Source organism: Mustela erminea, chromosome 5 (genome assembly GCF_009829155.1).
Source record: "Mustela erminea isolate mMusErm1 chromosome 5, mMusErm1.Pri, whole genome shotgun sequence".
Lineage (NCBI taxonomy): Eukaryota > Metazoa > Chordata > Mammalia > Carnivora > Mustelidae > Mustela > Mustela erminea.
Window position 1 is genome coordinate 102,775,067 of NC_045618.1, and position 136,797 is coordinate 102,911,863.

At 40.7% G+C, this 136,797-nt stretch overlaps 4 protein-coding genes and 1 pseudogene across 5 annotated transcripts; 2 read left to right on the forward strand and 3 right to left on the reverse strand.

Annotated features, from left to right (window-relative positions):
- The first annotated feature begins 20,306 nt into the window (after positions 1-20,306).
- Positions 20,307-35,409, forward strand: CDKN3 (cyclin dependent kinase inhibitor 3). Its single transcript, XM_032344265.1, has 8 exons — positions 20,307-20,411; positions 22,701-22,783; positions 24,018-24,073; positions 24,588-24,632; positions 27,205-27,427; positions 31,718-31,749; positions 33,389-33,492; positions 35,177-35,409. The coding sequence occupies exons 1-8, from the start codon at positions 20,403-20,405 to the stop codon at positions 35,261-35,263; spliced, it is 639 nt and encodes a 212-aa protein (XP_032200156.1). The 5' UTR covers positions 20,307-20,402; the 3' UTR covers positions 35,264-35,409.
- Positions 35,410-40,541: 5,132 nt separating this feature from the next.
- Positions 40,542-55,358, reverse strand: CNIH1 (cornichon family AMPA receptor auxiliary protein 1). The gene is made up of 5 exons (XM_032344266.1): positions 55,143-55,358; positions 49,344-49,412; positions 45,255-45,367; positions 43,888-44,031; positions 40,542-41,546 (listed from the first exon to the last, which is right to left on the reverse strand). The coding sequence occupies exons 1-5, from the start codon at positions 55,221-55,223 to the stop codon at positions 41,519-41,521; spliced, it is 435 nt and encodes a 144-aa protein (XP_032200157.1). The 5' UTR covers positions 55,224-55,358; the 3' UTR covers positions 40,542-41,518.
- Positions 55,359-64,472: 9,114 nt separating this feature from the next.
- GMFB (glia maturation factor beta) lies at positions 64,473-78,967 on the reverse strand. Of its 2 annotated transcripts, none has more exons than XM_032344273.1 (7): positions 78,829-78,967; positions 74,159-74,255; positions 72,315-72,364; positions 71,640-71,689; positions 71,071-71,156; positions 69,783-69,856; positions 64,473-68,173 (listed from the first exon to the last, which is right to left on the reverse strand). In XM_032344273.1, exons 1-7 carry the CDS (start codon positions 78,829-78,831, stop codon positions 68,102-68,104), a joined length of 432 nt encoding a protein of 143 aa, XP_032200164.1. In that variant the 5' UTR covers positions 78,832-78,967; the 3' UTR covers positions 64,473-68,101. The 2 variants fall into 2 exon arrangements, with proteins under 2 accessions (XP_032200164.1, XP_032200165.1); XM_032344274.1 differs by having other exon boundaries at positions 71,071-71,153; positions 78,829-78,966.
- Positions 78,968-89,859: 10,892 nt separating this feature from the next.
- CGRRF1 (cell growth regulator with ring finger domain 1) lies at positions 89,860-120,399 on the forward strand. Its single transcript, XM_032344272.1, has 6 exons — positions 89,860-90,070; positions 103,999-104,138; positions 111,062-111,239; positions 111,394-111,541; positions 118,545-118,652; positions 119,046-120,399. The coding sequence occupies exons 1-6, from the start codon at positions 89,967-89,969 to the stop codon at positions 119,364-119,366; spliced, it is 999 nt and encodes a 332-aa protein (XP_032200163.1). The 5' UTR covers positions 89,860-89,966; the 3' UTR covers positions 119,367-120,399.
- LOC116592072 lies at positions 107,409-107,574 on the reverse strand (annotated as a pseudogene).
- Positions 120,400-136,797: the final 16,398 nt, after the last annotated feature.

Sequence of the window (136,797 nt, forward strand, 5' to 3'; positions counted from 1 at the left end):
AGACCATTGAAATAAGAGAAAAAAAAAAAGAAATGCAAGTAGCACACTCATCCCCATGCTTGGCACATGGCCTAAGTTCCCTGAACATTGCTATTTTTATTGCCCCAGCATGGTCCCAGCTCTTAAAGAGTTTTCTAGAAGCACAACACAGCCCTTGGTTAAATGGGATTAAATCGGTTATGACTCTGTGGGTTGCAATTGAAGAGCAGAAAATCCTTAGGGAAGACCTGGAGCCCAAAGAGTGGTTACTGGAAATGTAACAAATGGGAAGATGTTGCACAGAAATGTGGAAACTTTGAATAGGAAGAGCCCTTAGAGGTCATGCTGCTCAGCAACCCCAGAAACCCCCCCCCTCCCCCCACCGGGGTTTACCCCCACACTGCGAGTCTGAGCTCACCTCATTGCTAGGCAGACCGAATTGGAAAGAAACCTACAAGTTTTCATGGAGTAGAATAAACAGTATGTAAACAAACAAATGCCTGTGTTCCAGGAAGGAAACAAACAGAGTACTTTAATGATTCAAAAGAGGTGAGTGTGAAATGTCCAGAATAGACAAACCCCAGGGACTGAAAGTGGATTAGTGAATACCAGGGACTGGGAGGAATGGGGATGGGCAGCGACTCCCTAATGATATGGGGTTTCTTTTTAAAGTAATGGAAATGTTCTGAGATTTGCATCCCGGTGATGATTGTACAATCTTCTGACTATACTAAAACCTACCGAATAGTACACTTTAAAATGGTGATTTCTATGCTATGTAAAACGTCATGTTAATCAGAACACAATTAAAATTTTTCTAATTAAAAAAAAAAAAGCTTAATGTTGAGAGGCCTATTTTAAACCCGACTGACGAAGAAGAAAGCCTCTCTGAGGAGTCTGTGTGAAGCAAACAAGGTATAAAATCTTAAAAGACGTTCATTCTCACTGCATGGGGCTTGCGCACTTCTACAACACCAAAGGATACAAATTAGAAGATGAGCTTATTCTCAAGAAAAATATTATAAAAGGTAATATGAAAACAATACGATTTAGTGGCTATTCCCAAATGCACCTTATCTCCTTTCATATAAAATATCTAGTAAGAAAAGGATATTCTCTCCCCTACCACCGGGCTCCTTTTCTCTAGGGCCGATGGCTGTGCTATTATTGAGACGCGCGCGCCCTCTACAGCTCTGAGCCTAGATTGCATCTTACTGCCATACTAAGACCGGAAAAAAGGTATTTTTATTAATCTTGTGACTGAAAAATTACCATCCCCCAAGCCCATGCCACCCACGGCAAGATAGATCCTCCAACAGTTTCCTGAAAAGTGGAAAAGAATATCAAAAATAAGTGAAATCGGCAGTTTCCTTGGGTATTTACAATGTAAACACAGATTGGATTCATTTGTCTGCCCTTTTGGGTAATGTGCTCTCCCTCCATAGACCAAAAGGAGGGAGTGTGTGTGTGTGTGTGTGCGTGTGTGTGTGTGTGTGCGCGCATGCAGGCACATCTACACCTACATTCTCACTCTAATATTCTGCCTCATTATGTAATCACAAGGATAGAATATGTATTTAAACGGTCATCTTCTGTTCATCAGAATATCTGGTTTCAAGTCAGTAAAAAATATTTGCATAAAGCAATAAATAGAACAATGAGGTAAGGGACTGGCTTTCCCTGGCCACTGACAATGGCAGGAGGTCGTGGGGAAGAACTGGAATCACATAACTGAACAATGGTATGGACATCTTGGAAAATGCAATGGACTACCCAGGAGGGTGACAAAGTGGAAAGATGAATGTAAACACGAAACTCTGGTGTGAGGCGATAAAATAAAAAGAAGAGGAATATCCTATGGGGGGAATTAAAGAAGAATGTGCAGAGAGGCACCCACTGCAACAGCCAGAGAGGGGAAAGGGAAGGGCTCTATGTCCGGGACATTGATGCTTTTCAATCAGAGCTGAGCAGCCTGGAAAACAGGAAAACATGACTTGTGAAATGCTATTGTTGCTCTGTGCAAGGTCTTCTCCTCATCCCAATATTCTTAGGGAAAGTTTATTCGGGAAGGAGAGATGTACTAAGCATCTGGGCACAGCATGTGAGTTCAGAACTGGTCTCCCTCTAAGACTTGCAGGCCACCTTCTGTCCACCCGGAACAGGCAAATGTCCCTGTGAGTCACAAGTGGCTCAGGGGAGGGGGAAGAAAAACAGATTCCATTCCACGATTCTGCTTTGCACTAACACAGCCATTAAAAAATGAAATCTGTTCACTAGACAAAATAGAGTCAAACATTCCTGTGTGCTCCATCCTTTAAACAGATTTAAATATTGGCCTGTCTTCTCTGTGTTTGTTTTGGTTCCCTCAGCCCACATTGAAGTCCACGGGCTCTTTCCCTCACTCATCATCTCGCCTCCCGCTGCTTCGGCCGAGGATGAAGTAATAATTCAGCAAGCTGTTCAGGGCTTCCCATCAGTCCGGTTGTACAGCGCCATGTGCTCCTGGCTCAGGCATTCCAGCGGCCTTGAACTCCACAGCCCAGCAAGCTACGGGAGAGATCTTGCTCACACTGGCACTCCTGCCTAAGTGAAGGCAATGGAGGAAGCAACGTGAGGAAAAGCACTAAAAAAGCACATTAATTTCTCCTCACTGGTTCTCACTTACATTTTCTTATGAAGCTGGGCTGTTTGTAGCCTACATGTCAACGGCACAGCGGTGAGGGGTCCAGAAACAGCATAAAGGAAAAGCACGATTATAACTCAATAAAGCTGGGAAGGGGAAAGAAAAGGCAACTTTCTGGTAAAGGTTGTTTAAAAATAAACGACTGAGTCTCTCTTCCAGCTAGCAACCTGCTGTGGCCTTTGGAAGCCTCCTTTTGTGTCCTTGGTTTCGCTTCTGTCTGAGCTGTAAGAGCCTGCCAGAGTCCCACCGTTTGGTTTATTACCCAGCTCATCCTTCTCCCTTGGAGCCTGGTATTCATGCTCACTATGGGATGTTCCTGTACCCAGAACTCTCCGGAATCAAAAGGCTTCCAAGTACTTCATTGTAACAATTTAGTCACCCGTGAATTTTTAAATGTCAGAAAAACGGGGGCGCCTGGGTGGCTTAGTGGGTTAAAGCCTCTGCCTTCGGCTCAGGTCATGATCTCAGGTGCTGGGATCGAGCCCTGCATCGGGCTCTCTGCTCAGCAGGGAGCCTGCTTCCTCCTCTCTCTCTGCCTGCCTCTCTGCCCACTTGTGATCTCCCTCTCTGTGTCAAATAAATAAATAAAATCTTTAAAAATAAATAAATAAATAAATGTCAGAAAAACGTAAGTATTGGGAAGAAAAGGCAATGTTGGACCCCCCTATTCAAACAGAAAGAAGCAGCATCTGAACTCTTGAATTTATTCCCCCAAATCAATGAAATACAGTCTTAATTACTGAATACGGTTCTAATGCAGGTTTTGTGGGACCCTCAGGCCTAGTGGTTTCCTAGAGAAGACTTGATATCAAAGAAAAAGCTTTTTCCCAACATAAGGTAGATTTTTTTTTTTTAAATGGACTTTGTGGTTTAATTGTTTCATTCTAGTGCTGGAAAATCAGACCAGGCACACGGCTCTTTTCACAGGACTTAGTTTTGAACTTTAACATAATGAACACAAAGTAAGAGGACCTGCCTGCCTAAAATAGTGAGGAACAGAAGAGGAGGGTGATCAGGAAAAGGGCGACCACCAGTAATGGGGAAGGTGGCCAATGGTCTCAAAACCAACACAGCAGTAACTGACTGGCTGCAAGCCAATAGGGCAGGATCATAATAGACATCAATAGACACCAACCATCATTACAGAGCTGTGAAGGACGAAAGAGTTAATATGCTTAAGAGTCCTGAATTGTTAGGGTGGGCAAAGTAAGAATAAGCAAGAGAGCCACAAGGAAACTACATGACAGATTATATCTTGGCTACTGATTACTAGCAATAACACTAATAATAATACACTATTATAAAATTGACCAATACACCTTTTTTTAAAAGATTTTATTTATTTATCTGACAGAGAGAGGGAGAGAGATCACAAGTAGGCAGAGAGGCAGGCAGAGAGAGAGGGAGAAGCAGGCTCCCCGCCTAGCAGAGAGCCCAACGCAGGACTCGATCCCAGGACCCCGAGATCACGACCCGAGCTGAAGGCAAAGGCCCAACCCACTGAGCCACTCAGGCACCCCGACCAATACACCTTTTAAACAGAAAATTATTTTAAGTGTAATAGGTAGAGAAAAACAGAGAGGAAGAGTCATAGGAAGATTGCACGCTGTGTGTAAATTGATTAAGTTAAGCTTGTGAAGGCACAAACTTGAGAGCAGGATCCAAGTGACTTTCCAGATGTGAAGACCCTAAAAGTCATGTCTGAAACAACCATCCAGCTCCTTGCTGCCGTCATCTCAATTCACGTAGCACACAGTCAATGCTGACTGATTAATTCAGCCTTAGCCATAACAGTAAGGACTGTCAGAAGTTTGAGGATGCCTTAAACTAAAAGCTCCAGGGACATCTGGGTGACTCAGTCAGTTAAGCGGCTGTCTAAGGCTCAGGTCATGATCCTGGGGTCCTGAGATCGAGCCCCACATGGACAGGGTGCCTGCTTCTCCTTCTCTTTCTGCCCCTCCCCTACCCCGCGTATTCACACTCACTTTTTCAAATAAATAAATAAAATCTTTAAGAAAGAGGGACGCCTGGGTCGATTAAGCATCTGCCTTCAGCTCAGGTCATGATCCCAGGGTCCTGGGATGGAGCCCTGCACTGGGCTCCCTGTTGAGCCGGGTGTCTGCTTCTCCCTCTTCCTCTGCCCCTCCCAGCAGCATGTTCTCCCTCTCTCTCACAAATAAATAAAAATCCTTTAAAAAATTAAAAAAAAAAACTTTAATGAAGAAAAAAAAAAAAAAAGAATGCTCCAAAGGGCAGGAACTCTGACTTCCTGGCTCGCCTGTACAACAGCACAGAATCACAACAGATAAGGTTTGCAAACAAGGTCTTTATTTTCCTATCACTCTCTGTTTCTGTTTGCTTGTGATGTAGAGGTAAGTATGTATTTTGCAGATAACGAGAGCTAATATTTATTATTTGCTGTGTGCCAGGCACCATCCTAAATGCTGTACGGACCCTCAAACCAGCTCTATGAAGGAGGTACTATGATTGCCCCTCTCTTTGCCAGAGGAAAAGATGGGCACAGAGAGACTAATCAGTCCACCACTCACATTCTCTATCTCAAGCTCCTATTCCATGTGCTGGCAGAAATTACCCTCCTAGCTAATTCCAAGTACATTAAGCCATTTCAAGTTTCAAATCAGTTCTCCAGTATCCCCTCCCCTTGCTTCCCCCTTAGTGGTTTCCAAGCTTCTGGGGCTCACGCAGCATCATGACATCTGCAGAAGGCATCTTGTCCTTCATTGCCATCATCTGTCCTACACTGGCTTCTGCTGAGATGCTCGGCCCCGGCTGGCCCTTGGCTCTGACGGATGACCATCCAGGCCAGCATTTGCTGAGGGGGCTGAATTCCCATCTGGTCTCCGGCCACACAACACATATATTCTCACACGGCTGGTCTCCCCACCAAGAGACCCCTTCAGGCCCACCTGCTCTTGCTTGGCCTCTTGGCTAACTTCCAAGTCCTTCTCAGTGTGACACCGTGTCTGCCCTCCCATGGCTCACTCAGCCTGGAAACTGGGCAGGCTACCAAGCCTCTCTCTGTACTGACACATTCCGAGGCCTTATCTACACATCTTTGGGGACATCTCACCAGTGCGGTTGGGAAGCTCCAGCGTCCGCCTTGCTTTCCCACACCCCAGTCTGAACATAATCACCAGTTCCCTCTGTCCTCATATCCCCTTACATAGTTGAATGTCCTGGTATGCTCCCCTCCCCCAACCACGCTCTCCAAAGAGGGGGTGGGGCGCAGCAACACACTTTTCTCCAGGAACACAACAGCATCTAGTACCCTTCCTTCTACATCTAATTAGCTCCCTCCCCACCACACCATCCGCACCCGCCCCCGTGCTGCCCAGCCCAGAGTTTTTCACTTCTGTGAAAAACTTTCACTTTCCCAGTGGAAAAAACCTAACTCCTTAAGTATTCTTCACAGATCTTACTTATACCCATAAAATGGTTTTTTAATTTAAGGTGAAGGGTCAGACCCTTGTGCTCTCTACTTTCACACCAACAACCTTTCCCTAAAGCAATGGTGAGTAACATCACTGATGCCCACGCTCTAGGCAGGGCCTCCATGTAAAAATGAGGAAGTTTGATGAAGCACAGGGAAGGAGAGTACACACAAGTTATGACCCCAAAATATCAAGCCTTGACAGAACCATTGGGAGAAAAGTTTAACAAGTGATAGAGACTTGGAAGGCACCCACACCCTCTAAAACAAAGATCAAAACGTCTCCTGGAACTAGGAAGGCTAAAGATCATAGGATTTCATTTATATGACATCCCTGCAAAGGCAAAACTAGAGAGATGAAAAACAAATCATATCTGTACCATGGAATATTATTCAGCCACAAAAAGGAATGAAGTAGTGATCCGTGCTGCAAACAGGACGAACAGCCAAAACATTACGCTAAGTGAAAGAAGCCACAACCAAAAGGTCATATAGTGTATGATTCCATCTATAGTAAATACCCAGAATACATAAATCCACAGAAACAGAATGTAGAGTAGTGTGTGCCAGGGCCTGGGGTTAAAAGAGAATGAGAGAGATAACTGTGAGGGGTTTTGCTTTGGGATAACAGAAATGTTCTTGAACTAGACAGAGGTGGGAACTGCACAATATTATAAATATAGTAAAATGCCACTGAATTACTCATTTTAAAATAGTTAATATGACATTATATGTATTTCACCTCAATAAATGATTGTTTAAAAAAAAATGATCAGTGGTCAAGGGGGAGACCTGACTACAAAGGGGCACAGGGATATTTGGGGGGAAATCGAACTGTTTTATAGCTTGAGTGTGATGGTGGTTACACAGGTGCCCACACTTGTCAAGACTCACAGAATTGATACTAAAAAGGGTGTAAGTCACGGTATATAAATTACCTTAATTTTAAAAATGGGGAAAGAGAGCTCTCCAACATCCAGAAACCAAATAAATGCTATTGACTAAAATCTGCCATAGATTATTTTGCTAGAGAATGGCTCTCCATAGAAAGGACCATAGGAAATATTTTCTATAATTCCATGCTAATGAAATGAAAAATGCCCTTGCTACTACAGGATGGAATTGATACCGGCAATTTTTCATCATCACATTAGTCCCTATGAGAGAATTTGAGGGAGATGGGCTTGTTGGAGAACTTCATTCAGATTTTTTGATAAATATATAGATGTAGCAGTGAGATATAATTCAGTGAAGGAAACTACACAGAACTCCAAGATCAATTGTAGCACGACAGGTTAAACTATTCTTCACATAGTAATTCCAAGCTTCCTTTATCCTATATTAACTATATTAACAAACCACCCCAACACTTAATTGGCTTGAAATGTAATTTTATTATTATCACACAGTTTTGTGGGTTGAATGGGCTCAGCTGGGCAGACCTCCCTGAGAATCATGCAGTTACAGTGTGAAGTTGGCGATGACTTCACTAGGAAGGCTCAATTGGCCTGGGTGTCCAACATGATCCATTTCCATGCTGGTAGCTGATGCTAGCTATTGGCTTGAAGTTCAACAGGAGTCCATAAGTGGCCTACATGTGGCCTCTTCATGCCTCTCCACAAAGCAGAGCAGCTGGGTTGCCAGAGAGATTGGAAAAGAGCAAGAACTCCAAAAAACTCAGATGGAAGCCGTTAAGACCTCTTCTGACCCAGCCCTGGGAGTCATACAGTGTCCCACTGGGAGGCATGTTCACAGGCAGCCATCTTTGGGGACTGGCTTCCGAAAGAGGCACTGATACCGTAATATCCATTATGAGGATTTGGAAAGATATTAAGTTTTCAACTATAAAATAACATTTTGACATTTCTTGATGAAAACTCGAGTTAGCGTCAATTTTTTTTTAATTTTATTTATTTATTTGACAGTCAGAGATCACAAGTAGGCAGAGAGGCAGGCAGAAAGAGAGGAGGAAGCAGGCTCCCTGCTGAGCAGAGAGCCCAATGCGGGGCTCAATCCCAGGACCCTGAGATCATGACCCAAGCCGAAGGCAGAGGCTTTAACCCACTGAGCCACCCAGGCGCCCGTGAGTGACAATTTTAGAAAGTATACATCCAGCTTATCTATTCAACAAATATCTATTAAGTGCCAGCTCTGTACCAATCCCTGTGCTAGGTCTTGGGGATGCATGGAAAATCTGTCATAGAAACTGTCCCCTTGCTGCTTAAGGTCTAGAGACTGCATTATGGAAACCAATAGAAAACAAAAACAGAAGAAGTTCCACAGAACCTGTTGGAGGGCAAAGGAAAGTGAATTGGTTCTCCCTAAAGTGGAGTGAAGGAATGCCAAGAAATGCTTCAGAGAAGAGGGACCTAGGAGGGGAGTCTTGACAAATTAGGATAAACTCCAAACTCCTCAGCATTTATTTGGGACAAGGGTGGGTGGGGTGGGAGGAGCGTGAGGAGGAAGGAGGCCATTCCAAACCAGCAAGCCAGCAAAAACAAAGGTGAGGAGGCATACCACACGTTTAGGGCACTGGAAGCAGTTCCATGTGGCTAGGATGCAGAATTCAGGGGGAGTTCTAGACACAGGCATCAATCTTGCACAATCTTACACAGATGTGTTTAATTTAGTCCACAGATCATGTGTTTTTCTTTTTCACTTTCATAATGAACTACCACACAGTGTTTTTTAATTTTTTAAATCAGTTTCCAACATTTAATAAACAGAAAGTTTAACATAAAAATCCAGCTCTTATGAAAAAAAAATCTTTAATTTGGCTGGACTGGGCCCAAATTCCCACCCAGCAGCAACAGGCTGAAGCCAAGGAATGTCCCCTTTAGATGGGGTTATGAACTCTCCAATTCGCAACACCCACATCTGGTCCCCACCATCCCCTTCACTGTAGGCATTTGAGTCTGAACTCCCCCAACAAGAAGGCTAAGATGCATAGTTTATGTGGGGCGGGGCAGGGAGGGGGCAATTAACAAATAATATTTTATGCTATGCTCAAAGTTTGAACTTCTTCCTCACTATAGTGGGGAAAGGTAAAGGGTATTCAATAGGGAAATGACATGATCAGATTAGCATCTCAAACTGATCCCTCTGGAATCACCAAGATTCATGTGGAAAATGCACTGAAGATGTGATGAGCAGAAGCAAGTAGGCAGATGAGAAACTCTTTCAATATTCCAAGTGAGAACTGATAAGGTCTGATCTGGGGCAGTGGTAGTGAGAGAGAGAGCGAGAGAGGAGGAGACCCAAACAAAAGGCATTAAGGAGTTGAAAAGGCAATAAACACCTAGTCACTGAGTGTGGGGAAGAGAAAAGAGCTACGATGATGCTCAGGAGTGAGGCTACAGTGACACAGAGGAAAAGCAAGTTTGACAAAGAGATCATAATTCCAGCCTTATATGGGGTGAGGTTTACCGCCTGAGGGCCATCAAAGTGCAAGGCAGTTGTGGACATGTCTGGAACACAGAAGAGAGGTAAGGGCCAGAGATGGAGGTTAGGAATTCATGCGCTCATTGGCAGCTGAAGCCACAGGATCAATAAGACAGCCCAGGGAGGGTATAGGGGGTTAGAAGACAGCCAAAGAAAGGAGCCTGAGGAATGTTTCCAGGACAGTCGGAGGAGGAGGAATCAGAGAAGGAAAGCTAGGAGAGCCTATTCCTTGAGAACTGAGGGAAGAAAGAATCTCAAGAAGGGATTGCTCATCAGGATAAAAAATTACAGAGGCATCTTCTGAAGTGTCTACTGTGTGTTACAGGTAGATATCCTCAGGAGGTGATATTCCCAGAGTGTATCAGAAGAATGCCAGAGATGCAGGCTAAAATCCTGAGTGTGGCTGATATGGAAGATAATACCAAGTCCAGCAAAAGACACTGGGATGTGTTTAGGATTCAGGAATAAGTATCAGAAATTACTTTCTGAAGGACTCTACTTTTGAAGAAGAAAGAGAGCATGAGAATTGTTCCCTTTGGGGCGCCTGGGTGGCTCAGTGGTTAAAACCTCTGCCTTCGGCTCAGGTCATGATCTCAGGGTCCTGGGATCAAGTCCCGCATCGGGCTCTCTGCTCGGCAGGGAGCCTGCCTCCTCCTCTCTCTCTCTGCCTACCTCTCTGCCTACTTGTGATCTGTCTGTCAAATAAATAAAAATCTTTTAAAAAAATTAAAAAAAAAAAAAAAAGAATTGTTCCCTTTAACCAGGAGGAGTCTGCAAGGCCTCTCTAAACCTTTTTCAAGAATGCACCTTGAGAAAGATTAGCGAACATTCTGCTGGTTCATTTACATCTACTGGTTCACTTTAAGAACCATCATTTACTCTCACCTGGTCAGTCCATTAACCTTCCACTCCAGTAGATGGGGTCTAAATGAGTGTTTCTTATTGGATAAGGAACAAGTTTTACAATAATGGATTGTTCTTGTGTTTTTCTCCTTTATTATCAAGAGATTTTTGCCAGCAGAAATTTCCATGATAACAAAATGCAATTAGATTTGGGATTTATGCTCTGATCGTAAGAAACCTAGCTAGCAAAGAAGAATAAAATCTGGTTCTTTTCTTAAAAGAGAGACATATTTTCTGACTTGATATTTTCCTACTGAGAGAAATTTTTCTTGTTTAGTTTTGCAAAGGATAAGAGGAGAAAAAAAGAAGTGAGAAAGTGCAATCTCTTTCTATTGAACAACTGGGCTGTGACAATAAAAGTGATATGAGGCTATTTGGGAGGGGCTGGGGGTCACTGGGTTGGTGGTGGTGGGTGTGTGTGGTGTGTGTGTTTGGTATCAGAGAAACCTGAGCTCTTCTGTGGACTCTGAAGACACCAGCGATGAGGAGCAGACAGAGGAGAGGAAGTCAGTAATGTGCAAAATTCCACAGAGGAAAGGGATTTGTCTTGTGTGGAAGGGATGCCTTGTTTGAACTGGAGCAAAAGAGGTAAGCATCATCATGGCCACGTCATGCTATAGGTACAGACAAATGTCCCTTAGAGACAGGCCAGGCCACAGGCTGAACCGGGGGCAGAGGGCCTCTTTTTGAACAGAGTGGGAAAGGCTAAGGGAGGGAGAGAAGCAGAAATAAGTGAAAAAGCCTGGAACATGTACACAAGGCCCCTTTCAAGGTGCTATACTGACTTTCCGTTTGCCCCATTTAGCAGAGAGATGCCTGTAACTGCCTTCTGCCTACATTGAATATAAAAGAAGAAGAATAAAAGAAAATAAAAAATGGACATTATGATAGTTACTGTGCAATTAAGAAGAGGCTGGACTTATAATCAATTATATATTCACTCATTATTCATTCAACAAATATTTACTAAGTGGTACCATGAACCAGATGTGGGTCTAGATATCATTAGCAATGATTAACCAAAAAGAAAAAAATTCTTGCCTCGTAGAATGCATATTCTAGTCCTCTAGTCCTTGGCATATATGCCAAGACAGTCCTTGCTCACATTCCTGAACAGTGTTTGTTTGTTTGTTTGTTTGTTTTTTCCACCAGCTTCCACTGCTGTACAGACCATGCCAAGCAACAGCCTCTCCTCCTAATAAAGGAGGGGAAGCACAAAGAACAACTGTGGGTCCAGAATCATGGAGGACAGGTGGGTTCCCACTCATTTGAATAAAACTGGAAGGACATTCCAAAAAAGAATGCCATGACTTAGTTTGGAATTGGGCCAGGGCCTCCAGATTTCATAGTCTTTAAAAGAATTAGTGTTTTCTAATAATCCATCTGAAACATTATGTTCTAAATGTGATTTTCTGATTAAGGCGCTAGGCATACAACAGACAAACCCTGTAAAACCCACGCAAGGTCTGCCAGGTGTGTGCTACGGAAGCTAAACGGGGCAAGGGATGTAGCCATATCCCTTCTGGTCAAGTTTCTGGATAAATAGATTTCAAGGACAGAGCTGTAACCAGGATTTGGCCACCTCGGGAAGGAACGTAGTATTTGAACAACATCCTTCCCAGACTGAAAGCCACTCAGACGTCGATCGCCATTCCAGGCATTTGGCATGCTGGCTTATGCTAGCAGCCAAGTGCATAATTGCCAGGAACTGGCCAAATCCACGGAGACACCAGTTGCTTCTGAATGCTGAAAAATGTTCGTAATATACCGTAATAAATGTAAGCCTGACTCATTTAATCAGATCTGCGTCCTACCCTGGGGATTTCTGTGCAGGCAAGACATGTTTACTGAAACCACTTCTCTCCACTGCCACCTTCCATTCCAGGAAGAACAAAAGTATTATCTGGTTGGCCTTGCCAATTTCTGTTTTATATTTAGGTTATTAATATGGATGCTTTTAACATACATGTTTCCAACTCATTCTGAACTCACATCAGTATAAAGTGATGAAAATAACTCTTTCTCCTTATTTTAGATGGTACTGAAAAGCAACCTAAGTATTACTGAAAGGCAGAGATTTGAGAGTCTCGGATTCTTCTTCATTCCTGACAAATTTCTCAGAGTAGTTTGCCCAAAACCCAATGAGATGAAATGGGGAAAAGGTTCTAACCGCACTTGCCTGTGAGAAGCCATCTGACTTGAGGCCTTTCTGGGCTTGAGGTTATTTTGAGATATGTGGATAGCTCGGCTTCAAGAGCTGGCCAAACATTCTCCTAATGAGAAGATGGGAAATCAAGCTGGCTGATCCAGTTTCTCTTCCCCAGCTTCTTTTACATAGAGCCTTGATTCCTCAAGTTCAGAAATCTGATTTTCCCAAAGATTGATCTGGCCCCATATAACTGATGTATACCAAATTCACTGGAAAATTCTCTGAGGCCAGAGGTCAATTTTCAAGCAGGAATTTCATTTCATAGGCTACGGATGAGGAGATCATAATTCAGGTTAGGTGACTGGTTGGTCCAAGGTCTAACAGGTAATTGCAGAACCAAGGCTTCAATCCAGGTCTTTTGATGTCGATGGCCTTGCCCTTTCCGCTAGAGCACCTGCCTTCCAGGTGGGAAGCTAACATGCAAGCGTGGCAAGAAGGTACAAAGGGCAGAGTACACTGGTAGGGGGAATAGGGCGGGCACAGGACAGGACTGTGGGACAAGCTGGCAGTGGACAGCAGGACCCATGTGATTGAAGGCCAGGAGCTAGAGTCCAGTTCCAGGGCATACCACAGCATAGAGGAAATGGCGAGAGATCATCAGGGCCCTGTTCAGAACTAAAATATAAACAAAAGAGAAACCGTCTGAGGAGCACAGCAGAGCCAGATTAGGAAATGTGGGCACACGAGGGCATACTGGAGGGCCCCACCACCCCAAGTATTAACCTCCAACTAAATTTCAGAGCATTCTGCTCCAGCCCTGTGCAAGGAAGAAACCATCTGGGACCAGAACAGAGACCAGCCTGTAGGTGGAGCCAAGCACCAGTGGCAGGGCTGCCTCGGAATAGCGCAGAGGAGAGCGGAGAGCGAGCAAGCAAGCCAGGGAGTGAGTGAGGTCATTGCAATGTCAACACCAGCCTTGGGGAGTTCAGAATCCTCTATATAGTCTCTATCTTGACTGCTATAAAATGTGCTCTTGGGGTGCCTGGGTGGCTCAGTGGGTTAAGGCCTCTGCCTCCAGCTGAGGTCATGATCCCAGGGTCCAGGGATCAAGCCCTGCATTGGGCTCTCTGCCTGCTTCTCTGGCTACTTGTGATCTCTGTCTGTCAAATAAATAAATAAAATCTTTAAAAAATAATAATAAATAAAATGTGCTTTTGATTCTGCTTTACCTCTGAAAGACTTCCCTAAAGATGGCTGGAGAGAGGGTGACCACATATTTTACCACCCAAACCCAGAAACTTGTGAAAATAAAAGAGAGAGATGTGAATGAGTAACTGGCATAGGACTAACCCAGGCGAACCCAGACGTGTGGTCACCCCAGCTGGAGACCAAGCACTCGGGACAGACAGGACCAGCACAGCTGGTGGAGAGTGAGATAATCTTGCCAGGACTGGAGACAGGATAGGCCAGAGCACTCCTGGGAAGTAATTCATCAGAAAGGAAGGAAAAGGCAAAGGAGACACACTGGGCTCCATGACATCAAGACAGGACTAGAGGGGAGAGATAATTTCCAGTTCTGCCCAGTGCTGGCCACACCCAACATCCTGTGACTATGGCTTTTAAAAGCCAGTGAAATTGAAAAGAGCTGTTTCATTAAAATTTCCTTAGAAAATAAATGGTGCTGAGAAAATTGGACAGCTATGTATAGAAGAATGAAACTCGACCATTCTCTCACACCATACACAAAGATAAACTCAAAATGGATGAAAGACCTCAGTGTGAGGCAGGAATCTATCAGAATCCTAGAGGAGATCATAGGCAGTAACCTCTTTGATAGCGGGCACAGCAACTTCTTTAAAGACATGTCTCCAAAGGCAAAGGAAACAAAAGCAAAAATGAACTTTTGGGACTTCATCAAGATCAAAAGCTTCTGCACAGCAAAGGAAACAGTCAACAAAACAAAGAGGAAACCCATGGAATGGGAGAAGATATTCACAAATGACACTACAAACAAAGGGCTGATATCCAAGATCTATAAAGAACTCCTCAAACTCAACAGTCAAAAAACAGATGATCATGTCAAAAAATGGGCAGAAGACATGAACAGACACTTCTCCAAAGAAGACATACAAATGGTTACCAGACACATGAAAAAATATTTATCAACATTAGCCATCACGGAAACTCAAATCAAAACCACATTGAGATACTATCTTATACCAGTTAGAATGGCCAAAATTAACAAGCCAGGAAGTAACAACTGCTGGAGAGGATGTGGAGAAAGGGGAGCCCTCTTACACTATTGGTGGGAATGCAAGTTGGTGCAGCCACTTTGGAAAACAGTGTGGGGATTCCTCAGAAAATTAAAAATAGAGCTACCCTATGACCCTGCAATTGCACTATGGGGTATTACCCCAAAGATACATATGTAGTGAAAAAAAGGGCCATATGTAACCCAGTGTTCATAGCAGCAATGGACACAATCACCAAGATGCCTTTCAAGAAACAAATAGATAAAGAAGATATGGTCCATATATACAATGGAGTAATGTGCCTCCATCAGAAAAGATGAATACCCAACTTTTGTATCAACATGGACAGGGCTGGAGGAGATTATGCTGAGTGAAATTAAGTCAAGCAGAGAGTCAATTATCATATGGCTTCCCTTACTGGTGGAGCACAAGGAATAACACAGAGGACATTAGGAGAAGGAAAGGAAAAGTGAATTGGGGGGAATCGAAGGGGGAGATGAAGCATGAGAGACTGTGGACTCTGAGAAACAAACAGGATTTTGGAGGGGAGGAGGGAGGGGAGATGGGTGAGCCTGGTGGTGGGTATTAAGGACAGCATGTATTGCATGGAGCACTGGGTGTGGTGCATAAACAATGAATCTTGGAACCCTGGGGAAGAAAAAAAGTAAATGCTGATTCCACAAGGAAAAAAAAAGAGAACATGAAGATGCAAGGGTTGGTGAAATCCCGCACCAGCAATTTTAACAGCAGTGACAGAGGAGGTGTGGTTGGCACTGTAGCTGGGTGGGACAGCGGTAGACCAGCACAGCACCGTTGGTGGATGTCAGCAAGGCTGCTGCTCCAGGCTAGGGCAATGACCAGACACATTACCCTAGCAAGCAAAAGCAGGAGAGCCAAAGACAGAGGGTGCTTTATTCTTATATCCCAGAGCATATGGAAGGTCATCCATGAGGGCTCAGTGAACTATCATGAGGAATACAGAAGGGCTGCCTTAATATTAATATTTCTTCCCCCACGGCATGAGGAGCTCATTGATGTTGTCTAAATTTAAGAACCTTCTTAATTTGGAGCCACTCAGTTCATATCAGTAGTTTCATAGTCTAATGTCAGCTCATACCCTTCAAATATGTATGTTGCAGTGATACATATATTTCTAAAATAATACAGAAAAATGTGTATACCTAGTAATTAACACATTTTACAGGAACATTTTCCAAAAATTCCTAAAAATTTTGAAGTTTTGCTACTCTCTTAAAGAATGGCATCTCCTGGTTCTCTCTGTCATCCAAGTGATCAGTAGTAGTTTTTCAACAATTTGAAATTAGATACCACTTTGAAATAAAATAACTCACTCATCCCATGGCTAAAATGAAAAAGACAATACCAAATGTTGGTAAAGATGTCAAGCTAGAATTCTGACACAATGCTAGCAGGCATGTGAATAGGTATAACCTCTTTGGAAAACTGTTTGGCACTGTAGCCTATATGCCCAACAGCAAGGCACACATATGTTTACCAAAAGATACGAACAAGAATGTTTATAGCAGCATTTTTCATAATAGCCCAGCCCTGGAAACTCCGTACTGTCTGCCAACAGTGGACTGAATAAATAAATTGCAGTGTATTCATATAATGGAATACCGCCATAAGAATGACACGTACAACCACACACAACAGCATGAATGAATCTCGCAAACACCAAGTTGAACATAAATAGCCAGACATAAGATATTCCACATGTATACCATTTACAAACAAGTGAAATTAATCAATACTGTCCTAAGTCCAAAAGACCTGGGTGCTTTTTGAGCTTATCATTTGTCACTATTTGTCACACCAGTCATTAAGGTCAGCCATATTTAAGAGGAGTATTATATTCTACCTTGTGCTGGAGCATGGCAAAATCACATTGCAGAAGAGCATGTGGGGTGAGTAAAATTGTGATAGGCATTCCAATTATAAAATACAATAGCATTTTAAATTTTTAAAATATTTTAAATAGATTTTATAATCTACTCCAATAATGCAGTGCAAATCAAGTATCATTCTGGGGTAAAACAGAAGCCTATGGAAGGTAAAGAAGAAAATAAGAGCATCAGCAACCAAAGCACACAAAACAAGAAACAATGCACCAGTGTGATGTGCCTTGCCTGGACCAATAACTGTGACCAAAAGAATAGGGTATGTTTATGGGTCAGTCTCAACCACTTGTTCAACAAGATCACATGAAATGAGAAAGGGGGAAACTCTCCAAAGGGAAAAGCAACAGGAAAACAACATATGCCTACCGCCATGTCATAGACTGTGTCAGACGGTCATCATCACAGGAAACTCTAAAACTTGGCATATCAAGTATGAGGAAGTATGTTCTCTCAAGTGGCATTCCACTCTAAGTTTCCATTGTTTTCTCCCCTAACATGTGTTACACATGTCAAATCTATTAGTATTAACATTAAAACATTTTTTAACTATGGATCTAGTTGTAAAACATACATCCAAAGTGCAACTACTGGTAGCAACCATGTTTCATTTCTCTTTGAGCATCTCTCAAAATACTCATCTGTATATGAACATATGTTAACACTTTTGTCTCAGAGACAAAACAGTTTGGACAAATCTTCCACATTGTTTTGACCACATACATTTCTGTTAACAGCTATCATGTCACAAACCCAAAAATTAACTGAGGACAATAGGTGCGGCAGGCTGAGCCCAAACCCTCACTCCTCCTCTCAGGGGACAATCTCGAAGATTAGAGAAGAACCAGGTTACTACAAAGCCATTTAACCAGATGGCTCAGCCAAAGGCCTTGTCAGCTTATGTGGGACCCTCCATAACAAGGGGACCACACCAAGCAGAGAACATCATTTCAAATAATAAGGCAGAGACTTAACATCATGTTGTTAGAAGAAATATACATTTTTCTCGTAGGCTATATATATCAGGGGTTGGGTAAACATTTTCTGTAAAGAGCCAGACAGTAAATATCTTAGGCTTTGCAGGCTATACAGCCCCTGTTGCAGACGCTCAGCTCTGTAGTGCAAAGGCAGCCACTGTCAATACTTATTCAACTGAGTGTAGCTGTATGCCAATAAAACTTTATAAAAACAGGCCTGTGGGAATGGGTCCGTTGGCCACAGTTTGCCAACCCTGGGACTAGATAAAAACAAAAAACCAAAAACTACATCATAGAAGTGAGATGTGTTTGTCTTTAGGCAAAGACAAAGCCCAGACCCAGCCCTGCTAATGGAGAGAACAAACAAAAGTTGAAATGCTCCCAGTTGACCCCCAACCCTCCACCTCCTTCCTACCATGGGACTAATGCTCATCCTCCTGACTCTGCAGATTCAGCAGGGGCCAGAATAGGTTGATTGTGTGTTTTCATCCAGCTGAGGCCAAAGGTGGCAGAACTTGCACAACATTCGATGGAACTGGGACTTCATCCATTCTGAGGAAGAAGGTATGTTCTGAGGAAGCAGAAGAGACCCCTGATGCTGAAGATTAAAGAGATCTGTGAAGACAACGTTGGAAGAAGGGGAAAAAAGGTCAGAGTTAGAGAATGAGGGAGTATTGAATAGCCACCAGGGAGGACTTACCTGGAGCCCAGGTCCAAATCTTTCTTTGGACTCTTTCTTGAATCCTTTAGAAAAGAAGCTCTTAAGCCTCCCGCAATCCCCTGCTTTATTTCCTACCACTTTCTGCCTCATTCATTTTCTTCCAAACTGGCCTCCTTGATGTTTCGGGAATATACCTAACACATTCCTACCTCAGGACCTTTGCGCCTCCTTTTTTGACAGACTTTTTAGACAGACAGAAAACTTTTCCACAAATGGTTCACTCACTTTTCATTTGGATGTCTCAAATGACATCTCCTCGAAAGATGCCTTCCTTCACTTTTCTATCTAGAATAGCATCTTCATCAGGCTCTGCTTATTTTAATTTTTCTTCACAGCACCTATCACTACCTAACTCTCTTCACCTATAACATGTGAGTCCCATAAAGGCAGAGATATTGGTTAATTCATTCCAGTTCACTCCCAGCATCTTGAATAGTATATAGGACCCAAGTGGTGCTCAATAAATATTCTCTGAATGAATGTATCAGTCAGTCAATCAAATCCAACATGTCTATGATGGCTAATTTTATGTGTCAACTTGGCTGGGCTATTGCACCCAGATATTTGGTCAAACATTATTTTTTATGTTTCTGTGAAGGTGTTTTTGGATGAGATTAATATTTAAATTGGGGGTCCCTGAGTGAAGCAGACTGCCCTCTATAATGTGGGTGGGCCACGTTCAATCAGTTGAAGGTCTGAATAGAACAAAAGACAAGAGAGCATCTGCAGCAATCTGCCTTTCAGCTTCATCTGCAAAATCTGTTAGTCCTGGTTCTAAAGCAGACTGCCTTTGAACTTCAGCTGCACCTCCTTCCTGAAGCTCCAACCCCATAGACAACTCTGTCAGACTTTGCAGACTTGCCAAACTTTCACAACTGGGAGATCCACTTCCTTAAAATAAATCTCTTTCTGTCTGTCCTCTTGGTGCTCTTTCTCTGGAGAATCCTGACTAATACAGACTCCAAGTCAAACTATGCTTTCTTCTTTACTAGAGAATTCCTCTTATTAGCTCTCCACCCACTGGTTTTCACAACATGAGTCAGGGAGCTGAAATTTCCACACATTCTGCAGATGTGCAGGTAATATGGGTCCCGATGACTTCCTTCTCCTGGCCAGCTAAATGGGGACGGAAGAGTGGGGGAGAGGATAATCAACCACAGCTTTTCAAGATTGTAGCTGATTATGTAAAAACACTAGCACGAAAAATCATCTGGAGACTTATCTTCCTTTCTCACAATACCATTGCATTCACATTTACTGAACACGAAAGTAGATCTACAAGCTAATTTGTCTAGATTCTAGCATAGTTTAGAACCCAGAATACCAAACATACAAGTTATGTTTGTATTTTGAATTTTTAGTCCTGTCCATCGTACTTATATGACTAGACGGGACCATAAGTATAAAGTCTATGGGGAATGGAGTGTTTTCATAAGATGCTCCAAGACAGTGCTCCCCCCCTAAACCCTTAAGATTTTTAAAAATTTAAGAAAAGAAATACCCTAACCTGGTACCACTCAGGAATCCTGTCATGAGAAAGTAAGCCTTTCCAGCGTCCCCAAAGGGTTGGGGCTGCCTTCAGATGCTTTCTTCGCTCTGGCTTCCCGCCCTCTCCCGGCTCCCCACTGCGGGGGGGGGAGGGGAGGGCGCCCTCCCAGCCAATCAACGTTCAATAGCGCCCTCCAGCCGCGCGTCTTTCAAAGGCCCCTAGAAACCAATGGGCGGTTAAAGGCCGAGCCCAGGCACTCGGGGGCGGAGGATAAAACAGGGAGAGGGTCTGATTGGCTCCTAGAAGGCGCCTCGCTCCACCTCCCAGAAGGATCTACCAATGAGCTGAGCGAAGGGGCGGGCTCGCGCGGGGCGCTCGCTGGGACGCCGGTGCTGCTGGCGAGAGGCGGCCGCAGGTCAGGACGCTGGGCTGCCAGCGATGAAACCGGTGAGTCGGGCGGAGGCTTGGACGAGCGATGCCGCAGGGACGGAAGCGGCCCCGAGGCCAGTTCTCGGTCCTGGGGACAGCCCAGGCCTGGTCGCGGCCTGACTCGCCCTGTAACCGTCCTGGGTCGGGGAGGTGGCGCTTCCCTGGACGGGGGAGAGCGATGACTGAGAAGGAACAGGGTCGGTGGCGGACGTGGGGACGACAGACATTCGCTGTGCACCTGTTGTGCACCGGCTGGGTACTGCCGCCTGCCGAGTCTCCTAAGCCTCGCGACAGCCCTGCCAGAGAGGGCTGAATCCGGTTTTACGGAAGAAACTGAGGCTTGGAGAGCTGAGGGGTCTCGGTCTTATCAGTCTGCCTCATACCCAGCCCCAAAGGATGTCCGGGGATGCCCCGCGCGCCTCTGGTGAGCGGTCCTCACCGCAGACGGGGAAAACTCGAGGAAAGACCTTTGCCAACCCCCGTTGGTGGGCGCGTCACCATCTCCCGGGGCCAACTGGCACTGCGCGCCTTTCTGGGGTTCAGAATCTCTGGACCCGGGGGAGCAGAAACGTCTGACTCTGTTAGGATTTGTTAACCTGGCTGGAAGAGCCTAGTGAAGGAGCCACACTCTGAAAATCTTGAATCGTCAAAACTGCTAAAGGGAAAGGAAAAACAAACGCAAGGAGCCGAGGTCCCACCTGACTCGATCACCTGTCACCAGGGTTGACAACCTATGGAACATTAAAGGTCCTTCATTTGAGTTGATAATAATAATAACGCAAAGAGATCCAAAGCAACTCACATCCATAGCCTAAATGGCTCTGCAATGTGATCTTGTAGTAACAAGACCGTTATAGAGTATAGATTCAGAGCTAGAAAGCACACTAGCTGGTTACTCTTGCTAATCCCCTTGTTTCCTTGTGGAGGGGCGTCAGCCGTCCTTCACTCCCGGCCTCTTTTCCCGCTTGTTCCCTGAAGGGACAGAGTGAGAGATCTGATCCCCCAGACTAGGAGGAGCTGAACAAAATAGCTGGACCCTTTCTTCCCTTCTCTCTGCAGTGGGTTGTTCATTGCTGCTTCTGACTGGGTAGGTAAGTCCAATTCTGGAGTGAAGAGCTGACAGGCCCACTGGACTTTTAAAGCCACATCCTCCCTTTGACACTCAGTAATAAAACTTACATACTGATCTCCATTTGCCTCTCCACTGTTTTATCTCTCAGTGGTTCCAAGTTGGAAATAAGAAGAAAGGTGTCTTTTTTTTTTTTTTTTGGCCTATTAAACTACTGACTCTTACGTAGAAATTATGCCTACAGGATTGAGTTCCAACTCCTTAGATCGTTACACAAACTCCATCTCAATCTCTCTAGTCCGTAATTCACACAGTTGAGGGCATGATATTCTACCCGTCCACCCCCCCCCCCATTAACCAAACTACTAGGCCATATTGGGGTTGTTTTTTGAGAGATAGGGCTAGTTAAAACTACTTATCTGGCTTCATCACCTCTGCTCCAATGTCACAGTTCCTTAAAACAAGTTTTTTCTCCTTTTGCCTTTATTGCCTTAACTTCTTCCTTATCTGCCTAAAAACTTCCTGCTTGTCCTTCAAAACCCAGCTAATTTATCCCCTCTGAAGATTTCTCCACCTCTCTAAGCAGTCACTCAGTTGGTTAAGCATCTGTCTTTGGCTCAGGTCATGATGGTGCCCCACATCAGGCTCTTTGCTCAGCAGGGAATCTGCTTCTCCCTCTCCCTTTGCCTGCTGCTCCCCCTGCTTGTGTTTGTGCTCTCTCTTTCCCTCCTCCCCATCAAATGAAAAAAAAAATCTTTAAAAATAAAATGCATAGTTTATGCTTCCATTTTAGCACTTATGACTTTCTTTTCTAATCTATGCACACACCTCTCCAACTGTACTGAAACTTTTTATTTTATGGATCTTTGCATCTCCACTTGGAAAATGAAGGTGTTTAAGAAATGTTTGTGAATTAACGAATAGGTCTCCTCACTTTATAGTTGTAGAAAACGGAGACCCAGAATAAACTGAGGTTGTTTGTCCGAGATTATACAGTAAGTGGCAGAGCCAAAAACAGGATCCTGGTTTTTCCCAGTCCAACTCTCTTTCCACCACAGAACACTATAATTATTAATAGGATGGTAAACTCAGTAATTTAGTATTTATATCGCTGATCATTCTGATATTCCAAGTTGAATAAATTGCAAATATGCAGTCAGTGTGTGTTTAAGCAAGGATCAGCTTATACATACGTATTCTTCTTTACAGTTATTTAACATAACTGATTTCTTTTGAAGCCTAGTTCATTGCAAACAAGCGAGTTTGACTCATCAGACGAAGAGCCTATTGAAGATGAACAGACTCCAATTCAGATATCATGGTATGTTCTGATCAATGATCATTTCTGATCAATGATGAGCTAAATTATTTGATTATTTGATCACAGTCCGTGTAGATAATGTGGTCCACATTTTGAAAATATTTAGTGATTCTCTTCTGAGGATTGGGTAATTCTGATCTTTAAGGGATCCTCTAACTCCATGATTTATTTACTGTCTATGATAGAAGAAGACTTTTCTTTTGGATGGGGGATGGGCAGAGGAGGAAGTGAATTCTTCATGCATTCAGAAAACCATAGTAGAAACAAGTAAGGACTTGAGACAGGATCCACATATCTGCAATTTAGTACCCAAACCTACTTATTCTTTTATGACAAAAGAACAATATACCGAACATAGGATGAGATATTTAATTGTTTATCATTTAGTCAAATCCTAGAACTACTTGCCACAATAATGCATCTATTAGCAGACCCTGCCTAAGATAAATGCCATGTTACCATAGATACAATAGCAAAAACAAATGTTTCTATATAGAATCAACTTCCAAATTTTGGCAGTGACTTATTACACCAGAATCTCTACAACAATCAATGCTTTCTCTCATCCCTGTAAATGTAATAATCTCTCTAAGAAAACACCATTTCCAACTATAGGAAGAGAAAAAGAGTGTGTTACCTCCAAAGTTCCTTTTGTTCTGTCATCAAATAGCAATTATCTTTCATTTCCCCTTACACAACCCCCTTTAAAACTCAAAAACTCATCTAATTTTCAAAGTTACATGGTATTTATACAATGCCCCCTGTTTTCCTCTAAATTCATCTTCTGTCTTATAGACCAAGCTAGCCTTTATCTGCTTTGTCCCTGAGTACTGAAAACTGGGAATATGATTTTGAAATTATTTTATTTGAACCAAAATCCATTACAACAAGGAATGACCTGCAATTTTTATCACATGAAATTATATCTGTTTAAGGAAGTCCTACAAAGAAATCTTTAAATAGTAATGGAGAATGAATGCTGAGGATGAAATCATCAGAAGGTCATTTTCTAGACAATTCCCCAAGATTACTAACGCAAAATATGTCAGATAACATACCACAGGGTAACTTAAATATGTTTTATACTATTATATTTGCATACGCATTTTTGTTTTGTAACTACAGTAAAACTTTAAAACACCCTTATTCCATGCCAAGCACGCATTTCTTGAACTGAGTTTCCACTTACAACTTTTTAAAAACTGAAGTAAACTTAAAGTTTTATTCTTTTCAGGCTACCCCTGTCACAAGTGAATTGTTCTCAGTTTCTTGGTTTATGTGCTCTTCCAGGTAGGTAACACTACAGTTGGCTTCTATTGATACTTAAGATAATCTGTTAATTAGCTAATACATCATTGTACTGAGCAAGAAGAGAATTTCCTAGATCATCAACCTGGAGAACTCACTTTAGGATGCCCTCATGTGGGCTCTAGCTAAAAGAACAGAAATCACTCTTCAACCCTTCCAGACCCATTCACAGTTCTGCATTTCTGATTACCTATCTTAAAAAAAACTTCAGCATTGGGGTACAAGGTGAGGCTGAGGGCAACTGGCAGGTATTTATTACAGAAAGGACACAGAAAAAAGACTCTATGGATTAGGAGCTCCTTCACCTGGGGTCTATGAATCCCTTCAATTATATTCCTAGGAATATAAGAAATTGAAATCCACACTCAAAATGAAATTGAAACATATAAATGATCATAGAGGTATGACCTTGTAAAGTAACTGTGTATGTGTTTAAATATATTTGTTATATGTGAGCAAAAACTGACTTTTTCACTTGCCTTATTACTGCTTATAGGTTGTAAATTTAAAAATGTTAGAAGAAATATCCAAAAAGACACAGGTAGGTATAACATTAAACAACCATATTAATTATTTTTCCTTAATAACACTGAAAATCTCTTTGTCAAAAAGAACAAACGCTAGTCTCTGTTCAGTATACAAAATATATGTTTGTTATTTCATAATTTCAAACTGTAGACTTATTCTGACACACAAAGATATTTGCAAAGGGCACAGAGAACTAACTCCTCATTTACTAAATACAGCATCACTTTTCACTGATTATTGTAGTTACACATAGAAATTGCATTTGAGTTTAAAATGTGTAAGTTAGAGGGAGGAAAGTATGTAAATAGAAAATTTCCATTTCGCTGCCCAGATCTTTTAACATATTGTCCTTTACAGACATGATTGTGATGGTAGAAATTAAACCTAAGCCAGAGGTAGTACTGAAATTGTCCATCCTGGGTAGGAAATTTAGAGAGCTAGCATCTGGGTGGGAAAGATGGAATAGGGTCTGCTCTTCCCGGGCTCAAGGATTCACCCCACAAATATCCTGATAACCCACCCCAATTTGGAATTTACATATTCCATGGAACTAAAAAACTTGGATTTTCAAAACATTTTATCCTGTTGGCCTGGAATATCTCAAGGCTAATAGTCCTACCAATGTCCCCATAATATACCAAAATAAATATAAATAAACACATGCACGTGCACACGTACACACATAATCTCTCTCTCTCTCTCTCTCTCTCTCTCTCTCTCACACACACACACACACACACACATACACATCTTGATTCTGACCGGTATAAATTTTTTAAATCTTAAAGTTTTTTCCTGGCTATTTTGGGATATCAATTTATTAATTTGCTTTCTCTGATTTATTCCTTCCCTACCAAAAAAGACTTACAGAGGCTAAAAGATTAGTTGACTTTTGAATTACTTGTAAAGATTCTCTGATTTAGATATACCTGCCATGGTAGGGAGTTTTTATTTGGAGAACATTTAGGTCATAAGCAAACTATAATGAAAATCACTGGCTCAAGAACCAGTTTTGCACATTTTGGAAAGCCCTATTCATTTAGTATCTTCTCTAAACGGGGTTTCCAATATTTTACCAAACCTTTTGTTTTCCAGTGAGATCTTAAATGGAATCCAAAGTATAAAAGATGACAGTCTGGTGAGAGAGACCTAGACTCTCCCTGCATCAACCCCTATATTTCCCTCCTCAGAGTTCTTTCTAGGAAAGTTTGAAAACCACTGTGTAATAGAAATTACCCATTGTGTGCAAGAGTCAGAAAATCACCTACCCTTAAAAATGAAGTATGCAGACTTCAGTTTTAATTCTTTTAGAAGTATGAAAACATAATAGTATTATTATAAAAAATAAAATAAAATAAAATAAAGCAGCACTGTCCAGAGTCACAGATAGAAGCCACGTGTGTAACTTTACATTTTCTAGCTGCCATATTAAAAAAGTAAAAACAGATGAAATTAACTTGATATATTTTATTTAGCCTAACAGAGCCTAAATAGTTTCATTTTGATGGTTTTAAACCTAAAATAAATTATTAATGAGATACAGATTTTTTTGTACTTGATCTTTGAGATCAGACATGGATTTTACACTTAGGATACATCTCAATTTGGACTAGCCACATTTCAAGTACAAATCTGGAGGTTCATGATAAAAGACGCTTCATTAAATTAGACCCTGGATTTAGCAGGGAGAGAGAGGAGGCTGAGATCAGCCAGAATTAGTTATTCATTTTGAACATAAGACTCTAGAGTGAATATTGCCGTGAGAATGTTTTAGTGTATAGAATGACCTATAGTACTATTGCTTTGTTCATATTCATTATAGTGAAATTAGCTAAGTCACCTAGAAATTCTAGCATAGTTAACGTTTTATTTCCTAGAGATCTAGTCCATAAAATGAAATGCATGGTGGCAAGACACCATGCAAATATAAAGGAGAGCATGAGCTCAGGCAGCCTGGGCATGCAGGAGATTTTACATACAGTGCTTAGGGTAAAACAAAACAGCAGAGGGAGGAAAATAGCAAACATGGATTTTGGGAGAAGACAATGGGAGAGAAACATACTTTTGTTTTTTCACAAGAGTTTATTTTGAAATAGCAGATTTTAAAATTCATTTTTAAAGCCATATGGAAAAAAAAGATTTTTTTCAAGAACAGCAATATACTTGGCTCATCTTAAAATTCAGTTTAAAACATTTTGAATTATTAAGTCATTATAATACTATAAATATCATATAATTATTATGATAATATAATCACTATATTATAATGCTATCATCCTATTATAATATAATATAATTAGGATCATTATTATATTATAGTATGATTTTATTAAGGTGATTAATTTTAATCACCTTTTGGTCCAGGTTTTCCAATTTCTATTTTGTGCTTAGTGACTTGATTTTTACCCTTCTTTGAAGACAGATCAATATTGTTTTAGTTATTAATAAGTCTTTCAAATTTTTAGATTATCATTTGTTATTTACTTAATTTGGCTTAAGAAATTTAACAACACATCCTCTGTCTTGACTGTATTTAAATTTGTAATATTTTGTACATGTGTATCCGTATCTTGGTTTATTGGCAGAAGAACTAAAGAGCTATGGTATACAAGACATATTTGTTTTCTGCACCAGAGGAGAACTGTCAAAATACAGAGTCCCAAACCTTTTGGACCTCTACCATCAGTATGGATTTATCACTCATCATCATCCAATTCCAGATGGAGGGACTCCTGACATAGCCCGCTGCTGTGAAATAATGGAGGAGCTTGCAATCTGCCTTAAAAATAACCGAAAAACCTTAATACAGTATGTTATTCTTTTCTCCATAAATAACATGAGAAATGCCCCAGTCAGAAAGATTTTTCTAGTTATTGCATCCTTATTCACTTATTACCTACCTTACAGTTTGGTGAAAGGATCAAAAGGAAATAAAGCATGACAGGTACTCGTATAATGTCTACTATAGGGCAAGCACTCTGATATTTGCCATTAGTCCTTTTGAAGGGTAAGGACAATAGAGGAGTAGATTTGGAAATTTTTAGAACAGATTTACAGGCTTTTTATTCTTTCTTTTTGCCTTAGAGCATTACTTATAATTTTTGGTCCCTCTTCCTTCCAAAAAAGATGGGGCATCATTCTTATGATACCCTTACTCATTCACTGGTCAGCCTTTCAGTGGGTTAGTTGCTTCTAACCACCAAAAAAAAAAAAAAAAAAAGTCAGCATGGAGGGCCACCAAGTGGCTCAGGTAGTTAAGAATCTGCCTTCATCTCAGGTCATGATCCCAGGGATCGAGCCCTGCATCAGGCTCCCTGCTCAATGGGGAGTCTGCTTATCCCTGTCCCTCTGACCTTCCCCTCCGCTCGCTTTCTCTCTCTCTCAAATGAATAAATAAAAAATCTTGAGGGGGAAAAAAAGGTCAGTTTTTTAAAAATCAGCAAAGAAATCATAAGCAATGAGCAATCTTAAAAATATGACTGTAAAATTATATTTGATGATATCAATTTGCCACCAGACCAAAAGAGGTACTCTCATTGTTTGTCGATGGCTAATTTAATTTCCATACCAGTGGCACAAGCTGCTGGTATGGAAATTTAAAACAAAATAAAATGAACTAAGAGGGGGGAAAAGGAGGCGAGAGGAGAAAAGTAGCTTGGAGAAAGGAAAAAGGGAGTGCCAATCGGCAGTAGACAATAGCAATACAAAGATTAGAAGTGATGTTGTGGATAATGCAGTAGATGCTCTGCCTGCAGTGAGACACGTAGCAGAGTTTCTGTGATTCTTGTACTTTTTGTATCCTAATAAACTGCTTAATCCTTCCTGGAACAAGATAGAGTATTAAATAGTTTGATACCTCAAAAGCTCTAAAGTCATTGCTCTGAACTAGAAAGTATGCAGACTATACCAAATAACCAGGTAGTCTCATGGCACCAAGGGAAAGGGCAAGCCCAGCCGGCTTCTCCATAGACCTAGAGCTGGGGGGCCCTGTGCCCACAGTTCCCATTACAAAGGTGAACAAAGCAGTGCACGGGGCTTTGGGGACACACACTGTGACTGAAGTGAACTCAAATGTACAGAGAACTGGACACCATCCTACTACAGTTTCCAGCCTTTCTCTAGAGAAAAGCGTAATCTACAATTATAAGCAATTACTAACTGCTTTACTAATTATAAAAGCAAAATTTTAGAACAAAGTTGTCTATTCTAAATTATCTAATAAGTCTAAGTAAAATAGCATTAGATAATTACATGTGGCTTGCAAAAAATATTTTTCAATTTGGGGACCCATTTTTCAAATCAGTTCTGAGATTTTTTTTTAATTTTAATTTTAGTTTTTTAAGATTTTTTTTATTTATTTGACCGAGAGAGACAGAAAGAGAAGGAATACAAGCAGGGGTAATGGGAGAAGGAGAAGCAGGCTCCCCACTGAGCTAGGAGTCTGATGTGGGGCTTGATCCCGGGACACTGGGACCATGACCTGAGCCGAAGGCAGATGCTTAATGACTGAGCCACCTAGGCGCTCCTCTTTTTTTTTTTTTTAATACATCCTTGAGAACAGCCTCTACTGAAAAGTTTCTAGAGATCAAACTAGCTCAGATTAGTGAAATTTAATGAATTTTACTTGAGTGGGTTCTAGCACACCAAATGTTGTCTGATGTTTGAATAGAATACAAACAGGATGGAAAGATGGTTACATAGGTTGAATGCTTCTGGCTCCCATAAAATAAAGCATCTGTTGACTGGAAATTTTCATCATCTTAGAGCTTTTAAAGGTGTTCTACAGTGATTAATTTTCTACCCATTCTGCCATCTTTGAGTGCTTCCATTGCTAGATGGCTCTACAGTTTATCCCTCAGAAACTGGGTCTGGTAAAATTTTTTCTACCATTTTGTTAACTGCTGGTGCTATCCCATTGATTCTCCCTGTGCATTTTTGTTCCTTTATAAAATCAGCGAAACTGCTTGCCTACTGTACTATGCTGTTTCCTAGTGCTGTTGTTACAAAGTGGGTAGCTTAGGACAACAGAAATTTTCTCTCCCCCAGTTCTGAAGGAAGAAGTCCAAAATCAAGGTGTCAACAGGACCATATGCCCTCTGAGACTCTGGTAGAATCCTTCCTTGCCTCTTCCTAGCTTCTGGTGGTGGCCGTCACTCTTTAGCATTCCTTGGTTCATAGCTGCATCACTCCAATCTCTGCCTCTGTCATCACAGGATTCTCTCTGTGTTGCTGTGTCTTCCTGGGGCATTTCGTCTTATAAGGATACCAGTCAGGGACCTGGGTGGCTCAGTCAGTTAAGTGTCTGCCTTCAGCTCAGGTCATGAACCTGGGGTCCTGGGATCAAATCCTGCATTGGGCTCCCTACTCAGCAGAGAGTCTGCTTTTCCCTCTATTCCTCCCCACTGCCTGTGCTCTCTCTCTCACAAATAAATAAATAAATCTTTAAAAAAAAAAAAAAAAAGGACACAAGTTATACTGCATTAGGGTCTACCCCTATGATCTCATCTTAACTTAATTACATCTGCAAAGACCCTATTTCTAGACAAGGTCACTTTCACAGTACCGGGCATTAGGACTTCAACACACCTTTATGGGGCTACAATTCAACCCATAACACCTACAGTGTACCACACATTATGAATACAAAACAGGCACTGTGAGGTCCACTCCCCGCCCTCAAGGAGCCCATGCTAATGGCACAACCATGTAGGTGCAGTCAGACTCACACAAGGTATACACAAGGTGGCACAGAGAGCAGTGAGAGCTTCCATGGGGCACAAAGGCAATTCAGAAAAGGCCATTTGAGTTAGGTTTTGAAGGATGAGCAGGAATCAGAAGAGGAAAGATAAAGGTATGAGGAAGTACTCACCGTGCAGAGATACACTGAAGTGCCCATCTCTACCTTCCTATGGTAGATCCTCATCTCTGAAATGGGTCTCTATCCGGGACACTTTGTAGAAAGCAAGCTTGTGACTACTCTAGGAGCCAGTATCTGCTTGGTCTGTGGCTCACATCCTCTCCTGGCTTCATCTGCGGTACCCCACGCTCACTCATGGTCCTGAGAAGTTGTCGGCACTACTTTAGGTTCAATAAACCCTCTTAAAAAGTTAGGAATTGTGTAACACATATTTTAAGCATCTTCAAAAGTAATTGGGATGAATGGTTTTGTTGCTTGGAGGTTTAATCATGATTTTTTTTTCTGGAAAATCCAGTTCTGCAGAACTGCTGATTTCTTCACAGGGCTAGACTAGAGCACCTAACATGCATTGACTTTTTACTCTGTGCCAAGCTCTGTTGCAAGCCCTTTACAAATTTAGTTACCTCATTCAGTCCTAACTATGATGCGGGTACTGTGGCTATCACCATTTTTTAGGTGATAGGGCTGAGGCCCAGAGAGGTTAAATCACTTGCTTAGGTTCACGCATGTCATAATGACAGATTCACCATTCAGCCCCAGACAGCAGGGCTCTAGAACCCAGCCTCCAAACCTCTGTTACATGCCACCTCTGTACTCTTTTTAGGTAAAGAAGTCATCATATGGACTTGTTCCATAACCATGGTTTTGTTTAGACAGAGGAAAATAAACTGGCAGTTGGTCAAAACAGACCGATTTCTATTTAGTAACATATTCCACTTCCCGGATGTGGATCCTGGTGTTTAAGAGGTCGATGAAAAGGCCCTGCCTGCATTGACCACTAGAGGTGTTTAGAATACTTCCCAACAAATAAATAAGTACACCCTGCTCCTGGTTAATTTAAAAATTCTTATTGGGGCACCTGGGTGGCTCAGTGGGTTAAACCTCTGCCTTCAGATCAGGTCATGATCTCAGGGTCCTGGGACTGAGTCCCACATCGGGCTCTCTGCTCAACGGGGAGCCAGCTTCCCACCCACCCGCCTCTCTCTCTGCCTGCCTCTCTGCCTACTTGTGATCTCTGTCAAATAAACAAATAAAATTTTTTAAAAACTTATTAACCTCTGTGTGCCAGGCGCTGTGCTAGTAGGCACTATTAGAAAGAGAGGGCAGAAAGAGCAGGTCTTCAGTTCTAATTGGTGGGGTAGAAGGAAAACACAATATTCAAAACTGTGCTTCCCTTTCAGCTGTTATGGAGGACTTGGGAGATCTTGTCTTGGTAAGAAATGTGTTTTCATTATTCGGTATTTTTCTTTATCCTCAAAGTAGGCAAAAGTATCAGTTTCTGGGCCATATGCTCACTTTGTATTAAAATGAGACAAAATAATATATAAATCTGCTAAGACCTTAGGAATTATTTAAGGACCTTAATTTGGTCTTCTCTAGAAAGCTAGAGTGCGAATGGGAAGTATTTTCGACCTTGTTTTGAAGGATTCTGCAAAACATAATATACACGTCTTAGCACCTGCATTCTTGTGTTTTGTTTTGTTTTCCAATGTTTTCTCTATGCAGGTGTTATGATACTGACAGCAAATTCTAAATAATATCCATCATAAGTATGAAAACCAAAGTGAATTACTTCATGCAATTACTGTTCACTTTTTAAAAAAATGTGTTAGGAAGAAAAATAGTTAACAAAGTGGCATACTGGAGTAACAGTTAATCCTTTTAATGTTGGACAGTATCAAAATTAAAAACTTCTATGCTTCTAAGGAAATTATCAAAATAAAAAGAATTCACAGAATGGGAAAAAATATTTACAAATCATATATCTGATAAGGGGCTTACCTAGAATATATAAAGAATTCTTACATCTCAATAATAAGAAGACAACCCAATTAAAAAATGGGCAAAGGATCTAAATAGATATTTCTCCGAACAAAATATACAAATGACCATTAAGGACATGAAAAGATTTCTAACATCATGAGTCATCATGGAAATGCAAATCAAAACCACAAAGCGATACCCCTCAATACCCATTAGGATGCCTATTATCCAAATAATGGAAAAAATCCACAGGGATGTGGAGAAATTGGAACTTCCATACACTGCGGGAGAGAATGTGAAATGGTGCAGCTGCTTTGGACAACGGTCTGGCAGTACTTCCTCAAACAGTTAAACATAGAGTCACCATGTGCCCCAGCAAGTCCTGCCCAAAACAAATGGAAGCACGTCTACACACAAACTTGTACGTGAACATTTATAGCAGCATTATTCACAAGAGCCAACAAATGGAGCCGGCCTAAATGCCCATCAACTGACAGTGGATAAACAAAATGTACATCCATACAATGGGATATTACGCATCCATAAAAATGAAAGAAGTAGTGACACGTCACAATAGGTTTGCATCTTGAAAACGTTATCCTAAGAAGCCAGTCACACAAGCACACATATGATTGCATTTATATAAGATATCTAGATTAGGCAAACCCATAGGAAGCAGATTAATGGCTGCTTAGGGCAGGGTGACGGGGGCAGGGGGATGATGACAAGAGGGGACAGAGTTTCTTTTTGAGGGGATGAAAAGGTTCTAAAATGGACTGTGGTGATGGCTGCACCCATCTGTGAATACACTAAAATCCACCGAATGGTGCACTTTAAATGAATGAATTCTACGGTATATTAAATAGAGCTCAATAAAGAATGAAGCCAGTTTAAACTTCAACTCAACCACAGTCATTTAAAATCGTAATTTAACTGTCAAAAAGATACGCTAGAACTCTTTTAATCCACTTTGCACAATGACACTCAACTCCATCTTCTGCACGAGCAGAAGTCTAATTAAATATGCAATGCTCTACCTTATCATTAATTATTTAATAATATACTATTTTCCTAATGTGTTCCATTAGTGGCCGCTTGTCTCCTCCTCTACCTGTCTGACACAGTGTCACCAGAGCAAGCCATCGACAGCCTGAGAGACCTGCGAGGGTCTGGAGCGATACAGACGATCAAGGTAAGGAGGCTGTGTGTTCCTGGTTTAGGGACAGTTAGAGACACAGTGGAGTCCCATCATCAAGAGGGCAATGAAAACCCAAAGCATTCTGTTAGTCATATATCACCTGCTCAAAACTTACATTTATATATAACCTGAATGTCTGAAGAAGTTCACCGTGTTTCTAACAAGCTAATGAAAAATATGACCTTTCCGGTTTACTCTTGCAGGATCTACCACTGTTCAGTTTTTGCCCATTCAGTTTCAGAATGAATCCTCTTATCTGGAAAAATTGGGAAATTTTTAATTTAATATTTATTTAACTTTTGCAAATGAAAGTATTCCTATAAACTTGGTAGTTTCTTGGCCAGAAAGATCTAGTGAACATCCTCTCCTATCACCAAAATAGTTAACAAAGACCAGTGAATGACTATAATACAAAAAACCCCACAAAGCTATGCTAATTATCCTTTGCGGTGAATAACTAAAATGACAACTTCGCATTTACTTTCCCCTTAACACTTAAAAATCTCTGCAGTAGCAGTGCTCCAAGGATATTATTTTGTATTAATGTTCCTGAAAGATCCTGCAGATTTCACTTTATTTCTAGATTTGTAAAGCCAATTTGCCTTCCTTTCCCAAGTACACTGTCTCAGCATTAGGACTAAATCAGAAGATCAGGCACGAGAGTCCTGGCCTTCAGGGGCTTCCTGGGCTTGAGTCCATCTTCCCAGGGTCAGGGGTCTATGGAAGGGCCATGAATGTGAATTATTACAGTAACTGACAAATTCACCAAGCAGTCTGATTCTTGGGGCTTAACTCAGGTCATTCAAAACAATCCATACAGGATCCACTTCACTGTACAGGTTCTGAAAACAGAATTCCCCTTCTTATCTCAAAATCCAGGGATCCTTCAAATTCAAGAAGCTTTCAGGTCTCCCTCTGAAACAAAACCAAATGCTCAAACATACCTGACTGTGTGTTTTACATCTTTAATTTTGGAGCAAATCGAGCCCACATTATATGGGTTGTCTGCTGATCACCTCAGCACTCTGTAGCAGACAGGCTTTCCCATTTCTGTGCTGATAAGAGCTAGTAGGAGGCAATTTCAATTTCCCGATAACTATAAAAAATGAGATTATTGGCAGAATAATATCCTCCAGGAAACTATTAAAACTCCAAATAAATTATTTAAAGTTTTATTTCACTTATCTGTTAAGATTCGTGTTTTTAATACTGACTACTATGAACATTGATCCAAATGGATTGTATCATCACAAGAAGCAGCGATCTAGGGCTTCCATAAATTAAGAAATAGATTTTCTTGAAATATACCATTGTTAATTGCTATAGAAAGTACCCTGTCCTCCCTACTTATACCCCAGAGGAAAATATATTAGCAAAAAGAATGCCTTCACATATTATTTTTAATTTTAATTTGCTGCTGCCAGTAAAAGGATTGTACAGATTTATAAAACATTCGTGTGTATTGCATGTTACCTTCTGATTTTTAAACAAGTTTCTTCACACTATATGCTACTTTATTAAAAGGGAAATATTCTCATAAGGCAAACACTTCCTTATCCAAAAGGATGTAGAACTGTACTTAGCAATTATTTTTTGATTCCTGATTCCTACTAGTATTGTGACTACTCTGCTAACTAGATTTCTACAATATATTTCAATGTATCTTTACTTTTTTCAGCAATATAATTATCTTCATGAGTTTCGGGACAAACTAGCTGCACATCTATCATCAAGAGATTCATTATCAAGATCTGTATCTAGATAAAAAAGAATTTCAAATAACATATATATGACCATGTCTGAAATTTAAGAGCTATTTAACATAATTTGTATGGAAATGAAACTTACTAGTGTCACCAACCCGAATGTAAATGTTTATGTGCAGATAATCCTAAAGTTTTTATTGACAAATCCTGATTGTGTGTCTCATCTCTTATAGATCAAAAAATTGCTATACAATTTTCCTTTTTAGAAATGAGCTGGCTTCCCTGAAATATTTTACCTGGAAGTAATGCTGAAACAAGCATATGGAAAAATATTTGACTGCCTACTTTTATTATTTACCACACTTTTACCTCCTTTTACTATATTTAACTACCGGTGGAACATGACATGGTAATAAGCATAAAAACTGGTTTGAATACCCAAGCTAAAATCAAGTAACTTTCACCCTCTGTTCCTCCCACATTTCCTCCCATGGTTTTTTCTACTTCATAGACACAAAGTGTGAGCGATCCTAGGATTCATTTGGTCACCTCCCACCCAATGCTGGATCATCCCCAACAGGTGTTTGTTTAGCCAGCATTTGCTGGAACATTTTCAGATAAGAGGAATTCACTGGGTCAGATAGCTTCTCTGTTCCTAGAACATTCTTTTTTTTTTTTTTTTTTTTTAACCCTAGGAAGTACATGCAATGAATTTAATCCCTCTTTCACATTTATGTAAGAAAGCACTTATCCACAGATTAACAGTCTCCAATTCTCTCACTCCTTCACCTCACCCCATGCTACAGAATATGTCTTTTTGTCTTCAACTGTAATGTTGAGCAGTCAGCACTGTAGACAAGATGTTTCAACAGGCATCGGTGGCTTCAGTGCCACATACAGCAGTCCCTTGGCTGTTGGCAGTCACAAAGGTGAACCAAGGGTCACAGGCACTTCCACACAAGATAAAGTAAATGTCACCACATCAAAACTTTGTTTTTGAATAACCATGTAATTGCCAAAAGTTCTCTTTTGTCTCACACTCTTCTTGCTGCTGATGAACTACTTTAACTTCACTGGGGAAAATTTTAAAACAATTACTGGTGCTGTTTGGGATCTTCAGACCAGAGAACTAGTATGTTCCATAATATAAAATCAGTATTTTAATACTTTCATATATACATTACTTCAGGAATTTGAGATTTTATAAGAATACGAAGGAAGATGGGAGAACCACATAGCCTACCAGTATCTGAATATTTAAACTAGGGGTTTCTTATCTAAGATAATATATGCCAAAAGTTATAGCCAGAAACATTTTTTAAATAAGTACAGCCTGCAATAACAGAACTCCCTCACAGTTTCAGTACCAAATACAATTTAAAAATCACAATACTGAAACTGACATTACCGAATCTTACATTGCTTTCTCTTAATATGAATATAAAGCTTATTCATGAACACTTAAGAAAGTAAAGGGAAGCTACTGGCATGGATTAACCAAATCCTTTAATAATCAACTGAACTTTCAAAGTGGATCCTTCTCTCGATTTTACTGCAAATACTAGTTAAGTCTTCCATGTTTAAAATGCTTAACAACTTTAATACTATGTGTCAAGGGAAAACATCAATTATTTCATTAACAGAGAAACATGGAATGGCACTATTCAAAAAAAAAAAAGTAATTTCAAACTGTTGGAAAAGTATTTTCTCTACCAAACCTGTGGGATAGACCTCCCTCAAAAATATGGGGGAGAAAAGGCAGAGTCCTTTTCTCCTAGAGTCCTGGTTACACACAAGCCAGAGTTAGCTACTGAAACTGAATTAACAGAGACTCAGCCATTAACCATAAACTACACAAGGAAACATTTGAAATGGTTTTTATTTAATATACAAAAGCAAAAGTCAAGCTCTGAGAAGGTAGGACTACTTAAGGGCATGTTCTTTGGACAGTGGTACAGCACCAATCAGATTAACTCAGATTTTAACAGACCAGGAGCACAGATGGCTAACTACATTCTATGTTTCTCTCGTAGTGTTAGGGTCTACCTAGTCACCGACCTATTATTTAAAAAATTCTCCTCAGGCTACGTGAACATGGTAAGCAAAGAGATTTAAAGGTTTAGAAAAGATATCATACAGTAAAATTAACTTATCCTTGTGAAGATGCTCTCTACATCTTCATGTCCACAATGTGCATTAATAAAATTAACATAGAATAAAACCTTCACTCTAGTCCCACAGATCAGTCACTTTATACGGTTGATACTGTTTCCCAAAACTAAGTAGAACAAGCAGCAGAGCTGTTTACTCCTTTTAGATACTTAGATTCAGGACTCTTCATTTTAATCAAAGGGAATTTGTTCTAAGAAAGCTATTCAACATATCCAGAAACAGAGCCACATTTTTTCTCTTGGCATCATACTAAAGCATTCGTTCAGAATCATCTTCTGAGCTATAACGCTGGTACGAGGGACTCAGTAGATGCTGCTCTGACCACAGATTGGAGACTGGTTTCAGCAAAACAGCTTAAATAATTTGGGACTAACATTAGTAGTTTCCCAAAAGGATAAATAGGAGTACGTCTATGAACAATGCTTGATGAGTATCAATATATTTATCTTTTCCCTTTGAAAATAGAGTTGGTTTAAAGTATTTTTGCTGTCAAAACTTCTAACTTATAATTACACCATACAACTGATTATTGAGATGCACATCTATGCCTGTTGAATGACATATAAATAATAAATGACATGAATACTTTTAAATACAGATTATTTGAGTGTGATACAACATCACCCTGCTGACGTAGCCACACCTAAAATGAAAGCTCACACCCCACAGGGTGTAAGAGATACACAGAAGTCATTTTTTGCACCATGGCAATAATACTCTGTGAATACCGTTCATAAACATATAACTGGAAAAAAAGAGAAATGCTGTAGCAAGGAAATTATTTCTCTAGTTTCAGAGTGTATCTACATGTCTATCTCCTCTCCATGCACTCATCTGACATATTTTCTGAAGAGCAGAGAAGAGCTCTATGAGAGCTATCAGCATGAATGCTTCTCAGGCCAAATACACTGAACAGACTTTTTTTTTAAGATTTTATTTATTTATTTGACAGAGAGAAAGAGGGAGCACAAGCAGGGGGAGTAGTAGGCAGAAGGAGAGGAAGAAGCAGGCTCCCTGCTGAGCAGGGAGCCCAATGCGGGGCTCAATCCCAGGACCCTGGGATCATGACCTGAGCCAAAGGCAGACACTTAACCGACTAAGCCACCCAAGCGCCCCTCTGAACAGGCTTTAAAGGAGACACATACCACAAACTACCACGTACTGTGTTACAGATCCCCAGATCTGATCTTGACTGCTAGGTCAGGCTGTTCAGGGTGTAACCCATGAGGCTTCTCATATGCTTTCATAATACTTGACATATGTCAAAAGCAACTGTCTGGTCATTTCCTATCACTTCCCCCTTCCATGAAAAATAAACCAAACTTCAAACAAATTAGCAATCCATCCATCATCTGGAACCCAACTTTCCTCAACCATGGGACAACTGGATGATACCAGTTAAGCACTGTGAAAATCATTAAACATCATTAATAAGTTTCTACCCCTAAACCTCCTTAGCACTGAAGGGACATATTCCTGATATACTATTATTACTCCATAGAATAAATGCTAAAGAGACTACATTTATTATTTGAGATTTTTAATTCAGGAGAATCTATAGTATCATAACAACAAAGAATTCTCAGTATAGATACAAACCACAGTGTGGTATACTAATGGTTTCTGGAAGCTGGAAAACTCTTCAAGATAAACCAAAGCACATAAGAGCAAAAGCAATTTTAACAAGAAAAAAAAATTACCTACATAAACAGCTGTCACTACACAGGGTACAGGGTGGTAAAAGCTGGAAGGGTTAGGAACCCAGGCTAACTATGCCACAGCTGGACCTAAAGGAATAGAATATGAGGGCTGCCCCAACCGGATTAATAGCAGGCACAAAACAGATTCCAAACAAGGAAAAGAGCCAGTAGGATATGCCTAATGCAAGTACTTTGTTTCTACTTCCTCCTGGCAAGTGATTTAAGTTCCTAAAATATCAAAGGGGGTAGTTTTTTTTGTTTTGTTTTGTTTTGGTTTTGAGCTTCCAGGTACTCAATCTTTTAATCGCTTACATGCCTACAAACCAACAACCTACCACTGAGATGGGTAAACCTCACTGGCAGTCAGCCACCTTTGAGGAATCAGCTAAGGACTATGTATCTAATTTTGGAAGCATGAGAAGGTGGCTTCCACAAATTGCAGCCAGTAAACCTTGCAGAATTTTGGAGAATATTCTGGAATACATTATTACAAGATGTGTTAGAACTTATAAAAGAAAGTAGTGCTTGCTAAGAGACAGCAAGAGCTTGTGAAAATACTTTGACAGGAATGCTAAAGTAATGGCCCCAAGAAACCTATCTGGACTTGGCAAGGTCTCTCATGATCAGAACTATTTGTGAACCAGAAAGAAAAAGGAGTGGGTGCTGACATAATTAGCTGGCTTAGAAACTGAATGACTGCTCAAACTCTGAGCATGAATCTTCAGTGCCTAGCAAATGATCACTGAATAATTTTCTACACGAACTGACCCAACAGCCAGATCCCTCCAGATGTCCTCCAGACCATAAAATGTAAGGTCTTTAAAGCCTCTCTCGTTATGAAACGGTCTGGCTCTCCTCACTCTTCCGAGTCTACATCCTCTTCTTCGGCACGCTCACCCTGTCACGCAATCCCAAATGTTAACATCTACTCTCCCAAAGGTGGGGAGGCATTTTCTCTGCTGAGAATTCAACAGCATCTAATTCAAAGAGCTCTCAGAATAAGAATTCCACAGACTCATCCATCAAACTCCCATGAGCATTATGTGGTTTTCTTTCTCTGATCTTTTAAGAACTTCTGAACCACTTACACTATTTTCAATTGCCTTAACTACCTCATTCCAAATAAAGCCCAAGAATTCTTCCCCAAACATGCAAGCCATAATTTACCTGCCTTACAAGCAGCAATAAAAAGTAAATATAACAAGTTATTTTTCCTTGAAACCTGCTGTTTCAGAAAGGGGGAAAATTTTTTAACATTTTAAGTCTCACAATAATTTTTTAAATTGGTTAAGAAAAATGATGATGCTGTGCCATCAGTGTTTCTAAGTCTTGTCAAGTGGTGACAGAGGGCAATGTGGTTTTAGCCATTAAAAATACTCCTTTTTAGATGCAGACATGATATTTAAAAAAAAAAAAAAAAAGCAACACACGCACATACACGATATCGTACTCTACTATTTTTTTAAAAAAACTGACAGTAATACGTCTTTATTATGGATTAAGCAAGTGTAAGAAATAGCTATTTATAATCTTTAAAACAATGCACTGAAAATAAGTTAATTTCAGAGTTTTATTGTATTGCACTAAAGGAACAGCAGGACGGTTATACAATGTTCTCTCTCATTCAGTTTTGAAAATCTAAAGTACTTGCAAATTCTTAAGAATACCTTTACCACCAGATTAGAACAGTAAGTATAATAACCAATTTCTTATTAAGTGATATCTTACAAATTAAAACACATTTAAAATAGCTTTAAATGCATTCTTCACAAGTAATTCAGCATGTTTTTATATCATGTTCACTTATGCTTAAGAATTAAAGCAAGTATATTACTCTGATGGAAATATGGGAAATCTCTCATTCATGCAATATACAGGGATAATATTCAAGTTGAAGGGAAAAAAATCCCACTCTTCTTATTTTGTAATGTGTCCATATATAATCACATACATGATAAATGAGGAAACCCATGAAGTTTCCCACAAGTCGGATATATATTTTCAGTTCATCAGAAGCACCTGATATCTACAGCTAATTTATAATTAGACAGCATTTCAATAAACCAAAATGAGCCCTACAAGTTCCTATATATAACAAAAGCTTCCAATGGACTAAGGATAGTCAATAATTAATGCAGTCATACAAGGGATTATGGCTGTTCCTTAAGGAGTGCAAGTTCATACCTGTCAATACCAGAGGTAATCATTTTATATTAATTTATACGTAATTCCATTTAAATTCTTTATCCGTGTATAACATATGAAAACAGTCTTTCCACAAGCAAAAAATGTGGAAACATTTAAAAAATAAGGAGTCATTTTTTTAAAGTAACTGATCAGATTCCATAGGCTACTCTTGGAAACAGGATCTTGCTGGATAGAATCCCTTCATTTGGTGGCTTTTTGCATGCACTTACTGGACCAATTCTTCTGTGTGTTGTTCTAAGAGCTCACCAAAACATAGATCATGCTGAAAAGAAGAAAAAGCCTATTAATTCAAACGTTCTAACTAGAAAAACTAAAAGCACCAAAACGTTGAGTCTGCTTTCCACAGCAAGCTGGTGTACAGTATCATGCCACCACAGAAACTGAAAAAACCAGTGACCAAGTAGTTCACAGTATGATCTCAATTTGCACTGATGGACTTCTGCTTAAGGTAGGACTTGGCTCAGTGCATGTGCTGTGGTTGTCCCCTATTTCTTTTCCAATTTTAGCAAGTAGAACAGCACAGCTGAAAGCTTAATAGGGGACCAGAGCTTAGAGAAGCAATCCAAACAGTACACTGCTCCGGAGCTGTCTAACAATAGCAGCGAGCATCTCCGGAGGGCTCACGTCATGCCAGGCCCTCCACCAGATCTTTTTTTTTTTTTTCCCCTTCGGCTCAGTTCATGATCCCAGGGTCCTGGGATCAAGCTCCACCAGATCTTTTATGTACATGACCTCACTGAGTCCTCCAAGCAGTCCCAGGAGGTGGGTGCCATTATTATTCCCATTTTACAGATGGGAATGGTCAATTAAGAAATCTCCCCATTAGAGAAAGGCTCTAGACAACAGCAACGGGGCTGACAAAGTGCACAAATGAGCAAAATAAAAATAACCATTTAATTCAGGGCAATTTTACCAGAATGATGTGGGAAAGGCATGGTTCAAAAGCACGGATCACTATGTGGAAATACAAAGCAAAGGGTTGTGTAAACTTAATTAACAATTTAAAGAAGAAATGAAATGACTTAGTGCCACCATCTCCTGGTGAACATTTTCCCTCAACTGTACATCTCCGATATTACCATTTATTCAATGATTCATTTCTTCCTTTCAACAAGTATGTCTTTTTTTTTTTTTTTTAAATTAAGTAGGCTCCACAGCAAGCATGAAACCCAACATGGGGCTTGAACTCATGACCCTGAGATCAAGACCAGAGCTGAGATCTAGTCAGACACTTAACCAGCTGAGCCACCCAGGCACCCCTCAACACACACATCTGAAGTGCCTGCTATATGCCAGCACTCTTCTAGGCATTTGTTAAAGAAACTGAAAAAATGAACATTAACAGGAAATGAAAATGACACCTGGCATTTCACTTTTCAGAAGTTACTATTTTTGTTTCGTAAATGAGCATCTGCAAATGCACTAAAGGCTACTCATTTTCACAATTATAACCTCTAAAAGCATAAACATACCTTTTTCATAAATTTCAGTCTCGTACTTCATTGTTTTCCATAGTGGAAACTTATATGAAATAAAAAGAAATAAGAATATAAACCTACCATCTAATACTTAGCAAGTTTTCAAGTAACAAAAAGGAGAAGGGAATAGGAAGATGCTGAATGATTACAATTCCATCTTACACAGCCAATTTTCCTCATAGTTTGAAAATCAAGGGGCGCCTGGGTGGCTCAAGTCTGTTCGGTAACTGGAGACAGCAGCTGTGTATATGTGTAGCTACCTGCACAGTGCCTGACACACAGAAAGTGCTTTTTGAACAAAAAGGGGGGCGCTGGGTGGCTCAGTCGGTTAAGCGTCTGCCTTTGGCTCGGGTCGTGAGGGATCAAGCCCTTCATCGGGCTCCCTCTCCCTCTGCCTGCCGCTCTGCCTACTTGTGCACTCTATCTCTCTGACAAATAAATAAATAAAAACTTAAAAAAAAAAAAAGAAAGAAAAGAATCAGGTGGAATGTCCTCTGGTTGAATATATGTTAATAAAATGAGAAAGTATATTTATGTGGCTTAAAGAAATCTAATTCCACACTTGTATACTTTTCTCATTTTAATGAGAATCTACAGGACATCAGGGAATAAAGGGAGAAGAATCAATAACTGCAACATCATATAGGACAGATCCATTTTTCATTCAGCCCATTCAGGTCAAGTAAGCCAGAAAATAAAGGGTAGAGCATACAGTTTGTAAAGAATGACAAAAAAATCAAACATCATCTCAAAATAGACAGTGAAGCCAAGCAAACATTTTTTTGCCAACTCACACTTTTTTGCAATCCTCTCAAGGCCATCACTTTGCCAGGAGAATGAGGATTATCCTTCACTGACGGACTATGTCCAAAAATTTAGGAAGCAGCTCCCCTGCCCAAACTTTTTGCCTCTGATTGCACACCAGCTGGCTGCCTTGACAAGTACCAGCTCATAATCATAGTCAGTGTGCGTGCGTTTGGGGCATGCACTGCACCATTACCAGTCTCCACCATGCAAGACACTGAGTTCTTCTGTAAGTGGATTTTAAGGTGTTAAGACCATAAAAGCTACAGACTTTTTTGGAAGCAAAAGGAAATTATATATTCATTTTATTTTTAAACTTACCCGTATAGGTAGTAAAAAAATGCTAGAAGATAAAAAGCTAATTTGCACCAGCCTTCTTTCTGACAATACGCTAAAATGTCTGCATTCATGATGGTTGTAGGGTCATAGAGTCCCGGTCCACTCATCACTGGTCTACTCATATACCTGTAATAAACACAGTCAATTAGCGCTCCAAACAGGAAGTCAACCTTTAAGATGGGAAGGAGGGGTTTTCTTCTCCTGTAACATTTGTTGCAATGAGAGGTGGTCCACACAGGGAAGAGTAACTTTAGTTCTAGGGTGGAGTTCTTTCCTCTTATCATCTTAATTTTAAAACAAGAGCCCCTATAAGAGATCAGGACAGTTAAACAAGTCCTATCTGGTCTCCCCAACAATTTTATAAACACAAGAAAAAGAAAAATAACTGTAAAAATGAAGTGAGATTGTTCTTCCTTTTAATAACTTTTTAACATAATTTTAGGCTTACAGAAAATGTGCAAGAACACTTCACCAAAATATTCCAAATGCTCACATTAATCACACAGCTTTACCCTTCTCTTTTTAGTTTTAGCTCCAAATATGCACACATTTTTTTACCAAACAGATGTGATACCATCAGTTACAGATGTGATACCCCTTTACACCTAAACACTTCTTAAGTATATTTCCCAAGAGCAATGAGATTTTTAATATTCCTATTTAAAAAAAAAACCTCTAGGGGCGCCTGGGTGGCTCACTGGGTTAAAGCCTCTGCCTTTGGCTCAAGTCATGATCCCAGAGTCCTGGGATCAAGCCCCACATCAGGCTCTCTGCTCCACGGAGATCCTGCTTCCTCCTCTCTCTCTGCCTGCCTCTCTGCCTACTTGTAATCTCTGTCAAATAAATAAATAAAATCTTTAAAAAAAAAAAAACCCTCTAACTCTATTATATAGATCAGACATAACTTTCAGTAATTATTCAGTAATTATGAATATATTTTATAAACAACCAAATTTAAAATCTTTATAAACATGGAGAAAGAAGTTAGACACCCTATACATTTTGAATTATGAGAAGTTCACATAATGGGCAAAACTAATACAAGCTGACAGAGGTCACTGCTGTCCCGGGGAGGTACAGGGGTAACTGACAGGGATAGGGCTTCAGACTTATGTACACCATTGTATGTAAATTAAAACTCACTTTTTGAAAAAGTCCTTTAAAGGGTAACAAAGTAAGCACCATAAAAGGTATTGAAACAGCGATTTGTTCATCTGCTAGATTTTTAAAATAAATGCCAACCAATTTTCAGTTTTCATTTAGGTGACAAGCATGCAAGATAACTGTACCAACCAGAGTATAATTAAAATATAATTAGGTAAAGTATTAGAAATGTATTTAAATATTACCTCCAAATATGATATGCCAAGAGGGGCATATTGAGACCCAGCGTAAGCCACTCTGCTGCACAAAGAAACATGACACAGAAGAAAGCGTGGATGAGGTACTCTGGGAGTACAAGCTGGAAGAAAAATACAAGCCAGTTATCAAAATGCCTTGGCAGTATGTCAAATGCTAATTTGAAAGCAGGTGGCAACCAAGATTCCATAATGAAAAAAATTCACTGTTTTCTAAGAAGCAGGCCCAAAAGATGGTACTGAGGTCTGTTTCCATATTTAACTTTTTACCAAAAGCAGAATTACAAGCAAACTATCCAGATGATATAGCTTGCCCTAAAAGAATAAATAGAACCTAAAATTTAAAACTCAGATTCTTACAGTAACAGGTTAAATTACACAAAGTTACCACCCAGACAGTTCAGTTATTTGCTGATCACTTTGAATACTTTTTCTTTCCACCATTCAGTAATGATAAAAATACAAAAAGGAGCTATCTGGTCACATGCAACATGATATAAAAAAACCCACAAAACAAAACTCCCTTTTAGAATATTTTACACATTCGTGTTTTAAAGCTTTTAACAGAAACCAGGAATGCTACATAAACAATATTTAGCAAACCACATCACATTATCACAAAAGTAATTTTTCAATGGAAAGCCAAAAGCCAATAATCTCAGCACAGTTGGGGAGGGGGAAAGAATACTAATATACACAGATGCAAACAATGTGCATTCTGCAATGTAGGAGGGAAAAGACAGTTCTGAACCATAAAATTGAAATTTTCCCGGTTCCTGAGCTCCAATTCTGACATGGCTTCCTGTTTCTTTAAACCTGCTTTCCAGTGAACTTCTATAGACACAGCAGACCAGGAGACACTCAGAACTCAAAAACAAAATGATTTTTTTTATTGTAGGTGGTACTAAATGAGAAAAATTAATTCAAGCAAAATGCTTTTTATAATATGACCAAGAATTCATGCTTTATTTTTAATAAATCTTTTTCATCCTGAAGACTTCATTCAGCCTAATGACTTTGTTAAATCAAAGTCCCAAACTTTTCATTGCAAGTTTAAGCTAAACAACTTCCTGCAAGTCACAGACACAGAGCCAGCTTCTCAAATGACTGTATCATACCAAAGTAAAATTATATGAATCCTCAACATCATCAGATCATTCCTGAGAGGAAACCGTTGCTGTATAAATAATTACAATTGTACTACATATTCAAGCCCACTTTATAATACTCCCAAGTCACTTTTTCCATTTCAAAGCTGTAAAGCAAAGTTTTTTAATGAATAATATTTTAAATGAAATTCCAGTAAAACCAACTAATCTATATTACTAACCAGGTATCTTCTACAAATTTAAGCAATATAATAACAAAAGATAAACTCCGCATATGTATATAAACTTGTAAATAATACACGAACCATTAAGACACCATTTAATTAAGATCAAAATCAAACATCGGCAAGAAAACAAGAAAATGTCCACAGGAAATCTTTGAAACACAAGGACTACAACCAGGACAAACCAAGAAAAATAAATATTGTATTAGGAGTTCCACTAGAGCTGTTTATAATGCTAGTTTAAATTACAGGAGTTTTCTTTATAATATAATAAGTCTATCTCAGCTCTCCAAAGCCAAGTGATAGCTAACAATACAAATTATCATTCAAGTTTTCATCCTACACTTCCGGACTGAGATATGGGGAGAAAATTATTTTGAATGCGCAATACCTATGGCTCTTAAACAATATACTTTAATTAGAGAGAGAATACGGATAATCTGCAACTTCTCCAGTTCTAATATGAAACACATGCCACACTCCTTTCTCCTCAAAAAACATCCAGAAACTTTTATAATGCATCTCTTATAAAAAACCAGTCCACTCCAATCATTCTTTAATGGTGAAATCTCCCCGTAAGTGGCACAAAAATTGTTCCATTTAGGAACCAATGTTTACCCAAAAGCCAGTACCCAAAAAAATTCCTCATGCAAATATGGCTGAAATTATGGTACTTAAATGCAAATCATAATATTCTCTAGTTAAGGCTCACATTTTTAAAAATAATATTTGTCTTCCCCCATACTTTGGCAGAATTGTCAAAACAAATTTTAAATAGGGAAAACTGTCAGATGCGCTGCTAGTAAGCCAATTATCGGCACCCTATCCAAACACTAACTTGTGCTGTTGCAAAAACTTCCTTCTAATCTATGTAGCATTAGGAGGTCCTAAGCACATGTATTTTTTTAAGTGATAATTTCCTTCCATGAAGGAGAGTCAGACATCACACATATGTAAAAATTAAATTAGTCCCTCTTAAACTTACCGTAAATTGGGGAAATACCAAAGCATGAGTGTAAAAATCCAGCTGTCTGGGTCCAAATGCTGGGTCTACCTTAGCTGTGTGACCCTGCTGGTATAGTGTTTCAACCCTACTAAGCCGAAGCCTATCCTCCTATTCAAGAGAATGACAATACACCTACCCTTTAAGGCTGCTCATGAGCTCAAGGAAAGCACAGCGCCTGTTGCCTAGGAAAGCCCTCATCTGATTTCAGCTCTTATCATCCTCATCATCGTTTGGTTATTTGAAGTAATGAGAAGCCAAAGAAGACAGAATACTATTAATGAACAAATGTCAAAAAAAGAAATTTTGGTTCCTTAATCTCTTGGTAACAATCAGTTTCAACAGTAGGTTAAGACACTTTACAATCAATCTTATTACTTTCCAATGAGAAAGCAGATTCTTCACATATTTTATTTCATAAGAACACAGCTAGAAAGTTAATACTTTTAATTGTACCTACATCAAGTCTTACTGTAGCAGTTCTCCAGAGACAAACTAAAAATCCATTGCATCACTCCCGTTTATAGAGGAAACAATGATAAAGCAGCACACTCACTTTAAAGACCCCTTTCTAAATAAGATCCCTTTGGTGTGCTAGTGTCTTATAGTTTTACACAACTAAAGCCTACACAAGTTCTCATCTTAAGTAATTTTTAAGTTAAATTATTATATTCTATTTCTTGGAGACATACCCACAGCCTTCTTACAAACAACCTTTCAGCTTCTGACCAATTAGGCAAAATCAAACCTACAGGTGAAAGGAGAATCTTCCTAAATGAATAAACTGAATGAAGCCAAAAAGATATATAAATCCCTAAGCACAATGGAGCCATGTTCTAACGAAATCCATCAGAGATCAGAACTTAGTGTAAGACAAGTCTGGCTTAGAAATTTAGAATGGATCTATATTAGAAATAACTATGTAGACATTTGTAGACCAACTGTTATCCACAAAATTCTGGCAGCGTGAGTCCAAAGGTCAGCACGACTGATTCCAGAGCCTAAGGAAAGAGCTATCCACCTAAAAGTTTCTAAATAAACATCAGCTGAAAGAGTGAATAATTAATTCCAGAATAGACATAACGAAAGATAAAAGCAGACATGGTACTGAAGACTCCACTTTGGGACTATCTCCCAATAAGTCACAACAGAAAAACCATCTTACCATCTATTAAAGTCATTTTCTGTTAACCAACTTTCAAACACTGCACCAAATAATTTAATATAAAAGTGCCTATGGCTATAACATTTTAAAAAAATGCATAAGCATTTAACAGCTTTCCCTACTTGACTGGGCCAGCAAGCAAACATTTGCATAAAATGCAGAATTTCACGAAATCATAAACCTCAACAGGCATATGAACAAGCACACCAAACAGAACATTTTACAAATACAAATGCCCTGACCCTCCCCATGAAATGAATGTAGCATTAAAACATTAAACTAAAAAGCAGTACACACCTTTAATGCAATTTTGACTCTTTTAATCTTTTTGACCTTTTCAACTGTCTTTGGCCGACAATGTAAAAAGCAGATTGGAAGAATGTTAGTATGACAGCTGACAAGATCACTGGCAGATTAATATTAGAACAGTCAAGCAGGAGAAAGAGTATTTTTGTAAATCCTGCCTACTTCAAAAAGAACAAATATGTCATGCCACTGAGTATATTGGCCATTTTCAAATTATATTAAGAGCAAAAGCAGTTAAAAAAATCTAAAGAAAAATCCTATATTATAACTTACAGGATTCAGGGTATTACACTGGTCTATAGGATTCTTGTAATCAGTCTTCAGTTCATCAAAAGCTATAATCTAAAATAAAATTAAAGTTAGTTAGGACCTTTAATAAAAAGCAGCAACAAACCTGCCTCATCATCAAATGATAATTGAATAAAGTTAATAAAACAAAAGCAAAAGTATACCAATACTACATGTACCAATTTACAGTAAATTCACTATGTCCTAATAAATAACTAATACCATTTAAATGATCTGGTCTCACTGTGATAAATATCTTCACTTTTCAATTTTTCAATGCCTCTATTCAAATTATTTTCTCTTCTTAAAATGATCTTTTCTATCTATCAAAAATCATCATCTTAGGGGGGCCTGGTTGGCTCAGTGGGTTAAAGCCTCTGCCTTCAGCTCAGGTCATTATCTTAGGGTCCTGGGCTCTCTGCTCCGCAGGGAGCCTGCTTCCTCCTCTCTCTCTCTCTGCCTGCCTCTCTGCCTACTTGCGATCTCTGTCAAATAAATAAGTAAAATCTTTAAAAAAAAAAAAAAACTGTTCATCTAAAAACCCTCTTCCTACAACAGCTCCACTCTGCAGGTTTCCCTGACTCCCTGGGGCGGAAATAATTGCATACATGTCTAACAGCCCCAGAGCACAGGGCTTTACAATACTACCAATATGGCATTTCTTCCAGTGGAGTATCTGTGCACAGGTTTGTGTGTCTTGTCTGTCCCTCAGGGTGAAGTTTTTTTTTTTTTAAAGATTTTATTTATTTATTTGACAGAGATCACAAGTAGGCAGAGAAGCAGGCAGAGAGAAGAGAGGAGGAAGCAGGCTCCCTGCTGAGCAGAGAGCCCCACACAGGGCTGGCTCATCCCAGGACCCCAGGATCACGACCTGAGCCCAAGGCACAGGCTTTAACCCACTGAACCACCCAGCGGCCTCCGGGGTGAAGTATTTTTAATCATTTGTGCATGCCCCACCTACATCAGAGCTCAGTGGGACACTAGAGATGGACTCACATGCTCCAGTTTGTTCCCACTGAGCCCAAATACATACACTTCAAAGTCCTGCTTCAATAGGGAATAACAAGAAATGGCCTCAGAATAGAGGAATACCAAGCCCGGACTGCCACACAGAGTAGCGCAATTTCTGCATGGGACAGAAGGCCAGGATGGAAGCTCAAAGCCAGCCCGTGCTCCTGCTGCCAAGCACCCTGGCATCAGCTCTACATCAGGCTCTGCATGGAGCAGCTATGTCTGCGGGGCAGGAGGATTTTCTAATTCTTCTGCCCCAAGAGGCATCTTGTTCTAATGCACCTAATGGCATCATAGAAGCAAGAGCTGCCCCTTTCGAGGCCATGATGAAAGTCATCAATCTAACCTCCTTCTGGGTCTTATGCACATCTCCTACACTTGAGGGTGATTTCCCGAGGTCACCAAACTAAAGACTGAAGAAGGGTAACCCAGGTAAGACCAACTTCTCACAATAAGAGGAGTCAAACAGTTATAAATGTGGTAACGGGAGAGAGATCTCATCCACTTATGAAAAATATGAAAAGATTGTTTCTGTCTATACTCTGGAGAAATTTGGCTGTAAAACAGGGTCACTTAATGCACAACTTCAAAGTCAAAATGTATTAAAAATCAAAATAAGAGCAACACACCACTTTGTGGTACTTGGTCAGATGTCAAAATAAGAAGCCACAGGCACCAAGTTTATAGGAGAATTATTTTAGTTGCTGTCACTGGTCATCCAGAAGATAGAGAACTCAGTCTGCCTTTCCACTTGTGAATTAGGAATAGTATCTTCGTGTGTAAGGCTGTGTTACTCAATATTACCAGTAATCAATGGAGTCCCATATTCCTAGCTTTTACTATGCTTTATACTATTTCCCTGTTAAAGTTCTTCACTTCATAAAAAGATGGTTGTTTTTTAATTTCTAGAATTTTACAAAATGAACCAACCTGACCAAATAAAAATTCTAACTAAAATAGGAATAGAGAAACATAATTAGACATCAAGATGTAAACTCCATGACAATTTTGCTATGCTGGCTGCTATGTCCCTAGCCCTGGCACATACTTAAATGTTCAATCAATATCTATTGAAGGAAAGGGACAGAGCCCGGTCGTGGGGGAGTAGGGGGGTGGAGGGAGGGCCTAGCTTAAAAAGAATACAGAACTTACCAAAAGGCATTTGCCATTGTTAATGAAACCTAACATGTATAAATGTTATAAATGTTAAAAATATAAATGTAGGGGTGTCTGGGTGGCTGAGTGGGTTAAAGCCTCTGCCTTCGGCTCCGGTCATGATGCCAGGATCCTGGGGTCAAGCCCCACATCAGGCTCTCTGCTCTAGAGCTTGCTTCCTCCTTTCTCTCTGTCTGCCTGCCTCTCTGCCTACTTGTGATCTCTGTCTGTCAGATAAATAAATAAAATCTTTAAAAATAAATAAATAAATGTATAACTAGAAGATACTAATTTCTGATTACTTATGGATATTATTAACCAAATACCTGACATTTGCTGTGTGATATATCCCCAATGCATCTTAGTAATAAAGTTCAAAGTAAGGACTCTCATCACAAATAAAATTACTTGCCCATAGTAAGATCCAATTTAATAGCAGAATATAATCTTGTGTTTTAAAACTAACTCTTTTGACTGGACATTTTCTTCAGGTGACCTCAAGGGATTTTTTAACAGGTATGTTACTGTATGAGCTTCTGTTTGAGTACTATAAGCTGGAGTTTTCAACTCTTCTATAAAGATTAACCTAGTGGTTTTCGTTATCTTTAGTGACTGTGCGTCTGGACAAAGATATTCATAAAAGTCTTACAGAAGTGTTAAGGCAGAACAGATATATACCTAAAGATAACAAACTATGCTATTCAGAATACCCTCAAATTTGATGCATGTCTTTAGGGTCCTAGACTTCTGTTCAAACAAACCTAAGCTCTTATGTCTACTCTCCACACAGTATCAATCACATGAACTAGGAGTAAACTGACAGATGTAACCATTAGCACAAAAAAAATCCTCCATACAATGATTAATGTAAACAGGATTCTTTGAATTTCAATTTGAAATTTCCAAAATGAGTTTTCTAATACTTAAACTACCTAAAAAAATAAACTGAAGGTTATATAGTTAATAGAAAAATCAAAATTATATACTTAAAAGTTTTCAATCTGTTCCCAAAGGATGCATAATCATCTGAACTATGAAGAAATCCCTAAGGATAAACGCTCTCAATTAATCTGTGGAATATAAATGAATTTTTAAAAATTCTATAATAGGACTTAAAATTATCAGAAACATTCTCATTTCAACACTGAAACTAAGTTACCCATTTTTAAAGTTTATTTTTTATTATTTTTTTAAGATTTTATTTATTTGAGCGGGAGGGAAGGGGAGGGAGAGAGAATAAGCGGGATGAGGGGCAGAGGGAGGAGAAGACTCCCCGCTGAGCAGGGACCTCCACATAGGGCTTGATCCCAAGACCCTGGGATCATGACCTCAACCAAGGGCAGATGCTTAACTGACTGAGCCACCCAGGTGCCCCAAATAACCCTTTTTTTTTTTTTTTTTTTTTGCAGTTCAGATTTTCCTTAAGCCAAACAAACAGGTTCAAAATGTAAACAAAGCCATCCACAGCTTTCTTGTTTAGAATCCTCATGTCTCAAAAACACCAAGAGTACCCATCAAGCAGGAACTGACTTAAATTCACATCTACAAATGGAAGGGAGCCACACATTTCACTTCCACCACGGGCTTACTAAAGTGGAGCTAGTTTGCATTCCAAATTATCTTTATTTATTGTTCTTCCACCAAAGAGCCTAAACTGCTCTTAATTTATTGGTTCCTACTGACAAGCGTTTTGAGGGAGCAGTTACTGAACAGCCTACCTAAGCATTCCCCACTATAATGCAGTTGGGTTCTAAAATAATTACAAACACAATCACACTCTTTATCAAAAGAGAATAATTTATGGTTATCATTCTACATTTGAATTTTTTTTTTTAACACAAGACATGGCTGCCATTTAAATCATTCTTCGCTAAGAAATTCTTGTTATTGGCATGATGAAACCTGACTTAAAATGTTCATGAATGAACATGTACAATCAAAAGACTGGCGCCCCTGGTGGCCCCGTGGGTTAAGCCTCTGCCTTGGGCTCAGGTCATGATCTCACGGTCCTGGGTGCGAGCCCAACATCGGGCTCTCTGTTCAGTGCGGAGTTGGCTTCCCACCCCCACTGCCTGCCTCTCTGCCTACTTGTGATCTCTGTCTGTCAAATAGATAAATAAAATCTTTTAAAAAAAAAATCATTCAAAAAACTAATTAATATTCCAGAAGCCACTAAAAGAATATAAGGAGGGAGAAGCAAATATAAGATACATTTTTAATGAATGCTGACTTCCAGAAGGCTGCTTCTAATTTTGTGCTAGAGAAACAAGAATCCTTAAAAATCTGTTGTAGAATGGGCGCCTGGGTGGCTCAGTGGGTTAAGCCGCTGCCTTCGGCTCAGGTCATGATCTCAGGGTCCTGGGATCGAGTCCCACATCGGGCTCTCTGCTCAGCAGGGAGCCTGCTTCCACCTCTCTCTCTGCCTGCCTCTCTGCCTACTTGTGATCTCTCTCTTCAAATAAATAAATAAAATCTTAAAAAAAAAAAAATCTGTTGTAGAACTGTCAGGAGGAACTTCCTTGTTCCTTACAGAAACCAGTAAGGATGTGCTTCTATCCTGCAGCAAGATGTGAGTAAAAAGAAAGAAAAGAGGGGACGCCTGGGTGGCTCAGTTGGTTAAGCAGCTGCCTTCGGATCAGGTCATGATCCCAGCATCCTGGGATCGAGTCCCACATCGGGCTCCTTGCTCAGCAGGGAGCCTGCTTCTCCCTCTGCCTCTGCCTGCCATTCTGTCTGCCTGTGCTCGCTCTCTTTCCCTCTCTCTCTCTCTGACAAATAAATAAAATCTTAAAAAAAATATATTAAAAGAAAGAAAAGAGAAAAAAAACTGCTCTGGGGAAGTTTAAGATTTGTGAGCATTTTCGAAATCAAATTAAAACTACCTCTACTGAACCCAGCTACCCTGAAGACGGGCGGCTAGGAAGAGCGTCTCTCGAGAAACTCTGGCGGTCAAAGTATGATTTAGGGGAAAAGTTCGGAGACGCAGTCACCAAAGTGATGAATCCAATCTGCATCAAAGTTCACAAGGGAACAGAATCCGGAAAAAAGGGCGTTCTCCTCGAAGAGCGCCCAACAAGTGCTGAAAACAGAGTTGGAAATTCATCTAAAGTAGGCTATCCGATCTCATCTGGGCCACACTCCGGCGGAAACCCGGAAAGAAAGACAATGTGATTAAGTAACAGTCACCGGCAAACTTCATTCCCGCTAAGCACGCAGCATGCCTCCGCGCGCCCTTGACATCCTCCCCGGGGATGCGGGGATGCCGCGCCCGGGGCCGGCTCAGGTCCGCGCGGGCGAAGCACTGTCCCGCAGGGGCCCCCCGCAGGACCGCGGCCGCCCCACCCATTCAGGGAGGAGTAGCGGCGCGCGCGGCCTGCGAGGGGACACAGCGGGCGCATCCATCGGGCCACCGCAGCCTGGACCCGCACCCCCCGGACCTGCAGCCCCCGGCTCGCAGACGGAGTGCTCGTAGAGCCCTCACCGCGCGGCCTGCCTCGCTTCGGCCCCGTCGCCCGGCGCGCGCACCTCTGCGGGCCGTCGCCGCCCCGACCGCCGACCCGGGGCGAGGAGAGGCTGCGCCGCCTCCTCGCCCTTCTTCCCCCGGCCCCGGCTACTCACGTGCCAGATGGCGAAGAAGATGAGCGCGGCGGTGAGCAGCAGCGCCAGCATATAGCAGAAGGCCGCGAACGTGAACGCCATGGCCGGGAAGGAGGAGCAGGGAGCAGCGCCGGTGCCAGCGGAGAAAGGCGGCGCAGGGCCCTCTGGGTAAAACCATTCACTTCCCCCGGCCGCAGCCACGACCGCCGCCGCCGCCGCCGCCGCTGCCGCCGCCACGGCGCCCGCCCTCCCTGCGCGCCTGCGCACCAGCCGAGGTGCGCCTGCGCCCTCTGATGGCCAAAGCCTGCGGTGCACTTACATTGTCTGCGCAGCTGACTTTTCTTTCCTTCCCTCGTTTATTCTTTGAACAAACATTTATTGAATGAGTGCCTAGTATGTTTCAGGCGCCGTGCTTCTCCTTTGAGATGCAAAGATAAGAAACATAGTTCTTGGGCTGAAAGAACTTAGTATAGTGCCGGAAACGAACACTTAAATAAACCGTTATGGTATTACAACCCTGTTAACGCAAGTCTGCGGCTCGTGATGAAAGGTCAGAGAAGGGCATCCATCCCATTCTGCCCAGTTCAGAGCAGGATTCCTGGAGTATCCGTTTCTTAAGCTGAGGCTTATGGGATGAGTAGAAGTCCAGGCAAAGAGAAGACAGAACCAGAACTCCTAAGAGAGGGTTCAGCTTGACCAGAGAGAGAGAAAGAAAGACAAAAAGCGAGAGAGAAGGCAGAAGGAATGAAGGAAGGAAAAAAAAGAAAGCGGGTGGGGGGGGGAGGAAAGGAGGGATGGTGGGAGGAAAGAAAGAAAGGAAGAAGGAGGAAGGAAGGGAAAAAGAGAGGGAGGGAAGGAAGGCAGTAAAGGAGGAAGAAAGAAAGAAAGATCTGTCTCAGGTGAATCCACCAGCCGTTCTAAATTAGTGGAACCTAGCAAAAAACAGTGTTGAGAGTTAGGGGTTAGCTAGGGTTTAGATCAGAGAGGGCCTTATAAGCTTGGTTTTGTTCTTACGCTGATTGTGACCCACAAAATTGATTCACCACCTGCTAACTGATCTCTACTGATGGAAGTAGAAATCATTGAAGGCATTTAAGCAAGAGAGGGACATATTAGATTTGTATTAAAATCATTCACCCTAGCAAATTGCATAGAGATAAGTTTAGAAGTGGAGTCCATCCAGTGTTGTCCAACAAAACTGGCAGCAATAGTGGAAATTTCTTTTTCTGCACTGCTCAATACAGTAGCCACTAGCTACATGTGGCTACTGAGCCCTCACAATGTGACTAGTATGATTATGGAATTCAACTTTAAATTTTACTTATTTCCATTAATTAAAATATAAGTAGCCATATGTAGATAGTGGCTACTGTTTTAGATAGTAGGTCTATACTACCAGGATTATATGGCACCTGCGTGCACATCACGAAGGTATTCTCTCCAGATAAACAAAGGAATGCAGGATGTTTGTTCAGTATACAAACTGCCCAACTGTGCTTGACAATCCTGATTAAAGGGGTGTGAGACTAGCAGGAAAGAGCCCACAGCAATGGTCCCAGAAGAAGCTGCTGTGGCTCTGACGAAAACAACAGAAACCAGGAGAGAAAAGAAAGATAGATTTGATAGCATCTGAGAGTTAAGCTCAGCAGGATAGATGGAATGCAGTGGTGAGAGAAAGGAAGGCCTCAATGAAGGTGCTCGGTACTACAGCAAAATACAACATTGGGCAATATTTGTCCAAAAGAGTTCATCATCTAATGAGGGGTAGATGCAGTTTCGTGGTGTCAGGGAAGTTCCGGGGAGGGGGGGGGAATTGTCTAAGCCAGACTATGAGATCCAGCCTCGTTCTTATACATAAATTCTGTCTACACATTGGGAAGTGATGGTTCATCGCTAAGAACCTCTAGGTTCTCCTACCTTTTAGCAACAAATTATTCTCCTGATTCACTTGAAGTATATCTTTCCCTTACCTGGTAACTACGTCTAGCACCTTACTACACAAAATGGAACTGCCCCCCAAGAACAAATCCTTGGTTCTAGAAGGGACATCCTGAGTTTCACCCGAGGAGATGGAGAGACTTGGCAAGAGAAATTTCATCTGTCCCAACCCCCGTAACTGCTGTTATGTAAAATCCCTCCACTCCATTCAAGGGTAACAATTTGGGTATTTCAGTGAGGGTTTACTGAGCACCCATTCTGTATTATATGGAATGCCAATTCCCTCAGTAGCTGGGGCAGTTCGAAGTCCTTTCCCATTTTACCAGAACACGCAGGTAAATTGTGAACTTGCATCGTCTAGTAGAGAAGCCATTTAGTCACGGGGCTATTTAAATTTAAATTGATAAAATTAAATAAAATGAAAAATTCAGTTCCTCAGCTATGCTAACCATACTTCAAATGCTCACTAGCCTCATGTAGCTGGTGGCTACGATGGTGGACAATGTAGATTTAGAATATTTCCATCACCGCAGAAAGTATCGCTTTAGACAATATTACACAGTGGTGATTGGTTAGAGAATACACCCATTTTAATGAGGGCAAAGGGCTAATGAGATCAACCAACTATAGATGAGGCAGTCGGTAAGGAAGATAATGGGTTTACTTGACATTTTGGAGAACCATTACAAGTAGCGAGTAATCGATACCATCCTCATTCAATCAATTCTCAGCATTCTTCGTAAGTTGCATTAACCCTTTTACCTCATGGGAGTAATTTTGTAGTACATACGGAATTAAGTTCCTGATTCTACTTGTATCTAGGACTGTAGCTGGCTGATATGGCAAAGAAATATTAATCTTATGTTCTCTCTCTCTCTCTCTTGCACCCCCCTTATCCCACTCAGACTTCCTTTATTCAACCTCTCTTTCATCAGTTTGGTCCCATTCCACCCACATTGACCATGCCCCTGACCCAAATGGCTGGGCACAGGTCAGCCACCAGAGAACTAGGAAAAAAAAAAAAAACTGAAATACAAAGCATGCAGTCTAAGAATGAGACCCAAAAAGGTCAGACACACACCTGAAAGAACTTTCTAGGCCCCTAGACTAGATAGAGAAAGACAGTAGTGGGAAAGGGGAAGGGAAGGTGCTGAGCAGTTAAGAGAATGTGAGCTCAAGATATCTCCAAGCCTCTACAGGAACAACCTCAGCCTTGGCAATCCCCAAGGAGTAGCCTGTCCTTCCCCCTGAGCTCAGCTTATCCATCATCCAAGTGGTAGTTATGTTTGCCACTCCACTCAGCATTCCATCCAGCCCATGCCAGGGAGACAATCCTTTTTCTATGGCCAAGGAAACTCATAAACCACACACTCCCCCCAACACAATGGGGAGCAGTAAGTAGGATACTTAAAGGCATGATAGTAATATAAAAGGAAAAGCACTTGGACTCTCGTGAAATTTGTACTCAACCAACTTGAGCTTTCCCACAGATATGGAATAATAGGTGAATGGTAATCCCAGTTACTAAGATCATATGGTCCCCATGACGCTTTAGGAGCATCTGGGCTCTGGCCCCGAGTAATGAGGCACTTCCAAGAGGATTGAACCCTGCGCACAGAAAATTATAGGCCAGCAGTTCCCAATCTTCCAGAAGAGGTTTGTACATTTGAAGGAAAAGCAATGTCACCTGGGAGTTGTGCGTGGCACGTGGATCTAGACAGCGATGGGACTTGGAAAGAATAGCTATGGAGCTGAGAAGAATGTGAGGTGTAGCAGGAAGTATTGGTTGCCCCCAACGCCACCACTTCTTTCTTGTTGCCGGAGCACAGGTGTTTGTCCAGGATTCATGGCCCCCATGCTATGTGCTTAGAGGAAGAGCCCTTCCAAGCCCAAGGTTTTGGGAAAAGGCAACTCTTGTCTCTCCGGAGTGATGTCTGACTCCCAGTTGTTCTCCATATACAGCTGAGTTGATGACTATTGGTGTAATTTTTTTGTTCACTATACACATTTCTAAAACGTTGGGTTACAGCCACATGCCCTACAGGGCGTTGGTCTGTCCAGCAGGTTGGGGCTTCTCAGTGTCAGGTGGCTGTGTCATCCACCGTGCCCTTTGCCCTGGAAATACCTGTTACACAACCATTTGGAAGAAGAATCAATGTACAGAAATGACTCACTCAACAATTCCATGTGTGCAAAATATGTCTTCATTGTTATTGTTCCTATGTGTCTTTTTTTTTTCATAAAACACACAAAAGTAAAATTTAAAGATTGCAAAGACTCAGATTTTGAGAGTATGAAGACTTTCAGTACATGCATAAGTCCATGTAATAACCACCCCTACACAAGACAGAGAACATTGCCACCACCCCACATAATTCCGTCATGACCCACCGCCATAGGCAACAACCATTCTGCTTCCAGTACCATAGATTAGCTTTACCTGTTCTTGAATTTCATTAAATAGAAACATCTGCATTCTTTGTGTCTGCTTGCTTGGCTCAGCACAACTTTTGGGGGCTTTTCTCTTTGAGATTCTTCTACATTGATGCATGCATCAATAATTCATTCTTTTTTTAAAAAACAACGTTATTAAAATATGGTTTACAAAAAACAAAATGTACTCATTTTAAGAGCACCGTGGGGGCGGGGCTGCAGAAATCTAACAGGGAAGGCGTGGGACCCTCTAGGGTAAACCCAGAAAACTCAGTCTGTGTGGCTGGAGCAAGGTTCTTCCAGGTCTCAGGCCATATTCCGACTTCAGTGATGCTCCGGTGAACAGCCATCCGGGGGTCAGGTTCTTCTCATGAGTAATCCCATGCTCTATCATTTCTATCATGAGCTAATCCCATGACAGGGACGGATTAAAATGAATCCCCAGAAATTTCAACAAGGAGTGTGTGCTACCAATATGGAAACAATAAAACCACCTCACTCAGATATACAAAAGATGTAACTAAAGATTTCCCTTGATTGAAGTTTAAAAAATGTCATTTTCCCCAAATTAACTTATATTACGATTGTAATCAATATCTCAATGAGATTTGGAACGAAATTATTTTAAAATGTCATTTTCCCCCAAATTAATTTATATTACCATGATTGTAATCAATACCCCAATGTGATCTGGAGCTAAATTAAAGTTGACCTTACGGGGCACGTGGCTTCCGCACAGGGCATAACCCCAGGGTCCTGGGATCAAGCTCCATAGGGTTTCCTACACAGTGGGAAGCCTGCTTCTCCCTCTTCTGCTCCCCCTGCTTGTGTTCCCCCTCTCACTGTCTCTCTCTGTAAAATAAATAAATAAAATCCTTTTTTAAAAAAAATTAGGATAATTTGAGCCTTTGAGAAAGGGCTAGACTACAGTCTAGGAAGAGATACCGCAGTCCTCAACGTTCTGCGGTTCCCATCACTAAGCCTAAGGAAGGAGAGGAAGTAGTGGTTATGAGGATTCAGAAAGAGAAGTCTGTCAAGCGGATGAATGACTTTCCGTGGAAGGCCACTGCCTGCCGAGCCCCTAATGGAGTGATGAAGGGAATAAGTACCTGTCTTCCCTCTCCATCCTCCCCGGAGATTGGCTGACCTCGAGAGGAAATCGGGAGGCAAGGGAACCCCTGATGTAGTTCCTCAAGCTCAGCCTCCTGGGGGCAGGGGCCAGAGTGGAGAAAGGTGGAGAGTGATTCCGGAGAGGCAAACGGAAAACGGAAAACATCCGGCTCAGGAGCCAAACCACCGATCAACTGTGAGGTTGGAGTGAAAACATTTTCCAAAACACGAAACCTCTCCTCCCATGTGCCATGGGCTTCAACAAAATGGGTTAATAAAATAGGGAGATCCAACCAAGAGGCTCCAACTAAGAAGCAAGGGAGGGAAGCTTCCAGATGACACATTCATGCCTGTAGAGCCTCCAGCACAGTTTTAGAGGGAAGACAGATGGGGAAGGACGTCTCCAGGAAGGAGGGGAGAGGGGGAAGAAAGAAAGAAAACCTAATAAATTTTCTTTTTTACATTTCCCTGGAAACTATTATTTAACTACATATTTCTAAAACCTACATAATTTTGATTCTCCTTTCTTATTTTAAATCTTTGGAATGGACAGATTTTCTTATTTGTTGAAGCATTTGGTAGAATTGCTAGGCATTTGAGCAATCCGTTGGAAGTATCTGGGGAAAAAAAAACAATAATTACATTGAAAACTAGGAAAACGGGGACAAAATATCATCGTTTAATTCAAGTCAAACAAAAGTTATAGAAAGGGAAATCATGAAGAGACCCTACAATGCCATACAAAGACACAGAAGATGACTTCTAGGAAAGAGTCAGCATTGGAAGGCTTGCCCTACTCTGGGAACTCAAGGCCTAGCATTCAATAGAGAAGCAACAACATCCAAAAGAACAGCAACCTACTTACCAGCAACATGTGCACGCGCGAAAAAGGAAATGGACCCGGCAGGTTAGTCTCTGGCCCTGGGCAGGCACATAAGCTAACGTCTTTTCTGTCTCTGCCTTCATGTCCCCAGCACCATGGGGGAAGCGCCAGTGGCAGGACAAGAGAGCAGAACTTGAGGACAGGTGCTCCCTTCTGCCCCTCCCAGAACAAATTTAACGTGTGCTGAAGGAGAGAAGAGGTTTGAATCTATTAGGAGACTAAATTTTTAAAAGGAACAGAACCAAATCTTAGTAACAAAAAAAAGCACTTGTAACTGAAATATTATGGAACTAGATCACCAAGGATGCCTTTTAGCCTGAGGGAAAAAGGAGAGGTCTGATGGGGAATGGAGGTATCATTTTTTGAAAAACACCCCCAAAATTGTTATGTGATGGCTTTTGAGAGTCCTTCTTCAGACCAGTTACAAAAATTAGACAACGATCAGATGGTGGTCAGTGCTGGACAGAGAATTAGAACAGCTGGGACGTGATGGTGAAGGTGTTGCCACCTTGGGATGAAGGATCAGGGAGAGCCTCCGTAAGAGGCTCAGTGAAGCTCAGTTCAGAACAAAGGACTCAGCCAAACGACTACTGGGGAGGTGGGTGCAGAAAAGGAAAAGTGGGCAACCTTCCTGGGAAGAAGCTACAGCTAGTGAGAACACCTAAGCTCGGCGTGTTTAAAGAACAAAAATGGCAGGGTGCCTGGGTGGCTCAGTGGGTTAAAGCCTCTGCTTTCGGCTCAGGTCCTGATCCCAGGGTCCTGGGATTGGGCCCCACATGGGGCTCTCCGCTCAGCAGGGAGCCTGCTTCCCCCCTCTCTCTGCCTGCCTCTCTGCCTATTTGTGATCTCTGTCAAATAAATAAAATCTTTAAAAAAAAAAAAAAAAGAACAAAATGGCTCAGGTGTAGTGGGCTAGGAGAAGAAGCCAGAAGAGGGTCAGAGAAGTGTGTACGGGTAGATCTGAGAGCTGCCCCTGGCGGAGGAAGCAAACTGTACCCTCCCTGATGGCAGCAAGGCAAAGAGACATGCTTCTTGAGGGCCAGTCTGAACCCTGAGGAGGGGAACTGAACAGGAGACACAGAGCATGCTTGCACGAAAGGAGGGTATTTAGTTAGGCTGGGGCATGGTGGCAGGTGAAAACAGAAGTTGTACTAGAATTAGCTTCTCTGGCATGCAAGTGAACAGACATGTCCACATTAATTTCATTCCTGGTAGGGGTGGACACGCAGAGGAACCCAGAGAGAGCTAAGCAACCAACCAGGCTTCAGAAAGAGGGACTCTGAGGAGCAGCCCTGGGTCAGAGGAGGCCCTAGGAAGCTAAAAGGCGGGAGTGTGGCTCTTCAGCGTGGGGCTCTGCCTTTAGCGTGCTTCAGCTACTCTGTAAGCCTGCTTCCTTCTAGGCTGCCCCAGCCAGCATCTTCTCTCCCTCTTCTCCATCTAATGGCATTCTTCCCAGCTCAGTTGCCCTTGGAGAGAACGGGCACCTCTTTCCAAAGTCAGGATTTGAAAAGTACCTCTTGGTAGCGACACTGGGAGAATTTGGCCCAGCTCATTGTTTGGTCCTAGTCAGGCAAACATCTCAGAGGCGAGGCTCTTGAGTTCAACCAGGGGGTGCTGGAAGTGAGAGACCCTGTGCATCTTGAGGATGGAGAGGAGCTGCGGACAGCAAGTACAGCCATCTGGGACAAGTCATGGCGACCTGAAGGGCTTTGGCAAGGAGGGGTGGCAAATGTTCTGCAGCCCTACCTCACGAAGGGCTGCAGAACATTTGGGCTTGGCTGTCCACCACAGGTGAGAAGTGGGCCAAAATGCTAAGGGTCTTACATTCTTGGATGAGAATCTGTGCTTAATCATGTAGGTGGTGGTGACAAGGAATGTCTCACGCACGCTCTCTCACACACGCACACGCGCAAACACACACACACACACACATGTATTTTCTCTGGGGACTACAGCATGGCTTTTGAGTGCAACCTGGGCATTCTGCTTTTTCTTTCCTGTAATTGGAGAAGGGGGGTTACGGAGGCAGGGCACTTTCAAGTCACCTGGGGACAGATCTCAAGAACAAGAGACGGTGTGAAAACTCCCTGACGCTCAGCAGTAAGATCTTTAATTTACTTGGCTCCTCAAACTAGAGAAAAATATACTGGAAAGGATTCAACATCCACTCAGGGTGTGTCCTCATGCAAATGATAGTGGGCCCACCCTGGGACATTAAGTGGTTAGAAATGCTTTTTGCTGCTGAAAAGTGAAAAGACCAAAAAACAAAAGCAAAAACAAACAAAACCAACCAACCAAACAAACAAAACCAAGGTGAAAAAATTTAGGAGCTGGCTGTTTTGAATAGGTAAATGGACAAATTTGAGAAATAATACCTGTTTCCAAGCTCTGGGCAAATCTCCTTGTGAGATTCCTGAAGACAGGAAGACAATAAACTATTCCTTTCACAAACATGAACAAATCATGACTTTTAGCATGTATTCAATCACAGGAAGTGTATGGTAGACTCTACAAATTAGGTAAGTAGTGGTGTCTTGTATTCACTCGATAGCTATGAAACACAAACCATGCAGAATAGTTTAAAACAAAGGCAAGATGGACCTTCAATGGATGTCTAGTAAATAGTGACATACTATATTCAATAGAAGATGCTTCAATTTGATTTTTTAGAAGTGCACAGCCCCTTTAACTTATGGTTTTCCCTTTGAGAGCAAAGGGTTCATCATTTGAGATAATGCCCTCTGCCACTACAAACAAATCATTTTAGCCTCAGAACAAGTTTTAGAAATCTTTATAGCCTTGTTAAATTCTCCCTCACCCATTCCGATCTTTGCCAAGTGGTTCCTATTTATTTTGCCTCTCAGTTTTTTCCAGAGAAAGCAAACTGCTGAATCTGTGTGGCTCACGCAAAGGCCACAACTGAGCCAGGCAGGTAATGGTAACTCCAAAAGGGAGAGGAGGTGAGAAAAAAAATGACAAGCCAGAAGTCCTTTCATGTTAACATTTTATTTAAACCAGTACAAGCACCATGCTTAACAGAAGACTGTCCAAAATAAACATGCAATAATGAACTAGCAGAGACTGAAATCACAGCTTAAGAAGTTGTGCCAGTTGTTGAGTTTATTAAATGATGACAGGGAACTGTTAAAATTCACAAGACTAAACCATTAATGTTTCAAGCCTCCTAAATGAGATTATATTGGACCATCCAGATCAGTGGGAACTGCCCTGGCAAGTTAGTGATCTCAAACAATATTCAAGTAATATATGTGTATGAACTATATTCCAAAAAGCAAGAAAACACAGTTTCTATCACAACCTTAACATAGGTGTTCTGAATATTATAGGAACATGGTCACTGATTTGAAATGTCAAACGGCATAACAAGAAACAAATTTTCTCAAGAATATTCAACTTGGGACCATTGGTGTTAAGTCACCTAAGAAGATTTACATTCTTCCAGAAATACAAAATAAGATTTGTCCAGAAATGTTTGAGACACTTTTTCACACAAGTTGTAAAGGCTCAAGTTCTATAGATTCCAGTATTATCAGTCCATTGAACAAACAGGGAAAGCAACCGTACTAAGAATATTTGAATTGACAGAATACAAGTTACTTTCTACTTCCACCAAATATCAGCATTTAAACTCTTATGAAAATATCTATTCATCACTAGTCCACATTATGGATTAATGACATTGCTCAGGTTTTAAAGTAGTCCAAACGTTTTTTTAAGTATACCTTCTTTACTATCTATATAGGTGGGGAACAAAGACAGCCAAATTTAATTTGGCAATAAATTCCTCTAACTGGAAATTTTTAGTTAAAGTGTCAGACCAGGATACAGTTTATGGCTACATTTGACTCCTGAAAATAGGAGATAAAAGGGGAGAGAAAAGTGCTGACAGACATTTTGCCACAAAGGGTTGTAATGGTAATAAAAAATTTAGTAACACCCTCTTAAACAAGAGTATGTTTAACTGCACTATGCATTTGGTAAACTTTTTAGAAATAGACAATTTGAACATTTATTTTAGAAGTCAATTAAACAAAAAACGGTCTAACAACCTTTCTCCTAACATGATTGCTTCAATATCAGAACAAAGCGAAGACTATTCAAAACTCTGACATTTTGGAATTTCAGCATAGTAACCTGAGAACAGTTTTCTTCATATGTCATTTATGTTGCCACCAAAACCGTACTAAAAATATGCTAGGATTACTAGTTGACTCTATTAGATGCTATGCAGAACTTATGCAAGGCCAACAATTTCAAAACTAATGCTGACTTAGAAGACCATGAAGGAGGTTCCCAGGAAAAAAGCTGATGCCAAAAGGGAAAGATTACGACATGAATGGGAATGGCTGCACCAGAAAGCTATGGAATGTAAAAATTGGAATTATCCAATCTGGAGTTATTATATGAGAGAAGGCAGAAAAAGAGCAAGTTGAACATATACTTGAAAAGAAGAATGCAAAATTTGATTACATGGAAGGGAAGTTTACATAAAAGTCCGAGAACATTCTAGAGCATTGGATGTGTAAATCTCCCTAATCTCCCTATAGGACAGAGGGAGCCAAAACATGTTGTTGTCTTGCAAAATACATGTTATTGATCAGGAGTCAAACAAGCTCAAAAAAGCATGATTTATCACAGCTCTTTGTCCCTGTTAGAGAACAGGGGAACTAAGTTCTGTTTATGGAAGTCAGTAGCCTCTGACAATATGGAGGACTTTCAAATTTGAAAACTAACCAAAACAACTAAAACATGCAAGACAAAATAAAGAACCTCATTAAAAAATACATTCTTGCAGCACTAGCTTCTCTTATTGCTGCAAACACGGTGAAATGAAATCTCATTTCCTTCATTTAAAAACATTAAAAACACTCTCATTCACCTGGGTTTTATCTGCATTTCCACAGAATTATAAGCATTATTCTCCAATATCAAAATAGCTGTTTAAAGAATTCATAATTTGTAAACTTCCTGGGTGAAGGTGTCTCTTTCTCTCTCAATCCCCCTGAAAATTGGAATAAATAATCCTTCCCATTCATTAACCAAAACAAATGCCCACTCTAGCACTTCCTCTTCTCCAACTAACTTCCTATTGCTTCCCCTTTTTAAGGTTAGTGAAGCCAAACAGTGTTGGCCACAAAAGAGTCAATATTGTGAAAATTCCAACTATCTTTACCTCTTTATTAGTGTTGGCACAGAAACCTTAAAAAAAAAAAAAAGCAGAGAATATATAAATGAAAAATACACTGACATAAAATAATGCCTTTATAGTTTTGAAATGACAAAGATATTCTTAATATAAGAATTCGCTCACCAAATTTGGTTAGTCTTTAGAGTCCTAAGACCTTTTGTCAAATTAATGTTGAACAGTTACTTGTATGTTGTTCTTAAAGTACACTATATATTAGAATCCTTGCTTTATGCCAAGGATGCCAACAAGACGGATGTCCAGTTCAGAATATCTTCTGACATTTAGGACAGAAGACGCAATTTCTATTGATGTGTTAATGTTATTAACTCTGGCCAAGATTTTAAGATAAGTTAATTTTTCCCACGGCACAAGGGTAATCATAAATATATACCAAATTATAACTTTCAACTGCCATATATTCACCAATGCAAGCAGATAGTTGGAATTTTTAAAAATATGAAGTTGATTTTATTACAAATTTCAGATACACACATTAGAAAATTGTTTTACTTGGACCCCTTACAAAAGTATTAATTTCACCAAATCTGGAATACTGGCAGTGTAAAAGTCTTAAACTAACTTTAAAGCTAACAAATCAAAGGCACAGTATTAACACATTTAAAATAACTTGTGTTCACAGGACAACATTAAGAGGTGCTTTATAAATAAGGTGTTATTAACCCAGATGCAAAACTAGCCATGGCACAACAAGGAATGAAGTTCTTGATTAGTTCCAATCTATCAATTTCCAAGACTACAATGCTATTTTCTGTAAGAAGAAAACATAATAGTCATAACTACTATAAAATCTAACACCAGACCTTAAGAATGAATGATTGATGAACAAAGTTTCTGCACTTGATTTAAAAGATACAGGAAAGCACAGAAGGTATGGAATTGATGACAAGTGTACCTGTAATGCAGCTTACACTACAGTAAATTATTTTTCATGGCTCTGTATTGGGTCATTCAAGTCTCTTACCCCAAATTAATTTTAAAGATTTGACAAGTGATAATATGCTATTTTCATATATAAACTGCTAATATCCAGTATTTGTCAAAAGGAGGCAACTGTTGTCTATCACAATCTAATACCCACTTTCCAATGGTGTCTGTAAATAGTAACAAATTCTGAACCATAGGTTATAGAAATTAGTCACAAGAGTGCAAAAAGTCCCTGGAGAGAAGTAGTCCACCTAACAATTACAAATATAAGGAAACACTTTACAAATTTCATTACTATGAAGATGATTTCCCCTTTGTTCAAACTTTGAACAAATGAATAATTTTTCTTTACTGCAGGAAACAAACTGTAAGTAACAGTGCATTTTTAGGCATAAGTATTTATGTCTGGTTCCAGTATGGTCAGGTTAATACATAAATACTTTAGAAACACAGAAGTTCACATTAGTGGAAAAATCCAAGTTTCTCACGTAACCATTCTTCAGTTAGGTCTTCGGTATTTCTTATTTCAAATACCTTAAGAAAAAACGTTAGGTCATACTTTGAGACTCTCAAAAAAAAAAAAAAAATCAAACACATTGTATATAGGAGTATTAAATACCTAAATCTCCTTCCTTTCATTCATGTTGGTCAGGACTTATCTTTGTAAATTACCTATACCTTTACTTTTTTAAAATGCTAAGTACTGACTTACCAAAGTTTAGCAGTAAGATGGCATAAAACCAGAACTCTCTTAAAAGCTATGAATATTCTAAAAGAATCTATGGATCAAATCTACTAACTCTAAGAGTTCTGTACATCTTACCCATTAGAAGAGATACCCCAAGTACACAAAACTAAAATCAATCTAGTTAGGAAATGGAAGAACATACGCTAGTCTTCCATAGTTGGAGGAAAGACAAGCTGTAGATTGTTCTGAAAAGGACGGACTACAGGTCCACAGCCATCAATCTCTCCAACAATCTGTACACAAACTGGCCTAGGAAGTATAACGGCTCTACAGAAACGATGTAATAGAGCAGAAAGGATGGGTTTGAAACCCAGCAGTGTCATTTACTATTATGCAACCCTGGGCAAGTCTTTCATCTTCTGAACCTCAGCTCTCCCATCTCCAGAACAGGCATAACATCATCAACCTCAGGACTGTGGTGAGGATTCGATGTGATTATTTATAATAGTAACATATATTGTAATGTCTTAATACCAGCACTTGATGGTGTGCCGTGGGATTAGAATGGAAATGAGGCTGTTAACAGAGCTCCTTCCTTATCACCCAACCCTCTTAGAGCAATTCCAGGGTGTTCCCATGGTACAAATGAGAAAAAGTAGTGTCTATAAGTTGTTGGTGTCAATGACAATTACATGAGCTAAAGGGAAAAGGCAAAGGGCACTTAAAGACATTCTCATGGGCTCATGGTTAAACATTAAAGGGGAAAACACTGATGCTGTACTTAAAACCTGAAAGGAAAGGTTATTTAATATTATTTTAGTGATATAATATCCCATCTCAAAACCTTAAAAGTATATACTTTTTTCAAATAAACTAATACATGGATATTAAATAAAGTTTGAGAATATATACCCCTCTTACCATTAAACTTCAATAATGCCATAAAACAATGGGGGCATGCTAAATTTTAAGGAAAGTGTCTCATAAAAAACAGAATGGTCTAGCTTAATAAAGCTAGTAAGTATTCTTAACAATTTCAGACTTGGGAAAAATATACAGTTAATTACATAATATGGAATTCCTGCATAGAATATGGTTCATTGAGCCCATGGTAAAGAGCTCTGAGAAGCTTCAATGCTTACTTTTATCTACTAGAAACTACAGTATGGAAAATGAAAAACTCAAAATAGATTGAATAATGGCAGTGGCTTTTCTCAAGCTGCCTATATTTTAAACATGATTTCTGCTAATCAATTTATCATTTCCGTTCAAAAAACATACTTAGATTAAAGACTTCTATCATTCTATTTCCAAACAGTAAAACTCTTTTAAGTTTACTGCTCTAAATAACATTCACCTGAATAAAAAATACCTAACTCTTCAGCTTACTTTAGCTAATACTCTAATAATGAGGGAAAATATTATCTCAACAAGCCAGTCAAACACAAATACCACCTTGGTTAGTTCAGCTGTTTGGACTAGCTTATTCTTACTCCCAGCATACATCATCTGTTGTTCAGGCTTACACCCTGGAAAAGAGATTAGTATAGAAATGAGACTTAAGAGTTTGAAAAAGTGATAGGTTTTCATTTTGTACTTCTACAATGACACATTCAGGATTTTCTTAAGCACTCAGGTTTAGAGAAAGCTTCAGTCTAACTGTATATGGTTGTATTTCAAGAGTCTTAACACTGCATATTGCCTGCACAGAGCCATAGCTAAATGACAAACAAGTCCCTGGGGTTGATAAAAATAAATGTGACTAGATCTCTGCCGATCTTTTACACCTCTGTAAATACTTAAGAACTTTTCAGCACAATATTAATTTTGACATTAAATATCAAGATCAGTTTTATGGATGCCTAACATATATGGGTTTGGAAATGGTGATGGATCAGTGTGGGGAGATCTGCTCTGGAAAAAAGTTACAGGCTGCTTACATATTAAGTTTAAAAAGTACTGTAGTTATTTTAAGTGCTAAGTAAATGATACAAGTAGTAAAGTTTAGAGAAGAGTTTGGAGAGTTTAATGTGGGCTTAAATGGTAGTAGTACTGGGAGTTCTGGGTATAATGGATATATCTTAAATAACAGGAAGAGACTTCAATATCCAACGTTAGCTATTCTGGGACTATTTGTAAGGTTACAGGCATATCATCATTGAGTACTATTTTAAAGATAAGTGCAAATATGTATATAATTATACATGAAGTTCATGTACTTCACGAAACCTAAAAAGAAAATGTATGTTGTTTTAAAATGTCGCTACATTTTACATCCCTTAAAATGTATGTACGAGGGCGCCTGGGTGGCTCAGTGGGTTAAGCCGCTGCCTTCAGCTCAGGTCATGATCTCAGGGTCCTGGGATCGAGTCCCGCATCGGGCTCTCTGCTCAGCAGGGAGCCTGCTTCCCTCTCTCTCTCTCTGCCTGCCTCTCTGTCTACTTGTGATTTCTCTCTGTCAAATAAATAAATAAAATCTTTAAAAAAAAAAAAAAATGTATGTACGATTTGACCGAAACAATTACACTTCTAGAAATTTATCCTAGAAAACAATCAAGTTCTAATAGATGACGCTTTATAGCCACTTCTTTCTAGGGATGAATTCACGTGCACATGCACACATAACTCTATTTAGGTTTTTCAACACTTCACATCTTTAAAAATAAGCACACAATTTTTCTCCTAGAAAAATGGTTTAACTAGATCAGAACCAAACATGCACTATTCAAAGAAATTCACTCACCAACAGGACTGGAGAAAATAAAGCACAGAGGATATGAAACTCTTCCATCGTCATGTTGGTATTTATAACTATACACAATGAAGGTTTTTCTCAAGTTAAAGAAACTAAAATTACTGCTCTATTTGACACAAGTACTTACCAACAAAGTTTTGAAAGAAAATACACACCTGGAGAGCTAGTGAGTAGTAAATTTCTGTCCTCTCCATTTGAGCCATACCTTTATTATCATTATCTTTCCACAAAAGCATACATGAGCCCCAAAGATAAGGTACAAAAACATATAATCTGTTAAAAATAAATTTATTAAAAGTATGGATTTTTTTCTAAATTTTTACTGTAAACACATAATAATAAAGGGAATTTTTTAAAAAGGAAATAATTCATCCCACTAGTATGTCAATTTCCCATTTTTCTTAGTCCAATATGTGTGCACCTTTTGATTGTGATCATGGTGTAGGAGAAAATTTTGTAAAGTACAGGACTTTTAAAAATTGAACAAACCAACTTCATAAATAAAATTCTAACCACTAAAGAAAACAAATCTTTTTAAAGCACTAAGAAAAGGATATCGAGGTTGTCGTTCAGGTAGTTCATCTTTAAGTTCATCTGGTGAAATGCCCTGGCACCATAAAGAAAAACAACTTGTAAGCATTTTCTGACCCCTAAATCCTTAAGAAATATTCCAATCACCCATTCTACTAACAGATATAAATTCATAACCATATACTACAACATAAAATCTTATGTTACTAAATTGTATATAACCTGAGATTACTCAACCCTCAATCCATTGAAAGCCCACTCAGTTTAGTTCCATTTATTAACAGAATAGTTGTACTCATGTTCCAGCTATCAGGAAATAACAGAATAAGATAATAAGCCAACCATCAAAAAAAATCAATGTCTGATTTAGGGGAAAAAGTGAATTTCTTTTCAGTCTGAATTAGTTACTTAATTTGACAAACTAAGTGCTTAGGTTATAGCATTTTGGTTTTTAATTACTGGCCAACCAATTGAGACATGTAGCCTTATCTTCTATCACTTATTACACTGGATTTCAGTAATGTTTTAAAGAAGGTGATACAATTAGCAAGACAACATGCTACCTAATAATTTGCACAGGCTTTTCATGCATAATGAGCATTTACTTAGACTCACTGTAAAAGTACACATAACTAATATATCAACTCTTAGGCAATAAAAATTGCTTAACTATAAAAATGTACTTAGCTGATCAAACAAACCTCAAGCTCTTCATCCAGTACCACCAGGCGCTTATCCTTATCAATCTTCACTAAAATAAAAATACCGTGTAAGTAAACTGTGATTCTAATGGACCTTCATCTCCCCAACCCAGAGTCTCAGCCCTTTTTCAGGCATCTAAAATTAAAACATTAAGAAACACAAACATAAACCTCCTTTGCAGTTTTGTTTACGGTCTATTAGCTAGCTGTGCTTTTCAAGCAGTCAGCATTTAAAGGCTTTTACCCACAATTTCCGTCACCAAATTTGCGTGTTTAGAATTTTATGTCAACTCCTTACCTTTTCTGAGTATCTGAAGAATTTTCTAACTCAAATGCAACTCCCTACATAATAGGGTCCAAAAGGGTGACTGTAAATGAGATTGGTCTATGTAACATGGTTAGAACTGCAAGGGACAAGCAGACCAGGAGTTATGATAGAACCAATTCCCAGCTTCTCTAGAGCCAAGACTTCATAGAGCAATGGGATTATTATGAGATAGTGGATTACCAAATAGCAGTGAGATCCATATCCAAATATGCGTAACATAACCCAAAGCCAAGCTGAAATATGTTTAGATAATCTATGCCTTTATTCTTTCTATAACTCTAAAAAGTTGGCCATTTTTCGTTTTACACTAATTTCATAGTAAATTCCGTAAGATATTAAGGTCTCAAATAGCTTTACCTTTCACAGCACAAAAGCATGGACACGAATTTTCACTTTTAAGAAATATTTGCCTACATTGTAGTTTTTTTTTAAGTGGTTTTTAAAAATTTATTTATTTGACAGAGAGAGAGAGAGACCACAAGTAGGCAGAGAGGCAGGCGGAGAGAGAGGGGGAAGCAGGCTCCCTGCCGAGCAGAGAGCCAGACCTGAGCCTATCCCAGGACCCCGAGATCATGACCCAAGCTGAGGCAGAGGCTTAACCCACTGAGCCACCCAGGCGCCCCAAACTCATTAAAAGTAGTCACTACCTCATTAACTCCCATCTGCCAGATGCCTCTCTGTTTGTATAGTCTATAGAGATCTATACTGTTACCCCCTTGCCCTTCTTTCACCTTTCTAAATCCCCACCCCACATATTAAATACTACTTAAGAATATAAAAGAAATCTGCATAACATCAGATAAGCTCACAGTGGGAGAGGCAATATGCAAATCATTCTTCCCACTGTCAGAAGTCAGTGACACTTAAAAAGTAATCTCTATGAAACTAGCGGCTCAAATCAAGAATTGAAATAAGGCCTCAAATCACTGTGAAGACAATGCTGAACACTTTAACATTTTAGGTGCAGGCAAAGGTTTCTGGCTCAGATGGAATGATCAGGCAATTTTTAGCCTCCTGAGAAGTTAAAGGATGGAGTTGGATGGGTCACTACAATGACTGGGTGGCTAAGATCATCTTCTCCAGAGCTGTACATGCAGCTGAGGAGAGAGGTAGGGCACTCCACCTCTGTTCTGGAATAACAGCTGTTACTTACTTTTTAAAGTGATGTAAAAGCAAGGCGAAGGGACACCTGAGTGGCTCCATCCGTTAAGATTCTCCCTTTGGCACAGGTCATGATCCCAGGGTCCAGCGATGGAGTCCCCATTCCCCCGCCCCTTGCTCAGCAGGGAGCCTGCCACTCCCCCTGCTTGTGCACACCCCTGTGCGCCTGCATTCTCTCTCTCTCTGACAAGTAAATACATAAAATCTTTTTTAAAATAAATAAATAAATAAAAGCAAGGGAGAAGATTAAAACAGAAGGAGGCAAATTATTTCCTAATGGCTCAGTTTATTCAATGTAGCTACAAGATAAAAATCAATGAAGACCATGTAACTGAGGCAATCACGTTTAGCTTACTTATAATGGCAGCATTGTTCGTTTCTTTGCGAAAACGAAACTTTCTCAGCTTTTCCACTAAATCTTCCGCGACATCACAAACCACCAAAGACTCACTCTAGAAAAGAAAAAAAAAATCATGTATAAAACACCATAACTTCAGTACAAGTATGTGTTAAAGTTATAAAACTTAATACCTTTAAAAACATATACTGACATCTACAAATGTCACAATTATGTGGGTTAACATGAAACACACGAATACTTAAAAAGGTTTTAAATCTACCAATGTTTGTATCTGAATTATACACATTTGTTCATCTTACATCTAGGCTACGCTTTCACTTTCTCTTTGTCTAATAAATAGCTTAAAGAACTAGATACAATAATATGCAACTTCATCAGAATCATAGAGGAAGAGAATATAGGAAATTCAAGGATCACTGTCTGCTGTTACAAAGTATGACATTTTTGTACTAGGCAGGAAAGTAATCTTTATTATACTTTGTATTAATAAGACCTTGGTTCCTTTTTGTGTCTCACAACTATGAAAAAATAACAAATAAAGTATGAAAGATGAACCACAAAAGTAAAGACCAACAACATTTTCTATCTTAATGAAATGACTATGGGAATTAAAAAAAAGAATTATTGAGAATTATGAAATGAGATGCCTGGCTGGCTCAGTCTGTAAAGCATGCAACTCTTGTTCTTGGGGTCATGAGTTCAAGCCCCACATTCGTTGTAGAGATTACTTAAAAAAAAAAAAAAAAAAAAAAGGAACTATGAAAACAAAACCAGATGAACAAATATAAAAACTAAAAGCAGGGGCGCCTGGGTGGCTCAGTGGGTTGGGGCCTCTGCCTTCGTCGGCTCAGGTCATGATCCCAGGGTCCTGGAATTGAGCCCCGCATCAGGCTCTCTGCTCAGCGGGGCGCCTGCTTCCCTCTCTCTCTCTGCCTGCCTCTCTGCCTCCTTATGATCTCTGCCTGTCAAATAAATAAATAAAATCTTTAAAAAAAAACAAAAACAACTAAAAACAGCTTTTACAAATTATGAAAAAATGTAAGAGATCCATTGAAATGTGGCAAGAAAATGACCAGAGGACTCTTCTCATAGTAATGCAAATGTATTACTGATTGTAAACACAAGCATGGATTTTTTTTCCCCCTTTTTTCAATGTGTGAAACTTTGAACACATACAAGAGAATAGTATCGTGGAACCCTATGCACCTATAATTCAGCTTCAAACATTATCAACACACAGCCAATCTTATCACATGATCACTCTGCCTGATGGACTGTCAAAAGGCCCAAAGTTATTTCAACTATAAGTATTTTAATATGTATCATTAAAATGACAGTATGTGACATTAAGAATATAAGGACAAAAACATTACCTCACCTTAAAAAACTAACAATAATTCCAGTATCAAACAAACAAGCAGGATTCAAATTCCCCTCAATGTTTTGTTTTTTTCCCCCAGCAGATGGTTTAATTGAGTCAGGTGCCAAACAAGGTCCACATTCTTTAATCTTTTCATATATAAGGCCCCCACCCCAAACTCCCCACCCCCACTCCTTCAAGAGAATTAGAAGAGTTCTGAGACTAATGCTAAACACAGATGTGTCATTATAACCCGAAAGGATTAATGTTGTCAATTTTAAGTTAAAACACAAATTTAATAAAAGCTTGCTTTTTTAACCTCATGTTGGGTAAATGAGAGCGTAAGTTAAAGCAGGAAATAGCTGTCAATTTTAAATTGTCCTTTAAACTCAGAACACTGGTAATATGTAAGGTATGATATATCCCAGGATATGCTATTCACAGTAAGAAAGGATATCCCACCAATAATTATTATCCAATGAATAAGACTCCTGCAGGAGTCAAGTACATGCATCCTATTAGTTCTCCTTAGAGAAAAAGGTGCTAAGTCATATGGAGCTTCCTGAAAGTAGTATTCAATCCTAGTCTATTTTTTTCTATCTTTCAAGAAAGATATAGAGTCAAAAAACTAGACTTTTCATTCTCTCTTCAACCAAAGGTAGAACCCATTAGTGAAACGAATAAGTGTTTTAGATTACTCTTCAGGCAAAGACCAATTTATCACAAGTCTTATCTTCCACCTCTCATACTCAGCTGCTCGTGCAATCTTGACCTTCTAAGGACCAGGAACCAAGTGAAAAACGTGCTGTGATTTAATTTATATAGCTCTTTGGGGGGCATATTCACCCCTCCCAATACCATAATAAGATTCCTTTCTACAAGAAAAGGGACCCAGGCTCAGTCAATTCTAATTGCTTAGTAGAAGCATTTAAAAATAAGTGTAACACTCTGCAAACAACTCTATATGAGAAAATATTAACACACAGTTAAGGGCAGAGTTGAACTCAAGTGTTCACCTATTGGTTTATCCACATCAGGAACACTTAGTGAGTGTAAGCACTGTGCTAAGGGCTGGGGATACAATCGGTCATATAAAATAAATAAATAATATGGGCCTGCCCTCAGGGAGCTTCTAATATAGTCTATACAGAACAGACCTACATCAAAAGGATCACATAAGAAAACATACTTGTTTGCACCTGTGATAAGAACTAGACAGTAGAAACAAAGGCTGCTACTAACTTACGACTGAAGAAGAACACCATGATCACAAAAGATCTGCCTGAAAAAGGTATCTGGAGGACCAAAACTGCCTTTGCATAGACTCTTTGATTAAAGGGATCACAGCACATCTAAGTTAATGAAAGGCCTGCATGACTCAAGCACAGAGAATGAGCTGGAACATGGTATAACAGGAAGTTGGGCAGGGGCTGGACCACATAGGGCCCAGTGGGTCATATTTTGGTCTTTATCCTATGAGCAATGGGAAGCCACTAAAGTGTTTTAAGCAGAGTGGTTATGGGAAACGTGACCAGATCTGCATGCAGGAAACAGGCAGAGTGCCAAGATGAATAAAGCAAGACTAGTTACTTGGCAAGCTTAGTACAAAGGAGAGATGAAAAGTAGCTGAGGTTGATGGAGATCAACAGAAGCAGAGAAATAACTACTAATAACAGTTAACATATATTAAACGTCATGAGAGAAACACAGTGCAATATCTTTTACATGCATGTCCTCTCATACTCAAAACAAACCCTTAGGATGAGTTTGTTCTATTATCCCCATTTTGCAAGAAACTAAGGGTTAGAAAGGTTGTCTCTTTCCCAAAGTTACACAACCAGTTGAAGCCTGCTCTCTAGCTAACACTAAAGGCACTAGTGACAGATTGGGTACTGGACGGGTGAGTTAGGAAAAAGTGTTATCAAGGTGACTGGGAAGCTTCCCACTTGTGTAATAGACCAAACAATAGCTTTCACTGAGTTAAGAACACTGAGGAAGAGCAAAGAGCACGTCTGCAGGGCAAGAGCACGAGTTCTACTTTGGACAAACTGAGGTGGCTCTGAGGCATGCAAGTGGAGAAAAGCTTCCTAGAGGATAAGTAAATAATAGGATATATAGATCTGGACTGGATCTCAGAAGCAAGCGTGATAAAAATTCACAAGTCATCTGCTTACAGATAGGAGTTAACTGAAGCTATGAGTGTAAGGAAAGATGGAAAGAATACAGAATAGAAAACAAAGCATTAGACTGGAGCCTAGAACTCCTACGTGTGGTATTCAGGTAAGGAGTACAGTCTGCATGGGACACAAATGGTCCAACAGGAAAAGTAGGAGAAAAGAGAGAAGCCAAGGGAAAGCGTGCAGGAAGAGAATGCTTCAAAAAGGAGAGAGTAGTCAACTGCCTAGAATGCAGATAAAAAGTCAGGAAAGATGAGAACTGAAGACAGTCCCTTGGATTTGGTGACCATGACAAGATCTATTAGATGGAGGTGGGTTGAGAAATGAGTGGGAGGTCAGACATAGGACAGTGGGGGGTTATGTTTGGTTTCTAATCAGAGAAAGGAGCATAAACACCAGGTAGGAAAAGATCCAGCAAATTCTTGTTAGGCAATTTATTTAATTCTCCACTTTATTTTTGAGTTAGGGGTTCAGTCCATTCGAGAACGGAAGCGAAAGCCCCCAGAACAAACTAAAGCTTTTGACAGTCACTTCAAGGCTAATTCTAAAACCGTAGGTCAAAAGATTTCCAGTTGCCCTAACTGGAGGAAAGCAATATGTAAAAATCCTTAAAGGCAGGCCGGGGAAGGAGGAGACAGAAGCTAAGGCGAGGCCGTGAGAATGGAATCTGAAATTTCGAGCCCTTCCTGCAAAGGCCGCCAGGCGGAAGGTGCTCAGCGCCTGTGTGCCCTCAAGCCTGGCCCGGGTCCTGGCACATAAATTGGCGTTTGGGGGCGGCCCTTGGAGGTGCCAGACCCCCGGCCCCTCCGACCCTGCAGTTCAGGAGCTGGGAGCCTCCATCCAGAAAGATCGGGCGAGGATAACCTAGCTGTACTGGCCGAACCCCACTCCCGAGATCCGCTGGGCGGGTCGACCCCAGGCCCGGCTGGAGGATGCTGCCCTTAGGCGGGGTGGCAGCGGCGGCGGAGGGAGGCCAAGTCCCTGGCTGTGGGCACGCGCCAGCAGCCGGGGCGGAAGCGGCCGCCGACTCACCCCGGGCGCTGCCCGCCGAACTCGGCTCTGGCAAACGGGAGAGCCGGGCTGGCTGGCCCAGCCCTCCGGCCCCCGCCCTCCCGGCGGCAACTCACCATTTTCCTTCCGGCCGTCAGCGGCTCTTCGCCTTCCCTCGGGCCCCTTTAAGAATGGCACGGCGGCCGCCTCCCTTCCTGCCCCGGCGCCTGGCAGAGTCGCCCCCACCCATCAACGCGGCCGGGGCGGGCCGCCACGTGACGGCGGACGGCGGGAGGCGAGGCTCAAGATTCGCCGAAACGCGAGCGCCCGCTCGTTACTGTTCCTTTTAGGAAAGGAGATTCTGTCTGCTTTAGCCAAACTCGGGAGAGCAATTTCATGCTGACTTAATTAAGTCAAGTCAGTCGTTTCAATGGCAAGTATGTACACTGACCAGAGCCTACATTCCAAATTTAACTCTCCACTGTATTTTTTTTTTAATTTATTTATCTGACAGACAGAGATCACAAGTAGGCAGAGAGAGGAGGAAGCAGGCTTTCCGCTGAGCAGAGAGCCCGATGTGGGGCTCTATCCCTGAGATCATGACGTGAGCTGAAGGCAGAGGCTTTAACCCACTGAGCCTCCCAGGTGTCCCTCCACTGTATTTTTGAGCATGGAGTTCAACCCATTCCAGAACTGAAACCAAAGCCCCCAGGTCCCTCCAAGGACCCTCAAACGTAGGCATGCCTGCCTTTCCTCCCACCATCTCTGAACATCCCACCCCGGATCCCCACCACTTTCCAGGACTGGATGAATACATTCCTTTTCTGAACAGTGTTTGTTTATTGAAGTGTAATTGAATAATGACGGCTGTCTCTGTAGGTGTTACGAACCACAGCCTAATGACACTTTAAGAAGTTTCTGTAGGAGATGCGAACTTACGAGAGCAAGATGATTTTTTAATGTGGTGAGGAACGTAGTTTGGAAGAAGCAAAGTTTGAACTCTAAATTCATGCAGTTCTGCCTTCAATAAAGAAACTCCCTAGGGGAGCCTGGGTGGCTCAGGGTCCTGGGATCCAGCCCCGCATAGGGCTCTCTGCTCAGTGGGGAGCCTGCTTCCCTTCTTCTCTCTGCCTGCCTCTCTGTCTACTTGTGATTTGTCAAATAAATAAATAAAATCTTAAGAACAAAAAACAAAAACCTCCCTGAGGCAGGATATCATTTAGTAACTTGTTAGCATGTTAATAAATAACATTAAGTCAGGGCTCAAAATACATAAACTGATACACTATCTACCTTTGCTCATAAGTTAGAAAAAAGTATTAGTTTTAAGAAATTCCACAGCTCAACTACATTCTCATAGTGATCTGCCCTCATAATACTTTTTACTATGAGAAGGGGACCAGTAAGTTTGACACATGCTATCTGTAACAAATGATGGAAGAGAAAATGATGTTAGTGGTCCATCAGCTTATTATACTCGACTTTAACATAGATTCTCCCACGAACTCTGCACCTTTTCCCCAGATCTCCTCTCTCTCCATCTATAAGAGAAATTGGAGGAAATGGTGAAAAAATTAACATTAAGCTGCATAACATCACACCTGATAAAAAGAAAACCCATTGTTATTTTTCCCCCCTCCCCTTTCATTCTGGTTTTTTAACGTTTCCCAAGTGTTACTGGCTATGAAATGGTTGGTTTTATATCAAACCAAAGAAAGGTTGGACTGGGTATACTGACAAGATAAGAACACTGGTAAAAACGTGATTTATTTTCTTTTATGGGAGGTATAAAATTAATATAGACTATGTACAGAAACTTCTAACTCATTCTATACAAGTGTTTTAACCACAAAAAATATTGCAGCTATTTTAAATGGGGTTTGAAAATGCCATCTAACTTGTGTTATTCATGAAGGGGGTTCCAGAATGTTTTCCAAAACTTTTCTGCTTGGCTAACCTGTATAAAAAGGTGAAGAACCTATCAATACTAAGATGTGTTGAAGTCACTGAAATGTGTTTTATCCCATGTCAAGCATCTGACATGAAGACAAGATCAGGGTCAATGGTAAAGGGGTATTCTAAGTAAAAATTAATGGAAGATCAGAATTAGAATAATCTTTTCTGGACTGAATTTTTTCTAAGTCCTTTTTTCTCTGTAACAGCAGGCCTGCTAAAGTATATTTGTATTATTTATATATTCCCGCCTGTTTATTCCAGCAATAAATATTAATGAGGGCTCATTATGTAATAAGCTCTGTCCTGGGCACAAAGATCCAAACAGATTAAACATCCCGACCATCCCTCCTCCTCCTAATGGGGAGGAAGAAGTAACAGAAAACAAGAATAAAAAATGAGTAAACAGGGGCGCCTGGGTGGCTCAGTGGTTTAAGCCTCTGCCTTCAGCTTGGGTCATGATCTCAGAGTCCTGGGATCCAGCCCCACATCGGGCTCTCTGCTCAGCAGGGAGCCTACTTTCCCCATCTCTCTGCCTGCCACCCTGCCTACTGATGATCTCTCTCTCTGTCAAATAAATAAATAAATACTTTAAAAAAAAAAAAAAGAAGAAGAAGGTCATGTCTGAACAAAGATTTGAAGCTGTGGAGATTAGCCATGTAGATATCTGGAGGAACATTCCACATGGAGAAAACAACACTGCAAAGGCCCAGAGGCAGAAGCCTACATGCTATTACAGGGGACAGAAAAAGCAATCAAATGACTGGAATGGATGCGCTGGGGTGAGTTGTAGATGAAGTCATAGAGGGATTGGAGGGCTGGATCTTATAGCCTTGTAAATGATCATAAGGACTCTGGCTTTTACAGAGTGAAGATATAGTGTTATTGGAGACATTGAGCAGGGGAATGATGTGGACTGTCACACATTTTAGCAGGATCATTCTGACTTAGTGTTCTTTTAAGACGACACTTTTCTGTTTTGTTAGACTGTAGGGACAGAGGTACTTCCAGAGCCAGCAAGATGGAGTAACCAAGCTACAATCCCTTTTTTTCACTGATTATAACTAAAATCTCTGGACGGAATAAAAACACAACTACCTGCGGACTCTGAAGAGTAAAGAATAACAAACTAGCCGAAGAATTGAAGAAGGAAATGTTTTGATGATCTCCTCTTCTTGCTGTTTGTGAAGGAGCATTCCTGCCCCGGGGTTATAGAGATAGCCAAACACATAACCCTCAACACTAGGCAGAGGAGACTGACAGCAGTTTCCTTATCAAATAAATTCAGTCTGGGGGAGGGAGAAACCAAATGCCATGCAGGGCCAGGGAGTTGCCCTTGGGAACACAGTGAACAAAAAACTAGTCTGTGTGAGACAGGCTTAAAGAGGGTGTGGTGCCCAGGCTGGCGGGGAACTTGAAGCCTGCCACTGAAGAATAAGCTGGCACTGTGCCTGGTCCCCATGATGAGAGTTGTCTGGTTAGAGGACCTTAACTACACGAGCAGAGTAGGGAGTAGAGCTTGAACTTAGGTCATATCCAATGTTACCAAATGTGACCGCACATAACAGAAGACCTTAATTTTACGTCTTCCACCATAAGAAGGTAGAACCTGAAGCATAACCACTAGGGTGTCAGTGAATTTTCTTGTTCTTTTTTCTGTAAAGGCCTATTTAGCCAGAGCAGCTCCATCCTGACCCTGGCCCCACCCCTTCAGGGAACTTACTTAAAAACAAGTCCTGGAAACCAGTCCCAGGTAACAAAGCCCAAATATAAGGGTGGGTCAGGCCAGGTAGAGGTATCCAATTGGTGGGGGCACATACTGTTTCCTAGCTACCAAGGAGTATGGACCCTGCCCTTTGGGTGCCAATTCTGACCAAGGTGATAGGCTAGTTCAAATATCTACTATAGGGCAAATTGTAATTCAATTGGTCACTATGTGTGACCTAGCAGGACTGTGCAGCTTTCTCTGTGTTACAATCTCATTGGTCACCTGTGCGTGGCCAGGCCCAACCACATGGCCTTTGCCCTTAAAAGCTAGTCTGTAAAGAAGAGAGAGGTTGCCTCTTTGCAAGAGACGGGCCTGGCCAGTCAGTTTGATTCTCAGTGCTTGGCGCGAAATAAAGCTTTGCTTGACCTTCGCTTTGTATCAGTCTCACTCCTTTGACCATGGACTCAACATTTCCCTCCTCCTCTGCCTGACAGGAGAGCAGGCTGGATCAGGGAAGACTGTGGAACAGGAGAAATGTGGAAGGAATTCTTCCCCCTTCCCCTTTTTTCCTCTCGTTGCCCTGCCTTGAGAACCACACCAACCGCCAAAATCATTAGCTTTGTCTCAGCAGGGCAGGAACACTGGCACCTAAAACCTGAGAGAAAATCCATCTTTCTGTGAGGAATTTGGAAAGGGGTCCTGTTGTGCGTAGTGAAGAAGGTGTGCCAGTTATTTTTTTTTTCTTTTTTTTCTCTTGCCATTTCATCTGCAGGACAGGCTCAGTCACAGAACTGTGCAACAGTGTAGAATGGAGAGCCCCATCTTTCAGACCAGAACAGGATAAGGGAGCCCAAGTATGTAAGGGAAGTCCTGAAGAGCAGAGTTTGAAACAGACAACAGGCACACACCCCCAGGTCCATGTTTGCAGAACACACCCACAGAAGCACAGCAGAGACTAGAGGACTTACCTACAATATAAGCCTTTGCCAAGACTCAGATTAACCCCGGTTCCTGGGAGGGACAGACCTAAAGAGCATAATAAAGACTTGGAAAACTGAGCTGCCATTCTGTACCTTGATGGGGCTAATGTTGACCTAATAGTGCTAATAATGACCTCTAGGCATTTGTTAGAACTCACAGAACTGTACATGTGATGTAATGAATTCTATTGTATGTACATGACAAATTAAACTTTTATAAAAAGTAAAACAAATTTTAAAAGAATAGACTATGGGAGATAGAGAAGCAAGAAAACCATTTAGGAGGTGACTGTGGTAATCCAGGGAAGATATGGCCTGGACCAATATGGAAACAGTGATTTATTTGGTGAGAAGTGCCCAGAAAAAAAAAAGAATTTTTCTGTCTCAGAGTTTCTCAACTTAGCAATACTGACATTTGGAATTAAATAATTCTTTGTTGTGGGGTGCAGTGTGCTGTGCATTGTAGGGTGTTTAGCAGAATTCCAAATACCATACGGGGCCTGGGGGAGTGGAGGTTGCACTGGAGGCCAGGAGCACCTCCCCACACTGGGAATCAAAATGCATCCAGACATTGCCAAATGTTGCCAGGGCACAGAGTTGGAAAAGCAACCCCAGTCAAGAACCACTGTCCTAGATGAATGTCCTAAGCTTTGGGCCACAGACCATGTACCACATAAATCATCAGTGTCAGCTCAGTTGGAATGAGTTTCAGGTAGCCTCCCGTCTCATAGTATATACATAGATGATGAAGCCCAACAACTAAGAACATGAGAAGTTTTTACTAGAGGGACTTGGAAATTCAATGGACTACTAGGAGTCAGGTTATGCTGAGGTACTACATACAAGATTTTTCACAATTCCTTTCTATGGGATTATACCCAATTGTACATTCTTTGAGTTTGGTTGGGCAATAGTTGTCTCAAAGTTTGAAACTCAGAGTTATGATGATTATTATGTTCCTTCCAGTGTCTTCACATAGACATAAATTTACCCTTCCAAGAAATAATGTAGGCTATAGAAGACCATAGAAAATGAAAGGGTTAGCAGCTCCAAGAAAATTAAATAATGCAGATAATAATTTTTAAAAACATGTTAATATTTACTTGCATTTCTCTTATGAGACTTCCTCCTTGGTCAGTCAGAAGCATGCATAAGCCTCAAAGGATAAACAGAACTGTGATGCTGGGAATGCAGAAGAAAGCAAGCAGCTTTTGACTACCAAAATGGGATTTTTGAATCCCCAGAAACACAGTAATCTAGAAAAATCCAGAAACTACTGAGAAAAGTTTTATAAAATTTTAAAGCTCCACTAACAATTCAAAATCCAGACTATGGCAAAACTCAAAGTGGCATTCAGTCTATGTCATGTGGTAGAGGAAACTGAGGCCAGGACAGAAGGCCTGTATCTGCAGAGTGTTAAGGAAGGGAAGGCTTTCCCTTCCAATGTGCTGGAGCATGGCAAGAAGGTGGGGCTTGACTAAGTACAGCAGGCCATACTGTACTGATGTAGGCTTCCCCTCCAGGCTGCAGTCTCAGAATGGGAAGGGGTGGGTGTAAATGGGACGGGGTTGGAGTAAAGCATCCAGATTGGTATGGTATTGGAGAAGCTGAAGAGACTGAAATTGGCAGTCCACTTTCTCTTTAAGAAAGAAGGAAAAGAGGGGCGCCTGGGGACCCAGTCAGTTAAGCATCCAATTCTTGATTTAGGCTATGGTTATGATCTAAGGGTTGTGAGATGGAGCCCCGCATCATTGTTCAGCTCCTTGATGGGGCATGGAGCCTGCTTAAGATTCTCTCTCTCCCTCTGCCCCTCCTGGGATTTGCATTTGGCTCTGTACCACCTTGAACAGAAGCAATAGTGTTCAACAGTAGAGGTGGCTGCACTGAACGGAGACTGTATTTTCCAGCCTTCCTTAAAGGTGGGCATGAGGCTGAGTTGTGGCCAGTGGAATAAGTGGTGCCTCCTTAGAGTTTCCTTAAATAGAAGTACTCTCATTCTCCCTCTCTTACCTCTTTGCTGGTAGCAAGAATATGGAAATGATGGCTGGAGCTACAACACGCATCCTGAACCATAAGGTGACCTTAGGAATGGGGGCTTCACACGGTGGAGGAAAACAGAAGCCTGGGTCCCTTGCACTGTGCACCATATCAGTCCTGCCTTGACCCACTTCCAGACTTTCACCTGAAAGAGAAATACATCTCTATCTCAAGTGAATTACTGTTTTGTTTCAAGTTTTGTCACTTACAAATGCAATAATTTTTAACTAATAATCCACTTCACTGCAAGTCCCCGTCCCTATCCTAGTTAGAGTTACCAACACTTTTGCCTGGACCTTTTATTTTATTTTATTTATTTATTTTAAAGATTTTATTTATTTATTAGATGCAGAGAGAGATCACAAATAGGCAGAGAGGCAGGCAGAGAGAGGGAGAGGGAAGCAGGCTCCTTGCTGAGCAGAGAGCCCAATGTGGGGCTTGATCCCAGGATCCTGAGATCATGACCTGAGCCGAAATTGCCTGGACTTTTTAAAGAATCTGTTAATTGATATTACCATATTCAATTATATCCATCCTAACCTCCTTCCAATAAGTTTTCTACACAATAGCCAAAATGACTGAAAATGCAAACAGAATGTCACTCCCTGTATTAGTCTGCCTGGCTACCATAATTGAACACCACAGACCGAGTGGCTAAAACAAAAGAATTTCTAAAACAAAAGAATCCTTGAGGTGAGAAGTCAAAGATCGAGGTGCCAGCGGGTTTTCTGGAGATAACACTCTCCTTGGTTTGCAGACAGCTGCCTTCTCACTGGGTCCCACATGGACTTTTCTCTGTATACACTTGCACACAGAGAGCAATCTCTGGTTTCTCTCTCTCTCTCTCTCTTTTTTTTTAATAAGGGTACAAGTCCTATTGAATTAGCATCCTACCCTTATGACCCCACTTAACTTTAATTACTTCCTTAAAGGCTCCATCTACAAATACAGTTATACTGGGGTCTAGAACTTCAGCATATGAATTTTAGGGGGACATAATTCAGTCCATAACATGCCCCTTCCTCAATCATATCAGTGGCTTTTCATTGCTCTAAGGGTACAGTTGAGTAGTTAAAATAGGAAGACTCACATATGGTCTGGGCCCTACTTATCTCTCCTTTTCATACCCCACATGCTCCTCCTCACTCTCCATGCTTTAGGCACATTGGCTTTTCATTTTCTCAGGTGTGCTATGATTTCTCCCACCTTAGGGCCTTTGCACATGCTAGAGCTCTGTCCTAAATTCTTTCTCCCCTGCTGTTCATTTCCTCCCCTCTTGTTCCTCTCTCCACCAGCTCTCAGCTCAATCATCTGTTTTTCAGGGAAGGTTTTCCAGATTTTCCTTGTGTTTCACCGTTCTCCCACTATATGCCTTCATAGCTCATGTATCTCTTTTTAATAGCACTTATTATAATTTTGCCTTTATATTTTGTTCAAGGTTCTTTGATTTTTAAAAAAATATTATTTATTTATTTGACAGACAGAGGTCACAAGTAGGCAGGGAGGCAGACAGAGAGAGAGAGGGGAGGAGGAAGCAGGCTCCTCGCTGAGCCGAGAGCCTGACGCGGGGCTCGATCCCAGGATCCCAGGACCCCGGGGATCACAATCTGAGCCGAAGGCAGAGGCTTTAACCCACTGAGCCACCCAGGTGCCCCCAAGGTTCTATGATTAATGTTTGTCTTTTCCATTAGATGATAAACTCCATTAGAATAGAGATATGTCATTTTGGCTTATTATTGTACCCTAATGCCTTCTACAGTGTCTGGCACATACCTGACACTCAATAAACATTTTGTGAATGAGTAAGTAAGAGGTAAGTGGGTGGGTATCTCAAACAAGGAACTTAATACTTCATCCTCAAGGATATGTAGCATGGCAATCAAGGATTTGAGATGGTGGAATAAAATAATGTTTAAAAATGAAGATACATGTTAAAACTTTTTTTTGCCAGCACTGTGTATTATGTATTATATGTTAGAAAGAAATCAATGTTGTAAGTAAAGTGACAAGTTTGAATAGTTGTAGCAGATATCCAAATGGATATCCAAATAGATATACAGATATCCAAATGGATATCCAGGTATCCAAAGCAGATATCCAAATTTGTGTTAGTTCCTGTTCCTTTTGAGAATTCTTCAGTGTAAGTCAAGTTGAGTCAGTTTTAAGCTGAGTCTGGTTAGTGAATAATCCTTGTTCAGCTGTTTTCCATCTTTCAATATGTGCTGCTGTTATTTTATTTCCTGTTCTTGTTTTTGTTGATTTATTTTTTACATCCCTTTACTGTAGTTTTAGTAGAGTTTGGGGAGAGAGCAAAATTATAGGCATATGTTTAATATGCCACTTTAACTTGGAATTCCCTGTTTTCATTATGAAAATTCCTTATCGTTTATTGCAATAAAATTGCCTTTCCCACTGGCCAAGTTTTTTAAGTGACAATAGCAAATGATCGCAAAATTGAGGATGAAAGTGTGGAAGCATAAGTCAAAACAATATTTCTGGAGAGCATTGCTTCCCTAAAGGCTTAAAACGTACAAACTTTTTGAACTAAAAGTTCCACCTCTAGGATTTCACCTAAAGAAATGATTTAGCTTTAAGAATGTTCATTGCAGGGGCGTCTGGGTGGCTCAGTGGGTTAAGCCTCTGCCTTCGGCTCAGGTCATGATCTCAGGGTCCTGGGATCGAGTCCCGCATCGGGCTCTCTGCTCAGCGGGGAGCCTGCTTCCTCCTCTCTCTCCGCCTGCCTCTCTGCCTACTTGTGATCTCTGTCTGTCAAATAAATAAATAAAATCTTAAAAAAAAAAAAAAAAGAATGTTCATTGCAGGGGCTCCTGGGTGGCTCAGTGGGTTAAGCCTCTGCCTTCGGCTCAGGTCATGATCTCAGGGTCCTGGGATCGAGTCCCGCATCGGGCTCTCTGCTCAGCGGGGAGCCTGCTTCCTCCTCTCTCTCCGCCTGCCTCTCTGCCTACTTGTGATCTCTGTCTGTCAAATAAATAAATAAAATCTTAAAAAAAAAAAAAAGAATGTTTATTGCAGGGGCGCCTGGGTGGTTCAGTGGGTTGGGCATCTTCCACTCAGGTCATGATGTCTGGGTCCTGAGATCAGCCCCCTGTCCCACTCCTTGCTCAGTGGGGAGCCTGCTTTTCCCTCTCCCTTTGCCTCTACCCCTGCTTGTGCTCTCTCTCTCTCTCTAATAAATAAGTAAAATCTTTTTGAAAAAATGTTCGTTGCAGTGTTGTTCATAATAAAAAAAAAGTTGCCCAGTGATAAACTATATACTATCATATATGTAGTTGTTAAAAATTATGTTATTGAACCAAGTTGCTTACACAGCATCACTCCATACATATACTACTACTACATACATATACAACAACATATACACTACTCCATACAATACAGGATCATTTGCCAAAAGACCTGTGAAGCCATACAACAAATTTATCTCATCTTTCTCCAGGATTGATTTTACTAGCGATTTGGAGTGTGGAGGGGGTACTACCTATCTACCCCATGGTCCACTGTCCCTTTCTTCCTTAACAAAACCCTAATTTGTAGCAGGGGGTGTTGCTGCTCAGAATAAAAGACTACGTTCCCCTGTCTCCGTGGTAACTGGGTGTGGCCAAGAGGTAAACGCAAACCGCTGAGCTCTCAGGAGAGGTGTGAGAGACATCCAGGGAGGCTACCTTGATGGAGCTGGCTGAACGGGGAGGAGGAGAAGGAATAAGCATTTCGCTCCTTTATTTAAAGGCTTCTTCTAGCTAAAAAAAAAAAAAAAAAAAAAAAAAAAAAAAAAAAAAATACAGACATACATACATATTTTAAATTATTGTTAAAGTAAAAATGAATGGGAAAAATTCAAAGATCTAATTCTAATTTGAGGGCGGCGGGGGGGCGGGAAGAAGAAGAGGAAGGGGAGTGGACGGACAGTTGATGTACTTCTATGAGAATCCCGATACGCAACGCTAATTATCGTCTATCACTAAATCCAACTTGAGAAGGCCGACAAGGCTCGTATAAACTGCTCGTGAGACTCCTTCCGGTCTTTCCTAGTCTCTAATAGTAACTTGTCTAGACCAAACAAGAGCAGGTGCGGGACTACTACTTCGCTTCGTAGAACCCGACATGCCGGCTCTTCTCCTCCTCTCAAATTTGCCGCGGATCCAATATGCGGGATTTAGACTCTGTGACGTGGATTTCGGACCGTGCCTCCTCTCTGTGTCATCAGAAAAACCTTACCTGAGCCTTGGACAGCTTTGGCCGCGATGCGCGTTTAGAATTTGCCGCAGAAAAGCCTTCACCGCTAGGACAGACGGACGCTCTCCGGGTACCAATCCCGTGAGTCAGTCCGGGCACCGCCCCTCTGCGAAGCCAATAGCTCGGGACGGGAGCAGGAGGGGCGGGGCGAGCCCTGCAGGCGGCGTCGTGATTGGCACTCCGGCTCCCGCAGCCCGCGAGGTTGCCCCGACGTCTAGCCCTAGAACCCCGGGCGAGTGCGTATCCACAAAGTTTGTCAGCTCCGAGGCGCCGTAGTGGCTTTTACCCCGGCCGGGTGGGCCGGGCGGGGCGGCTGAAGCTCGGCTCAGTGTAGGACATCCTGATGGCTGCGGTGTTTCTGGTAACGCTGTATGAGTATTCGCCGCTTTTCTACATCGCAGTGGTCTTTACCTGCTTCATCGTGACCACCGGCCTGGTATTGGGATGGTAAGTGCCCCATGGTTAGAAACAAGGGACGTAGGGGCGGACAGCTGGGGCAGTGGGGTCGCGGAGGGCAGCGGAGGAGGGGTGCATCGGCGCCGGGGGATCCTGCGGGGCTGGGGCACCCGGGGCTGGGGTGGGGGGAGGAGCTGGTGTCGCGAACTCCGCCTGGCTCCGGGAGCAAAACAAGGTGCGGTGTGCACCTGCATCACTGCTCTGCATCGCTGTGCGGTCCCGGTCGCTGCGGGTATCTGGGGGTGGTGCCGGGTCGAGGTATTTTACCCAGCTTTGTTTCTAAGAGATAAAGCGGTCTGTCAGGGCCTGGTCTCGGTGTTGGGATAGAGTGCTTGACCGGCAGGCTTCTGTCCCGGATTGGGGCCTACGGTGTGCCCGGAGTGAATCGGTCACCTGCGGTACAGTGCACAGACGTGGACAGTAAGCACAGCTGATTGTTGTTCTCACCAGAATTGAGGACTTGGCCTCAGATCTTTGAGCGTAACTTATAACTGAACTCCGTTACGGTTTGAGAATTTAATGGTTTCTAGATACATTCCACGCCTTTTGAAGTAATATTTAGTCGGTGGAACTGTGAAGTCATAATTTTAGAGCTGGAAAAGACCTTTGAGATAAGTTACATTAACGGGTAGGGGCAGTTTACGTATTGGAGACAGGGAGAATAGACTGTTAGGTAATCCTTGAGCAATTGTTCTAGCTCAGAGATTCTAAAATTTCTCTTTCGAGGAGATGCCCTTGTATCATGTTTAGAGAAGCCTTATAAATACAGCTAGTTGAAACCATCTTACTAATTCATCCATTGCGGAGGGAAACATGAGCTCGATTTTGAAGAATCAGTATTTTGAGAAATAAATGAAGTTAAGTCTGTATGGTAGAGGATAGAAGGCATTTCAGGGGTACAGCATTAGCATAGAGAGAGGAAGCTTGTTAGTGAATAGATCTGCCTGTGTAAAACGAATCTTAAAATACCCTTTGATCACATATATAGGATTACTTTACAGAAAGGAAACAAGCCCTTGTTAATTTCTGAAACTATATGCCTTCTTGAGAAACTAAGCCCAGTCTTAATATTTCCATACTGCCCCTCACCCTGCCAGCTGTTGAACACAAAATTCCTTGTTTGTGGGTGGGAGAAGACTAAAACCAGTCTTACACAATTTGTTATTCTTGACTCACCAAATTTCACTGCTATTTAGTGTTCATTTCAAGAAAGTTTGTAGTTGGAATTTGCAACTCGGTTGCCTAAGTGAGTAAAGCAGTTTTAACACAGGATTTCTTAATGACTATAATGTCAGTGTTATTCTCTTAAAGAAATATGATTTTCCTCCATTAAGAAAAATAGGTAACTAGTTGATCATTGCATTTTTATCCTTAAATTTTAATTTTCTGGGAATGCCTGGGTGGCTTGGTTGGTTAAGCAGCTGCCTTCAGCTCAGGTCATGATCCCAGTGTCCTGGGATCGAGCCCCGCGTCGGGCTCCTTGCTTGGCGGGGAACCTACTTCTCTCTCTTCCTTTGCCTGCCCCTTTGCCAGCTTGTGCTGTCAAATAAATAAATAAAATCTTTAAAAAAATTAATTTTCTGTAGGCCAGATAATTAGATATCTTAGGTATAGTACTGGGAAGAGGAAAATGAGTGAGGGCCACATGGCTAATGATGGCAGTATCTGTGGGTAAGGGTAGTCAGGAACCTCATGACCTCATGTTTGTACTGGTTAAGAGACAGACTTTGGAGTCAGACAGACCTAGATGCAAATTCTGGCTCTGCCAAGTTTAGGACTTGTTTTGAAAACGTAATGACTGCCTAACTACTCCATTTGGATATGACTTTGAAGGGTGGAAGGCCAGATAACTAGAATTTTTGAAAGTCTGGGCTAAGTATTGCTGAAACCGTGTAAGTCCCAATCACTTTCTATCTAGTTATCTTGAACCTAACTCAACCATTACCTTTAGCTGGGTTACCTTTGTCTAGGCAAACTTTTTACTAGTGTTTATTTGCTAACATAAGCCAAGGCAACAGGTACATTGAATAGAAACAAAGAAAACCATATAGATCTCATAAAAGCAACTTTCTGATAGTACCCCAGACAGAAGGTAAACCCATGAATCCACTATGCTTTTCACCTGTGTCATGTTTTTTTAACTTCCCAAAATATAATCCCTATTGGTTTTGTGTCTTCGCCATTATCTCAGTACTGCTCTGATTTTCTTTTCCACTGCTTCTTTCTCATGTTCTCCTTGTCTGCTTGCACTGTGTGGGAGTGGAGAAAGAACAGGAACATTTGAATCCCAATAGCAATAGCAAAGAATCGTGCCACTGAAGTATGGTATTTCTCTTTAACTCTTGGTGGTTTTGTGAGCTCTAATAGCTCACATTTATTAAGCTCTTGCTATTTGCCAGGTGCTGTGCAGAAAGGAGACCAAAATGCCATACATCCTTTAACAGTTTCATATAATCGGGGACCCTGACTCTGCAGCTGCCCCCTGCTTCCTCTTGACTACAGGTTATTAAGCTATTGTTCCTCAGCTTCGTAGCACCCCTTTAGATTCTGTTTTGTGAATCTGGGGCAGCACCTCTAAACCACGTTTCTTCTTTGCTAGCTGGCTGCCTAGCAGGCTTTGCCGGCAGGGGAGGGTGAGTGGAAGGGTAGAGGACAAAAGGGCTTGCTGCTTCCTGTGCGATTCTTTTCTTGTCTGTCTCACCACAGTGATAGTGCCTCACTCTGGCATTAACAGTTGGCCCCAGTTTTTCCAATTTGTAGTTTTCCACTCTCTTAGAACCAGCCATCACACCCCTTCAAAGATATCAATACCATTTCCTCAGATCTGAGACCCAGCTCCGTGGCAGTCCTTGCTCCAAATTTCTCAGCTGTAGTAATTCTCTTTATCCCTGTTTTGGAGTGATAGCTGTTTCCTACTGGTACTACTTCTATGATGCTCATTGTCCCCTTTTAGCGTTTTCAGTTCTTCAGCATATGGTTAACAATTAACCATATTAAATTCCCTCTGTTAAAATAGCTTTTGTGGTTTTGGTCTCCTGGTTGGACTTACAAAAGATATTAATAAAGAAATTGTTACTACAATTGGAAACCCCGGGGTGGGGGGGCTTTCAAAGATGGGCTTCAGTGATTGCATCTTCGGCTCCTTGCCAACATGATATAAGGTCCTAGTAATCAATGGCAATTATTTGCGTAGTGATTCATCAGATTGCTACCTTTGATTGATTGTGATAAAATGATTTCTGAAGTGTTTAAAGTGGTTAAAGCACTTTTTGACTATAAGGACTGAGGGATGGATGGGATGGTTGCTTCTCAGATCACTGGAACCCTTACAGAAAGAAAATGATAAGCTAACATCCTAACACACTCAGGGCAACCTTTAGAGAATCAGAGAGGTTCTGGGTTCTAAAGCATTTTATTTCATGTAGTCACAGAACTAAATATTGAACAAAGTTTTAATTGTGCTGCTAATAGAATTATACAGCCTTGTCGATGTCTCGTTGAGGACACTGAGTGGAAAGAACCAGACCCCTGAGACTTGGAATGGGAACATCTGAATTGGCTGGGATAAAACTGAGAGTCTTGAAACCCCGGTCATTCTGACTCTCCTTTATAACCTTTCCTAGAATAATTGCTTTGCAAAGGATGTCTATACTCAAGACCTATCTTTATAACCTTTTGCTGTGAGGCCCAGAGCTCTTCATGTTCCAAAGGACAGGAACAAAATCCAACTTCCTTGGAAAGAGCTTAGCCTTTAAAAGAGGTGCAAAATTTTGCTAATTTGTGTCATTGCAAACAATGGATTGTAAATAGATTAGGCCAGGAAGGATAGAATGTAACAGTAAATCAGATAAAATGAATTATTTCTTTTCTTTTCTTTCTTTATTTTTCAGTAGGCTCCACTTCAGTGTGGAGCCCAAGGCAGGACTTGAACTCAGGACCCTGAAATCAAGACCTGAGCTGGGACCAAGAGTTAGATGCTTAACCAACTGAGCAACCTAGGTGCTAGAGATAAAATTTATTGATCTGGGTGTGTTCTTAAGAAATTCTGAATCTAAGGTATTAACTCAGATGTGGTTGACTGAAACTTAGACTCAGTGGTGGCCTATATGTAATAAGGTTAAGGTGCTAGAACTTTCTTGGCATAACGAGGAAAGAATCTAACAATTTAGAAAGATAAGAATATTGTACTGGATTTATTATGTGCAACCTGCACACCCATCCCCCTACTGCATCCTTTAAGACTTCACAGAAGACACATTTTTCATGAGGGCACTGAGAAATAAATTGCTGAGAGGAGACTTGTATCCTTAAAAATCTCTGTTCTCTCTAGGCTGTTTGTTATGGTGGGAGCTCCTGACCTGAGGTCCAGTGGCACCTCACCAGAGTCGAGGTGGACATATGTTCCATAATGGGCAGTAGAGGACAAAGCAGAGAATGTTTTGGCTCACAAGGATTTTTGGCGGTGGCTAATGGATTAGAGTGTTTCTAGGAATAAAATAGATGGGCAGCTTACTAAATGCTACATGAACTACACAGAAGGAGAAACTCCATGTCTGGAGCCAGAAACCTGACTTGAGTGTTCACAACGGCAAGTTACCACCTTTCACCCAGTTTATAGATATAAGCCAATCCATAGACCTGGAATGTCTGATTAAGGGGAGGTCGGATCCCCTGGAGGAAGGACCCTGTACCCTTCTGTGCTGCCACAGGACATACTCTAAATCATCCTCCAGATCTTTCTCAAAAGCTGTTGTCTCTCAGAAGCAAACATGCTCTTCTGTAGTCCGCGTGGTAATACTGGGACAGGGACTTCACATGTTACTCTTATCGTTTGCTCCCTATTAGAAATGCCAGAAAGAAACAGGAAGGCTAGAGGAGGAAGAAGGGACTTCCGCATAACAGTTTGCTTCCTTTTCCTGGTCTGCGTTCCTGTGGCACTGACCTTTGCCCTGGCACTGGCAGTTGACCTGAGTAGCAGCAGTTTATTTTAGTTGACAATTTTTCCTAGAACTAGCCTCATCACACTCCTTCAGCGGTATCAGTGCCAGCTGGCAACACTCCTACCACAAAAGTCTGCATGCCAGCTCTGGGGGAATCCCTTATCTAAGCTTCTAAATTATTATAATCCCCACTCTATGGGGCACCAGGGTGGCTCAGATGTTAAGTGTCTGCCTCTGGCTCTGGTCATGATCTCAGGGTCCCGGGATCGAGCCCCACATTGGGCTCTCTGCTTGGCGGGGAGCCTGCTTCTCCCTCTTCCCCTCCCCCTGCTTGTATTCCCTCTCTCGCTGTGTCTCTCTCTGTCAAATAAAGAAATAAAATCTTAAGTCATCATCATCATCATCATCATCATCATCCCCACTTTTCCGTTTGTTTTTCCCCACCCTAAGAGTGATAACTGCTTCATGCTAGGATACCTCAGTGTCTTGCATTTTCAGTCTTTAGTACTTGATTAACAATTCTTTTGATAGACTGACCTTGACTATTTCTCATCTCACTTGTTGAATGCAGTAGGATGTCTCTGTGTGATGAGGTTGGTGATGAAGTACAGATTCTTCCTTAGGAAAAGAACATGACTGGTTTCTATTTGTTTAGAGTGCACAATACTCCACCCTTGCATTGGCGAGATTTTTTTTAGAGGAATCTAGAAGAAAACACAAAACTGTTAGAAACAAGATTTCAGGCCTTTGGAGGGCCTTAAGGTCACTTATTTTAAACCCTCATTTTACAAGTAAAGGCATGGAGTTTTCAAGACTGGGTCATTTTCCCAAAGTCCTATCATTAGCACAGCAGTTCCCTCAGAGACAATCCTCTGAGTTTACCCACGAATGGCTTTTTTATCCTGATCCAGTGTCAGTATCGAGCTACTGCATGAGACCATCTTTGGGAGATCACGGTAGAGAGAAGGCCCCCCAAATTAACAATTGCATGTCTGTTTTCTGGCTTGAGAACTCAGAGCTGAAGGGGTAATAAAAATTGTTTACTGCTGATCCTAAAATTTTATCTTCAAAGTAACCTTTATTCATGAGGAGCTCTATGAGACTCCAGACACAAGGAAAGGAGGTCTGGTCTACCAATTCAGCCTCTGATTAAAAGCTTTGGAAGTGTGTGCCACATAAGACATTATATAAGCAATAAGAAAAAATGTGGTCAGAATTGGAGGTCCGGGGCCCCTGGGTGGCTCAGTGGGTTAAAGCCTCTGCCCTCAGCTCGGATCATGATCCCACGGTCCTGGGATCGAGCCCCACAATGGGCTCTCTGCTCGGCGGGGAGCCTTCTTCCTCCTCTCTCTCTCTGAGTAATTCTCTGCCTACTTGTGATCTCTATCTGTCAAATAAATAAATAAAAATCTTAAAAAAAAAAAATTGGAGGTCCACAGATTATTGCTGTGTTAAAAGTTTAAACATTATGAACAAGTATAATAAACAATTTAGAAATGGGAAAAAGCAGGGGTGCCTGGGTGGCTCACTCAGTTGGGTGTCTGCTTTCTGCTCAGGTCATGATCCTGGGACCCTGGGATGGAGCCCTGCATCGGGCTCCCTTCTTGGTGGGGAGTTTGCTTCTCGCTCTCCCTCTGCCACTCCTCCCTGCTTATGCATGCATGCTTTCTCTCTGTCAGATAAACAAACAAATCTTTTTTAAAAATGGGGAAAAACAGAATTATGAAAAATCCAGGAGGAATAAGTATAAAATTGTAACAGTAAAGGAAAGAGAATAGAAAATCCTCTTTATGGTAAAAAGGGGGACAAAGTTTAGGTAAAAGAAAGTAATGAATGTTTAGAAGCATTTGTTTAGTTAGTATGTCATTACTAACAGTTGCCAACTTGACTTCAAGTGGAAAAAGATAAAGATGAATTTATCATTGAAAAGATTGACAAGAAATTGAAAAGAAAACTTGTCAGTTTTCTCTTTTACTATTTTATTTTATTATTCCTTGTAATGTCGTATCAGCTGTAATCTGATATACAGGGCATCAACATCTTTATTCTAGTTTTTGATTAAAAATGTGGAAAAAGGAGCACCTGGGTGACTCAGTGGGTTAAGCCTCTGCCTTCTGCTCAGGTCATGATCTCAGGGTCCTGGAATTGAGCCCTGCATCAGGGCTCTCTGCTCAGCGGGGAGCCTGTTCCTCCCTCCCCCACCCCTGCCTGCCTACTTGTGATCTCTTTCTCTGTCAAATAAATAAATAAAATATTTTTTTAAAATGTGGAAAAGACCAGATGTTAGGGTGGTGGCCAGAGAAACGTCATTGGGTCTGTTTACCAGTATTTCACAGAACTATTTTTCAGCACCAATCATGGATTACTATTTGACCAGTCTCTAATTTTTAACCTTATTTCAGGTCATCTCTGCATATAGGCTTTTGAGTAATATGTTAAGGATAGAAACATTGATCCTCATCGAGCAGGTTAAAACTGTGGAAGTTGTGAATTTTTGTGCAAAAATGAGGAAGTTCATGCTGGGTCAGGTATGTGAAAAGGTTTAGGATTATAGTAGGCTGAAAGTTCATCATGAGTCATCTGTGTGTTAGCTGCCCCAAAACCAGCTTACTTGATCTCAGACTACATTAAACATAATGCTTTGGAGAGGTGTGGTCAGACTGTGTGCAGCGTCACTCCAGTATATAGTGAATTCTATCTTCCCTCACTCCCCAACACTTGTTTCCCTCAAAGCATAAGGATATTGAGGTAACAGGACTGGTGAAGTCAGATATGGACCCAGAGCCTTGATTCAGCATTGGCCGTTCTGGTCATGCTTGACTAAGTCCTTTGAGAGGACAGGAGTACAGAAATGTCTGAGATCTTAATTCAGAAGTGCGGCAGTGTCAGGGCATAATTCAGATAAGCCGGTAATGGAAAGCCAAAGAGCAAGAGCATTAACCTTAAAGGAAAAAGTTAATAACTGTGTGAAAACTAAGAGCTCTGTTCATCAAAAGATACCATTTTGAACGTGAAAGGCAAGGTGCAGGAGGGGTGAAGCTATATCCAACAAAGGGCTCACATTCAGGACATATGAAGAATTTCTATAAATAAAAATAGTCATCTGAGAAATAGAAATTAAAAAAAGAAATAGAAATTAAAAAGTATGTAGTGCACTGCCACCACATACCTACCAGGTGGCTAACAAGGTTTTGGCAAGGTTTTGGCATAAGGGGAGCATAGGAGGGTAAATTGATGCTACCCCGTAGAACAAGCTTTAGCCTTCTCCACGGAAGTTGAAGAAGCACAGACCTGTCCAAGAAATACCATTCTCAGTATATGTGGACCTAAGAAAAAATGGGGGTATACCCATGTGCACCAAGTGCCTTGTATGACAATGTTGATGTAGGCATTATTCCTGATGGCCAGAGTGAGGACAACTTAAATGTCCATTAAGAGTAGAACGAGGAGGCAAGTTACAGCATATTGATTGTACAGTAGAATATTACATAGCTACACAGAAGTGCTAGATATAGCTGCATGGATAAATCTGCAAGCATAACATTATAAAATAAGAAGTAGAAGTGTACACAGCATCCTTCCACTTACATAACAGTTCAGAAACAGATACACTGAATTACAGCAATTGAAGTCAAGATACTGTAGAGGGAAGGGATAGTGCCTGGGAGAGGGGACACCAGAGACTTTCTGAGAATATTGTCCGGGTTCTTCACCCGAACACTAATTACTTTCTAATTCATTGAACTATGTTTTGTGTACTTTTCTGTATGTTATCCTTCACGGTAAAAACGTTATGTGTGATACGAAGGCCGAGGGTTTAGCATGATCCATAATACCAATTTTAAAAGATGTATTCGACTCAAATCGAGGACCTTAGGCCATTAGAAAATGCAGACCCAAGACAAAGCATGAGATGGAAAAGTAAAAAAATCTAGGGAGATGAATTTCTTCTAATAATAGGTGTGGTTTGGCAGCTCTTGATCTGATACTGGGTGAAGCAGCCTTGGATAAGCATGTTTAAAAAGAAGCACACTTTACATCTCAAATTATTTCTTCCATTCCGAAGTGTATTCAAAGCCACAGAATAGATATGGTATATCTTCCTACAACACTGATGTTTTATAAAGATTTGGAGAAATAATACTTTTTATATTAAAACCAGATAAATCATAGAATAAATAAAGCATATTTTTTTCTTGAAAATTTATTTATTGATGTGTAGTTGACATACAATAAATAAAGCAATTGCAGAGGAATTCTGTGCTCACAAAAGGCTGCTTCCAGATACTTCTCCAAAGCCCTGCTTTTTGGGTTTCTGACTCCTATACCTTTAAAGATTCTTTAATTGAAAATGTAAGGGGGGGCGCCTGGGTGGCTCAGTGGTTTAAGCCGCTGCCTTCGGCTCAGGTCATGATCTCAGGGTCCTGGCATCGGGTCCCGCATCGGGCTCTCTGCTCGGCAGAGAGCCTGCTTCCCTCTCTCTCTCTCTGCCTGCCTCTCCATCTACTTGTGATTTCTCTCTGTCAAATAAATAAATAAAATCTTTAAAAAAAAAAAAAAAAAAGAAAAGAAAATGTAAGGGGCGCCTGGGTGGCTCAGTGGGTTAAGCCTCTGCCTTCCGATCAGGTCATGATCCCAGGGTCCTGGGAGCCCACATCACGCTCCCTGCTCAGTGGGGAGACTGCTTCCCTTTCCCCCTCTGCCTTCCTCTCTGCCTATTTGTGATCTCTCTCTCTCTGTCAAATAATAAAATCTTTAAAAAAAATGAAAGAAAAGAAGATGTTAGGTACAATATGATAAAATATCTGAAATATAATGGTTGAACCTACAGTAGAACTGAACAAAATGAGCTCTGAATTCCAGTATTTACTGCTGGTAGTGTGGGTGTAAGGAGACAGGCAGTGGGGGTAAAGAAAAGAAAGGGGGGGGTAGGTGGACGGTAGGAAGAATTAAAATGATGAAGGGGCCAGGAAATAGAATGAGTATATATAGCATCGAATGGTGTTTTCTCCCCTTGTTTTTTTCACTCCAAGGGATGAAGGAAAGAAGAGGGAGGTGTTATCTTATGGCTCTCATGGGAAGATTATATCTTGTGTCCTACCATTTCACATTCCTGACTTAACTGCTAAAAGGCACTGGGGCAGTGTTGGGCAGTGGACACAGTGGCTGCGGGGTAACTGATTCTGAGGTTCAAAAAGGAGAAATTACTGGATTTGTTCTTTCCCTCTAGCTCTTCTGCCAACCCCTGTGTCTACTCCATCATCGGCTTTATCATCGCTAGCACTTACTTAGTGCCACACTCTGTTACAAAGGTTTCCAGGTGGGAAACCAATTACACAAAGGTTGAGCGATTGCCTAAGGACACATCGCTATTAAGTGTCTTGTTCCTGATTTTAGGAGGAAAGCAGTTTTTCATTAAGTACGATGTTAGCTCTGCATATTTATTGCTGCCCTTTACCAGGTTAAGTTCCTTTACATTCCTGGTTTGCTGACAGTTTTTATCAGGATGAGACATTGGATTTGAACAAGTGCTTTTTCTGCATGTATTGAGATGATCATATAGTTTTTCTTTTTCAGTCTGTCAATATGGTGAGTTATGTTAAATTTTTAATGTTATGTTAAGCCATCATTCGGTCATGATATATTAGCCTTTTAATGTATTGCTGGATTCCATTTGTTAACATTTTGTTAAGAAGTTTTGCGTCAGGGCACCTGGATGGCTCAGTGGTTTAAAGCCTCTGCCTTGTGCTCGCTTCGGCAGCACATATACTAAAGCCTCTGCCTTCAGCTCAGGTCATGATCCCGGGGTCCTGGGATCAAGCCCCACATTGGGCTCTCTTCTTGGCCAGGAGCCTGCTTCCTTCTCTCTCTGCCTACTTGTGATCTGCCTGTCAAACAAATTAAAAAAAACTAAAAAAAAAAGTTTTGCGTCTATTTTCCTGAATGATACACGTCTGTAGTTTTCTTGTGCATCTTTGCCCTTTCTCTGCAAACTACATGAAGTTGTCCTTCAGCTCAATGATGTTTTGGGTCATTTGGGTTTTTTTTGTCTAGCCTTTTTTTTCCTCTCTCTGTTTCATATTGGATCCTTTCTGTTGATAAGTCTTCAAATATACTACTCTTTTGTTCTGTAATGTTAAGTCAGCTATTAATTTCATCCAGTGTATTTTTCATCTCCAATATTGTATTTTTTCATCTTCAGAAATGGATTTGGGTCTTTTTAAATATTTTCCACATCTCCATGTAGTATGCGCAATCTTTACTTACTTTTCTGAAAATATGGAGTGTTGTTATAACAATTATTTCAATGTTCTTGTCTACTAGTTCTAGTATACCTGTCATTTATTTCTTTTGATTATTTTCTCTCCTCATTATGAGTCATAATGAGTCTCTTTGCATGGCTGTTAATTTTTTTTAAAGATATTATTTATTTATTTGACAGACAGAGGTCACAAGTAAGTAGAGAGACGGGCAGAGAGAGGTGGGACTCGGGCTCCCTGCTGAGCAGAGAGCCCAGATGAGGGGCTCGATCCCAGGCCACTGGGATCATGACCCAAGCCGAAGGCTGAGTCTTAACCCACTGAGCCACCCAGGTGCCCCTAGAGTATAACTTTATACTGTGTGTTACTTTTAGTGGTCTTCTCTTGGCATTAGATTTATTGAAGTGATTTGAAATTTTGGTTTGCAAACTTAATTTTAATGGTTTTCTTCCCTACCTTTTGTTATCACCCTTGCTGTTTAACCATTTTACGATTTTCTCCAACCCAATTCCTAGATGCCTCCTAGTTAAGGACAGGTATTATAATGACATTTCTTTCTTTCTTTCTTTCTTTTTTTAAAGATTTTATTTATTTATTTGACAGAGAGAAAGAGATCACAAACAGAGGCAGGCAGAGGCGGAGGGGGAAAGTAGGCCCTGCTGAGCAGAGAGCCTGATGCAGGGCTTGATCCCAGGATCCTGAGATCATGACCTGAGCCGAAGGCAGAGGCTTAACCCACTGAACCACCCAGACACCTCTTATAATGACATCCATATTGATATTGTCCTAACCCAGTGCCTGGATTCAAATTATGAACCTCGGTCTGGCTCTTGTTTTGAATGGACAACCTATAAAGTCCTCTTACTATAGGAAGGCTTACTTGCCACTGCCTGCTGCCAGACTTGGGACCTATCAAACCCTGGCATCAGCCTTACTCATTACTTTATATTTATTTCCCTTTTTTAGAACCGTAAAGATTGTCTTTGAACCTGCTATGTCTCTTTTTCTCCTACCATTTTATTATTAAAATTTTCAAACATACAGAAAACTTGAAAAAATTATACCATGAATATATATATGCCCATCACTTAGGTTCTGCAATCAATATTTTGGTATAGAGTCTTTATTTCATATTTGTCCATCTTATTTCTTGATCACTTCAAAGTAAGTTGTTACTCTTCCCATAAACACTAAAGCATTGCATATTATTAGCTGGAGCTCAACATTTGGGTGTTTTGTTTTGTTTTGTTTGGGGGGGCAGGGAGTAGGAAAGGGAGAGAGGGGCAGAGGGAAAGGGAAAGAGAGCCCAATGTGGAGCTCGATTTCACGACCCTGAGATCATGACCTGAGCCAAAACCAAGAGTCAGATGATTAACCGACTGAACCACCTAGGTGTCCCTCAACATTTTTGTTTATAGTTCCTTTTTTTTCTTTCGAAGTAATATTTATACACAATGAAATATACAAGTCTTCAGTGTTATTAAATGCATCATCTATACTCAAACCTCTTCGCAAGGTATGCAACATGACCATCACCAGAGAAAGTTTCGTCATGCCATTTCCTCGTCAGTCCATACCCCTTCCCCCCACCTCAGATGCAACCATTGCTCTGTTTTTTATTTCTACTATGAATTAGTTTTGCCTGCTCTCAAATTCTGTATTACAGAATCATAGAGCATGTACTCCTTTGTGTAAGACTTCTTTTGCTCAGGATGTTGTTTTTGAGATTTGTCCATGTGGCTCTAGCAATAATTTATTCCTTTTCATTGCTGAGTACTACTGTTCCTTTGTTTCAACACAGTTTGGTTTGTTTGCTCATTTCAGTGGGGTCTTTTTGATTTCTCTGTTTATTTTTTATCCACCACTGCTAAGTGTCTGGAGAGAAGAAAGTGCATCAGAGTATGAATGCTATCCTATTAATTTTAAATTATCTTTTTTTTTTTTAAAGATTTTATTTATTTATTTGACAGAGAGAGAGATCACAAGTAGGCAGTAGGCAGAGAGGCAGGCAGAGAGAGAGAGGAGGAAGCAGGCTTCCCGCTGAGCAGAGAGCCCGATGTGGGGCTCGATCCCAGGACCCTGAGATCATGACCTGAGCTGAAGGCAGCGGCTTAACCCACTGAGCCACCCAGGCGCCCCTAAATTACTTTTTTTTAATTGAGTGAACTTAGCTGCTTTCTAACTTGATAACAAATTGAGTTGGGTCTGTTTCATTTTCCTTTTCATCTGTTAAGTGTGCATTTTCACAGCTTTACCTGAAATTTAAAAGTAGAAAACATGTTATATAAATGAAGTGCTATGTTTGGTGTTTAAATAAAAGTTCTCCTGGCCCATAAATAATATCAGATAGTCTGCATGTTAAATATGAATTTGCTTTTATATCATGTAAAAAGTTCACTAACTCATCATGTTTTTGCTGTCATATTAAGTATAATTAATCTCTAATGACTGTACTACTTTGTTATCACCGACAATATTAAAATAGAACTCTTTGTTTCAGGAGTATGTCAGTTCAGCCAGCTGAACAATATATTGCATGGGGCCTCTCATCTGTCACTTCTAGATTAATTCTGTAATATAATGTAAACTGAATAAATGAATCTCTTTTTGTGGTGCTTGTGTTAAAAGGAATAATTAATGAAGCCCAACATATTTCACATATAACAAAGTTTCAGCATTTGCTAGAATTATGTATTATTTTATTTTTATTTTTCTTCAGGTTTGGTTGGGATGTTCCAGTAATTTTGAGAAATTCAGAAGAGACCCAGTTCAACACAAGAGTTTTCAAAAAGCAAATGAGACAAGTCAAGAATCCTTTTGGCTTAGAGATCACCAATCCATCTACAGCTTCAATTACAAGTTGGTGGCTATTTTTCAAAGATCTTTTTCTTTCTATTCCCCCTTTCTTAGCATTTTTCTTTCTACATTGCTTTTTCTTCATTAGACTCAACAAGTATTTATTGAGCACCTATTTTATTCTGGGCGCTGTACAAATAGTACTTTGTACTATAGTTGCAAAGACTAACTTAATCAACTAGCAAACAGAGGCATTCGTGTGAGAAGAATCAAGAATCTTAACTGTTAATGAGAATAGTTTGTTAGGACACTGCCATTTTCATGGGTCTTGAGTGCAGTGAAAAAGGTTTGGATTGTATAGCATAAACAGTTACTGTAAGGTTGCTAACCTCAAGAACAAGTGTTTTTAATCTGAAATTGTGGTATTTTGGGTCTAAGTTATTTTAGTATAAGACATTATTCTGGGAGATGGTAATAATAGATGACAATTGTTTGTTTCTGTGCTTACTTGGAAAAATAAATTGTCTGCAAGACTATCTAGGGACCATTGGCATGAGGGAAAGAAAGGGAGGGAAGAGGGAAGGAAGAAATGATTAAGTTCGGGCATATTCAGGAAAAGCCTCATTAAAGAATGTGCTGATTCTGTCTTATTTATTTATTTGTTTTTGAGTAGAGTCTTGAAAGATAAGTATGTGTTTATCACATGGGGTTGGGAGATATTCTAGGTAGAGAGAGAAGCATGAACAAAGCACCAGTACAGAAACAGAATAAGACAGTAGAGAAACAATTAAGTAGTTTGTTGTGGATAAAACACAGGGTGGAGCAGGTGAGAGAGAATAGTAGGGGAAGACAGGGTCTTCACAGGGGCCCCCCAGAGACAGATCCTATTACCAGGATAAAGAATACAGGAGGAGCAGCAGGTTTTGGAAGAAAGGTAATGACTGCAGTTTTGAACTTCTGGGCTTAGAAATGCTCTTGTAGCAGGTAAGTCAAGACACGGAGTAGGAAGTTCTAGGTACAGTTCTGTGGCTCTACAAAGATTCCTGGGCTGAGACCATATCACCCTTTATACTTGGTCAGATTTCTGGAATCTTAAAAACAACCCCAAACTTTCTCAGTGTTTTATCGTATTGTAACACTGCCTTCTTCCGCTTCCCTTCAGGCCTCTCAAAAGCAGGTTACATTTGCCTTCTTCCTTAGCCTGCTTTACTTTCGCTCCTCAGATCCGTGCGGTCTGGTTTTTGCCTATGTCTCTCTGCTGAACTGGCTTTCCCTGAGGTCACCAATCCCCACTTCTGCCCCCCTACCCTGACCCTCAGGCATTGTAGGCTTGAGTTAACACTATCTCTGCAGAGTTTAATAGAGTTGATCAACCCTTCCTTCTTGGTAGCCTTCTCCCTTGGCTTCTGTGACTCTTCTTGTTTAGTCATCTTTCTGTCTCTGACTTCCAGAATCACGTCAAAAATCAGTGTATTGGGTGACTCAGTTGCTTAAACATCTGACTCTTGATTTTGGCTCAGGTCATGATCTCAGGGTCATGAGATCGAGCCCTGAGTCAGACTCTGTGCTCAGCAGGGAGTCTGCTAGAGAGTCTTTCCTTCTCTCTTTCCCTCTGCCCTCCCCTGCTCATGTGCGCTCTGTAAATACATACATATGCACATGCATACATAAAGTCTTTAAAAACATCAGTGTGCTTACTCAATAAGACTTACCAATCTTAAGTAAATACTGATTCATAATGAAGTAGTATAAAATTTCTTATTCTTCTTTATCTATAAATACTATATTATTACCCTATGAATTGAAGAGAACTAAGGACCTCTTTTTTCCCCCTCTAATGATAGATAAGGGGTTTGTTCTGACATTTTTCACTTAGGAAGACCAAATTTCAAGATCTGATGAGAAAATTATCCTATTTAGAAAACATGCCTAAGGGAGTGCCTGGGTGGCTCAGTGGGTTAAAGCCTCTGCCTTCAGCTCAGGTTGTGATCCCAGGGTCCTGGGATCGAGCCCCACATCAGGCTCTCTGCTCAGCAGGGAGCCTGCTTCCCTTCCTCTCTCTCTGCCTTCCTCTCTCTCTGCCTGCCTCTCGGCCTACTTGTGATCTCTGTCTGTCAAATAAATAAATAAAATCTTAAAAAACAAAAAAACAAAAAAAACATGCCTAATTAAAATATAGAGAACAGTGGTAGTTTGGTGACCTCTGACCTCTGTGGTCAGGCACTTGCACCTGTTGCCATGTCACACTGGGATCTTGAGTAGAACTGCCCATACAAAAAACTGCCAATACAAAGCTGTCCTTCCTGCTACATAGTTCCACAAGCTGGGATATGCTGAAAAAGTAAGAACTGTTCAATTATAAGCCAACAAACACAGAATACTTGTGAGATAGAAAGTGGGAGGAAATCTGCCAATCTTCCTTTCAAGCAGAAATAGTATCAAAAAGAACCTCCCCTGCCCCTAGAAACAAATGAAAAGATACCTAGTAAATAGAAGACCTCTCTCAGCTGTACACAAAATTTTTTTAAAAATGTGTGGTTTATAGCATGCTTATTGAAGTATTTTAATTTTTAAAATACTGGTGCTGGGGTGCCTTGGGTGGCTCATTCGGTTAGGCATCTGCTTTCAGTTCAGGTCATGATCTCGGGGTCATGGGATCAAGCCCTGTTTTGGTCTCCCTGCTCAGCGGGGAGTCTACTCCCTCTCCCACTGCCCTCCCCTCCCCACCTCGTGTTCTCTCTCTCTCTCTCTTTCTCGCAAATAAATAAAATCTTGTAAAAAATAAAATGTCCAGTGCCTATCATTCATTATATGTCTTCTTCGGGTAAATAGGGAGAAAGAATTTGTTGGGAATTATGTTTCGCAGGATAAAATTCATTTGTTTAAACTGTGGAACTGAGGATATCATTAAAGATGTCTAACCAGGCCATTAAAATAATATTCTGAGCAATAGTTGTGACATTTTAAAAGGTTATTTCATTTGGTGTGCAGATAGTTTAAGAATCCAGGTCTTTTTTCACCACTGTTCCCAAGGTGCTTGGCGTGTAGGAAGGGAAGGGGACTATCTGGAGATCTGATTTACTTGAAAATGAACAAGAGAATCAGTTTTAATCTTAGTCCTCTGTTTATCTTTAGCATGGGTGCTTGTTGGGATTTCTTTTGTTGTTATGTGATGGTACTGGATTTGGATTTATGGTATTTCCATGTCCCCAGTGTAAGAAGCTCTAATGAAATGGAAAGGAGGTATTCAGGGTTTGCTAGTTGAGTTTAATTCCTTTGGGTCAGAAATTCTCCTGTCCCTTTGTGACAGCTTCCTCATATTTTGGCTCATTCACCCTGGTGAGACCTAACAAAGGTGAAAGGGTTAGACAAAATGACACACATACCATTTTTGGAGGAATTTGTGAACCTCTATTCTCTCCGACGTAAAACTTTCAATTAGCAATAATCACGCCTCGGATAAACCTCATTGGCTACGATACTGCCACTGCGCAAAGCTCCGACGTGAAACTTTCATCTCCCAATACTCCAGATTTATTATCCTCATGCAGGATCACCTGTACGCTAGTTCTTTCTCAGGTATTCTCCTCCAGAAAGTCTGTGGCTTTTCTGCTCTATTGTTTCTTCTTTTTTTAATGCCTCAACTCATTGACTCTTGTCCTTGTTTTTTGCAGTTTTTTGCAAAGTTGTCTCATATGCAGGGCTCCATTTGCCCGTTACAACTAGGCAGGTTGAGGGAAATCATCGCCGTGCTGCTTCAGTTAGCTTCGATTCTGATTTTTTCTGGTTTAAGGCTGTGTTCCAAGTCTGTTGTTCCTGTCGATCTGAGACGGCATTGTGTTTGCACTGAATCTTAGAAGATTGAGAAAATGTAGGAATGAGAACTGTCTGCAGAACAACTGGAAAAAACAAAAGGGAGAACAGTTTTGCTTGGGGGATTTGAACTGTCATCAGTTAGTGTTAATCAGTACATTCTCTTTTCAGTCTATGTCATGGACAAGTGTAGGAGAGATTGTGGAGAGTAGAATTTACAGATTGTATTCTCCCTTCTCATTAACTTAATTAATTTCAGAGACATAGCTGTTGAAGTCTGATTAGTATCCAGTTGTCAGTAGTCTCTGACGCTCTCCCCACTTTAGTCACATATATGCAGTCTATAAATAAGCCTTTTATGCAGCTCTGAATCTCTAGAACTCTGATGCTTTTTACAGAGCAAATAAACTGGGTAGTTTTACATGTTTTAGGCCTTATCCTTCCATGGTTCTTTTTTAGTGTAAACAATCACATAGATATGGATATCCCCTCCTGTGATATAAACAGGAATATGCTATATACTTTCCTCCATCTTGGTTTTTTCATTTGTGTATATCCTGAAGATCATCCCACTGTAGTATATGCAGGTATTATTCCATGCGTCAGTTCTTTATTAAGAGCTCCATAATACTTCATTATAGAATGTTCTACATTTTATTCATTTAATCCCCTATTATTGGACATCTGGGTGCATCCTGTCATTTTGATATAACTAGAGCTCCATGCATAATATATTTTCACATTTACACATTTCTGCCAAGAATATTAAGAAGTCATTTTCTGGGTTCCTTTTTTTCTTTTTCCACTTTCTTTTCTTTTTTTTTTTTAAGACTTCATTTATTTATTTGACAGAGACAGGGAGATCACAAGTAGGCAGAGGACAGGCAGAAAGAGAGGGGGAAGCAGTTTCCCCGCTGAGCAGAGAGCCCGATGTGGGGCTCAATCCCAGGACCCCGTGATCATGACCCGAGCTGAAGGCAGAGGCTCAATCCACTGAGCCACCTGGGCACCCCTCCACTTTCTTTTCTATGCCTTTTCTATTTCTCCCTTTCGTATCTACTTCAGCTTTTTTTCCTTCCCTCATGTTGTATGGTTCTGTGGTGACATAGAGAAAAGGATGTATGATTTTTAATATGTATACTAATTTTAAATATATGAGCACAGTTATGTAGCATAATATAAATAGTATATATGAACATGACATTAATGTGTTTTGATATTTAGTGAATAAACTAATGTAATTACATATTAAGTATATATAAATATATTTAAATTTGTATTGATGGGGTGTTTTTCTTTGGCTATTTAATAGCTAATTAACAAATAATAGCTAATTAAATTTCCCATTCTTGAATAATACCTGATGATTAGTGTCATATAAAACTTTGAAATCAAATTCTGTTCCAATTACCTGTGCAGTGTTCCTGCCAGTTAAAAGTTTTGCTTAACTATGATTGGATATAATCCTGTGTCGCTGCTGCTACACATACTCCAAATGTGAAAGTCTACATATGTACTACTAACTACGGGGAAGAAAAATAAAAACTGAATATTTGGTATCCTGTAGAGCATCTGCTTGTATTTGTGTATATCCTTCTAAAACATACTCTGATCACCTTTTTATTTTATTTTCTTAAGGGATGATTTTTATATATATTTTAAAAGATTTATTTATTTATTTTACACAGAGTGAGCGCAGGGGGTAGTGGCAGAGGGAGGAGGAGAGAGAGAATCTGAAGCAGACTCCCTGCTGAGTGCAGAGCCCAATTCAGGGCTCCATCCCATGACCCTAAGATCATGACCTGAGCCGAAATCAAGAGTCAGACACACACACACACACACACAAAGTCAGACACCCAACTGATTGAACTACCCAGCCACCCAATGATTACTTTTTAAAACTACACAGTGTATCCATCAGAATTCCTATTAATAAGTAAAAAAAAAAAGACTCCAGTCAAAGGATACTGGGTAACTTACAGAATTGCTGTTAGGTTTGGAGATCCAGAATCAGAGACTAAGGCTGTTCAGCAAGGAACAATCCCCAGACCACGTACTTTTGGTCTTGCAAGTCCGCTGCTGCCACTGAGCACCAGATATTACAGTTTCCACTGCCAACGGTATAGGATCCTAGATATTGCTGCCCTTGAACTTGATATTGCTGCAACTTCCATGAGCAAGGGGAAAAAAATCATATGGGTGGTAATAGTAAGTCCTATGTGAGTGTTTAATAAATAGTAAAATAGTCTAATTTGTATGCCCACTTATAATTTATTTTTCCACTTAATCAGGTTTATTCAAATTATAATGTGTGTTATTATGCTGAAAGCAAATAAATGAACAAGGGCATTGCTACTAAGCCCTTCATGTTTTGGAATCCCTACTCTTTCCTTAGGATGTTTGCATATCATGTGGGACATTAACTATGTGACAAGAGTATAAATGTTGTTGCAGCACCTGGGTGGCTCTGTTGGTCGACTTTCTTCTGCTCAGGTCATGATTCTGGGGTCCTCAATCCTGGGATCGAGTCCCGCATTGGGCTCCCTCTCATGCTCTCTCTCACTCTTTCTCACAAGTAAATAAATAAAATCTTAAAAAGAAAAAAAGTATAAATGTTGTCAGTGTGCATATTAATATTAGTAAGGCTTGATTTCTTTTTCATTTTTTTTCTACTCCAGTGATCATCTGAGGACCCCATGAGTTATGTATATCCACTTTCAGAGACAGTCCTGCTCTGTTTCTTACAGTTACAAGGTTGTATATATCCACATTTGGAGACAGTGCTCCTGTTTCTTGTAATTAGGATTATATATGCTGTTAGAATGGTAGGTTATCAATGGTGAACTATATTTCAGTTTTTAAACACTATGTGGGAGAAGCCTCTGAGTCCCAGCCAAAAAATTAACTTCATGATTTCCACGTGTAAATGTACAAATAAGAATTTACTGATCGTGCTTCAAAATTGTATATAGATGTTGAGGTTTTTCCGTTACTTGTTTAGGGACCAGTTCCTTCATTTACAGGCACGGGCCCTTTAATGAGTTCCTTGAACTGCCTTCAGCCGGGCCAGCCATCGAAAGGAAGCTTTTGTCATTCGCTGTGTATAATTGTATGAAAAACTATATTCAGTAATTTTCTTCTCTTTGTCTTCTTTTCTTCTTTGTTTTCGACAGCCGGCATAACTTTGACAACAGACTGCCTTGAAGATAGCCTCTTGACATGCTACTGGGGGTGCAGTGTCCAAAAACTCTATGAAGCTCTGCAGAAGCACTTTTATTGCTTCCGAATAAGCACCCCCCGAGCCCTGGAAGATGCTCTGTATAGTGAATATCTCTATCAAGAGCAGTATTTGTATCCTTTTATCTGATACATCCGTTAACCAGTGAAAATCTCAGACATAAGACTTTTTAATGGAGAAAGTATTTGCTCAGTTATTATTGATCACTTTTTGTGTATTATTGTATTTTGGGTTACAGTGGCAATTTACCTTTACATTTTCAAAAAGTATTAAGAAGGACAGCAAAGAAGAAATATATTGCCAGTTACCAAGAGATACTAAAATTGAAGACTTTGGTACAGTGCCCAGATCTCGCTATCCGTTGGTAGCGCTGTTGACCCTAGCTGATGAGGAAGACCGAGAAATTTATGACATTGTAAGTAACTTTAAAATTCTGGAAGCATGATGGGTCATGATTATTTGGTGAATAGAAAAAGTTTTATTTTAATTTCTGAGGCTATATGTTTGGCCCAGACACATTTTTCTTGAAGAAGGAATACCTAGGAAGTACACATATATGATTTTTATACATGTAACAGCTCCTTCAGAGTATGACTTCGTTAGACATATTATTTATATATATATAAATATGTACATATATATATAATATGTTGTAAGAATAGAATATTATTTAGAAAACAAAAGGCACATTATAGTTGAATTAAGTTAATTTTATCATTCTGTATTCTATCATGTTTGCTAGATAGAAAAACGTCTCTTAGGAAGCATGTTTATTCTTAGCATTTTTAGTACCGAATGAGTAAGCCTTGTAATCATCTGAAGTGCTCAGTTTTAAGACCATCTTCCCTTATTTCTCTACATGGTTGCAAGTCACCTTGTTTCCGTCATCGCCCTGCCGCACCTACATCTTCTATGTACTCGATCCTTTGTATTTTCAGTAATTATAGTGATCTCCTTTTCTCATTATGTGCTCATTACTTCTTTAGTCTAGTAGTTTTTCCCTATTAGTAAGATAAAAGCATCTTAGGGATCTAAGAGGACCTGAGCCCTGACATTCCTCTGAGTATGGTAGAAGCTTGTATATGAAATAAACTTTTGGTAAAACCATTTCATGGTAGGAATGCCATCATACCCAATTTACTACTTTTCTGAAGTGCATGGTATTGATATGCTCATTAATAAAGACACGGTAACATTTTTATGATACTTTGTAACATATACAGTACCCTGGCTAGTGTTAGCTTATTTATTTCTTCCAACAACCTTGTGTGTTAGGGCAAATCCTCTTCTTATAAAGACTGAAATGGGAGTCTGAAGAGAACTCTCAGTCATTCAGGAAGAGACGGGACCAGTAAGCCTCTGCAACCCTGTGCCAGTACTTTCAGAAAAAAAAACAAACAATTTTTTTTTAAGGAATATCTCCTCAAAACAAATGTACATTTTCTTGCATTTGGAAAGTACAGACCCTTATTGAGAAATCTGGACCCTGCTTATACACAGTTTGGGGTTTTAATCTTACCAAATTGAAGTTCCAGTGAACTGAAGTTAATTTGGTTTTTCTAGGTAAGTCATACCAAAAGCAGTATATTTCCAGAACCTAACACAGTGCCTGGAACACAGAAGGTGGTCAATAAATGTGATAAGTGAGAACAACAACCCAAAAAACTACCCAAACATAAGCAATGTTAGTGAGCCTCATAGAGCTTGACAGCAAGTCAGTCACTTGTGCCTGAGGAGCCCATATGAGAGATCTGGTTTCCCTCCCCTCCTCCCCTCTTCCCCTTCACCTTGTTCAGTTGAAGATAGATCAGAACTGTTAGGTTGGTGTTTTCATATATCCAGCTTCTGTTCATTACCCAGCCTACCCCAGCAAGGTAACCCTTCTGTCACCATCATGTCACCCGTGTCTTCTAAGCTCCTTTCTTCCTCTCATTCAAAACAGAAAGGGTCAGATCTTTCACCTTCCTCCCAGCTTCTCCTCTTAGCTTCTTTCCCCCTCACTGGGGGTGATCGCTATCTCTTTGAGGTACTCAGAGTCCTCTTCGTTTTCTAGCTTTCTTCCTCAGTCTAAACAGCAGAGTGTGTGTGTTAAAATATATATAACATAAAATTTACCATTTTAACCACTTTCCAGTGTATAAGTCAATGGCATTACAAGGAGGGAAAGATTTGCTTTCAGCCTCCCATCCAACTGGAAAGAAGATGGTGTGGCCTGGCTGAACCTGTGGGAGGCGCAATCCCACAGGGGAGCTGGGGCGGCGGGCCCTCAAGGTTAATATGCATTTTCTCTTTTCCTTTTGGAGTCTCCTTCTCTGGGTCTTTTCTTCTCATCAGCACATGCCCTCCCTTTTTTCCTGTTAATTTTGCTTCTCCATCTCTTAGCACTCAGATTGGGCCTAATATTGGAACTATAGCATATTTGTTAGCATAGTTTGTATTAATGTTCCCCTTCTTAATTTTAAAAGCAAACTGAACATTTGGTTTTTCACTATTTTATCTGGGGATCAGAGTCTAAATCTAAAGAAAAAAAAATTAAACTCTACCATTCCCGTTGTAGCAGTAAAAACTGTGTTTTGATAGTGTAGTCAGTTTTTTATTTTAGGTAGAAGCAGGGGTTATTATTGCAATATTTTGATTTTGACTTTTTTTTTTCATTTTTACTCAATTATATTTTCTCTGTTACTCAAATAATACATGTTTGTGGCAGGAAATAGAATTAGAAAATCTAGGTAAGCCAAAAGGAAAAAAGCATAATCACCTCTATTCTGTCATCCAAAGTTAACCACTGTCAATATTTGCTTCTTTGCAGACCTTTATAATATGTAAGTTTTTAAACAAAAACAGAGTAAAGGTATATGTACTATTTCGTGACCTGTTTTCATTTAGTGTATCTTGAGCATCTTTTCCATATCAAATATGAATACCTGGGAAGTACAGGTATATGATTTTTATACAAGTAACAGCTCCTTCAGAGTATGACTTTGTTAGACATACCATTTATATATATATATGTATATATAAATATATATATACATATTTATATATATGTTGAGATATATACAGCTACATATATATTTATAACTAGCATGATAGTAACTTCTGAAGCTTTTAATAGTAAATCGAATGGCAGGATTGTTTGTGTGAGGTGATGATATTACTGTCTTCTACCAGTCCTGTCATTTTGGTTCAATATTACAACTTCTGAAGCCATTGCCAAATTATTAAATCTTTATAAAGCAGTAAAGAATATTATATGTTTACAACCATAGTAGGATTCTTTCTTTAAACTTTTCATTTGGACATAATTTTAGGAACTTGCAAACATAGAAAACTGGAAGAATACCCCTATACCTTTTACCCAAATCTCCTGTTGTTCATTGTTGACATTTTCCAGATTGGCACTATTATTTGCCCATATGTGTGTGTGTATTTTTTTAAATGAATCAAGAATAAGTTGTATGCCTGATTCTTTATCCCTAAATACCTTAGTTTGTATTTCCTAATAATAGGAAATGTTCTCTTATATAAACACAATATAGTTATCAACTTTATAAATCTAACATTGACAAAATATTTTATCCAATCTATGACCTATATTCCATTACGTCAGTGAATGTATCAGTGTTCTTTACAGCATGTTTCCTCCTCCAGTACAGGTTCTAGTCTAGAGTCAGATAGTCTTTTTGTCATGTATCTTTAGCCTCCTTTAATCTAGAACATTTTCACAGCCCGTGTTTGTCTTTTACGATATTAGCATTTTTTAAGAATACAAGTCATGTACACCCTTTTTATAAAATAAGACAGTTGCCATTTTGTTTGTCTGATATTTCATCATGATCGGATCAGAGTTGTGCATTTTCAGCCAGTCTACTTAGCATGGGTGATGATGCGGGCTTTTCAGGGCGTCACTTTTGGAGGCATGTGCAGTTCTTTCCTCTCATTGGTGATGTTAATTTTGATCTCTCTGCAAGGGGTTGTCTCATTTCTCCTCTGCTCTATTTTTTCCCCTCCCTTGCAAATGATAAGCAGTTGGGAGAGGACACTTTTAAGACCACACAAAATCCCAGTCTTTATGAAAATTTCCCCCCTGGATTTAATATCCTTTGATTCTTCTTCTTTTTTTTTTTTAATCTTATGTATTTATTTGACAGAGAGAGCAAGTAGGCAGAGAGGCAGGCAGAGGGGGAGTGGGGAAGCAGTGAGCAGAGAGCCCCATGCTGCTCTTGAGCCCAGGACCCCAAGATCCGGACCTGAGCCGAAGGCAGAGACTTAACCCACTGAGCTACCCAGATACCCCTATCCATTGATAATTCCTAACAGATTTTATCTTTACCATGATGGTTGCAAAATGATCATTTTCCAATTCCAGCTCTCCATTTAGCCCTCAGTATTGTACTATAAGCAAGTATAAGTATTGTACTATAAGCAGTATTGTACTATACTATAGTACAGTGTCATACTGTAATCATTTATTTCTTTATTTATTATCCATATGTCCTCATGAATTTCTTTTTTCCCCCAGTGATTTATAACTCGTTACTGAATTTAATTATTTTGATGTTCAACTGCCCTGTCCTTTGTTTTCTGCCCAAGGATTTATAATCAAATTCTGTGTCCATAAATTACTTTGATTAGTTCTCCTGTAAGTGAAAAAACCATATAAAGAGGAAATGTACTCAGATGTTGCTCTCATCCCTTCCCACAATGCCTTCTTTTTTTTTTTTAAACACTTTTACCTTTAAATAATATCAACACCAACAAGGGGGTCAAGCTCACAACCCTGAGATCAAGAGTTGCATGCTCCACCCAGGCCAGGTGCCCCCCATTCTTATATATCCCAATTCTTGTAGATAACCAAGTTCATTGTTTTCTGGTTTATTCCTGTTTCTTATTGTAATGATGAGAAAATACAGATATGTATATTTTTTATTTTCTTTTTTACTCAAAAGATATTATACTTTTTATACTATACATGTTCTGGGCTTTTTTTTTTTTTTTCACTTCATAATATCTCTGGAAATCAGTTCAGATGAGTTAATAGAGCTGTTCCTCACATTGTTTTCCCGTGCTGTGTAGCACTCAATGGTATGTAGACTGTATTGATAGGTACCATAGCTATTTAGCCAATCTCCTGCAGCTGGACATTCAGGTAATTTACAGTATTCTGCAGTAACAAATAATTTTTCACTGAATAACCTGTGCATATGTATTTTTATATTATTGAAGTTGCATGGTTGAAGGGCAAAGGTATGTCATTTTGATACATATTACCAAATTCCCCTCCATTTGGTTTATATCCTTGGAGTTGTACCTTTTTTCTTTTTTTATACATTTCCACCAGAAATATATGAAAGTGACTATTTCCCCATAGACTATATTGATAAACATTTGCAATCTATTGATCCAATGAGTGGGAAATAATATCTCAGTGAAGTTGTAATTTACATTTATCATATTATGAGTGAAATTGAACATCTTTTAATATGGCTGAGGATTGTGTTTATAATTTTGTGTGAATTGTCTGTTCATATCTTTTGCCCATTTTTATTTATTTATTTATTTTTGAACTCTGTTAGACCAAGAACTCAAGAACTAACTGCTATTTGAAAGTTTAAATATTCAGACTGTGGAATACTCCATTTCCAATTATAATTCAGTCATAAAGGCTGGATTTACTCTTTTTTTTTTTTAAGATTTTATTTATTTATTTGACATTCAGAGATCACTAGTAGGCACAGAGGCAGGCAGAGAGAGAGGGGGAGGCAGGCTCCCTGCTCAGCAGGGAGCCCAATACGGGGCTCTATCCCAAAACTCTGGGATCATGACCTGAGCCGAAGGCAGAGGCTTTAACCCACTGAACCACCCAGGCGCCCCTTTGCCCATTTTTACATAGGATTTTTGGTTACAATATTTTGGTTTTCAATATTTAGAAGTTTTTCATAAATTATGGATATTGTGAATATTTTATTCCATTTCATCGAATGTCTTTTGACTTTCTCTATGGGGCTTTTTGTCATACAAGCTTTAAATTTTGACACAGTCAAATAAATGCATCTGCCTCTGGATTTCAGTCATTGTTAGAAAGTTTTTCCCTGGGGGCGCCTGGGTGGCTCAGTTGGTTAAAGCCTCTTTCTTCTGCTCTGGTCATGGTCCCAGGGTCCTGGGATCGAGCCCCAAATCAGGCTCTCTGCTCAGGGGGGAGCCTGCTTTCCTTCCTCTCTCTCTGCCTGCCTCTCTGCCTACTTGTGATCTCTGTCAAATAAATAAATAAAATCTTAAAAAAAAAAAAAAAAGTCTTTCCCTCCACTGAGAGTATAAAGGAATTCACATGTTTTCTTCTAGTGCTTGCATAGTTTTATTTTTTTATAATTAGGCTTCTTAAGCTTTTAGACTTTATTCTTCCATATGATTTGAGGAATGCATCTAATTTTATATTTTTCCAAATAGCTATCCAGTCCCAGTACTTTTTATAAAAAGACTGTTTGCCCAGTGATTTTAGATGGCAACTTTGTCATATTTGTATAGATAGTTGGGTCTGTTTCTGGACTGTTTGTTCTGGTCTAGCCACCTGTCTGTTCATGTGCCTGTACTATTTTAATTTTAGAGGCTTTGTACTATGTCTTAATATCTGACTGGGCTTGATCTTCCCCACAGCTTTGTTCCAGTATTTTCCTAGCTAATCTTACATGTTCTTTTTCCTCATGGGAATCGCAGAGTCAACTCATATAATTCTATGAAAAAGCCCATTTTTATTTTTGTTGGGATTGCATTAAATTTGTAACTTTGAGTATAATTTAAAATAACTCTGGCAAAAATGTGTTCCATAACTGGTTCCACTTTAGTGACTATGATTTAAATCACTTATTTTGGGGCGCCTGGGTGGTTTAGTGGGTTAAAGCCTCTGCCTTCAGCTCAGGTCATGATTTTAAGGTCCTGCGATCAAGCTCCACATCGGGCTCTATGCTTAGCAGGGAGTCTGCTTCCCTTCCTCTCCCTCTGCCTGCCTCTCTACCTACTTGTGATCTCTGTCAAATAAATAAAATCTTTTAAAAAAATAAATAAAATCTTTTTTTTAAAAAATCAATTATTGTAAGTTTTCTAATTTATCAACCTTTTACTTTTTAAAATTTTTAAAAAAATTTTAACTTTTGTAAAGATTTTATTTATTTGATTGATAGAGATCCCAAGTAGGCAGAGAGGCAGGCAGAGAAAGAGAAGAGGAAGCAGACTTCCCACTAAGCAGAGAGCGCAATGCGGGGCTCAATCCCAGGACACTGGGATCAGGACCTGGGCCGAAGGCAGAGGCTTTAACCCACTGAGCCATCCAGGTGCCCCACCTTTTACTTTTCTTTTACATATCTGTGAAATAATGTAAGGAGGTTAAGTACTGACTGACTAGTGTTTAATTTTTATTTTAGATTTCCATGGTGTCAGTAATTCATATTCCTGATAAAACGTATAAACTTTCCTGTAGAATATTGTATCAATATTTACTCCTGGCTCAAGGTCAATTTCATGATCTTAAGGTAAGTACCCTGTTATATCTTATCTCTGTCCCTTTATCTGGAGAGTTTCAAATAATGACCATGTATAAAGAGATAAAATTTTTCAGTTATCACAGAAACTAGCTATTATTTGCTTTTGGGTTTGCTAGCTCACAAATTTTTAGCAGCTTTTATGACTCCCAGATTTACAGAGTAATTGTTTGGGTGCCTGGGTGACTTAGTCATTTGGGCGTCTGACTGTTGATTTCTGCTCAGGTCGTGATCTTGGGGTCGTGGGATCAGTCCACATCAGGCTCTGTGCTCAGTACAGAGTCGGCCCCCCCCCTTCAAATAAGTAAATCAAATCTTAAAAAAAAAAAAAAAGGAGTAATTGTCATTTGTGATTATCCTTCACCTTGTGTCTTTGATTTTCAGCAACTCTTCATGTCTGCAAATAATAATTCCACTCCCTCCAGCAATTCATCTCCAGAAGAAAAAAGCAGAGAACGCAGTTTGCTGGAAAAGGCCGGGCTGTCCGAGAGCGAAGCGGAGCCTCCAGAGGAGAACAGCAAGGACTGTGTGGTTTGCCAGAACGGAACTGTGAACTGGGTGCTGCTGCCCTGTCGGCACGCATGCTTGTGTGACGGCTGTGTTCGCTATTTCCAGCAGTGTCCCATGTGCCGGCAGTTCGTTCAGGAGTCTTTTACACTTTGTAGTCAAAAGGAGCCAGAGAAAGACAAACTGAAAGCTCTTTGAGAGTGTTGTTACGACTGAAAAGTATACTTTCCACTGAAGATGTAGAAATTTGTGTTCTTGGAATTGACCATAACATGGAATCTACAGTGTTGACCATCAGTGAAAATTCTATTTTAACTTCACCTTTGTATGGTACATGGTTGATGACATGAATTCCTTCCTGTCCCATATGCTAAATACTGGAATACCATCTGTGTTAATACATAAAAAATGCATTCACCTCTTGGGAAGAATGTAAATGTTTGGCCTTTTATCAGCTAGTGGAGTTCACATGATGCTGATTAGGAAAAATCCCGAAGAGCAGTCCATCTAAAATCTGAGGAGGTAAAAGTCAAGAACTCTGGATGTTTTTGCCTTTGACATCATCTGGATTGCAATTGGGAAAAAACTGAATTCTTCCTAAAGTAATTTTATGTTCCCCAGTTTCTAAAGGAGTTGGAAAGGGCTTCTAACTCTAAATCTTTTCCTAAAATAACAGTTTTTATAAAGATCCATCTAATTTTCCTTATAGTCACATAAACACAAGTCTTAATTTTAATATAGCATCTTAAATCATAAATGTGAGATGCAATTCTTGTCTGTTCTCAGTGTATCATAGATTAAAATGATACTCATCTATAGGAAGCAGATATATAAAACTTGGATAATAAAATGTCTTGGATAATTAAATTTATTGTCAAATATGATTAGGTTAGCAGAATATGACCTATCAGGGAAGAACTGTGAGACTTGTAATGCCTTACTTTTGATTTCCTCCTGTGTAGCAAATCCTTCTAAAACCAAAAAAGTTTTAGAGCCAGAAAAGCTGTTAAGAGAAACAACTATTTTTTTCTACTCTATTTTTATTCCAAATAAACCCATATCCTCCATAGTAGTAACCTGATAGGCAAAAAGCCCCATCCCTCCTGCTTTCCAAGATGACAAAGAAGAAAAAGGTAAATCAGAGCTTTTCTGTGTCTTCAGGGGAAATTACCTTCCATTGACCAAGAAATTAGATCATGGCAAATAAACTGAACTTCAGGGAAATTTTCAAGACTTCTTTGTCCTGTTTGTATTAAGAGTAATGCCTTATCTTTGTATCAGTGTTTCTACGTAGTATCATTTTATTCTAATCAAATATAACACTGAAAAAGATATTACCTATTCTCCATTTTATAAACCAAATCAAACTTTCATCTCTGCTCAGTAGCTATGTATTAAATACCTCCTAGGGGCCAGATTCCTCTTGGCAATCTGGGCTACAGAGAATCGGGCAAGACTTCTGGCCTCAAAGGAGGACTGGCAGCATTTTAGAAACATGTCCCCACCTTGGAAGTCCCAAGGCCTCTGCTCCAACCTTGCCCCTGGAAGTGGGGGTCAGGGAAAGCTACAGTTAGCTCATACCAGCTTATCTGGGAAACTCACCCTGTGCTGTAAATTGGGGGAATCCTCAAAGATCACTTTGTCCATCTCAGCCATCCTGCTTCTCTTTACCGATCCATTCGTACTGAAACGGTCTGAGCCATGTGGTTGCTTTCTCATCTGCGATAGATTTCCACCTACAATCTTCTCCATTCTTCGTAGCTGTTTAATTGTAGTAAGATATACATACCAGAAAATTTTAACTATTTTTTAAGTGTACAGTTCAGGAACATTACGTACGTTCACATGGTTGTGTGCCTATCATCAGTAACCATCTTCAGAATGTTTTATCACCCTAAACTGAAACTCTATATCCATTTAAACACTGACTCCCCATTCTCCCTCTTTTCAGCTCCTAGTAACCACTCTTCTACTTTCTGTCTTTATGAATTTGACTATTCTAGGTATTTCATATACCTGGAATCTCGTAATATTAGTCCTTTGGGGTCTGACTTATCTCACTGGGTACAATGTCTTCAAGGTTCATCTGTGCTGTGGCAGGAGTCAGAATTCCTTCACTTTAAAAGCTAATATTCCATGGTATAGAATTTGTTTATTTCACCCATCATTTTTTATAACTCTTAAAGATGATATGCCCTTAGCCTCTCTTACTATGACTAAAGTAATTGATCTTTCTGTCCTTTCTGGTAATACATACGAGGAATTTGGTAGGTAATCAAGTAGAAACAAGTTCACTGACTCCTAGAGGCTTATGTCAGAATCTTCCAGTAGCAGTGAACAAGTGATGTTTTATGAGAACATCTACATAAGCATTTTATTTGAATGGGTTATTAGAGAAAATATTTGGTTGATACAGATTAGTTGCTACTTTCCAAAAATCCCACCCAGAGCTACATTAAGCAGACCTGACAGGTGATTGGCTACCTTCTCCTTCAGTGACTCTTTCTTCCCAACTTAGTGCATATGAGGGCTTTTACTGTCCAAACCAGTTCTAGAGGAGGAACCTAAAAACTCAAGGACTCAACACAAGTCATTGAATGATTTCCCATGGGGCTATTGTATTTTTTAAGCCTTCCCATTTTTGTAGTGTGAAGAGCCTTGTCTTGGTTTGTGGCCATTTGAAACATCAACATAGATAGTCTGGGTTTAGGAAGGGTAGCAAGAGATGATTTCAGCCTCCTGTTCTGCCTCAGATGGGCCCTATCGCTGGATAATTCCCTAACTCTATTTCCCAGATTTTGAAATTGCCTCTCTGTATTATATTCCTCCTGAATCTTCATCCTTGTCAGCCTGACCTCTAGTTCCTGGGTCCTTGAGTTTATTCTAATAATTCATTAACTCGTTCCTGGGTTCCCTGCTCACTATGTCAAGTGTGGTTTTTTTTCCTTTTCAAATTTTTATTTAAATTCTAGTTAGTTAACATATAGTGTAATATTGATTTCAGAAGTAGAATTTAGTGGTTCATTACTTACATACAATATCCATGGTCATCAGAGCAAGTGCCCTTCCTAATACTCATCCCCCATATAGCCCATCCCCCTCCCCACTTCCTCTGTCAACCCTCGGTTTTCTTTTTTTTTTTTAAGATTTTATTTATTTATTTGACAGAGAGAGATCACAAGTAAGCAGAGAGGCAGGCAGAGAGAGAGGACGAAACAGGCTCCCTGCCGAGCAGAGAGCCGGATGCGGGGCTCGATCCCAGGACCCTGGGATCATGACCTGAGCCGAAGGCAGAAGCTTTAACCTGCTGAGCCACCCAGGTGCCCCAACCCTCAGTTTTCTATTGTTAAGAGTCTCTTATGGTTTGCTTCCTTCTCTTTTTTTTTTTTTTTCCCCTTCCCATATGCTTATCTGTCTCATTTCTTAAACTCCACATGTGAGTGAAATCATAGGGTATTTGTCTTTCTCTGACTGACATATCTCACTTAGCATAATGCACTCTAGCTCCATCCACGTCCTTGCAAATGGCAGGAGTTCATTCTTTTTGATGGCTGAGTAATACTCATATTGCCCACATTACATATATATATATGCCACAACAGTCGATGGGCATTTGGGCTCTTTCCATAGTTTGGCTGTTGTTGATAATGCTGCTGTAAACATCGATGTGTGTGCCCCTTTGAATCTGTTATTTTTTTATTTTGGAGTAAGCAAATTGTGTTTTTATCTTAGCTTGCTTTTTTGATCTCTCTGCTCCCCATCAACCCACAAACTTGGCTGAACTCAACTGTGTTTCTTTACTGCTGTTACCACAGAAGGTCAAGTGAACTAAGCAATTAATGGAGTCTACCACAGAGCCATGTTGTTTAGTTGTGTTCAGGCCTTCACTGCTGCTCAACAATCCTTTCATTTTTTTTCCTCTTGGACCCCCTATAATTCCTAATAGCTATTGCAAACCTCCTCCACTTTTCTCACGTTCTGTATCCCACCAGTCCTGTATCCCTTCCAGCAAAGAACCTTCAAGATGTAGTGTGGTGTGGAAGTTAAGGTGATAGAGCCTGAAGTCCTATATCTTGGGTTTTTATCCCAGCTCTGCTACTTGGCCCTTGGCTAAGTTACCTACTCACTCCACCTCAGTTTCCTTGTCTGTAGAAATGGTGATAATAGAACCTACCTGTAGCCTCTTGAAAGGATTAGTTAATATGTGTAAAGTGCTTCGACCTGGGCAGAGCACAGAGGAAGCCCTATGTGTGCTGCGTAGTACTATTACTGCTTTGTTTAGATGTTCATAGCCAGTGGACTTTCTTTTCTCTCTTCCTTAAAAGAGGAGGTGTATTATATCTACTTTTGAGACCAGCACTCTACCTGTGTTCTTGATCACATTTCTGCTCCCTGAACTCATTTGATTCTTCATTCGATAATTAAGTAATTACTGAGTTCCAGACATCACACATTGTTTGGGCATGAGAATACCGCAGTGAATATAATAGGCAAGACACTTACCTTTGTGGCACTTACATTCTAGTGGAGAGAGAGAGAGAGAGAGAGAGACAAATTAGTAAAATGTAGCAGTTCAGGTGGAGGGAAGGGCTATGGGAAAATCAAAGCTCGGTTGGGCACACAGGGAATGTAAAGGATGGAAATGGGGTTCCTCTTTCAAATAGTAGTAATGGGAAGGCCTCACCAGGGGTTTTAGTAGAGACTTGAAGGCGGCCAGGAAGTGAGCCACGGGAATGTCAACGCAGAGAGACCTTAACAACTACAAGAATGAGATGGAGCCACTTGGAAAAAGAGCAGGTTTGGAGGAAAAGAGCGATTTTTTTTTTTGTTCGGTTTTGTTTTACTAGTTGGAAACCAAGGAAGAATATCAAATAAACAGGCAAAGATAGTACTCTGAAGTTCAGGGGAGAGATTCAGCTAAAAATACAAATTTGAAGGTCATCAATGTGGTATGTAAAGCCATGGATGTATGTGCAGTGGCTGAAGGAGTACACCCAGGACCAGAAGTCCACATACTGAGAAGATAATCTGACATTCAGAGAGATTGGACAGGAACCCGTAGACTAGTAGACAGTGAGGTAGGAAGAAAGCCAGAAGAGTGGTATTTATAAACCATCCCAAAGCAGAGTCGAATAAAGCAAGCACTATTTTATTATGCTCCTAGATTCTGTGGTCAGGTATTGGGGCAGAATATGGTAGGCATGAGCCTGCCTGGGAGTTAGGTTGGGAAAACTCAAATGTTTGGGAGTGTAACTCAAAGGCCAGAGGGCTAAAATCATCTGATGTCGTCTTTGTTCACATATTTGGTGCCTTGGTTGTGATGACTTCAAAGCCGGGCTGATCTGGGACATGTGGCCTCTCCTTGGGCTTGGGCTTTGTCACAGCCTGGTGGTCTCACCATAGTCAGATTTCTTTAAAGGGGGCTCAGGATTCCAAGAGCAACTGTTCCTAGTGAACAAGGTAAAAGCTGCATGACCTTTTTTGTTTTGTCTTTTTCTTTTTTAACAGCTTAATGGGGATAACTTACATGCCATTCAATAGTTTTAGTATAGTGACTAGTTTTAGTATAATATGGAATTTTCCAACCACCACTACAATCAATTTCAGAACATTTTCATTACTCCCAAAAAGAAATTTTGTGCACATTAGCATTCATCCTCAATCCCTGCCATCTTGTTCCGACTCTAGACAACCACTGATCTCCTTCCAGTCTCTATAGATTTGCCTATTCTGGACAGTTCATGGAATGGAATCACATGTAGAATCTCAAGTAGAATTATATGTGACATCACTTGACATAATGTTTTTAAGGTTTATCCATGTTAGTGCATGAATGAGCATTTTATTCTTTTTTATTGCCAAATAATATTTCATTACATGGATATACCACATTGTGTTTATCCATTTATCAGTTGATGGACATTTGGATTTTTCTACTTTTTCGCTATTATGGGTAATGATGCTGTGAACATTGGTTACAAGTTTTTGTGTGGACATGTTTTAATTCTTCTTGGGTATACAACAACAAGTGGACGTCCTATCATCCTATTTTGAACACTTTAAGGACTTTCCCAAATGTTTTTCAAAGTAGTTGCACCATTTTATATTCTTACCAGCAATGCAAAGAGATTCCAATTGCTCTACATTCTCAGCAACACTCATTATCTTTTTGATTGTTGCCATCCAAGTGGATAGAAGTGATATAACTGTATTTTGTTTTGTTTTTTTAAGATATTTATTTATTTGAGAGAGAGAGAGAGACAGAGGGAGAGAGGGAACACAAGCGGAGAGAGTGGGAGAGGGAGCAGTAGGCTTCCCGCCAAGCAGGAAGCTCCCTGCGCTTCAGGGAGCCTGAAGCGGCTGGATCCCAGGATCCTAGGATCATGACCCAAGCTGAAGCAGATGCTAATGACTGAGCCACCCAGAAGTCCCTAACTGTAGGGTTTTTTTAAAAGATTTTTATTTATTTATTTGACAGATCGCAAGTAGACAGAGAGGCAGCAGGGGGGTGAGGAGGGGAAGCAGGCTCTCTGCAGAGCAGAGAGCCCGATGCGGGGCTCAATCCCAGGACCCTGGGATCATGACCTGAGCTAAAGGCAGAGGTCTTAACCCACTGAGCCACTCAGGCGCCCCTAATTAGGGGATTTTAAGAATAATTTAAACTTTCAAAGTTGTGGTTAAAATATATACAATATTACATTTATCAACCTAACCATTTTTAAATGTAGAGTATGGTAGTGTTAAGTATATTTACATTCTTGTGCACCAAATCTCCAGAACTTTTTTGTTTTACTAAACCGAAACTCTATACTCAATAAACTCTACCTGCCTTACTCCAGCCCCAGGCAACCACCATACACAGTATTATTGTGGTTTTGATTTGCATTTTCCTAATGGCTCAGTGATGTTGGGCATCTTTTCATGTGTTTATTAGTCATTTGTATACCTATTCAGATCTTTTGCCCTTTGGGTTAACTTTTCATTTTTGGTTTGTAGGAGCTAATATTCTAGATATAAGTCTTTTATCAGAAATATGATTTGTAAATATTTTCCCATCCTTTGATTTGTCTTTTCACTTTTTTAATGGTGTCCTTTAAAGCACAGAAGTTTTTAACTTTGATGAAGTCCAGCGTATCTATTTGCTCCTCTTATTGCTTGTGCTTTTGGTGTCATATCTAAGAAGACTTGGCCTAAGTCATGATTGCAGTGTTTTCTTCCAAGGGTTTTATCATTTAGGTCCATGAATAATTTTGAGCGAAATTTTTGTTATGCCCGAGTTTTTCTGTCTGAGAGACCACCAAGGAGCCCAGCACCAATGCAATCACACGAGGGTTTATTCGACAAGCTTTTAAGCTTGGGCCCAACCGGCACAGCAGAGTAGGGACTTGGACCCCGAGCTTAGTTAAGGCAGGGGTACTTATGGGTTCCTGTTACAAAAGCAGGGTGGGGGTTTCTGGAACCAAAGCAGGGTGGGGCTTCCTGTTATTAAAGAAGGGTGGGGGTCTCTGGAACTAAAGTAAAGTAGGGGAAAGTTCAGCCCTTGGGCACAGGGGTCTGAGATGGCTGTACTTACGCTAAGGCTAACCCTGAGGTGGGATGGCCTTAATTTTTCTCGGCCTCCACAATTTTATATCTGCTTTGAGGAAGAGGTTTCAACTACATTCTTTCTCATGTAGAAATCCTCGAAACATACTAGCAAACTGAATTCAACAACACATAAAACAATCATCCACCATGATCAAATGAAATTTATTCAAGGGATATAAGGATGTTTCAACATGCAAATCAATGATTGTGATACACCACATTAACACAAGGAGGGATAAAAACCATAAGATCATCTTAATACATACAGAAAAAGCTTCACAAAATGTTGAGCAGAAGTGGCAAGAGTGGGTATCTGGATAAAGGCGAGATCAGGAAGGGGTTGGTAAGAGTTAAGCTTTATCACAAAATAAAGAGGAGTCATTGAAGGGTTTTAATCAGAACTGATTTGATTTGTTTTATTAAAAACAACAGCAATGGGAAAACACTAGAGAGTTGAAGCACGAAGGTGACCTTATGTGAGCAGCTCTTTATTTAAAAAAATAATAAAAAAGCTAGCTGGCGCAATGTGGAGAATGAACTGGTGTGTTGTTGGGAAGGAAGAGGTCAAGATAGAAGCCCCAGAGACTGATAGGAGACTAGTCATCTGGTGGTGGTCCTGGTGGTGGCGGGAAGTCTGACACTTGGATGGAAGAAATGAAAAGTGCGATGGCTCAAAGTGAGAAAGAGCTTGGGTGTTGGAGGAACGCAGAGAAGGTTTGTGTGAGCCGCACTGAATAAACAAGGAGGAGCCACGTGGATGGGGTTGGAAAGAGCACAGGCCTTATCATCCCTGGCAGGACCTGGGACTGTCTTCTGTGCAGTGGGGAGATAATAGAGTCAAATAGGGAGGTGACCTCGTTCAAACTGCACTTTTAAAAGACAAAGGGGGAACGGGTTGGGGAAGGGGCTGTGCAAAACCGAGAGCTCCATTTTAGACATTTTAAGTTTCAGATGCGACATTACGCCTACCTTGTTTGTTTCATGTAATTGGTTGAACCTCTAGCATTTAATCTCATCTGTGTTTATCATAGCCACGTCCTACAGAAATTCTGCAAATTTGTCCCAGGTATAGGAGTGAGTCAACTAGTCAGATCAGGAGGAGCAGAAAGAGCTGTCGCCTAGTTTCCATGACCTAATCACTTTGTGGTTTGTGTGGGGACGAGGGTGGGGAATGAAGCTTTTGCCTCTAATCTCCAGACCCACCCTTCCCTTCCATTCTCTGCTTTGTGATGCTGGGATAAGGCTCTGTGGACCACATTCATGCTTCCCCAGTGGGCTGCCTACAGAGCTTTGCAAATCAGACCAACAGAGGGAGACTGGCAGATAAGAGGAAGAAAAGTTCTGCTCCTTGCTGTCTCTTTCCTGTGGGCTTCCTATTCCTGGGGGCATTACCTCAGTCTACGTGGCAGGGGTGGTTGGTTCCAGGAGAAGCCGCTGAACCCCCCCCCCACCCCGGCCGTTCTTCCGGCATTTGCCGAACTTGCTTCCTTCCTCGCCTCCCCACTCAGGACACCAGCCCCAGCCCAGCGGCGCCCCAGCCCAGCGGCACCCCATCCTCAGCGGTCTGAGAAGTTCAGCTCTGGGAGCCGCCCACCCCTCAACCTCCAAATGCCCCAGGTTTTATAATTCCACCTTCTTTACTGTGTTTCTCCAGCCCTGGGGAAGAGAGCCGCTCTCTGCTGTTGCTACCTCTGAAATACCTTCATGTTTTCCTTTCGACTTTTCAGTTAACGACTCTTTATTATTAATAATCTCTGATAAAATGATTGTTGTGGTTTTGTCTCCTGGGTATACTCTAATTGACACAATTAGATATTATCTCCCGTAATCCTGGCTCAATTTACTGAGGTAGACAGGAAACTGAGACCCACAGGCTAAATAGCCCCCATTACACAGCTACTTGATGGTAGAGTGGGGATTTGAATTCAGTTTTGCTGTCTCTTATTTTGCCTGAAGCTTGTACTCTCAGTCACTAGTTGCCTTCCTACATCGTCTGAAAAACTCATGGTTTTCCATCACTGAACTGTAGATACAATTTAAAAATTCTTTCATCACTTTTATTGCTTTTCTCAAGCCTATTATCAGAGCCATGCATTTCCTAAAACATAGTCCAGGCAATACTATACGACAAGACTATGCTATGAAGAATGGGTTCCGGGCTCAAGTAAATTTAGGGCCTGCCCTACCTACACTATACTCTCCAGAAAAGGCTTAATGAACATTAGCTCAATAAAGGCTTTGAAAAATCTTGCAAGAAAATTTAAATATGTAACCAGGCCATTTCTCGTAGCTTTTCTGACTGAGAACATTCTGAGGGTGTGGAAAATGTGGGATTCATCAATATTTAACCTAGCATATCCTGTGCAACAGTGCTTGTTGGTGCCAGCAACAGTGGGATCTTCTCATCCTACAGAGATTGCTGCAAAAAGTACTGGGGGAAAGTATAACAAATTACAAATATAACAAAGCTGACTAATACCACAAGTATCACAAAATCTATAATCAAACATAATATTAGATAAATTTTATTTTTTAATTTTTTTTTAAAGATTTTATTTATTTGACAGAGAGAGATGACAAGCAGGCAGAGAGGCAGGCAGAGAGAGAGGAGGAAGCAGGCTCCCTGCTGAGCAGAGAGCCTGATGCGGGGCTCGATCCCAGGACCCTGAGATCATGACCCGAGCCAAAGGCAGCGGCTTAACCCACTGAGCCACCCAGGCGCCCCTAATATTAGCTAAATTTTAAAAAAGAATACTGGGGAAGGGAGAGCCTGATCTTTGAATAGATTGTAGAAATATGATCCGAGGGGCATCTTGGTGGCTCAGGGTTAAGCATCTGACTTCCAGTTTCCACTGAGGGTCGTGAGATGAAGACTTGCATGGGTATCCCCACTCAGGGGGAGTCTGCTCAAGATTTTCTCTCTCCATGACCCTCTCCCCACCTGCCAAAATAAATAAATCTTTTTTTTTTTTTAAGATTTTATTTATTTGACACAGAGAGACACAGGGAGAGAGGGAACACAAGCAGGGGGAGTGGGAGAGGGAGAAGTAGGCTTCCCACTGAGCAGGGAGCCCAATGAGGGGCTTGATCCCAGGACCCTGGGATCATGACCAGAGCCAAAGACAGATACTTAATGACTGAGCCACCCAGGCACCCCTGATTTTTACTCTCTTATGCCAATCTGGGACAAGTAATCCCTCCAAAATCCCTCCCATTTTAAAATTCTGACCTATATAAATCCTGTAAATGGAAGTAATTTTGCAATGCCTACATTTAACCTTCTGACTATATTTATTTGAAAATTTACCTATGACACCTTGTGCGATGTTTTACTGTAAAAAAACTATAATTAATACTTCACACACTTGTCTATTTTTAAAAAAAGTGTGACTCCATCTGCGTTTGTATTTGAAACTGTGGTTCATTTGCTAGTATTTATATTTTATTTAAATAACTGTACTAGTTAATTGGTTTGAATTATATTGTTTGGAAATCAGTAAAAAATGTAGTGTTCCTGACTAAGTTCTAAAAATCAGAGTTAACCCCCTCTTATCTAACTCCATCTTAGAAAAAGCTGTTTCAAAAGCTTTCTTCACAGACTCTTTCTTCAGTCTTTTTTTTTTTTAAGGTTTTTATTTATTTATTTGACAGACCACAAGTAGACAGAGAGGTAGGCAGAGAGAGAGACAGAGAGAGAGGAGCAGGCTCCCCGCTGAGAGGAGAGCCCTATGCGGGGCTCGATCCCAGGACCCTGAGATCATGACCTGAGCCAAAGGCAGAGGCTTTAACCCACTGAGCCCCCCAGGCGCCCTTCTTTCTTCAGTCTTAAGGAGGAATGAAATTCTGATACGTACCACAATATGGATGAGTTTTGAGAGCATCACACTAAGTGAGAGAACACAGACATAAAAGGACAACACTGTATGATGCCACTGCTATGAGGTCCCTAGAAATAAACTGTAGACACAGAGAATAGATACTGGTTAGCAAGGGCTAAGGGAACTGGGAGGGAATGGGGCCGGGGAGGGGGGCGGTGGCAGTTGTTTTTTTGATGGGTACAGGATTTCAGTTTGGGAGGATGAAGAGTTCCAGAAATAGTGGTGATTTGCTGTCCAGCGTGAATGTGCTTAAGGCCACTGAATTTCACACTTCAGAATTGTTGACAAAAAGGGTAAATTTAATATTTTGCTTATATATTTTACCACAATTTTTTTAAAAAGCCATTTTCTTCCTGGATTCAACATATTTGTCCAGTTCACATTCCAGTTGGACTCCTGAACAATAACTAATCATAACTACTTGTCAGGAGCTTTGATAGTGGCATTCTGTTTACCTAAAACTGAGTTTAAGAAGTCTTTTTTGGCGGGAAAAGAAGTCTTTATTTTTTAATTTTTTTAAAAGATTTTATTTATTTATTTGACAGAGAGAGAGATCACAAGTAGGCAGAGAGGCAGGCAGAGAGAGAGAGGGAAACAGGTTCCCCACTGAGCAAGAGAGCCCGATGCGGGGCTCGATCCCAGGACCCTGAGATCATGACCTGGGCTAAAGGCAGAGGCTTAACTCACTGAGCCACCCAGGCACCCCGGGAAGGAGTCTTTAAATGGAGGAACTGAACAAAATTTGAAAATGATCCTGAGAGAATTAAGAACCCTAATGAAAAGCAAAACCTGATTTCTCAAGAGTCTGCCTTCCTTCCCCGAGGCCCGCACGGCCCAGTTGAGATGTGTGAAGCTGGTCCAGGCAATCCCCACTCTGCCCTGGGCTCATAGAACTCGGGCTTTCTATCCGCATGTGTGCCCCTGCCAACACAGATGTTTCGGAGCATTCTTCTGATGAGAGCTGAACTCAAGTGTAGTCTCCCAGGCCATGGCTCCTGGGCCTTCCCTGGCTTGCCTGTCACTGTTGCTATCTTAGCAAACCTGACTCCTGATTTAGCCTTCCCACATTCCATCTGTCACCAGTTCTGCAGTTCCTTCCTCCACATCTCTCTCTTTATCCCCTCCAATCCTGACTCAAGCCCTGGCAATCCTGTCCTAGGCCTATAACATGGATTTTGAGAGAGCAAAACTCTTTGAAGAGTGAACCCAAGCATGTCTCCGTGCGAGGCAGCCCTAAGATGTAAAGTAGCCAAACAAACACACTCTAACCTGGGCACAGAAATAAGGAAAATTACTATTTATCAAGTACTTCCTAATGGGTCAGTTATGTTCAGACCTCCTGATGAACCTCTGAGAGCCAGCATTGCAATTGTGTGTAAATAATACATATTTTTAAGTAAGCTCTCTGCTCGATGTGGGACTTGACCTCAGCACCCCGAGACCAAGAGTTGCATGCTTCCACGGACTGAGCTAGTCAGGTGTCCCTAAATAGTATTTTTCATGCAGAAGCTACTTTACCAGAGCTGTGTCTGCTTTCCAAGAAGCACCCTAGCCCCCAGTGGGAAATGCAGAGTTCTGTCTGATGCAGACACTTTAAATCGGAATTAAATCAGAATCAGTGCTGGCCTGAGTCCAGTCTTTTCATCGTCCATTCCTTCTCTGTATGTCCACCCGAACAGCCTACTCTCAGCAGCATGCCTGTCAGTGCTTCTGCTCCTTTCCTGAGGACGGTGGACAGAGAAGCACCTGCACTTGTCTCCTTCCACCAGGAAACGGTTCTGCCTCCTGCCAGTGACGTTTCTAGCTCAGCTAAACCCCATTCCACCCAGACGACAGCCCAAACATCTGCTCTTTGGAAGCTGGAGTTTGCACTCGCGTTCGTTTTACATGTGATCGTCTGATACTACACACTAATTACCCTAGGAGACCTTCATTTAGGTTCTTTCAAATGTACAACTTTCAAAGAATCTACACTTTGGTTCACTTTTCCCTTGAACCTGTGAAACACTTCTTCGTAGATCAGAACAGCGTTTGAATAGGCATTTCCATATCCTCAGGGCGAGGGAGAGTGGGGGACAGGCCATTGCCATTACTGACAGGCACTGGGAGGCAGTGCATGTGTAATTCACTCACGTCTCACAACAGCTCTGTATTTTCTCCATTTTATAGAGGGTGAAATAAGATTGTCACCTATCCCTGGTTGCGCAGTTGGTCAGATAACATTTGGAATCCCTTGTGTGATCCCCAGGGTCACTTTAAGCCAGTGGATAGGCTGTCTGTTAGGCAGGTCCTTCAAGAAGATAACATTAGATGTGTAAGCCATTTATTGGGGGGAAATGCTCCTGAAGGTTCCATGGGGAGGGAGCAGGACTGGGCAGGGAGAGCCTGCAGACGAGGATGGTGAAAGCAGAGAGGGAGGAAGGAGTGAGAGGAAGGGCCTCAGACCACAGCACACTTCTGAGAAAGTCCCTACAAAGTGGACAGTGTGCCCCCGAGCAAAGAGGTGGCAGCTGGGGTCGGCCACACCATCCTGGGGCAGACCCTTCAGGGGAGAGCTGACCAGTGCCTGTCCGTGGCTGCCGCATGTGCAAGTCACAGGACTTGAAGAAAGCAGATAATAATCATCCAATGCCAGCGGCCACCCCAGGTCATGGAAACAGCCGCTTGGAGGGAGTGATGTGACCTCTGACTTGCAGACTTCTGAATTTCATGGGCCAGAATAACTAGCAGACCAACTAAAGTCCACCCCCCCCCATTTTTTTAAATCTCTCCACCTAAGACATTAATAGTGAAATACTCCTTACTACCACCATCATTTAATATAAGATACTTTAATACCCCCAATGCACGAAGAACATAATCTCAGAGTGAAGCCCTTTGAGTTGAAAACATTTCGAACAGTGAAAAAATGTTGTTCTTGCTACTCTCGTTTTGCCACAGTTTAGGTAAAAACATGCTCGTGGGCTGGATCTCGAAACGCGGTTCAAGGATGGGGCACCGAGACTCATTCATTCCACTCACAAATATTGACCGTGCACTTCTGTGGGATGGGTCCCGGAAGATAGTGAGTGTCCTGAGCTCAGTCCCTGAGCTTGTGTGGCTTACAATCCGGTGAGTGGAGAGAGAGAAAGAAGCAGAAAACCAGTAACTGAGCACTACAGTCTCCCTGGTGGTGCCTGCTCCGGGAAGGAAAAAACCACAACTTTAGATAGCGTGGTCTGAAAAGGCCTCTCTAAGAAGGTGACATTTGAGCAAAGGGAGAAGCCAGGCTTTTGAAGTGCTGGACGAGAAGCCAGAAAGACATAGTTCTCCAGGAATAGTAAGTGCAAAGTCCTCCAGAAGAGAATGAGCTTGGCCCATTTGAGGAGGTGAACCTAGGCGGGGTGAGAGGCGGGGGGACTGGGACATAAAATGGGGGAAAGCGGGGCAGCCTGCGAGATCCGGCAGGACGCATTTCCAGGGTGTCTGGCTGAGAGTCCGGTCCAGGGCTCTAACAACCTTATTTCAGTGACAGATATTCCTCTTTGTCTAAATACGCTCGAAGTTCACGGGAAAGCCGAGTGTGAAGTTGGCTTGAAGAGTGATGCCTGGGTATTTCCCCAGAAACATTCAAAGGGACAGACTTACCTTACAAATTCATCAGGGCTTTCCTTTTTGCAGGCTAAAGAAAAAAAAATTGTTCCATCTTCCAGGGGTTGACATATATTGAGCACGTTTGTGAGATTTTTGCATATATCTAGTATGACCGGGTATTAATTTACAGTGAGATCTTTGACTTTCAAGGCACCAAAAATCTGCATGCACACTCCCAGGGCACGTTTTCAACTGTAAGTACTTCGTGGGGGAAGACAGGCTCTAATCAGATTCTTGGCACTGGAATGTGGCGATTAGAATGCTTAGAGATGGGGTGCCTGGGTGGCTCAGTGGGTTAAGCCGCTGCCTTCGGCTCAGGTCATGATCTCAGGGTCCTGGGATCGAGTCCCGCATCGGGCTCTCTGCTCGGCAGGGAGCCTGCTTCTTCCTCTCTCTCTGTCTGCCTCTCTGCCTACTTGTAATCTCTGTCTGTCAAGTAAATAAATTAAAAAAAATCTTTAAAAAAAAAAAAAAAAAAAAAAGAATGCTTAGAGATGTACCTGAATGACCAAGAAGAGAAGGGGGCTATCTTTCTTAAAAAAAAAATAAATCTTTTTTTAAGATTTTATTTCTTTATTTGGGAGAGAGAGAGAGAGGGAACACAAGCAGGGGGAACAGCAGAGGGAGAGAGAGAAGCAGGCTCTCCACTGAGCAGGGAGCCTAATGTGGGACTTGATCCCAGAACCCTGAGATCATGACCCAAGCCACAGTCAGATTCTTAACCAACTGAGCTACTCAGGGACCCTGGGTGCTGTCTTTCTTCTAGAGAGAGTTTTCATGGGCCCTCTTCTCTCACTGCTTCTGTGGCTGACCTCGTTATTTCAACGGGCCATTCTTACCCAGATGGTTTTGCACACCTGTGTATTGATACCCTCCCCCGCCCTGTCCCACAACTTGTCTGGTCTCAAGAATCAACAGAGGCGGAGCGTCTGGGTGGCTCAGTGGTTATGCATCTGCCTTTGGCTCTGGTCATGATCCTGGGGTCCTGGGATCAAGTCCTACTTCAGGCTCCCTGCTCAGTGGGAAGCCTGCTTCTCCCTCTCCCACTCCCCCTGCTTGTGTTCCCTCTCTCACTCTCTCTGTCAAATAAATAAATAAATAAAATCTTAAAAAAAAAAAAAAAAAAAGGAATCAACAGAGGCTCTTGATTGAAAATATGGCCTTCTAGGCCCACCGCAGAAAATTCTGTTTAGGAGGTTTCGGTGAGAGCTACAAATATGCATGCTTTCTCATAGCAACTGCCCAGTTGATTCTTACCAAGTGTGTTTAGGAAACTCTATCGTGAGGCTCTTCAGAATTTTCTGACTCAGTGTTTTCCAAACTAATCCAATCACAGGATAACATAGAACGTTTTCCAAATATACAGATTCTCAAGTCCGCAGCCCAAATCAATCAGAATTATCAGGCAAGGGGCCTCGGAATCTTGTTATGTTACTAAACAGTCCAGATTCATCTTGTGCCAACAGAAGCTTAGTGAGCACTGTAATTGAGACTGACATAGAAACTTGAAGTTTTAAGATTCTGATTCATGACATCTGCGGGGAAACTCAGAGATCTGCATTTTAAAATATGCTCCCAGGTGATTCTGATGCACGAGGTTCCTGGACCCCCGTTTGAGAAATACTGCACTCAGTCTGACCTTTTTACAACTCATGCCTTTGTTTGTGACACCAAAGTACTGATAGCATTTACTATGAACTTGCACATCTCCTGGACTTTGCAAATGCTGTTCATAAATCCCACCTCTGTGTTTTAAGACCCTTCAACTTAACTTTGTTTTCTAATTTAAGAAAAATTTCAAACAGGGGGCACCTGGGTGGCTTAGTCAGTTAAGCGTCAGACTCTTGATTTCGGCTTACGTCATTATCTTGAGGTTATGGGATCAAGTCCCACCTCTGGTTCTGTGCTCAGCGGGGAGTCTGCTTGAGGTTCTCTCTCTTTCTCCCTCTGCCCCTCTCCCACTAAAATAAATAAGTATATATATATATATTTTTAAGTAGGCTCCATGCCCGTCTTGGAGCCCAAAATGGGGCTTGAACTCACAACCCTGAGATCAAGACCTGAGCTGAGATCCTTAACCCACTGAGTCACCTGGACACCCCTCCTTGCTGAATGATTTCAAAGTAAGCTGCACACATCTTGACCCCTTGACCTCCTCACCCAAACACCTCAGCATGAATATCCTTAAAACAGAACAAAAACGGGGCGCCTGGGTGGCTCAGTGGGTTAAGCCACTGCCTTCGGCTCAGGTCATGATCTCGGGGTCCTGGGATCGAGTCCCGCATCGGGCTCTCTGCTCAGCAGGGAGCCTGCTTCCTCCTCTCTCTCTCTGCCTGCCTCTCTGACTACTTGTGATCTCTCTCTGTCAAATAAATAAATAAAATCTTTAAAAAAAAAAAAAGATTTAAAAAAAAACCCAGAACAAAAACATATCTTTTTTATAACCACATCATAGTCACATCTAACAAAACTAATAACAATTACCTTATCATCAACTAATTCTAAGCCTATGCTCAAAATTTCCCCACTTG

What these genes read in the sequence shown, in the direction of transcription:
- CDKN3 (XM_032344265.1), top strand. An exon ending in ACTCCAATTCAGATATCATG is followed by an intron (nt 22,784 to 24,017) that starts GTATGTTCTGAT and finishes TATTCTTTTCAG; the next exon opens with GCTACCCCTGTCACAAGTGA. An exon ending in GAGCGATACAGACGATCAAG is followed by an intron (nt 33,493 to 35,176) that starts GTAAGGAGGCTG and finishes TACTTTTTTCAG; the next exon opens with CAATATAATTATCTTCATGA.
- CNIH1 (XM_032344266.1), bottom strand. Translation starts at nt 55,223, where the DNA reads ATGGCGTTCACGTTCGCGGCCTTCTGCTATATGCTGGCGCTGCTGCTC. An exon ending in TCTTCTTCGCCATCTGGCAC is followed by an intron (nt 49,413 to 55,142) that starts GTGAGTAGCCGG and finishes ATTTTATTTTAG; the next exon opens with ATTATAGCTTTTGATGAACT. An exon ending in AGTGTAATACCCTGAATCCT is followed by an intron (nt 45,368 to 49,343) that starts GTAAGTTATAAT and finishes TTTTTCTTCCAG; the next exon opens with CTTGTACTCCCAGAGTACCT.
- GMFB (XM_032344273.1), bottom strand. An exon ending in CTACCTGAACGACAACCTCG is followed by an intron (nt 71,157 to 71,639) that starts ATATCCTTTTCT and finishes TAACTTGAGAAA; the next exon opens with AACCTTCATTGTGTATAGTT. An exon ending in AAACAGCTGAACTAACCAAG is followed by an intron (nt 68,174 to 69,782) that starts GTGGTATTTGTG and finishes TTTTTTCTTAAG; the next exon opens with GTATTTGAAATAAGAAATAC.
- CGRRF1 (XM_032344272.1), top strand. Translation starts at nt 89,967, where the DNA reads ATGGCTGCGGTGTTTCTGGTAACGCTGTATGAGTATTCGCCGCTTTTC. An exon ending in ACCGGCCTGGTATTGGGATG is followed by an intron (nt 90,071 to 103,998) that starts GTAAGTGCCCCA and finishes ATTTTTCTTCAG; the next exon opens with GTTTGGTTGGGATGTTCCAG. An exon ending in CTCTATCAAGAGCAGTATTT is followed by an intron (nt 111,240 to 111,393) that starts GTATCCTTTTAT and finishes ATTTTCAAAAAG; the next exon opens with TATTAAGAAGGACAGCAAAG.